Below are 121,365 nucleotides of genomic sequence, written 5' to 3' on the forward strand. Positions count from 1 at the left end.
ACGAAGTTACGTTGCGGTGTGTTTGCTCAACACCTTCCGAATGACAAGTATGCTCTGTAATAATGGAGCACTCCCAATGAGTCTTCCATCTTCCCTTGTAGGCATGCACTCGCCATGTGCAATCATCTTTCACACACTTGACGTCATATTCTTTGCTGCTAGACTTGACAACTCTGAATTCCTTCCTCAGAGAAACAGACCACCACTTTATGGCATCCTTAACTGCATCAATGGATTTGTATTTTGCCCCTGCACTACTTCATTCCCTCTATACTCCCATTCCTGGTGCTTGACACCTTGAACCACAGGATTACCAAAACTACGTTCTGCCCACTCAGCTGGCAATCTGCCTTCTTCTTCATCTGAAGAGTCCCCTGCTTCTTCCATCTCCTGTGCCTCCCGATCTTCTTCCTCCATCTCTTCCATGATTCTAGGTTTCCTCTCAACTTCGTCGGCCACACCTTGTGGTTCTGCTTCGGTGCCATGCCCAACTGGTTCATCATCCTCTTCTACCCCATGCCCAACTCTATCTGCTTCTTCTTCATGCACTGGAGCACTTGCTTGAACTTCTTCTTCATCACCACCACCGGCAACCTGTTCCTTGTTATGTATTTGGACATACATTACTGGGCACCAACCACGATCCAATGCTGCCTTCATATATGAATGCCATTCTTCAGTGTTTCGTATCAACATCAGATCCCATTGGTCTCCCTCCACAACCCAATTGGTCAGAGTTTGCACGGTCAGCACTTGCGTCTCTCGGTTAACATTGAATCCACGCTCCAGTGTCACACCCGGTTTATGAAGGCAAACCGAATGCATCTCACATGTGCGCCAGGATCAGTTTACACACATATGATTGACCATAAAGTGAATATCACACCGAGTGCAAGCGTAAAGAGAGTATTAAAGACTTTATTACAAAACTGAATGTCTTAAGCGAATAAAAAAACATCTAAAGAGTAGCAGCGGAATCTTCTTCAGCACAGGCAGATGACTGGGAGACACACGCCTAGAAATCCTCGAAGTCTTCTGGAAACTCTGGGCAGTTGTTATTACGGTCTGAGCAGCAAGTATGCAAGGGTGAGTACACTTATGGTTGGTACTCAACAAGTGGCAGGAAAACAACTATAATATATGCAAGGCTAATTCAAGGAATAGCTGACACGGTTTAACTGCACTCAGCAATTTTAGTTGGTCAAATTTTATTAGCAAGCATTAACTAGATATAAATATATACCATTAAACCCACGAGATAAGCATATGTAAAGATAAACAACAATAACCATAAATTAGAACATCGATTTAGATCAACTTCCAGTTCAATTATCATGTGAGGGTCCAAGCCGCTCTTGACCGTGAGCACGGCTAACCGGTTAGTTTTACACTCTGCAGAGGTTGTACACTTTCACCACAATTCGCGTAAAAGTTCCGAAGAACTTTGAACCCAACCATGCAAGTGCGGGCCAAGCACCATATCACACTTCCTTAGGTATGACTGCATAGGGACGCTACGAGGCCTTTACAAAGATTCCCTAACCTATGACAACCCGCTAAGGTTTCAAGCCAAAGTGGTCATAACACTGCCCTAATGAGGTGATACCTTGCCAAAGGATCATAAAACAATACCAATTGCCCCAAGAGGACTGAGCTATATCCCATCAATGCGTCCCCTCTTGCCCTTTCGGTAAGATTGTCACAAGCTAGAGTTTCTAATTAATCAGCCAAGACCAGAGCCATATAGTAATTGTGGTTGTACTGTTTTCTTGGGTGGTTCTCCATGTTCCAATTAACGCATATGATCTTGATTAAGAACATTAAGCCATCATGAACATGGAATAAAACATGTATAGCATTTGTATCATCATTAACCAACCATAACCCAAAGTATAGCAGCTAGCATAGCTACCCAACATGAAATTAAACCCAAGTTGATCAAGGAATAAGGTAAACAATACTAGGCATGTCCTTAACTCAGTTCCCATCATGTTATAGACACATGCATGAACATAAAAGTAAATGTGATAAATTTGGTGATTTCATGGGTCAAAAATATGATTAAGGGTCCACTTGCCTTCCTCAAACTGCTGCTGGTCCGGTCCTCCGAAGTCTTGATCTTGCTGCCGCTCCTCGAACTACGGATCGTCTATCGCACCAAACACACACATGCAAGCAAACAAGTACAAACAATAAGAAACAGTACACCAAACAATATAAATAGTACAAACAGAGGTTACTAAACTATTCTACTCGTTGCAACGATCACGTGAGCGCAAGAATCATCGAAAACGGATCTAAAACGAGAAAGTTATGCCTAAAACAAGATCTAAGGGCTAAAACGTAAATAAACCTTATACTCAGGGGTTAACTCATGAAAACAGGGGCTGTTTCGTAAATATTTTTCACTGCAGTGGATGGCGGGTTCTAATATGGGAAAACACAGGGGTTTCTTTGCAAAAACGACACGGTTGACCGTTATCTAATTTGGTTGACTGAGATGGGATCTAATCCGGGCCGTGGATCTCTGATCGAACGGTTATGGAGGATTGGAGCGGGCAGCGGCGGCGCTGGACAGCAGGCGGCGTGGCGAGCGGCGGCCTGCGGCGGCGGGATGGCCGGACTTGGCCGGAACGGCCGTCCCGGGGCTCGGATTCGAGCGCGGCTGGCACTGGAAGCATGCGCGCGGCACGGGAAATCGATCTAGGGTAGCTGCGCTAGCTGAGGCGGGCGGAGCAGAGTTTGCTACGGCGCATGGCGGATTGGCGGCGCCGGAGAGCTTTCCCGGGCAGAAAACAGAGCGAGAGGGAGGAAGAAGGGATCGGCGAGATTCCTCACACCACGAAGAAGCTTTGAGGCGGCGAAATCGTCGTGGAGCGGCGGTGGTGCGTTGTGACGGCGGCGGCGGCTCCCGGGCTCGAGCTTGCGGCGACGCGAGCTAGGGTTTTGCGAACGCGAGAGGCGGCGGCTGCGGGTTTGGTGGGTTCAAGGGGGGGTCTAGGGGCGCTTATATAGGGCGGAGCGCGGCCTTGGCGTGCGGGCCCAAGGGAACACGGCGGCGCAGAAATCTCGGTCGGATTCGACCGGGAGTCCGGCTCGGACGGGGAAGGAAGAAGATCCCGACGAGCGGGGCCCGCCTGGCGGTGAGACAGGGAGGGGAGGTGGGCGCTGGGCCAGACCGGGCTAGGAGACGGGGAACGAGCCGGCGTGGAAAAAAATGGGCTGCGGGAAAGGTTTCTGGGCTGCGGTGAGAGAAAAGGAAAAGAAAAATGGTGGGCCGGGCTGGAAATTGGTAAAGGGAAAGGTTTTGTATTTTTTTTTCTAAAGCAATTCTAACCCTTTCAATTCAAATTCAAACTCAAAGATTTGAATTTAAGTTGAACAACAAGCAAATAAAAATGCAAACTAGCATGAAATGCACACACCTATTTTCCTTATATTTATTTTATGGCTAAATGATTTATTTAGATTGCGATAAATGCTCTAGATTCAAGATAAAATAAATAGAACCTTATCGAACCTACAGAAAACCTAATTAAATTTGTTTAGGTTCCTAAAACTGAAATACGGGTGTTACAAACCTATCCCCCTTAAAAGGAATCTCGTCCTCGAGATTCGGCTGGGCTAGCAAAGAGCTGCGGGAATTCTGCCTGTAACTCATCTTCTCTTTCCCAAGTAGCCTCATCCTCTGCGTGATGACTCCATTGAACCTTATACATCCGTATCCTCTTACTCCGAGTAATTCACTCTAGTGTATCCAAAATTTTGACCGGATACTTAGTATAAGTCAGATCATCCTGCACATTCAATTCCTCCAGTGGCAATTTCTCCTCTGGCACCCTGAAACACTTTCTCAACTGAGATATATGGAACACATTGTGCACATCGGACAATCGGGCCGGTAGTTCTAGCTCATAAGCTACTTCACCCTTCCGGGCCAAGATCTTGAATGGTCTGATGTAACGAGGTGACAACTTCCCCTTAACTTTGAATCTGCGCAAACCTCTGATAGGTGACACTCTGAGATACACAAAATCTCCTTCTTCAAAGATCAACTCCCTACGTCCCTTGTCTGCATAGCTCTTCTGCCTCGACTGTGCCACTTTCAGATTCTCTCTGACAATCTGTACTTGTCGTTCGGCCTCTTTGATGATCTCTGGGCCGAACAACTGGCTTTCTCCCGTCTCACTCCAATATAATGGAGTCCTGCACTTCCTTCCATATAATGCCTCAAACGGTGCCATCTTCAAGCTAGCCTGGTAACTGTTGTTGTATGAAAACTCAGCATACGGCAAGCTCTTATCCCAACTGCCTCCGTGCTTTAGAGCACAAGCTCTAAGCATATCCTCTAACACCTGATTGGTCCTTTCTGTCTGCCCATCCGTCTGCGGGTGATAAGCTGAGCTGAAGTTCAACTTCGTATCCATTGACTCATGTAACTTCTGCCAAAACCGAGACGTGAACTGAGTACCTCTATCAGACACAATCTTCTTAGGCACCCCATGTAAGCAGACAATCCTGGATATGTATAGCTCTGCCAGTTTGGCTCCCGAGTAAGTAGTCTTCACTGGAATAAAGTGAGCTACCTTTGTCAACCTATCCACAATAACCCATATGGAATCATAGCCATCCTTTGTACGTGGTAACCCCACAATAAAATCCATACCAATTTCTTCCCATTTCCATTCTGGTATTTTCAATGGTTGCAACAAACCGGCTGGCCTCTGATGTTCTGCCTTGACTCTCTGACACACATCACATATGGCCACGTGAGCTGCAACATCATGCTTCATACCATACCACCAATATCTTTCTTTCAAGTCCTGGTACATCTTGGTGCTGCCTGGGTGAATCGAATAGGCTGAATCATGGGCTTCCTTTAGAATATTCTCTTGCAGATGATCCACCTCTGGCACACATATCCTCTTTCTGAACCACACGGTTCCATGTTCATCCTCAGTAAAATCAGGTGCCTTGCCTCTTTCTATCAGCTCCTTGATCTTATCATCCTCAAGCTGACCCTTCCGTATCTCTTGCTCAAGTGTCGGCTCGACTTCTATAGTGATTCCCTCAGTGTGACCAACAAAACCAAGATTGAGTTTCTCAAACTCCCAACACAATTCTTGAGGCATCTGCCTAACTCTCATTGCATTTACATGGCTCTTGCGGCTCAAAGCATCTGCAACCATATTAGCTTTCCCTGGATGATAGTGTATCTCCAGGTCATAATCCTTTATGAGCTCTAACCATCTTCTCTGTCTCAGGTTGAGATCATTCTGAGTGAAGATGTACTTCAGACTCTTGTGATCAGTATATATCTGACATCTATGTCCCAACAAATAGTGTCTCCATATCTTCAAGGCATGTACCACGGCTGCTAATTCCAAGTCATGAATGGGGTAATTCTGCTCATGCTTCCTCAACTGACGAGATGCATAAGCAATCACATGTCCCTCTTGCATCAGCACACAACCTAGTCCTTGCCGGGATGCATCACAATATATATCAAAGCTCTTGTGGATATCTGGCATAGCCAACACTGGTGCTGTGGTCAATCGTCTCCTCAATTCCTCAAAACTGGCTTGGCACTCATCTGACCATACAAACTCTTTTCCTTTCTCCAGTAGTGAAGTAAGGGGTTTCACTATCTTGGAGAAGCCTTCTATAAATCTTCTGTAGTAGCTTGTGAGTCCTAAGAAACTCTAGATTTCTGACACTGTCTGAGGTGGTTCCCACTTCAACACATCTCTGACCTTGCTGGGATCAACTGCAATTCCTCCATCTGTGATGACATGACCAAGAAACGAAACCTCTTTCAACCAGAATTCACATTTGCTGAGCTTGGCATACAACTGATTCTCCCTGAGCTTCTGCAAAACAAGCCTCAAATGCTCCTCATGTTCCTCCTGATTCTTGGAGTACACCAAAATATCATCGATGAACACCACTACGAACTTGTCGAGATACTCCATAAACACATTATTCATCAAGTACATAAAGTAAGCTGGTGCATTGGTCAACCCGAATGACATGACCGTATATTCATACAACCCATATCTGGTAGTGAAAGCGGTCTTGGGAATATCCGACGGTCGTATCCTCAACTGGTGATACCCTGACCTCAAATCGATCTTGGAGAATACCTTGGCTCCTCTCAGCTGGTCAAACAAATCTTCTATACGAGGCAACGAATACTTATTCTTGATAGTGACTTCATTTAATGACCTGTAGTCCACACACATCCTCTGTGTGCCATCCTTCTTGTCAACAAAAATCACTGGTGCTCCCCATGGTGACGAACTAGCACGAATAAATTTCTTATCTAACAATTCCTTTAATTGTTTCTTAAATTCTTCTAGTTCACCAGCGGACATTCTATATGGTCTCTTAGCAATAGGTGCAGTGCCAGGTAAAAGATCTATGATGAACTCAATGTCACGTTCAGGTGGCATACCTGGCAAGTCATCGGGGAACACATCTGAGTACTCGCATGCTATCCTGATGTCCTCTATCAGAGCAGCCTTCATCTGATTCACCGTACAATCTGCTGATGTTGGAGGGGTTGCAACAAACTCAAACCTCTCACCTGCTGGGCTAGTGAGGAGCACTGATCTCTTGGCACATTGAATGACAGCATCATACTTGGTCATCCATCCCATTCCAAGAATGATACCAATACCACTGGACTCCAGAACTATCGGATTTGCCACAAATTCTTTGCCCATAATCTGTATTCTAACCCCAAAACACCGATACATAGCCTTCATATTTCCCCCAGGTGAATTTACTAGCATGGTTCTAGGCATAGTGCAAAGAGGAATAGAATGATTGGCTACGAACTGAGCAGATATGAAAGAATGCGTTGCTCCAGAATCGAATAAAACTGATGCAGGAGCTGAGTTGACGAGAAACATACCGAACACAACATCCTGTGCCTCCTGAGTGGACTCCGCGGCAACATGGTTCACCATTCCATGGACGTAGTTCTGCTGCCCACAGTTGCCCTGGGGAGTTTGGTTGTTTCTCGGCTGCTGCTGCTACTGTGGCTGTTGTTGTTGAGGGGTCTGTCTCTGCCCACTGTTACTGGACTGGCCTGGCGTACCTTGGTTATTCCTGTTGGGACAAGCATGAGCAATGTGCCCAAGCTGACCGCACTTGAAGCAAGCATTGCCTCCAGAAGGTGCGGGGTTGTTGTTTCTCACAGGGGTACCGGCTGGAGTGTTCTGACGATTCTGCTTGGGAGTGGCGCGTTGAGCTGACTGCTGATTCTGCTGGTACTGCTGAGCTGGGCGCTGGTACTGATACTGATTCTGCCCAAAATTGACATTTTGTCCTTCTGTGCGGTACTGGTTACCTTGCAGGGGTCCATAGCGCGGGCGCGAATTGCTAGACTGGCCTTGTGTCTCGAACTTCCGCTTCTGCTCGCCCATCTCCTTGTGAGCATTTTCCATGGCGATGGCATTGTCCACCAGTTTCTGAAAGCTATCAAACCTGTGCACCAACAACTGATATCTGATGGGTGCAAGCAGCCCTAGCCTGAACTAGTCCTGCTTCTGCCCATCTGTGGCCACGTCTGCGGAGGCATAGCGGGATAGCTGGATGAACTTATCCCGATACTCACTTACGGACATTCCCCCTTGCTTCAGAGCTAGAAATTCCTGCCTCTTCAGCTTCATCAAATCCTCCGGTATGTGGTGCTCCCTGAATTGAGTCCTGAACTCATCCCAGGTGATAGTGTTTTGATCAACATGGGCGGCGGTATAAGCATCCCACCAGTCTACTGCAGTTCCTTCCAATCTACCTGAAGCATACAGCACCTTCTCCCTGTCTGTACACTGAACTATGTTCAGCATCTTCTCAATGGTCTTGAGCCAGTCATCGGCGTGAAGAGGATCTGGTGAGTGGGAGAAAGTAGGAGGTCTGTGACTCATGAAGTCACGGTGGCGATCCCTCTGTGGCGGCTGTGGTACTGGAGCTTGGTTTGCTTGAGCTTGTAGATTGGCCATGGCGTTGGCCATTTGAGTCAACAGTTGTGTCTGCGCAGCAAGGAACTGCTCCATCCCTGCTGGTGGTGGCGGCGGTGGCCCATTGTTCTGGTTGTTGCCTCCACTCATGTTGTTGGGTTGCTGGTTGTTGCCTCTTCTCTGATGCTGCACTGCTGGCTGATCAACTCCTGATCCGGACCTAGTGTTCACCATCTGACCGGTTAGACAAGTAAGACTCATGAAATAATCATGGTAAAATATAGGTGCAAGGATGAGATAGAGACAATATAAAATAAAATAGATAACCCCAAGCTTTACTAACTAGCTAACTTTATTAAAAACTTGATGCAATTATGGTCATCACTCCATAATTACACCGCAATCATTACAAAAAGCCAACTCACAAGTGTTCACAAAACCAAGCATTAAAACACACTGATTAACTAACACACTTAAACAAACGTTCACGAGCTAGCGATTACAAAAAGACTCTTTACAAGACTCAACCTAAACTCTTAAGCCTATAATCTAATAGAAGCGGTTCTGGTAGCCACGGTCGCCGAAACGAAGCTTCTTGCGCGGGGGTGACAAGGCGGAAAGCGGAGGCTCCTCCTCTGGGACAGGTGGAGGCGCCTCTCCTGCAAGCTGGGCCTCTAGCTGGCGAATCCTGTGGTGAGCTTCTCTCAGTCGGTCTTGGGTGTCGTCCAGCTGGTCGACGACGTTCCTTAAGTCTGTGTCAACTCTAGCGAGAGCTCGTACTGTGACATTGATGCGGTTCTCCTCGTCCTCTCCAAGTGTCAACTCCGTATGCTATGTCCCACGAGCACGGCGAGGAAGGTGCTGATAGTCTGTGCTCTCCAAGTCTCGACGGTTAGTGTGGTTGAGAGACCAGAGAGCCCTCATGGCAGCATGGCTGACTGTGGCACGGTAGGTCGCCATGGGTGTCGAGGAATCGTGTGCGGAGACGGTCATCATGCCTCGGGGTCCAGTATCCACCCTTATGTGGACCCGAGTGACGAAGTAGTCGCCGAGCGCAGGGTCTTCATAATGCCTTGTCTCGTACATGGGAGCCACGGGGTTGTGAAGCTCTTCCAGCACGTCCCGAAGCAGCACGGGGAAGTGACCCTCCTCGTGGAAGGAGGTGTAGACGCAGTACAGTCCCCTTTCTTCTGGCGGGTCATTATTCTGATCATCTTCATCATCATCCTCATTGCCCGGGTCCTCTGGGCCTTCCGGGTCTCCTCCAGCTGGTGCAGGCGCTGGAGCTGCTGGAGTAGGAGGTGCAGGTGGCGGTGCTGGGGCTTCATCCTCTGACATCTCCAGGGGCTCCTCCTCTTGTCCTCCTCCAGCGACGGCGGTCGCTGGAACCTGAGCTTCGAAATAGGCCAGTGGCGGGCCTAGATCGTGTGCTGGCGTTGGCGACGGCAGGGATGGCTGCATGTTTCCGTCCGCATCGACTTCCCGGATGTTGCCTTCTTGGTCTTCGTCGAAGAAGTAATCCCTCCCGGGCACTTCCTCAACCTCTTCCTCCGGCTGAGCTGGAACTGGAGCAGGCGCTGGGGCGGGTACTGGCTCAGCAGGAGCAGGAACTGTACGACGGGCGAAGGCACGACCTCCAGTCCTCTTGCGTGCAGTCTGTCTGGTTCTGGCCATCTGAAGAACAGGATAGAAAGGTTTTAGAACATACTTGAAGGAAATGACAAGTATGCGATCAAGGATGAGATAAAAGCTATCAATAAGGATTAAGCAAATAAGCATGAAAGAGCATGGCTACTAAGCAAGATAGACCTTAATTTTCGACCATTTCTATCTAGGCTAACGTCCTACAGTCAACACTGCTCTGATACCACTTCTGTCACACCCGGTTTATGAAGGCAAACCGAATGCATCTCACATGTGCGCCAAGATCAGTTTACACACATATGATTCACCATAAAGTGAATATCACAACGAGTGCAAGCGTAAAGAGAGTATTAAAGACTTTATTACAAAACTGAATGTCTTAAGCGAATAAAAAAACGTCTAAAGAGTAGCAGCGGAATCTTCTTCAGCACAGGCAGATGACTGGGAGACACACGCCTAGAAATCCTCGAAGTCTTCTGGAAACTTCGGGCAGTTGTTATTACGGTCTGAGCAGCAAGTATGCAAGGGTGAGTACACTTATGGTTGGTACTCAACAAGTGGCAGGGAAACAACTATAATATATGCAAGGCTAATTCAAGGAATAGCTGACACGGTTTAACTGCACTCAGCAATTTTAGTTGGTCAAATTTTATTAGCAAGCATTAACTAGATATAAATATATACCATTAAACCCACGAGATAAGCATATGTAAAGATAAACAACAATAACCATAAATTAGAACATCGATTTAGATCAACTTCCAGTTCAATTATCATGTGAGGGTCCAAGCCGCTCTTGACCGTGAGCACGGCTAACCGGTTAGTTTTACACTCTGCAGAGGTTGTACACTTTCACCACAATTCACGTAAAAGTTCCGAAGAACTTTGAACCCAACCATGCAAGTGCGGGCCAAGCACCATATCACACTTCCTTAGGTATGACTGCATAGGGACGCTACGAGGCCTTTACAAAGATTCCCTAACCTATGACAACCCGCTAAGGTTTCAAGCCAAAGTGGTCATAACACTGCCCTAATGAGGTGATACCTTGCCAAAGGATCATAAAACAATACCAATTGCCCCAAGAGGACTGAGCTATATCCCATCAATGCGTCCCCTCTTGCCCTTTCGGTAAGATTGTCACAAGCTAGAGTTTCTAATTAATCAGCCAAGACCAGAGCCATATAGTAATTGTGGTTGTACTATTTTCTTGGGTGGTTCTCCATGTTCCAATTAACACATATGATCTTGATTAAGAACATTAAGCCATCATGAACATGGAATAAAACATGTATACCATTTGTATCATCATTAACCAACCATAACCCAAAGTATAGCAGCTAGCATAGCTACCCAACATGAAATTAAACCCAAGTTGATCAAGGAATAAGGTAAACAATACTAGGCATGTCCTTAACTCGGTTCCCATCATGTTATAGACACATGCATGAACATAAAAGTAAATGTGACAAATTTGGTGATTTCATGGGTCAAAAATATGATCAAGGGTCCACTTGCCTTCCTCAAACTGCTGCTGGTCCGGTCCTCCGAAGTCTTGATCTTGCTGCCGCTCCTCGAACTACGGATCGTCTATCGCACCAAACACACACATGCAAGCAAACAAGTACAAACAATAAGAAACAGTACACCAAACAATATAACAGTACAAAAAGAGGTCACTAAACTATTCTACTCGTTGCAACGATCGCGTGAGCGCAAGAATCATCGAAAACGGATCTAAAACGAGAAAGTTATGCCTAAAACAAGATCTAAGGGCTAAAACGTAAATAAACCTTATACTCAGGGGTTAACTCATGAAAACAGGGGCTGTTTCGTAAATATTTTTCACTGCAGTGGACGGCGGGTTCTAATATGGGAAAACACAGGGGTTTCTTTGCAAAAACGACACGGTTGACCGTTATCTAATTTGGTTGACTGAGATGGGATCTAATCCGGGCCGAGGATCTCTGATCGAACGGTTATGGAGGATTGGAGCGGGCAGCGGCGGTGCTGGACAGCCGGCGGCGTGGCGAGCGGCGGCCTGCGGCGGCGGGATGGCCGGACTTGGCCGGAACGGCCGTCCCGGGGCTCGGATTCGAGCGCGGCTGGCACTGGAAGCATGCGCGCGGCACGGGAAATCGATCTAGGGTAGCTGCGCTAGCTGAGGCGGGCGGAGCAGAGCTTGCTACGGCGCATGGCGGATTGGCGGCGCCGGAGAGCTTTCCCGGGCTGAAAACAGAGCGAGAGGGAGAAAGAAGGGATCGGCGAGATTCCGCACACCACGAAGAAGCTTTGAGGCGGCGAAATCGTCGTGGAGCGGCGGTGGAGCGTTGTGACGGCGGCGGCGGCTCCCGGGCTCGAGCTTGCGGCGACGCGAGCTAGGGTTTTGCGAATGCGAGAGGCGGCGGCTGCGGGTTTGGTGGGTTCAAGGGGGGGTCTAGGGGCGCTTATATAGGGCGGACCGCGGCCTTGGCGTGCGGGCCCAAGGGAACACGGCGGCGCAGAAATCTCGGTCGGATTCGACCGGGAGTCCGGCTCGGACGGGGAAGGAAGATCCCGACGAGCGGGGCCAGCCTGGCGGTGAGACAGGGAGGGGAGGTGGGCGCTGGGTCGGACCGGGCCAGGAGACGGGGAACGAGCCGGCGTGGAAAAAAATGGGCTGCGGGAAAGGTTTCTGGGCTGCGGTGAGAGAAAAGGAAAAGAAAAATGGTGGGCCGGGCTGGAAATTGGTAAAGGGAAAGGTTTTGTATTTTTTTTTCTAAAGCAATTCTAACCCTTTCAATTCAAATTCAAACTCAAATATTTGAATTTAAGTTGAACAACAAGCAAATAAAAATGCAAACCAGCATGAAATGCACACACCTATTTTCCTTATATTTAGTTTATGGCTAAATGATTTATTTAGATTTCGATAAATGCTCTAGATTCAAGATAAAATAAATAGAACCTTATCGAACCTACAGAAAACCTAATTAAATTTGTTTAGGTTCCTAAAACTGAAATACGGGTGTTACATCCAGCCAGTTCACTATTGATGCAAAGCTCCTCTCGAGAGGCCTATCTATGGCTGCCCTAGTGGATTTCAACTTGGACAGGTTAACACCGTACTGATCATGAATAACATCTGTCCAGTCACCGGAATAAATTTTGAACTGAACCTTGTTCGACATATCTGTACATGTATGGAGAAGTAAATCACTAAAGCACTACATACTGCAACTAATTACTGCTAACTATACTGTTAAATCACTAATTATGGCACTAATAACTGCTAATTATACCAGAAAATCAATAATCACTTAACTATTGACTAATTGTATCACTAATTACTGCTAATTATACAAGCAAATCACTAATCATTTAACTATTCACTAATTGTATCACTAATTACTGCTAACTATACTGTTAAATCACTAATTATGGCACTAATAACTGCTAATTATACCAGATAATCAATAATCACTTAACTATTCACTAATTGTATCACTAATTACTGCAAATGATCCTGCTAAATTACTAATCACTACACAGCTACTTACCACTAATCACTAAACCACTAATTATTGCTACTAACTACTAATCATTAATCACTAAATCACTAATCGCTACTAACCACTAGAAATCACTACATCACTAGCTAATAATCACTACTAGTCACTACAACACTAATCACTAAATATTGCTAAACACTAAATCACTAATTACATAATAAATCTAGATTTATTTTGTTACCTGCACGGCGACGATCCGACAGGGCTTCGCCGGCTTCCTCCTCCCTCACCCCTCACCCTGGCTGAAAACGAGAGGAATGAAGCCCTAGGGGCTGCCTTCGGGCTTATATAGTGGGGCGGCACCCTACCGCGCCTCCAGCTCGCGGTAGGGTGCTTACCGCGCCTCCGAGTCGCGGTAGGCGCCTACCGCGGCAGGGCCTCGCGGTAGGGGCCGGCCCACGTACGGCCCGAGCGCGGCAGAGACCTGCATGTAAGGAACATGCAGGTCCCTACCGCGACCCCGGGTAGCGGTAGGCCACCTACCGCGCCTCCGGGTCGCGGTAGGGGTCTATTTTTTTTCTTTTCTGATATTATAGTTTTAAATTTCATATTTTTTTAATATAAAAATGAAAAAACTACCGGGGAGAGGCCTCGGTCCGTTTTGTCGGTGAAACGAGCCCGCGTGCTTGACCGGAATTCCTATCGGAAAATAGATAGCAACTGTTCAAAATATTGAATACATTTTATTGGCTTGCAATGTTTTAGGTATCTGATTTTGGGATTCGTGTCCGAGCATGATTGTTAATATTGTTTATTTAAGATGTTCAATAATATTTTATAAAATATTAAATTTATTATTTTAAAAAATTGGCTGGCCGTGTATTGGCCTCCCGGCGATGTGGTATGTCAACATTAAATTATTGAAGTAGTTTACTTAAGTTGTGGAACTAAGTTTGGAGGAGTGTTGAATCTAGCGATTTAAACTATTGACCCCATCCATTTGAAAAGAATTGAATATTAATCATATTTACGTTATATCTCTGTGGAGTACTTTTTTGGCGATAGCATGATATGATAATAAATTGCTATGAGCTTTTATTCAATTAAATAAACAAAAAATTTCTACTAACTTGGCCTAACGAATCTAAAGTTATATGGCTTAACCAACTTCCAGAAGACACATAGGAAGCCCCTACTTGACTGGCTCCAATTTCTTTCTAATCAAAGTTTCTCCACTTGTTATTTTGTTACCAGTTCACGAATAAGCTTCAAAGGCAACGTATATTTATGTGTTTATAAGTGGTAGCATGTATGACGTTGCTGCTAATAGATGGAGACTTGTTGCAAAACATATATGCATCCATTAATCTAGTAATACAATCTTCATTATTGACAATGATAGACTTTTTTTAAAAAAAAAGTCTCAAATATCTAACAAGTCTCCACAAGAACCATAGATGCATGGCCAAGCTAGAACAAATACAGAGGGCTGTGCCTCTACCTTATTTGTGTGTATTGTGGACTCGTAGACAAAGTGTATATATGGGGAAAACTCTTACCATGATTTGTAGTTTTGTGTGTGTCGGTACCTGGCGGATGGGGTACCCGTTTTTACTACGTGAAGGCTAGACACCGCGTTGTTATCAAAAACCACGGCCAGGGGCAACCGCAGCCTAATGCCACGTGGCCATCAGGTAGCCGCAGTTAAGGGCCTGAGCAGCCGGACCTCTGGGCTCCGGACCCGCTCCAGCGGACCAACGGTCCCGGACTTGCTCCCCGCAAGGGGATAGGTCCGGTGTCATCACGTGTTTCAACGAGGGGAAACGCTTAGGACCCACAGGAGTGGTCCCGGACCTCCACGTGTGCGGTCCGGACCTCCGGCAAGGGAGGACTAGTGCCACTGGGACGGCGTATGGACCACCTTCCTGTGAGGGGGTCCGGAGCCGCCATGTGTACCAGCTCCCCGTTAGGGGAGGGGTCCAGAGCCGCCGCGTACCAGCTCCCCACTAGGGGAGGGGTCCAAAGCCGCCACGTGTCCCAGAGGCACGTGGGAAGCCTTCGACCAGAAGCTTACCTGCCTGCTGCATTAAATGCGAGCAGAAGAGGCGTGCTCTACCGCCGCGGCACAGACGCCGGTTCTGACACCACTGATAGCAGACTGACGCGCAGGCACAGTGACCGCACTATAGATCGCGTTTTACCGAGGTCGGCGCCTAATAAGACACGGGCGCCGCGCGCATGGTGCATCACCCCTGGCCTAGGATTGGCTCGGGAGAAGCACCACATTAACTGCGACGGGACATTGCGGTCAAAATCCCCACTATATACTGTGTTATCCCTGCCACAACAGTGTACGGTGCATAGTGAACCATGTACCGTGCAAAGTTGTAAACCCCTACCGGGGATAACCTTACGGCCGCACGCTGCTGACAGCAGCGTCTCATCTTCGCTGGCAAGCAGCTAGAGGACGGAGTAAGTCAAACTCATCATTACAAGAAGGTACTCCTGGCAAAACAGTGCAGTGCCAGGGTACACGGAGCGCTGTCAGACGCACACGCTCTGCATCCGGTGTGGCCGCCACAGCTTCAGGCAGCTTCAGCAAGCACCGGAACAAGACGCACAGCGCCGGAGGGAGTTCATCGACATGGCTGTCGGGAAGAAAATCCCAGCCTGGTGGTGGAACACACCCGCCTAACACCAAATGAACTCGTGAGAGTGGATTGGGGGGGGGGGGCGCTGCCAGTAGTAACCTGCTTTAAGGTGGATGAACACGAAGAACACACAAGGATTTAGAGTGGTTCGGGCCGCCGGAGCGTAACACCCTACGTCCACTGTGTATGTGTATTGCCTTGCTGAGCCAGAGATGCCAAGAAATGGCTTGAGTCCTAGGGTTACAAGTGTCCTCCCTTTTATAGACCAAGGGGGGTATGCGTCTAGTGGCCGGGACCCGACAGGTGGCCCCAGCTTTATTGTTCTATGCTTCATAGGGAAGATTCCTTCATTTAACACCGCACTCACCCTCCGTTCTCGCCGGGTTGCCATCTGACCGAGTGCGGTGCATGTAGCCAATCGCCATGCACCGCACTTGACATGGTGCTGCTGCGCCGAACGCGCAGTGGGCGAAGTGACCTCCTGCCCCTGCACCGTGCAGGACATCGTGTGCCGCGCCACACGCTTGCTTTGCGTGGGGCGACCCGGTGCAGGGGCGCCATCGGGTGTTGTGTGCGGCTGCCTGTGCACCGTAATGATGCGTGCACAAGCATGTTTAGCCGCGCCCCGTAATGGCGAGGGGACGCGCCGCCTGACCGCGACGTCGCATCGCGGTCATGCGCTCCCCTGCCAGCCAATGAGAGGCCGGCGTGCTGGCCGATGCGGGGCCAGCGCCCTCGGTAAACCGCGCGTAACAGTGAGGTTGGTGGTGGCAGGACTGACACCTGCGCCGCGCGGCTGATCACGCCCGCCTGCCCCGCATTAAATGCGGTTGGTGGGCAAGCCTTCGGGGCGAAGGCTTCCCACCGCTGCGGGCCACGTGGCGCACTTGGCCGCGCCGGACCTCCGCTCTGGTGGGCTGAGTCAGCGCCCGGCCCCAGTGGCTGCGGACCTCCTTGCTAGAGGTCCGGTCCTGCCACGTGGGGGTCCTGCACCACGCTCACCATCCTTGAGCATTTTCCCCACGCTGAGACACGTGGCGCCTCCGGACCTCCTCCCGGGCAGGGAGCAGGTCTGCGGCCATAGGTCCGCCAACGCGGGTCCGGACCTCGGGGGTGCGGCTGCTTAGGACTTAGTCGTATTTGTGGTTACTTGGTAACCATACAGTGCTTATCCTAAGCGCAGTAAGAGAGGGTACCCCTTCTGTTGGGTACCGACAACGGCCGACATCTGCAAGCTGGTCAGTACATCTGCTACGGCCATCAACGGTCAAATCGTCTACAGCAGCTGAGGAGATCTCCCCAGACGCGCCGACATAAGTACGATAGATAGAATGTTGTAGACCGGGACCACCTGTCGGGTCCCGGCCGCCAGTGCGTACCCCCCTTAGGCTATAAAAGGGAGGGTACATGTAACGTAAAAACCCAAGCCGAAAGAGGCCAACTCAGGTTAGAACGCAATACAAACACAACGCACAGTGGACGTACGGTATTACGCTCCGGCGGCCCGAACCACTCTAAACTCTTGAGTGTTCAACCGTGTTCTTCCACCCTTCTAGCAGGCTAACCAACGGCTGCGTCCCCCCGATAGACTCTCTAAGTTCTTTGGTGCTAGGCGGGTGTCATCCGCCACCCGGCTGTAGAATTTCTTCTCCGACAGTGTGCGTGCATCCACACCCTCTGTTCAGGGAGGGTAAAAGTTCTCCAAATACTTTTAAAAATAGTAGTTTTTTTAAAAGAAATCAAGATCATAAGTAATTTATTTAAACTTTAAATTTGAATCAATATAAAATTATAAAAATCTATCTATTAATGCTCTTTTTAAGTCATTTGAATCCTATTTGTCGTTTATTCCTAACGTTTTATATCTTTGTAGCAACATCTCTTGTTTATTTAAAATGCCATTTGCATAAAGTAAAGCACTAGCCAAGCAACACTTCGATAGGATCTAATACATGCGGTGGAGCATACAATCTATGAAGGTTTGTGTCGTCTTCTATATCTTTGTATGTATTTATTATAGTATAATAATGAATCATTTTGTTGATTATAGTGAAAAATAATAATTAAATATAAATCAACCATGTACCAAAATTTTTAAGATAGTCTAGTGCCAAAAACTCGAAGTAAAGTAAAGCAGCAGCCACAACAAACACATCTTATAAAAACTAAAGTAACGAATGAAATCCATCACTCGGTAGACAAACATGTACCATTTTATTTACCAAAAACATGTGTGCCCTGTGTGTCAACGTAAAAGAATACCAAAACTCATTAACCAATACAACTAACAATTTCTAAGAGTGTGGTGTATTGGTTGTGCAATCTTGGTTTCTATTATTATTCGTTCTTCATCGTCAATTCCGAATGCATTTACGTGAGAGTGCTCTGGAATCTGCAGTATTGAACGAGTTAGAACAGTGAAAACGATATGATGCATGTCTCGAATGCAATATATGGTGTGATGTTTGTATTTTTTTGTATGCCTTACTATGTCTCCTGGCTACTGCTGATCAAATGTGCCACTCATTATGTTCCTCCATGTGATATTATTTATGATATTTCTTTTTAACGTTTACACTCCTTCGTATTTGTGATCTTGACTTAGTTTCTTTTAATGGTCAGACATGTACTTATGTTTTCTGTTAAGCCAGTTTTGCGGATGTCATCGTGTCATAAGTAGAGCCATCATCTCGTCCTTTCTGGTCTCGCACAATCGAGTATTTATGGTCCATGCTTATCATTTCTTCCCCGTGCTTAAAGGTGACCCATCAGTTTGGGCTAATAGCTGTGGGCTCTGGTTGATAAGTGCATGGTAAATTGACAAAACAAATTATATCGGCAATTAACATCTCAAGCATAGCGTCATCACATGGAAAAAAACTCATGTGCTATAAATATATAAAAAAGTAATAAAAACCCTGGATGTGATGTGATCGTTTTTTCTCATTTGAGAATACAATAAGAAAAAGATGAGAATCCGATAGGCTGTGGGCTGGGTTTGGGATCGGACGGCTACGTCTACGACGCCGGATCCGATTCCGACTTAGGTTGCCGCCCGGCCTATGTAATCGATCGAATCCCCCGTGTGGCCGTGTTGACAACACAACAGAAATCGGGAGGAGGAAGCAGCAAATTGAGAGTGGTCATGGCCGCGGCAGCAGCGCTCCTCCGATCCGTGGCGAGGAAGATGGCTCTCGCACCGCCGGTTCGTCCTCTACTCGCGCGCGGCTCAGGATCAGGCGCAGGCGCAGGCGCAGGCTTAGGGACGCCGCTAATCGCCGCCGCAGAGTTTCAATCTTTGGCCACACATGTACCACGTCATCATCGTCTTCTTCATACCTCTCCGAATTCTAATCCTGGTGGTTTCACCATTGAGGTATCTCTCTCATTCAGCCGGCCAGCCACACATACTATTTGTGACTCAAGTTTATTATTTCATACTCCCTCAGTCCCAAAGTAGTCTTCTTATACATACAATTTGTATGTGTAAGAATAATACTATTTTATAACAGAGGGAGTACATTTGTATAATACCGATAACTTGTGTTTTTTTTTCTCTCCTTCTTTGCTTCCTCAGGGTATTTCTAGCATACTCGCCAAAGCTAGACCCGGTATGGCTTACTTTACGGTCTTCATTACCGTTATTTACCTTTATGGTTATGAAGGGCCTAATAAGAATGCGATGCAAGCCAAGTTGGATGCTTCTTCTAGAGAATGGCCCGATCTTTTACATGCTGTCGATAAATTACAAGCTGAAAACAATGAGCTCAAGATTGCATTGCTGGAATCAAGTAAGAAACCACGACCAAATTAAGGTCGTCTAGCTAGTTGGCCCTTATTGGGAGCACGTAGTAGGAGCTTATTAACAGTGTTAGCTGCAGCCGATGTGTATGGCTCAAAGTCTATGTCAATTGAGGTTCCTCACTGATATACCATGATGATGATAAGATCATGGTTATATATGACAATGATGATGCTACCTTGCAGTGATTTATTAGGTTTCTTTCTGCCGTTTTAATTGATTTCACTTTTGTGCTTGCCCATTACTCCCTGCTTCCCTCTCTGGTAGTTTGGCTGGGTTGGGATTATAGTATCTGCTGTGCATGTCGTCTTTACTTGCAAGGATGGTATTTGTATCTGTTTGTCGAGTGCTTTTGTGAGCCCGATATTGATGCTCAGATTGATCCGGTGACGTGTATTGTACTATTGTGCCAAATACGTGATCAAAACGGCACTATCTGTAAATCCGTCCGCACTTTTCGAATTGGTCACAACCTCATCGATGGCCCCAGATCATGTCTTGGACCGTGTCCTCGTTTTGTAGTTAAACTTTGCATATATCAGGATAATTTTCTGCCTGTAGCAAGAGGCACCTTATTGGTTGGAGACCAAAAAAATGTTGACTGTGTCTGCGCGCTATTGTGTACGTATATTATATCTGGTTCAGTGGTCTATAAAGTACTACTCCCTAAACCTGTATTCATGTTGAGGTAAATCAATGAAGCAACCTGTAGAGGGCATGAGATGACAACCACACTCGAGAATGTGACTTGAGAATCTGGCGAATGTTCTATCTAAGAATAAGGGGAACGCTACGTGAGCGAGAAGAGGGTATTGAACCAATAAAAACGCGGATGCGCGCGTAGTGCAATGTTAAGGACACCCGGTGGATTGTCTCAGCGTTCCTCTCACGCATGGAGGCACAAGGGGATAGTGACCTATAACCGTGTGTTTTAAATTAAAAGGGTTGGTTTGAAGGAGCTAAAGGGCACAACACCCACACCTTACCTTATCCTCATGTAGCCTCTAACAGTGCACCGGTGTCAAATATGACTTCTCTCACAAATTAGCTCTACGCATTAGCCACGCATCGAAAACAAATCTAGCTAGGATAATTGTATGTATACCAGCTAATTTTCTAGATAACATCTAGTCACACAATTAACCTTTGTCCATTGAAAACAGATCCTATAATTACACAACGCGTAATGTTTGAAAAATATGTGATACTCCCAAAGCATCGAGCCTCACTATGTTCCCTGAATTTCATTAGCATTCTTCATAATAAGGTACTAATGGCATCACACTTGGCATATTAACATGAGAAAATATAAGAAATGAGTAAACAAGACATTAATAGGCTAGCATGAATTTAAAAGTTTCAGCCCAGCCCAGCCCAGCCCAACTCACTCGGCCAGCCCCAGCCGCCAGCCTCTCCCAGTCTCCCTTGTGGAGTACCCCCGGTGCCGGATGGCGGCGGCGGCGGCGGCACCACCACCAATACCTAGCCCGAGCCCCGAGCACGAGCTGCTACTAGCCTACTACCCGCGCCGCCGTTGCCGCTCAACAAGATCTTCTCGCCCGTGAAGGCTTGGCTGTCAGCTGAAGAAGATGGGGAAAGGGACGAAGGCGAAGGAGAAGAAGCCGCGGGACATCCTCGCAGGGTCCGACGAGGACTCCGACGGCGGGGAGGACCTCTCGAAGATCCAGATCAACGAGGAGTACGCGCGCCGCTTCGAGCACAACAAGCGGCGTGAGGCGATGCAGCGCCTCGAGGAGCGCAGGAAACAGGACCTGCTCCTCGCCCCTGACGAAGACGAGGAGTCATCGTCGTTGGAAGAGGACGACGAGGAGGACATTGCTGCGCGCAGCGTCGACCGCCGCGTGTTCGAGGTCATCCGCCGCATCCGGAGCGGCGACCCCCGCGTCCTCGACAAGGACGCCAAGGTTTACTCCTCGGAGGAGGAGGAGGAGGAGGGCGGCGAGGAGAAGCAAGGGAAGAAGGCTAAGAAGGAGAAGCCTCTGTATCTCAAGGACGTTAACGCCCGCCACCTGCTCGAGGAGGGTCCTGAGTTTATAGCACAGACCAGCCGGAGCAACAAGTACGACAGGATTGCCTATGACGAGCAGTAGAAGAAGGGATTGGAGGCTTTCCATGAGGCGGAGAAGGAAGTTCTAGGTGACGGCGACGAAATCTTCCATGAGAAGCCAAAGGTTCGAGCAGGTGCTGATGAGGGCGAGGGGGATGATGATGAGGAGAAGTAGACAAAGGAGCTAGCTGGTGTGGTTTTCGGCAAGGACGAGGAGCTGGATGAGAACGAGAAGTTCTTGAAGGATTTTTTCCTCAAGAGGCCGTACCTTGAGTCGGGAATGGACAAGTCCTATCTTTATGATTCCGAGGAATTGTCAGATGACAAGGAGGAGCTCGAGGTACAGGAAGAATATGAGTCTCTTTATAAATACCAGCATGAGGAGGCCGCTGCATCGGGGGCAGTGGTGGCAGACCGGGTAATGGGTCATTCAAGAGTTGTTGAGGGGTCGGTGAGGAAGAAGGAGAGCAGCAGGAAACAGCAGAGGAAGAGCAAGGAGGAGCGGATTGCCCGGGCTAAGCAAGAGCAGGCAGAGGAGCTGAAGCATCTCAAGAATTTGAAGAAGAAAGAGATTGCAGAGAAGCTTGAGAGGATCCGAACGATTGCCGGGATTGAAGGTGATGCTGCTTGTAAGCTTGGTGCTGATGACTTGGAGGAGGATTTTGATCCAAAGGATTATGACAAGAAAATGCAGGAGATGTTTGATGACAGTTACTACGAGGCTGATGACGTTGATCCTGAGTTTGGAAGTGGTGAGGAGATGGATTTGGAAAAGCCTGAATTTGATAAGGAAGATGAATTGCTCGGGCTTCCTAAGGGTTGGGCTGGTGACCAATCTAAAGAAGAGTCTACTGCTGCTGCTGAGGGGAAAGCTACAAAAGGGAAGATATCGCACAAGGACAAGGTGGATCTAGAGAAAGAGATGGAAGAGTACTACAAGTTAGACTATGAGGACACTATTGGAGATCTGAAGACTAGGTTCAAGTATAAGAAGGTTAATCCCAATTGTTTTGGTTTGAGTACCTATGAGATACTGACATCAGACGACAGGGATTTTGTAACACCCGTATTTTCAATTTAGGAACCTAAATAAATTTAATTAGGTTTTCTGTAGGTTCGATAAGGTTCTATTTATTTTATCTTGAATTTAGAGCATTTATCGCAAGCTTAAATAAAATATTTAGCTATAAAATAAATGTAAGGAAAATAGGTTTGTGCATCTCATGCTGCTTTGCATCTTTATTTGCTTGTTGTTCAACTTAAATTCAAACCTTTGAGTTTGAATTTGAATTGAAAGTGTTAGGATTGCTTTAGAAAAATGCAAAACCTTTTCTTTTCTTCCCCAGCCCGTGGCCCAGAAACCTTTCCCGCGGCCCGTTTTTCCCCGCCGGCTCGTTCCCCGCTCCTGGCCCGTTCCAGCCCAACATCCCCCTCCCCTCCCTGTCTCGCTGCCAAGCAGACCCCGCGTGTCGGGCTCGTCCCCGAGCTCGGGTCCGAGCCGGACTCCGCGTCCGACCGGGATCTCCGTGCGCGCCGCCGCGTCCCCCTTGGGCCCGCACGCCCAGGCACCACGCCTGCCCCTATAAAAGCAACGCCGCGCCCCCTCCTAGAACCCTAAACCGAAGCCGCAGCCACCGCCTTCGCGAAACCTAGCTAGCGCCGCCATTGCTGTACCAGAGCTCGGAGCCCCGCGTTGCGCAGCCGCCTCGCTTCGCCTTCTCGACGACATCACAGCCCCGAAGCTTCGCGTCGAGGTGAGGGAGCTCTCCAGCTCCGTTTTCCTTCTCCTTCTCGTTCTGTTTCGCCCGTTTAGGCTCGCCGGCGCCGTCGCTCCGCCATGTGCCGCCGCAGGCCCGCTCCGCTCGCTTCTATCCCGCACAAGCCCCGCCATCGAGTTCGCGTGCTCGCGCGCGTGCTCCCAGTCCAAGATCCGAGTCTAATCCAAGCCCAGATGGCCGTTTTTGCCTACTCCGGCCGTTCCGCCGCCGCGCGCCGCCGCCTAGCTCACCGCCGGCCGTTTCATGCCGCCGCCGCTCGCCCCAAAGAACCCTAACCGTCCGATCTGAAATCCACGGTCCAGATTAGATCCCATCTCAAGTCAACTAGTCAGAAAAATGGTCAACCATGTTCTTTTCGCAAATAAACCCCTCTGTTTAATCAAATTTAACCCGCCGTCCTCTGCTGTTGAAAATTATGTACAAAATCGCCCCTGTTTTTATGATCTAGCCCCTGAGTATGTTTAATTGCGTTTTAGCCCTTAGATCTTGTTTTAGCCATAACTTTCTCGTTTTAGATCCGTTTTCGATGATCTTTACGCTCACGCGATCGTTGCAACGAGTAGAATAGTTTAGTAACCTCTTTTTGTACTATTTTTGTTGTCTGGTGCACTGTTTCTTATTGTTTGTACTTGTTTGTTTGTATGTGCATGTTTGGTGCGATAGACGATCAACAGTTCGAGGAGCAGCAACAAGATCAAGACTTCGGAGGACCGGACCAGCAGCAGTTTTAGGAAGGTAAGTGGACCCTTGATCATATTTTTGACCCATGAAATCACCAAATTTATCACATTTACTTTTATGTTCATGCATGTGTCTATAACATGATGGGAACCGAGTTAAGGACATGACTAGTATTGTTTACCTTATTCCTTGATCAACTTGGGTTTAATTTCATGTTGGGTAGCTATGCTAGTTGCTATACTTTGGGTTATGGTTGGTTAATGATGATACAAATGTTATACTTGTTTTATCCCATGTTCATGATGCTTAATGTTGTTAATCAAGAATATATGATTTAATTGGAACATGGATAACCACCCAGGAAAATAGTGCAACCACAATACTATATGGCTCTAGTCTTGGCTATGTAACTAGATGATCTATATGTCGTGCTGGGGCGTTTGATTGGTGGATTTTTTCGGGTTATCGTGCTTTGAGGAGCGGGTGAAGGAAGCTTCGTCTTCTGAGGCACCGCAGAAAAAGGGGCCAGTGCGTACATATAGTGATTCTTTGGAAAAGCCTCGTAGTGAATCCCTAGCCACTCACCAAAGGAAGTGTTTAAGGGCTTTGCAAACCCGGGCGACATGGGAAACACGAATTGTGGGTAAAGTGTACAACCTCTGCAGAGTGTAAAACTAACCGGTTAGCCGTGCTCACGGTCAAGAGCGGCTTGGACCCTCACATGATAATTGAACTTGAAGTTGATATAAATCGATGCTCTAATTTATGGTTATTGTTGTTTATCTCTATATATATGCTTATCTTGTGGGTTTAATGGTATATACTTATATCTAGATAATGATTGCTAATAAAATGTGATCAACTAAAATTGCTGAGTGCAGTTAAACCGTGTCAGCTATTCCTTGAATTAGCCTTGCATATATTATAGTTGTTTCCCTGCCACTTGTTGAGTACCAACCATAAGTGTACTCACCCTTGCATACTTGCTGCTCAGACCGTAAAAACAACTGTCCGGAGTTTCCAGAAGACTTTGAGGATTTCTAGGCGTATGTCTCCCAGTCATCTGCCTGTGCTGAAGAAGATTCCGCTGCTACTCTATAGACATTTATTTATTCACATAAGACATTTGGTTTTGTAATAAAGTCTTTAATACTCTCTTTACGCTTGCACTAGTTGTGATATTCACTTTATGGTTAATCATATGTGTGTAAACTGATCCTGGCGCACATATGAGATGCATTCGGTTTACCTTCATAAACCGGGTGTTACAGAAGTGGTATCAGAGCAGTGTTGACTGTAGGACGTTAGCCTAGATAGAAATGGTCGAAATTAAGGTCTATCTTGCTTAGTAGCCATGCTCTTTCATGCTTATTTGCTTAATCCTTATTGATAGCTTTTGTCTCATCCTTGATCGCATACTTGTCATTTCTTTCAAGTATGTTCTAAAACCTTTATATCATGTTCTTCAGATGGCCAGAACCAGGCAGACTGCACGCAAGAGCACCGGAGGTCGTGCCTTCGCCCGTCGTACCGTTCCTGCACCCGCTGAGCCAGTACCCACCCCAGCGCCTGCTCCAGTGCCAGCTCAGCCGGAGGAAGAGGTTGAGGAAGTGCCCGGGAGGGATTACTTCTTCGACAAAGACCAAGAAGGCAACATCCGGGAAGTTGATGCGGACGGAAACATGCAGCCATCTCTACCGTCGCCAACGCCAGCACACGATCTAGGCCCGCCACTGGCCTATTTCGAAGCTCAGGTTCCAGCGACCGCCGTCGCTGGAGGAGGAAAAGAGGAGGAGCCCCTGGAGATGTCAGAGGATGAAGCCCCAGCACCGCCACCAGCACCTCCTGCTCCAGCAGCTTCAGCGCCTGCACCAGCTGGAGGAGACCCGGAAGGCCCAGAGGACCCGGACGACGAGGATGATGATGAAGATGATCAGAATGATGACCCGCCAGAAGAAATGGGACTGTACTGCGTCTACACCTCATTCCACGAGGAGGGTCACTTCCCCCTGCTGCTTCGGGACGTGCTAGAAGAGCTTCACAACCCCGTGGCTCCCATGTACGAGACAAGGCATTATGAAGACCCTGCGCTCGGTGACTACTTCGTCACTCGGGTCCACATAAGGGTGGATACTGGACCCCGAGGCATGATGACCGTCTCCGCACACGATTCTTCAACACCCATGGCGACCTACCGAGCCGCAGTCAGCCATGCTGCCATGAGGGATCTCTGGTCTCTCAACCACACTAACCGCCGAGACTTGGAGAGCACAGACTATCAGCACCTTCCTCGCCGTGCTCATGGGACAGAGCATAGGAAGTTGACACTTGGAGAGGACGAGGAGAACCGTGTCAATGTCACAGTGTGAGCTCTCGCTGGAGTTGACATGGACTTAAGGAACGTTGTCAACTAGCTGGACGACACCCAAGACCGACTGAGAGAAGCTCACCACAGGATTCGCCAGCTAGAGGCCCAGCTTGTAGGAGAGGCGCCTCCACCTGTTCCAGAGGAGGAGCCTCCGCTTCCCGCCTTGTCACCCCCGTGCAAGAGGCTTCGTTTCGGCGACCGTGGCTACCAGAACCGTTTCTATTAGGTGATAGGCTTAAGAGTTTAGGTTGAGTCTTGTAAAGAGTCTTTTTGTAATCGCTAGCTCGCGAACGTTTGTTTAAGTGTGTTAGTTAATCAGTGTGTTTTAATGCTTGCTTTTGTGAACACTTGTGAGTTGGCTTTTTGTAATGATTGCGGTGTAATTATGGAGTGATGACCATAATTGCATCAAGTTTTTAATAAAGTTAGCTAGTTAATAAAGCTTGGGGTTATCTATTTTATTTTATATTGTCTCTATCTCATCCTTGCACCTATATTTTACCATGATTATTTCATGAGTCTTACTTGTCTAACCGGTCAGATGGCGAACACCAGGTCCGGATCAGGAGTTGATCAGCCACCAGTGCAGCGTCAGGGAAGAGGCAACAACCAGCAACCCAACAACATGAGTGGAGGCAACAACCAGAACAACGGGCCACCACCACCACCACCAGCAGGGATGGAATAGTTCCTTGCTGCGCAGACACAGTTGTTGACTCAAATGGCCAACGCCATGGCCAATCTACAAGCTCAAGCGAACCAAGCTCCAGTTCCACAGCCACCACAGAGAGATCGCCACCGTGACTTCATGAGTCACAGACCTCCTACTTTCTCCCACTCACTAGATCCTCTTCACGCCGATGACTGGCTCAAGACCGTTGAGAAGATGCTGAACATAGTTCAGTGTACAGACAGGGAGAAGGTACTGTATGCTTCAGGTAGATTGGAGGGAACTGCAGCAGACTGGTGGGATGCTTATACCGCCGCCCATGTTGATCAAAACACCATCACCTGGGAAGAGTTCAGGACTCAATTCAGGGAGCATCACATACCTGAGGGTTTGATGAAGCTGAAGAGGCAGGAATTTCTAGCTCTGAAGCAAGGTTGAATGTCCGTGAGTATCGGGACAAGTTCATCCAGCTGTCCCGCTATGCCTCCGCAGACGTGGCCACCGATGGGCAGAAGCAGGACTACTTCAGGCTAGGGTTGGTGGCACCCATCAGATATCAGTTGTTGGTGCACAGGTTTGAAAGCTTCTAGAAACTGGTGGACAATGCCATCGCCGTGGAGAATGCTCGCAAGGAGATGGGCGAGCAGAAGCGGAAGTTCGAGTCACAAAGCCAGTCTAGCAACTCGCGCCCGCGCTTTGGACCCCCACAAGGGAACCAGATTCGCCCAGGAGGACAGAATGCCAACTTTGGGCAGAACCAGTATCAGTACCCGCGCCAAGTTCAGCAGAATCAACAGAACCAGCAGTCGGCGCAACGTTTCAACCCCCAGCAGAACCGCCAGAACACTCCTGTCGGTACTCCCGCGAGGAACAACAATAGAGCCCCTACTGGGTCCACCGTGTGTTTCAAGTGTGGTGGACATGGTCATTATGCGAACCGTTGTCCCAATCCTCCTCAGAACACTCCTGCTCAGAACAATGCTAGCGGACAGAGGCAGACTCCGCAGCAGCAGCCCAGGAACAACAATCAGACCCCGCAGAGCAACAGAGGACAGCAGAACTACGTCCACGGCAGGGTCAACCATGTGGCTGCAGACACCGCTCAGGAGGCTCAGGACGCTGTATTCGGTATGTTCTTAGTCAACTCAGCTCCTGCATCAGTTTTATTCGATTCTGGAGCATCGCATACTTTTATATCTACTCAATACATAGCCAAGCACTCCATACCGCTTTGCACCATGCCTAGAGCTATGCTAGTAAACTTACCCGGGGGGAATATGAGAGCTATGTACCAGTGCCACGGAATTAAAATTCAGATTATGGGTAGAGAGTTTGATGCAAGACCTATAGTTTTGGATTCGGATGGAATTGATGTTATCCTTGGGATGGACTGGTTAACCAAGCACGATGCCATCATTCAATGTGCCAAGAGATCAGTGCTCCTTACCAGCCCAGCAGGTGAGAGGTTTGAGTTTGTTGCAACCCCTCCAACACCAGCAGATTGTACAGTGAATCAGATGAAGGCTGCTCTGATAGAGGACATCAGGATAGCATGCGAGTACTCAGATGTGTTCCCCGATGACTTGCCAGGTATGCCACCTGAACGTGACATTGAGTTTATTATAGATCTTTTACCTGGTACTGCACCTATTGCTAAGAGACCATATAGGATGTCCGCTGGTGAACTAGAAGAACTTAAGAAACAATTAAAGGAATTGTTAGATAAGAAATTTATTCGTGCTAGTTCGTCACCATGGGGAGCACCAGTGATTTTTGTTGACAAGAAGGATGGTACACAGAGGATGTGTGTGGACTACAGGTCATTGAATGAAGTTACTATCAAGAACAAGTATCCGTTGCCTCGTATAGAAGATTTGTTTGATCAGCTGAGAGGAGCCAAGGTATTCTCCATGATCGATCTGAGGTCAGGCTATCACCAGTTGAGGATACGACCGTCGGATATTCCCAAGACCGCTTTCACTACCAGATATGGGTTGTATGAATATACGGTTATGTCATTCGGGTTGACCAATGCACCAGCTTACTTTATGTACTTGATGAATAAGGTGTTTATGGAGTATCTCGAGAAGTTCGTAGTGGTGTTCATTGATGATATATTGGTGTACTCCAAGAATGAGGAAGAACATGAGGAACATTTGAGGCTTGTTTTGCAGAAGCTCGGGGAGAATCAGTTGTATGCCAAATTTAGCAAATATGAATTCTGGTTGAATGAGGTTTCATTTCTTGGTCATGTCATCACAGATGGAGGAATTGCAGTTGATCCCAGCAAGGTCAGAGATGTGTTGAAGTGGGAACCACCTCAGACAGTGTCAGAAATCCGGAGTTTCTTAGGACTCGCAGGCTACTACAGAAGATTTATAGAAGGCTTCTCCAAGATAGTGAAACCCCTTACTTCACTACTGGAGAAAGGAAAAGAGTTTGTATGGTCAGATGAGTGCCAAGCCAGTTTTGAGGAATTGAGGAGACGATTGACCACAGCACCAGTGTTGGCTATGCCGGATATCCACAAGAGCTTTGATATATATTGTGATGCATCCCGGCAAGGACTAGGTTGTGTGCTGATGCAAGAGGGACATGTGATTGCTTATGCGTCTCGTCAGTTGAGGAAGCATGAGCAGAATTATCCCACTCATGACTTGGAATTAGCAGCCGTGGTACATGCTTTGAAGATATGGAGGCATTATCTGTTAGGGCATAGATGTCAGATATATACTGATCACAAGAGTCTAAAATACATCTTCACTCAGAATGACCTCAACCTGAGACAGAGAAGATGGTTAGAGCTCATAAAGGACTATGATTTGGAGATACACTATCACCCCGGAAAGGCTAATGTGGTTGCTGATGCTTTGAGCCGCAAGAGCCATGTAAATGCAATGAGAGTCAGCCAGATGCCTCAAGAATTGTGTTGGGAGTTTGAGAAACTCAACCTTGGTTTTGTTGGTCACACTGAGGGAATCACTATAGAAGTCGAGCCGACTCTTGAGCAAGAGATACGGAAGGGTCAACTTGAGGATGATAAGATCAAGGAGATCAAGGAGCTGATAAAAAGAGGCAAGGTACCTGATTTTACTGAGGATGAACATGGAACCGTGTGGTTCAGAAAGAGGATATGTGTGCCAGAGGTGGATCATCTGCGAGAGAAGATTCTAAAGGAAGCCCATGATTCAGCCTATTCGATTCACCCAGGCAGCACCAAGATGTACCAGGATTTGAAAGAAAGGTATTGGTGGTATGGCATGAAGCGTGATGTTGCAGCTCACGTGGCCATATGTGATGTGTGTCAGAGAGTCAAGGCAGAACATCAGAGACCAGCTGGTTTGTTGCAACCATTGAAAATACCAGAATGGAAATGGGAAGAAATTGGTATGGATTTCATCGTGGGGTTACCACGTACAAAGGATGGCTATGATTCCATATGGGTTATTGTGGATAGGTTGACAAAAGTAGCGCACTTCATTCCAGTAAAGACTACCTACTCGGGGGGCCAAACTGGCAGAGCTATACATATCCAGGGTTGTCTGCCTACATGGGGTACCTAAGAAGATTGTGTCCGACAGAGGTACTCAGTTCATGTCTCGGTTTTGGCAGAAGTTGCATGAGTCAATGGATACGAAGTTGAACTTCAGCTCAGCTTATCAGGCCAGCTTGAAGATGGCACCGTTTGAGGCATTATATGGAAGGAAGTGCAGGACTCCATTATATTGGAGTGAGACGGGAGAAAGCCAGTTGTTCGGCCCAGAGATCATCAAAGAGGCCGAACAACAAGTACAGATTGTTAGAGAGAATCTGAAAGTGGCACAGTCGAGGCAGAAGAGCTATGCAGACAAGGGACGTAGAGAGTTGATCTTTGAAGAAGGAGATTTTGTGTATCTCAAAGTGTCACCTATCAGAGGTTTGCGCAGATTCAAAGTTAAGGGGAAGTTGTCACCTCATTACATCGGACCATTCAAGATCTTGGCCCAGAAGGGTGAAGTAGCTTATGAGCTAGAACTATCGGCCCGATTGTCCGATGTGCACAATCTGTTCCATATATCTTAGTTGAGAAAGTGTCTGAGGGTGCCAGAGGAGGAATTGCCACTAGAGGAACTGAATGTGCAAGATGATCTGACTTATACTGAGTATCCGGTCAAAATTCTGGACACGTTAGAGAGGATTACTCGGAGTAAGAGGATACGGATGTGTAAGGTTCAGTGGAGTCATCATGTAGAAGATGAGGCTACTTGGGAAAGAGAAGATGAGTTACAGGCAGATTTCCCCCAGCTCTTTGCTAGCCCAGCTGAATCTCGAGGACGAGATTCCTTTTAAGGGGGGTAGGTTTGTAACACCCGTATTTTCAATTTAGGAACCTAAATAAATTTAATTAGGTTTTCAGTAGGTTCGATAAGGTTCTATTTATTTTATCTTGAATTTAGAGCATTTATCGCAAGCTTAAATAAAATATTTAGCTATAAAATAAATGTAAGGAAAATAGGTTTGTGCATCTCATGCTGCTTTGCATCTTTATTTGCTTGTTGTTCAACTTAAATTCAAACCTTTGAGTTTGAATTTGAATTGAAAGTGTTAGGATTGCTTTAGAAAAATGCAAAACCTTTTTTTTCTTCCCCAGCCCATCTCTTTCCCTCACCCCGTGGCCCAGAAACCTTTCACGCGGCCCGTTTTTCCCCGCCGGCCCGTTCCCCGCTCCTGGCCCGTTCCGGCCCAGCATCCCCCTCCCCTCCCTGTCTCGCTGCCAAGCGGACCCCGCGTGTCGGGCTCGTCCCCGAGCTCGGGTCCGAGCCGGACTCCGCGTCCGACCGGGATCTCCGCGCGCGCCGCCGCGTCCCCCTTGGGCCCGCACGCCCAGGCACCACGCCCGCCCCTATAAAAGCAACGCCGCGCCCCCTCCTGGAACCCTAAACCGAAGCCGCAGCCGCCGCCTTCGCGAAACCTAGCTCGCGCCGCCATTGTTGTACCAGAGCTCGGAGCCCCGCGTTGCGCAGCCGCCTCACTTCGCCTTCTCGACGACATCACAGCCCCGAAGCTTCGCGTCGAGGTGAGGGAGCTCTCCCGCTCCGTTTTCCTTCTCCTTCTCATTCTGTTTCGCCCGTTTAGGCTCGCCGGCGCCGTCACTCCGCCATGTGCCGCCGCAGGCCCGCTCCGCTCGCTTCTATCCCGCACAAGCCCCGCCATCGAGTTCGCGTGCTCGCGCGCGTGCTCCCAGTCCAAGATCCGAGTCTAATCCAAGCCCAGATGGCCGTTTTGGCCTACTCCAGCCATTCCACCACCGCGCGCCGCCGCCTAGCTCACCGCCGGCCGTTTCATGCCGCCGCCGCTCGCCCCAAAGAACCCTAACCGTCCGATTTGAAATCCACAGTCCAGATTAGATCCCATCTCAAGTCAACTAGTCAGAAAAACGGTCAACTGTGTTCTTTTCGCAAATAAACCCCTCTGTTTAATCAAATTTAGCCCGCCGTCCTCTGCTGTTGAAAATTATTTACAAAATCGCCCCTGTTTTTATGATCTAGCCCCTGAGTATAAGGTTTAATTGCGTTTTAGCCCTTAGATCTTGTTTTAGCCATAACTTTCTCGTTTTAGATCCGTTTTCGATGATCTTTACGCTCACGCGATCGTTGCAACGAGTAGAATAGTTTAGTAACCTCTTTTTGTACTATTTTTGTTGTCTGGTGCACTGTTTCTTATTGTTTGTACTTGTTTGTTTGTATGTGCATATTTGGTGCGATAGACGATCAACAGTTCGAGGAGCAGCAACAAGATCAAGACTTCGGAGGACCGGACCAGCAGCAGTTTGAGGAAGGCAAGTGGACCCTTGATCATATTTTTGACCCATGAAATCACCAAATTTATCACATTTACTTTTATGTTCATGCATGTGTCTATAACATGATGGGAACCGAGTTAAGGACATGACTAGTATTGTTTACCTTATTCCTTGATCAACTTGGGTTTAATTTCATGTTGGGTAGCTATGCTAGTTGCTATACTTTGGGTTATGGTTGGTTAATGATGATACAAATGTTATACTTGTTTTATCCCATGTTCATGATGCTTAATGTTGTTAATCAAGAATATATGATTTAATTGGAACATGGATAACCACCCAGGAAAACAGTGCAACCACAATACTATATGGCTCTGGTCTTGGCTATGTAACTAGATGATCTATATGTCGTGCTGGGGCGTTTGATTGGTGGATTTTTTCGGGTTATCGTGCTTTGAGGAGCGGGTGAAGGAAGCTTCGTCTTCTGAGGCACCGCAGAAAAAGGGGCCAGTGCGTACATATAGTGATTCTTTGGAAAAGCCTCGTAGTGAATCCCTAGCCACTCACCAAAGGAAGTGTTTAAGGGCTTTGCAAACCCGGGCGACATGGGAAACACGAATTGTGGGTAAAGTGTACAACCTCTGCAGAGTGTAAAACTAACCGGTTAGCCGTGCTCACGGTCAAGAGCGGCTTGGACCCTCACATGATAATTGAACTTGAAGTTGATATAAATCGATGCTCTAATTTATGGTTATTGTTGTTTATCTCTATATATATGCTTATCTTGTGGGTTTAATGGTATATACTTATATCTAGATAATGATTGCTAATAAAATGTGATCAACTAAAATTGCTGAGTGCAGTTAAACCGTGTCAGCTATTCCTTGAATTAGCCTTGCATATATTATAGTTGTTTCCCTGCCACTTGTTGAGTACCAACCATAAGTGTACTCACCCTTGCATACTTGCTGCTCAGACCGTAAAAACAACTGTCCGGAGTTTCCAGAAGACTTTGAGGATTTCTAGGCGTATGTCTCCCAGTCATCTGCCTGTGCTGAAGAAGATTCCGCTGCTACTCTATAGACATTTATTTATTCACATAAGACATTTGGTTTTGTAATAAAGTCTTTAATACTCTCTTTACGCTTGCACTAGTTGTGATATTCACTTTATGGTTAATCATATGTGTGTAAACTGATTCTGGCGCACATATGAGATGCATTCGGTTTGCCTTCATAAACCGGGTGTTACAGATTTTAACCAATATGTTTCCATGAAGAAGCTAGCCCCTTATAGGGAGACTGAGTGGAATGTAACACATCATAAGAAGTTGAGCAAGGATTTGATCCTTGGAGGCCAGAAGAAAGAAGGGAAGAAGGACAAATCCAGCAAGAAATCTAGGGCTGAGGAGGGCGGACCAAGTTCTTCAAAACAAGAGAAAGGCAAGCTGGTGAATGAACAAGAGCCAGCAGGTGACAAGAGAAAGTCTACCAGAAGTGAACGAAGGAAGCGTCGAAAGGTTGATTTGAAGATACCCACCGGAAGACTAGAGGCATATGGGAAGATAAATTCGAAGTGTCACAAGAGTCATTGAGCTTTGGAGATTCATCGAAGTACCTCTAGAGAATTTTTCTGTTCCTTTTATGCATTATGGAAGGGGTGAAAATCTTGCTGTGGACTAAAGTCTTTGTTGTTGAGGGTTGAGGATTGAAACATTTTGGTTTAGGATAGTCATGTCTTCTATTTTGGAAGTTGCAAACAAGTGTCATCCTAGTAGAAAGGCAATGTCATTGCCCTGAGTTGTATCGGGAGTGTTGTTTGCCTCTTTTCGTGAACCAGATAATGTAACTGCCCTGCCGTTCGCTAGTACAATGATTTGAATTACTCTGTTTTTTTTCTTGTTTCTTTCATAATTGGTAAAATTACTCTGTTGATGAATTGGCGATGAACTCTTATGCCTGTTGCGCTTGCCTGATAATGATGTTGTTATTGTGAAATGCCAATGGCATTGCTTGCTGTTCATGGCCATCTGTTGCTTGTGGGGATGCATCTTATTTGTGATGATGCTAAAGGTACCAGTTTTCGGTTATTTGTGATGCTTATAGCCTTATTTTCTTGATTATTTATTTTATTTAGTAATTTACTGACCTTGCTTTTTCTAATCTGTCCAGGTTGTTGGTAATGAGAAACCATCAAGCATCAACCATCTTTTGTTTTGCCTGAAAGACAGCTAATGCTGGGCAGATCACTTCAAAATTGTATGCTATTGAACTGGGCGCCATCTAGGTTTATATCTAAAAATTATCGATTTATTTTTGTTTTCCATTCTCTTTTAGTGCTACATTCAAACATCATCTATCGTTGTCAACATGTACAGAACAGCCTTGTTCTGTAGGGCACCGCTTTTTTTCTTTGCATATTTCCTTTTCCTTTTGAAGGACAACTCAGCACACTGGTCCCATCATTGTTCTTGTTGGTTGTCTGGTTGTAGGGAATCCTAGTTTCTCTAAGAAACAAACCGACCTCTCCTTCCCACCAGATTGTTGGAATATCATACAATTGATCTAATATGTTTTTATTCCATTTGCTATGGGCTTATCTATGTAATTATTAATGACAAAGCTTGAACTTTCGTTTGGATGTGACTTGGAAACTGCAGCAGCAGTTTACAGAAATAGAATCAGTCCAGACCCTGCCACCAACTGTTGGATTTTCTGCCATCAACAGAAGAGGGCAGGTTTTACATGCCACAGTAATGGTGCAACCATTGTGCCTTTTGTTAGCGGTCAAGTATGATCTTATACCCAGGGGCGGATGCACACCCCGGGCCACCCGGGCCATGGCCCGGGGTTCGGCCCAATTTTTTTTTTCATTTTGCAGTAGCTTCTACCTCTGGACTTGGATCAATTGCTGAAGAAGGACTTGGATCAATTACTGAAGAAGAATAAATATATTACTTCGCGATGGCGCTTTTTGTATGTTATCTATCTTTCCGTTTATATTTTCATGTATCTTTTGAACTGTGAGTTTGTGAACGTCTATACTTAAAACTCGGCCCGGGGTTCGACTCAATCCTGGTTCCGCCACTGCTTATACCCTTCTGGATTTCCTTACCTTACCTTTGTATTAGATTATTCTCTTAACACAATTTTGGTATACAATTAAACAACCTTGAGCTTGCTGTGACTGAATCTTGCCAAGACGTTATTCTTCCTAGTGAGCTCCATTACCAAGATGACTTATGTGGATGCTATTATGTTGGCCATACTTGGCTGTATTGATGCTCATTTGCTTGCCTAATTTTTAATCACCACTTAGCATGTGTATATGATTTCTTCTGCGAACTACATTGCTGTTCCTTGTTATATCACTGAACTGGACTTTGAGCTTTGGAGATTCATCAAAGTACATCTAGAGAATTTTCCTGTTCCTTTTATGCATTATGGAATTGGAGGGGTGAAAGAAAAATCTTGATTGGGACTAAAGGCTTTCTTGTTGAGACTTGAGAGCTGAACAATTTAGGTTTAGGAGAGTCATTTCTTCTATTTTGGGAGTAACATACTATTGTCATCCTAATAGAAACAGCTATTTCTCTGAGTTTTGCCAACAGAGCTATGCAGTCCTTTCATAAACCCATATGATGTAATTTCCCTGCAGTTCCCTGTACTATGTTTTGTGTTACTTTCCCTTCTCTTTTCATGTTTCTTGCACGATTGGTAAAGTTACTGCCTGATGCTTTTGGGGCTGCAGATTATTTGTGATGCCTAGTCTGTCCAGGTTGTTGGTAATGAGAAACCTTCAACCCCGATTAGTTTTACCTGATAGACAACTAATGCTGGACAGTCACTTTGGAGTTGCATGTTGTTGAGCTGGGCGCCAGCTAGGTTTGTATTTAAAAATTCTCAAATAGTTTTGTTTTTGATATTTTAGTGCTACATGCAATACTTTTGACATGTACTGAACTTCCTTGTTTTATTGCACTGTTTATGTTTCCTTGCGGGCTTCCTTTTTCTTTTGAAGGATAACTCAGCACACTTACACTTACCATCATTGTTCTTATTGGTTAGCTGGTTGTAGGGAAACCTGTTCTTTCTAAGAAAAAACCTACCTCTTCTGCTCGCCAGATTTCCAGGATGATTCTTCTGTAGCTATGCAGGTAAGCATCAAATGCACACTTCTTATGGGAAAAAACTGTGCGCTTGTTAGAATATCACACGACGGGTCATAAATTTTTTTTATTCCTTTTTGCTGCAGGTTTCACAAAAGTATGGGCTTATGTATGTAATTGCACAGTTTGGCCTTTTGTTTGTATATGACTTGGAAACTGCAGCAGCAGTTAAAAGAAATAGAATCAGTCCAGACCCTGTGCTTTTCACAGAAGAACCTTCCTCAACGGGTGGATTTTCTGTCATCAACAGGAGAGGGCAGCTTTTACATGCCACAGCTCATGAACCCCAGCATCAGGTTCCTCACGCAGTCACGCTCAAAGGTTCGCACCTACTGCCTCCTAGATCTAACCTCCACTGCTCGGGATCTCGTGACGACCTAGCTGCACATCCTAGTCAAGTCCTCGTTTTGTATTCAGTCGCCTGCCGGGATCACCTCTTAAGTAGTTTGCGATGTCAGCTTCTAGCTCCTCAGATCAGTACCTGAATTTTGCCCTAGTGGGATCAAGTCTTTGCTTGGGGGATCTGCCCGCCAGTTTACACTAATCTGCAATGTAAGTGCTCACAGAGTTTAACTAGCTCCGTCCTATTTACCTCATCTGGTACAAGTCATTCAGGATGAACAATATTGTGCCAGCATTATGCTGGCGTGCTAAAATTCTAGCCTGCTACATTGATTCGTCAAATTCCCTCTCGAGTACATAGGTTATGGACACAGGGTACGAGATGATTAAGAATTCATCCATATCTGTCTGAGGCTCAGGTGTTGCTGCTCTGATTGAATTGACGACTTGCCAACCAATTCATGTGGCATGAGCATGACTGCTTAATTGTCAGTGTTACTGTTGGTTGAGTTTGTTACTATATCACGGGGATTGAATTACGATTTTAGTTCAAGCCACTTATTTTCTGTACATAGCATGATTGCTCACAACAGCAACTGCAAATGAGTTGATGCTGGTATGAAGTAATGCTATGAAGATCATAATTACTCTGAGTCTTGCCATTCTGGTCCTAATGATTTGGTTCAGTTGTTGTGACTACCATGTTTGTAATAATGGCGCACGCAGCTCAAATGCCTAGAACAACACAGGATCACCTTCAAGTATCTAATACTGAGGCTAAGTCTAAGATAAAATCTCATTAGATGTCGGATCAGGTACAAAAGTCTATCCAAAATTCTCCCACCAGTTTATTTAGATGGTCAATTCAATTGGCTTGAGTTTATTTGCTGCTCATCTTTACTTTCCAACTTCAGGTTGTGTTTTGGAACTGGACCAACTCAAAGCTGTTGGGTTCAGTAACACAAGCATCGGTTTATCACTGGTCGATTGATGGTGATTCTGAACCTGCCAAGATGTTTGATAGGACAGCTAACTTGGCAAACAATCAGATCATCGACTATCGATGTGACCCAATGAAGAAGTGGCTTGTGCTTATAGGAATTGCACCTGGCACCCCAGAGGTATGCTCTGCTCTAGCAACATCGTTATAGACAGATTGTTTGTACTTTCTAAAATGAGTGTTGATAGACAAATATTACTGTTGCCCCCTTCCTGATGATGTCTGTTTCAATCCTATTATGATTCAAAACATGTATCTGTAAAACTCAGTGCTTTTGAACTGTGACCTAAGAGCAGTTTTCTGCTGGTAGCAATTAGTAAATACACAGTTAATTGTTGTATGTGCTTCTCATATTGACTGCCCTCCTTTTCATCCATCCAGAGGCCACAACTGGTGAAGGGAAATATGCAACTTTTTTCTGTTGATCAACAGCGTAGTCAGGCACTTGAAGCCCATGCAGCATGTTTTGCAACATTTAAGGTACCCTCAGTTTTCCATTCTTTTTATTGCTATTCTATTCAACATTAGTGGAATTAATATGTGTAGAACTACCTTATTTTATATTGCACTGTTTATTTTTCCTTGTGGGCTTCTCTTTTCTTTTGAAGGTCATTTCAGCGCACTGCTAGCACCTTAGATGCAAAAATGTGCAGTTCTTAGGGGAAAAGTGTCCTCTTGTTAGAGCATCACATGATGGATTTAATATGCTTTGTTCCATTTTTGCTGCAGGTTTCACACAAGTATGGGCTTATCAATGTAATTAAAAAGCTTGGGCTTTTGTTTGTATATGAGTTGGAAACTACCGTGGCAGTTTACAGAAATAGAATCAGCCCAGATCATATATTCTTGACAGAAGAACCTTCCTCAACTGGTGGATTTTATGCCATCAACAGAAGAGGGCAGGTTTTACATGCCACAGTTAATGATGTAACTGTTGTACCTTTTGTCAGCGGTCAGGTATGATCTTCTGTACTTCTGATCTTCCCGTCCTGATCTATGCATTAGATAATTCTTTTTAACACAATCTCTGTTTGCAATTAAACAACCTTGAGCTTGCGGTGAATCTTGCCAAGAGGGCTAATCTTCCTGGTGCTGGGAATTTGGTAAGCTCCATTACTAAGATGATTTATGTGGGTGCTATTATGTTTGCCGTACTTTCTTGGCAGTTGGCTGTATGATGCTCATATGCTTGCCTAGTTTTTCTGTACCACGTGTGTCTACTAATCTATTCTCTCCTCTGTGACCCTAGCTTTCTTGAGAAACCAGAAGGGTCAGTCCCTATTGATTAGCAAGTACGAAAAAATGGAAACAGAGCTATGTACAGCAAGGCTTAATTTATTTGAATGACATAATCTTGTAAAAATGTTTGATTCATGAGTTGTTATCGTAATTTTTAATCTCAGATGCGTTTATAGTTGGGAACACCACATAACTTACCATTTGTTGCTATGGGCATATGGCACCAGCTGTTTTACATACAATGCACACTTATTACGGGAAAAATTGTGCGCTTGTTAGAATATCACACGATGGGTCTTAACATGTTTTTTTTTCAATTTTTGCTGCAGGTTTCACAAAAGTATGGGCTTATGTATGTAAACTGCACAGTTTGGCCTTTTGTTTGTATATGACTTGGAAACTGCGGCAGCAGTTTACAGAAACAGAATCAGTCCAGATCTCAACGGGTGGATTTCTTTCCATTTACAGAAGAGGGCAGGTTTCCCATGCCACAGTAATTGTGCAACTGTTGTGCCTTTTGTCAGTAATAAAGTATGATCTACACTTCTGGGTTCCCCTTATCTTTGTATTAGATTATTCTTTTCGCACAATTTTGGTATGAAGTGAAATAACCTTGAGCTTGCTGTGACTGATTTAATCTTCCCAGTGCGGAGGACTTGTAAGCTCCATTACTAAGACGACATAGTATGTGGATGCTATTTGTTGGCCATACTTAGCTGTATTGATGCTCATTTGGTTGCCTAGTTTTTAGGCACCACTTTGTCTGTATATTATGTTCTCCTGTGAACCACAGTGCCGTTCCTTACTATATCACTGAACTAGACCCTAGTTTTCCTGAGAAACCAGGAGGGGCAAAAGTTCTATCGGTCAGTATGTTATTATGGGAAAAGCGGAAACCAAGTTCTCTAGGCAAGACTAAATGGAATAATTAGACCTTGATTAATTTGGATGGCATATATTGTCAAAATGTTTGCTTGATCAGTTGTAATCATGCTTCCAATCCTAGTTTGTTTATAGTTTGAAGCACCACATATATACTTGATTATTGTTGGCTGATATCAGCATATGTTACCAGCTGTTTTACACCTAGAGCGGGGAGTAAACTGGCACTGCGACACGCACACGTGTGCATTTTTTTTTGGCTTATGCTGATTATTGTACTTTGGTGACAAGCTGCATTGCTTACGTTTTTGCAGAAAACGTACGCTACGCGCGGCTGTTCATCTTGCTTTTGCCTGCTCTGTTCCACGTACGACATTGTATCTATCCCAGTGCTGAGTTAAGGCTACCAAGCACTTAGGGCAGTCCCAATGCAGACTCCACTCATAGAGTCTAAACCTCAAAGACTCCATCACAAGAAACTATATTTCCCAATGCAAAGTGTGTTACTTTGGTTTATATGGCCCATTTGTCTCTCACACATTCATTCTTGATTTGCGTGAAGACTTAGAGTCTAAATAAGACTTGGAGTCTTGATTTCTCTCCCTCTCTTTTCCATAAATATACTGCCACATCAGCAAAATATAATAAATAGGAGGCTTAGACTCCATGGTAGAGTCTGGGTTGGGACTGCCCTTATGTGCTCCCATCCAAAATAATATGATCTGTTGTGTTGCGTGTATGCTGATCATTGGGGATATATATAGAGAAGAGTAATAACAAAAAAAAAAGCATCCGATCCGATCGGACGGCTACAGTGATCTGCATGCATTAATTCATGTGTCCAGGCCGCCCCGGCCCCTAGGTGGCTAGGCCCTAAACCCCCGAACGAGTCCAATAATCAATTAGCCATGGCGGCGGCAGCACTCCTTCGATCGGCGGCGAGCAAGATATGATACCACGCGCGCCGCTTCTCCTTGTCGTGCGGCGAGAAAGACTCCACGCTGCCTCATTATCAGGTCCTCCTCGCCCTCTTCCTCCTCCTCCCGGTGGTTCCTTGCCGCCGCCAGCCAGGAACCTGCTGCAGCAGGTAAGGTATATTTGTTTGCGAAATTAACAATCCTTTCTTTCTTTCTTTCTTTCGTTCGAGTTGGGGCGCAAGAGAAATAAAGATGATTGATTTGCTGTCGTACGTGGCTCGATCGCTCTAGGAGGATTATTATTGCAGGCGGTGGAACCGTCGTCGATTAGCAGCCGCTGGCTTCTCATCATCATCTTTGGCTTCCAATAACAAGCATCTTTGGCGTGGATCACGACTTAGCAGCAGCAGCAGCAGCAGCACGTCGTCGTCCCCTACCACTACTAATCATCAGTCCGTCTTAGTTGCGGCGGATCTTCTTTTCTTGCCCCTGATTGGTATCGCGGGTCTTTTGTACTTTTGGGCGATACCAACTATAGACGAATTGGTCGACGACGTCAATGAGCTACACGTACTCGGAGGGCAGTCCTAATGAAAGCTTTGGATGAGTGCCGAAGGACGACACATACTAATCATGTGTTGCCAGCAGCCCAAGACCAAGGTATACATCTCCCTCGCTTTTTTTAAAAAAAAAAGTTGTTCAGACCTCGTGATCTATCGCGCGCGCGTATGGAAAAATATGATTTCTTCATGACCTGCGTGAATAAGCCAAACTTTTGTTTTTTGTGCCAGCCCGCGCCCAAATTAATGAGATGTTTTGTCCGACAGGCATAGTTTTCTTTTGGTTCTTAGGTACGCTACACCGCACCACAAGGCTTAGAAGTTAGAACCAACAAACACGCCGCCTTTGGCACCAGAATTAGTTGTAACATTCAATTTCTATTTGAGGCGACCTTACTAAAAACATACCGCAAGAGAAACTTAGTGGCCAAGGTCTAGTTCTACGGCGACGACCACATCGAGCCAAACTGTGGCATACATGCATGTTGAAATTTGGGAGTAACAGATTGTGAGGAACTATTGGTGAACAGAAATAAATGCTGGTTTGCTAGAACCCTTGCTATTTCCATCTTGCCAATTGCCATTTGAGAAGGAAGTAAGGAACAGCCCTGTACTGAATCATGATTTGGTGGGATAAGATTTTGATTCTTTATTTTGCCCCCCAGCTTTTTTGGCGTAATTTCAAATCTCTCCTGCTTGATATCTCTCTAGTTAGACATGCATATATGTTTTTTTTTTGTTTTAGCTACTGTTGCCACCTGCATCCCATGACATCTTCGTGTGTTGATTATTTAATGGCTTAATTAGTGCTAGTAATATTTGTCGATATACATGCAACATGCAGGACACGATAAGGAGCCGGATGGTGCAACCGGCAGTGACACAAGGATTCACGATTTAAGGACAAGGATTCAAAAGTTAGAGGAAATAATTTCGGATCTGCATCGCACCATAGAGCTAGAAGATAAATTAATAAAGAGCTTGCAAGCTGATATCATCGAGCTCAAAATTCAATTGGAATCAGCTCGTCCCCAAGAAAAGCTATAGTTTCTTTTAAGTGTGCCAATAGATAGATGTGTATCAGTTTATTTGAGAGTGCTACGACCACCAATGGATGTGTATAGCTGAAAGTGGTTATGTCCGTCCAGCTAGCTAGATTAATCACTGCTACATGATGATGCTAATATGACGTTTGCACTTATTCATGTTTCTTTTTTGCTGTTTGGTCGTTGTACTTTTTGTGCTTGCTCTATTTGCTCCCTTTGTTGAAAATTTTACCTCACTTTAAATTTGTCCACATACCACATATCTCTTAATACGATTCGTGCACCAAAAGGTGGCACGACATCGTGCCACGTCACCAAAAAAATCGTGGCCGTCGATCCGTCGACCAACGGCCGGCGGCTGGGCAAGCCCCTCCTCCCCGCGGCCCGCTGGCCGAGGCCACCCCCGCATGCGCCGGCCGCCGGCTTCCGCCGCACGCCCTGCGAGCTGGTCGCCACCGCAAGCGACGCAGGCGCCTGCAGCTCGCAGCCGGCCTCGCACGCCACCGGCTGTCCTCGGCTCCGCCGCCAGGAGAGCGCAGGGGAATGGGGAGCGCCCCCACGAGCCGCCCGCGCGCCTCGGGGCCTCGGCCGCCGCCAGCCCGAGCTCCGGTCGCCTGCTCTCGGCTTGCTCCCCCGGATCCGACCGCCGCAGGAGAGAGAGAGGGAGAGGAGGGAGAGAAAGGGCGGCCACACGCCGAGGCCCGTACGTCGCCGCCGCGAGCTCGTCGCCGTCGCCCGTGGCCTCGCTGAGCTCGAGGCCGCGTGGGCAGAGCTCGAGGCCACGCCGCCGCGCCAGGCAGGCCGAGCTCGAGGCCACGCCGCCGCAGCGAGGTCCGGGCCGCTCGAGGCTGTGCGCTCGCGGATGGAGAGGAAGGGGGCGAGGTGGGCCGGGGCGGCGCGGCGCTCGCAGCCGAGGAGGGAGGAGGGCCGGGGCGGCGTGGCCTCGTGCCGCCACTGCCGCTACCTCCATGGCCAGAGAGGGAGGCGCCGGTCGGGAGGGAGGAGACGCCGCGCCCCGCGCGGATCCTGCCGTGCTCGAGGCTGTCACCGCCGCCATGGCCCCGCGCGCCCCCGGCATGCGCGCACGAGCTGGTGGCAGGCCGGATGGAGCTGAGCCCGCCGCCCTGCGCCCCGGTCGCCGCCTTCTGGCCAGCCAGCCAGCTGCGCCGGACGCCCCTGCCACCGGTGACCTGAAGCCCGCGTGCGACAGATGTGAAAAAAAAGGGCCTGAAGCCCCCGTGCGGCCTTATCCGCGTGAGAGAGAGGAGGATAGAGGCCTGGTGGGTATGGATCCAAGGGGGAAGGAGCTCAGCCAATAGGAAAGCTTCGTTTCAAAACCTGGATTGCTGATGTGGCGGGTGTGTGTCTTTGGTGGTCTTATATTAATTTTTTGATAGATAAATGAGCTCAAATGAAAAAGTAGTCAACTAGAAAGTTTTAGATCTCAATAAGCTCTACAACTTTGGTATAGAACTTATTTACATTCGAGCCATTTAAAATTTTTAAAATTTTAAAATTTGAAATCAAATTGCTTATAATATACTTTTGAAATACTAAACAATCTCAAATACAAAAGTTGACAACTACAGAGTTTTAGATTTGATCGAGCTGTATGACTTTGGTATAAATTTTTTTTGCATATCAGATCATATAAAAAAAATTGTATTCAAAAAATACATCCACTAACTCTCTCATATACAATCACACATATACTTCTTGTGAGGTGTTTCAATTTTGTAAACATCATCACGATAAAGTGTGTGAAATCTTCTCAACTTTTTATCACAATATCCATGTGTGATACCATCACATCACAGCAAATCACTTGATTTTCAGACTTTATTTATTTTTTTAGAATTTTTAAATAATTCAGACACACGGTCGTGGTTATGTTTCATGGACAATATGTTCGCTTTTTTTCATTTGACAGGTATGGTCTCAAACTGGGTTAAATAGCATGAATATCATTTTCCACTCATTTTATTCTAGACTTTGATTCACTTGCGGTAAAAATTTGACTTAATTCAAAAATTTCCTTGCAATGAAATTATTTACTTAAATATAGCAAACAAACACAAAAATGTACCAAATTTTAATATCAAATACCACAAGTTATATGTAGAAAGTAGAAAAAGTTTTGAGTTCGAAGAAGAAAAAAATTATTATTTTGCCGTGTATCAAAAATAAGCACACGGCAAAGCATGGTTTTGCCGTGTGCCAAAAAAAACACGGCAAATGCTGGCCGAGCCCATCCTCCCCGCAGCCCGCTCCTCGCCCCGCTCCTCGCCGCCGCTGCTTCTTTCACAAAAGAAAACATCAACAAAATAATATACAAAATTTCATATAATACAAATAAAAATAAAAAACAGGTCACGCGCAGCAACGCTGCGCGGCCTTTCTAGTTTTCTATTCTATTTTTGCTCTGGGTTTCACAGAAGTATAGGCTTATATATACGGAACTCCGTAGCTTGGCTTTTTGTTTGTATATGACTGAAACGGCTTGTTATCCACGGACATTCGCACTAGGCATTGTTTGGTGCACACAACTAATTTTTAGCTAGTCATGTTTACATACATTAGCTAAATGCTCTTTGTTTCAATTAGTTGCTATTAGCTAGGTTGGATAAGATAATGAATAACTAGTTTGAATTAAATTTAGAAAATAGCCGTTCCACATGATAACTACTCCCTCCATCCCAAAACAATAAGTCATCTTCTTTTATTTTCGTGCACAGTAATTGTTCGTCTTATTTAAAAAAATATTTATAAGTATTATTTATTTTTTATGGCTACGATGCTAATATGATTATAAAAATAAATATTATTTATAAATAAGGAGAACAATTTATCGTACATGGAAATAGAGAAAATTTGACTTGAATTTTAAGACGGAGAGAGTAGTTCTCAGTGGCTAATAACAAGTCGGGGGTGAACCAAACCTGACCTAGATCTAATTTTATACGTTCGCACGATCGACCTTTTCCAATGCAAGCTGGACGGACGATCACGATCTGTCCCTAACCCTGTCACTCCCGTCTCTACTAGTGGTCATCTGTTGGCCGGAGACAGATTACAAGAAGTCGAATCCACAAAATCGAATTGGGGGCCGGGAAGAGGGTTTTGATTGGTCATGGCGGTGGCAGCGCTCCTCCGGTCTGTGGCGAGAAAGATGGCATGCATACCGCCGCCGCATCATCTCGCGCGTGGATGGACTCCATGGCGGCGCTCGGTCAGGTAGTCCTCCTGGGAACGAGGTATATACGAAACCCTTTCTTTCTTTCTTTCTTTCTTTCTTTCTTAGAAAAAATATAACTCCATGATCTGTTGTGCCAGCCAAAATTGGGGTCACCAAATGAGGTGTTTTGGCTGGCAAATTAACATTGTTTTTATTTGTCTTAGGCACGTACCACAAGGCTTAGAACCAGCAAACAAGCCCTTGCTTGGTACCAAAATTATTTGCACCAGCATTCAATTTATAATTCGAGACTATATATACTTATTTTTCCTATATATGATTATTTAATTAATGGTTCTATTAATGTTAATATATTTATTGATACACGCAACATGCAGGACATGGTAAGGAAACCGGCAGCGCCGCGACAAAGGTTCGCGATTTAAGGACAATGATTCACAATTTAATGACAAGGATTCACAATTTAGAGGAAGAAATTTCGGAGCTGCATGACGCCATAGAGCTAGATGCTGAATTGGTAAAGAACATGCAAGCTGAGATCATCAAGCTCAATATTGCACTGGAATCAGCTCGTACCCAAGAGAAGGTATAGTTTCTCTTCGGTATCGTCGTAAAGGGGGAAGGGCGAAAATTGTACCTAGCTAGGACTTGGATAGATCGTCCAGTGTGTGTCAGTTATTTGAGAGTGTTACTGATAGATATGTGTATGCATATAGCCGAAAGTGGCCGTGTCCCGTTGAGATTGACTGCTCCATGATGATGCTAATACTCCATTTGCACTGATTTATGTTCCTTTTACCTGTTTTGATTTACTACCATTACTACGTTTTTGTGCTTGCCAATTGCTCTCCCTGTTGCAATTTTTACCTCATTCTAAATTTGTCCACATACCACATATTTCTATTCCATTTTTGCTTGGGGTTTCACAGAAGTATGAGCCTATCTATGTACTACTACTACGTAGCTTGGCCTTTGTTTTTTTTATATGATGAAACGGCTGGTTATCCGGCAATCAGTTATCACGTTCGCACTACGGACCTTCCCAATGCAATAAGCTGGACGGACGAGATTTGTTGCCCGTGTCTGTTGGCCGGAGACGGAGAGAGCAGCAGCATTTTATCAACGATGATAAGCAGCACTAGATGCTACTATACTAAATTGTTTTCAGACGACATAAGCCCCCCACATCCAACATACATGGTGTGTAGAGGAAGAAAGTTTCTAACATGTCCGCGGGTATATCTAAGATGCCTAACTCTTGAACCTTGGAGGTATTTAGTTGATAACATAGAACCCTTCTAGTTGACATTGTGAAAAACAAGGCAATCTCTTTGTAAGGATGAAACCCTAGGAAAGAAGGCATATGGTACGACCCTTGTCTTGTGGCTTCGTCATCTTTGGTTTCAAGAATGACGCCGCCGTCGTCAAAGTCCCATTCATTATCATCAAACTCAATAATCCTATCATCTTCTTCTTGTGCAGGATGTGTTGATGGTATGTTGTTGTGGTTGTGATGAACAACGATCCATGGTTTGTTGTATCCGCTAGCAAAGTGACGAGTAGGAAAATTCTCCATGGCTTGAAGGCTGACGTCACTCCTCAACACCCACTCCATCCTATGAACATCAAGCAACCAAACGCGCAAGTGGGGGCAACTAGCATCATCTGGATAGAGTAATGCATAGTACACCCCTTGCTCTGATTTTCCCAAATAGGACTTGCCAAGTTTGATTAATGTCGGCAATTTGATCATCTGGTACTTACCGTCGTCATCCGACAAGCATTCAATTCTGATAAAAAGAGAGTTGGGTCATTTGATTAGATACTAAATGTTGATAGCATATACTGTTATAAAAAAATTTATCTACTCGATCTAGTGAAAAAAAATTGACGAAGAATATGTACAGAAGTAGGTACCTTATGACGGAATTATGTTGGCAATGGACATAAAGTGCTCCTTGGAAATAGACGCCACGGCGGTAGCCGCCAACAGCCACATCATCAATGGTCCCGGTAGGTTCTCCTTGGCGTAGAAAAGATCTTTCCTCCCACTTCCATGTGGTGGACGAGAAGACGTGCGTCGTGTACGGCGACGGTGGCCACTCCGCGCGGCCATCGTATCTGTGTTTATTATAGCGAACCATTAACTCGGAGATAATAAATACCTCAAAGCGATGTGGCGACACCGCCGTAGGATCGTAGACAAGGTGGTAGTATGGATACAAGTGGTTGCCCTCGACGTGCCCATGCGACAGTTGCAACGGCGGCAGTAGTTCTGGTGGAGGCAATAAGGCTGCCCACTGTCGCGTGGCCGGGTTAACCACAGCCATGGGCCACCAGCCGAGCAAGAGGAGGCCATTGCAGTGATCATACATCACCCGATCATCGTCGTCGCAGCCGCTGGCTAAGAAGTAGCGTTGGAGGTCGCGGGTGATCCGGCGCGCCGTGGGAGGGCGTCCCAAGAAATATGGGGCGGGTTCTGTTGCCTCCCTGCGCGAGTTCTTGGCGCCCGTGGAGGCGGAGAGGGAGGAGGTGGCCGCGCAGCAGGCGGCGGCCGTCGACGATGGAGCACTACCGCTGGCACACGCAGCGTGCCGCCGCAAGGCTGCTGGGCGAGAGGCGGCCCAGAACCTCGGCCACCATGTCGTCAGGTAGCAGCTCCTCCTGCATTATCTCCATGCCGCCGATCCAATCGACGGCTTAATCGTCAGACTCAGACCTCAGACGGATGGATCCATCGATGCGTAACATATACAACAATCGTGTATCATACTCGGAGAGGGCTCTCTGTTTACTCTTATCACGAGAGCCCACCTAATCACCGTCCATCCGACGTGCACATGTTTTTCTGAACTCGAGACCCACCGGACGTGAGAGCGGAATCCAAATTGATTTTGAGTGCTTCAGGCTTCAGCGGCGGACGCAAGGAGCGATTCCATTTCGCTCCTCTCTCCCCCCAATCACTTTTCCCCATCCATTCCTGCCCCAGTGAGATTGGGGGGCGAGGGAGGTGATGCTCGAGCAGCGGAGGTGATGCGTCGCTCCTCGTCGGGGGAGTCCACACATTGTTTCTCGTCGACGGTCTTCGACGCACAGCACCACGCAGAAGGGAGGCGAGGCGGAGCCGGCGTGCTGTACCACGGCGAGGCGAGTCTACGTGCGGTGAACGGGGCTGGCATGCCGTACCAGGACGAGGCGACCCTACGCGCGGCGAGCGGATCCGACTTGTTTCGTCGTGCCGTACCACGCCAAGGGAGGTGATGTGTGGCAAGCGGAGTCGACGCACCACACCACGCCGAGACAAGGTGACGCGCGGTGGTGCTGGATCTCTGCTATTCCATACTGGATCAAGGGGAGTTTCCGCCTCCGGTCAGGTACGCATGAAGGAGCGGCTTCGACCAAGCGCTGGGTGATTTCTGCAACATCATTCCACTGGTTGAAATCAGTCAAACCTATTTCATGCTAGTCTACGTATGACATGTTCATCTCCTTTTCATTATCCCAGATGTTGATTTTGTTCTGCCTACTTTTCTCTAGGGTTTCCTGATTAATGTAGTCTACAATTTTTTTGCTAACGCCCATCTAGATTATGGATGCTCAAATCAAATCTTATGTTACGTTATGTTTAGAAGTAACTGGCGATATTAACTATGTTTTATTTGTTCAGCACCTAGCAATCAACCCTTCAAGTGGTTTTGGGTTCTAACTGGGTTTCATTGTATTTGGGTTTATTTTATGGATCTATTTTGTTCGGTGTGAATCAGTTTGAAGTTACCAACTGGTCTACATAGTGTTGCTTTGTACTAATCAAACTGGATTGGCTTTGTTCTACGCATTGACCTATAATTTTTCTAATTTGTAGTTTTCTAATTATGGTATACTAAGTTAACCTTCTTGTCGTTGATCACTTATTTTTTTCCCAATTGTTTGAGCTTATGCTTTGTTACGTGCAATTAGCAAGTAGACAAGTAATTTAGATACCTTTTCTTATTCAGAACTATGTTTCTCTGAATTTTCTCCGGTGCCAAACAGTACCCATGGATAATGCTTTGATATGTTTTATACTTTTTATATCATTTTAACAGAGTAACTTTTGATGTTATCCGTATATAGATTTATCTGTATTTTCAAAGGTTAATCTGTCACTAATAGTAGTTGTGATCTACAATATTAATTTCTTTGCTAAAATGTAACTTGTCAGTATTTACATGAACAAGGAAGTATCTTTCAATATTCACATGCAAAAGAAAAGTAATTTGTAAATGATTTGAACATTATAGGAAGTAACTTCTCAATTCAATCTAGAGGGGAGTTCTTTTTGTGGCTATTCAAATGACATGATAACTAACCTTTCACTAATTTTTCCTTCTGTTAATTTTTTTTGGAAAACTTGAAAAACTTAAATTCCAGTCACTCACAAATCTTCTCATACTGCAGCCACATCTTTCGAAATGATATTTTATATCATGTTTTTAAAGTTTGTGCTTGCTCGTGACTATTTTTTGTAGGTGCAGCTAGCACATTTCCATTCAAAAGTCTTTTTTTAGCTCCTCTTTGATTTTGGTGCATACCGTGGAAGAGTTTCTTTAGACTTAGTAGTTGGCGCATATTCATTAGGTATCTACCAAACATATACTTCCATCTATGATCACTTTAATTTTGCTTTGTTCATACTTCTTTCAATCCGATATGTTTAGTTTTAGGCACTACTAATGCATCAGTTGTTTTAACTCTTAGAGAATTTCCATGTCGTGATCTTATGGAACTTTGCATTTAGGTGGAGAAGAATAATTACATGCAGATGATCTTTTATCATGCCTACTTTTTTATTCATCAGCTGATTATGTATGATTAGAAAATTACAAAATTCGAATAAATAGTGTTAGCAGTAGCTTTGTTGTGATTTCATTTATCCTCTGATTTAACAAAAATAAGATGTAACTCATTCCTTTTTTGTATTTTGAATAGCATTGAACCTGTCACTGCAAATCTAGTTTAGAAAGTAACTTATATTTTATTGACATGAGTTACAAAGTAACTTGCCCCTGATTTGCAGCACATAGGAAGTAACTTTTATACATTTATCAACATGAGATTGGAAGTAACTTGTCCCTGATTTGTAGCGCATAGGAAGTAACTTATCATTGTCTTACACAAGATAGGCAAGTAACCAGTTCCTGATTTGCATGAAGGAAGTAACTAAACTTTTATTTACATCAGATAGGAAGTAATTTGCCCCTGACTTGGAACATGTATGAAGTAACTAAACATTTATTCACATCTGATAGAAAGTAACTTGTCCTTGATTTGAAACTTGGTAGGAAGTAACTGAATATTTATTTACATCAGATAGGAAGTAGCTTGTCCCTTATTTGAAATTCAATTGGAAATTACTTATCAATAAATTTACATGAAAATAAAGTAGCTTTGTTTCTATTTTTTCTTTTTTTCTCCATGCCTAGTTTGACTCCGTCAAATAGATGGTATGTTTGTGTTTTTTTATTATTTTTTCCTTTTCAGCAAAGCTGGTTTTTAAGAAAGACACTAGATATGCACCATGAACCCAACCCATAATTCCGTTGGCACTGCTGAAGAGCAGTCCACCAGCAAAAATAAAGATGATAAGTTGAAGGAAAAGCTCAGGCCAATTCCTATCAAGATGAAGAAAGCAAATTAAGGCACTTCTGCTGTTGGTGATGTACTGATGTAAAAAAACCAAGAAAAAGCTTCAGGTTTGTTTCTATCACATGTTGCCACTATTTTAGTAGTGAGGTGCAATGTGAACCTTCTGTCACTAAGAAGTCTGATCAGAGCCTTTGCAACAATGGAAAACAACAGTTGAGCAGTAAAAATAAATTAAAGTTGACAAGTTGAAATACAATCTGAGGCCCCTGGCCACTAGGATGAAGAGAGTAAATGAAGATGCTTCTTTTATTTTCAGGAAATAATACTTTTTAAGCTGTATCCTGATATGATTGATTACCATCATTTGTATGTTAAATATACTGATGTACCCAGCAGTGGCTGGAAGCAAAATATGATGTGCAAACAAATGTGTAGTGGGTTTTCTATATTACTTGGCAAGTTCCATCAAGAATTTCACCAGCCAACAACCTGACCAACCATGAACTGAGTGATAATGAAGAAGATAAGGAAGAAAATGGTGACATTAAGATGACTGAGTAATGTCTTCAGATGAAGTAAAAGGAGAAAGGAAACTTTATCCTCTCTTCAAGGATTGCTGTAAGATCTTTCTCTGTCTCTCCCCCCTCTCCCTCTGCGCCTCTTCATCTGCTTTATACTATGAAATGCAGAGGTAACTTGTCACTATTTGGGTTAATTAGGAAGTAACTTCGATATTATTTATCTATTTTATCAGGTGAAGATTATAAGGATTTAGATGCCCAAGAGACAGAAGTAGCTTTTTTTTAGGGGAGGGGGAGGGGGACATGGACATGTATGCAGTACTATTTTCTTGTTACAGATGCAAAATTCCTTGCGGAGTTGATTGCCAGGCTGTTTGTGGAAAAGACACATTCACATAGTTCTATAAGGTGTTTGTAGGATATGCAACACATCCTCATAATGCACTAGTTAATTTCTCTGAATTTGAATCACTTATGTTAAATTTTATAAGAATTATTTTGTGTTGTTGAATAGAATCTGGACCTGTCTATCTACATTGGATGGATGCTTCTATCTCCATTTTGTTGTTCATTCTGTTGCTTTCTTCTTTCTTACTTTTTGTCCTCCTAACTTGTGGTTTGATGCAGATCGTTGTCTGGGTCTGTTGTTACTTCCATGGCTCAGTTAGATTTTTGTACATTGGATCTATCATTTTTGGCGCCGAATTGTTTTTTCGTCATGCTAGATAGGTGCTCCGCACGGGCCGCTTGCGCGAAGCTAGCAGCACTAGAACCATGTCACGTGCGTGTGCAAGGGGGATTGTTTTCTTTTCCGGGGAGGAATAATTGTTTTTCCATTTTCGGTGCATGCATAGTTGCTAAATATGGTAACCAGTGAGGCTCTCCGCTTAGCACTAAGTGGAGAGGGCTCTCCACGTAGTTTACCCCTCGTTCGGCCATTTCAGTTGTTTGTGGGGGCAATTCCCTCAATACCATTAAAATTTTAGCCAATTTTTTAATTGCTATTGACTCCACATGTCAGACTCAAAAAAAATCCTTTCAATGCCATTTAGTGACATTTAAGAGATTTGGCGAAAATTTTAATGACATTCAGAGAATTAACTCTTGTTTGTGTTGTGTCGTGAGCGGCTTAGGCTCAGCGCTACCAACCAGGCCCTCGTGGAGTTGAGTGTCGGCCTAGCCAAATTGGTTGATCCAGCCCACCAGCCCATAAAAATTGGCCCACAAGCCCAGCCACGCCTACACGCCGAACAAAAGGCCCACGCTCGCAACCCGCTTTGTGGCGGCCGACGCATCTCACCGTACTGACTACTGAGCGGGCTCCCAAGCTTCCCAAACCATGGCGGCGGCGAACCTGCTCTCGCGCTCCCTCCTCCCCGCCCTAAACCCTAGCCCGTCCGCCCGCCGGAACCGCGGCAGCGCCGCCGCCGCCGCCTCCTTCCCCCGGCCCCGCTGTCTCCACGGCCGCCTGTCCTCCGTGCGCGCCTCCGTCTCCACGGCCACCCCTTCCCCGCCGCCGCAGCCTGCGGCGGCGGCGGCGGCGGCGGCGGCGGCCGCGCCGAAGCACTGCTTCAGCCGCGGCGCCGACGGGTACCTGTACTGCGAGGGGGTTCGGGTGGAGGACGCGATGGCGGCGGCGGCGCGGAGCCCCTTCTACCTCTACAGCAAGCCGCAGGTCCTCCGCAACTTCGCCGCCTACCGCGAGGCACTGCAGGGGCTCCGCTCCGTCGTGGGGTACGCCGTCAAGGCCAACAACAACCTCCCCGTGCTGCGCCTCCTGCGCGAGCTCGGCTGCGGCGCCGTGCTCGTCAGTGGCAACGAGCTCCGCCTCGCGCTCCAAGCGGGTTTCGAACCGACCAGGTGCTGCTCTTGCTCCTACATTACTACTTCCTGGGATGGAATGGGTCATTGAGCAAATGCGTTTGCACTTGCATTTAATATTCTGAAGACGAACTAACTGTATTCAATCTGTATTTTGAAGATCAGGTGTATATTTAACGGAAATGGGAAGACATTGGAAGATCTCATGTTAGCTGCTGAGAGCGGGGTATTTGTAAATGTGGACAGCGAATTTGATTTGGAGAATATTGTCAGAGCTGCAAGGGCTACAGGAAAGAGAGTGCCTGTTTTGCTTAGAATAAATCCAGATGTGGATCCGCAGGTATGATACCCTCTAACACTCTCCAAAACACACAGGCATGTGTATGCACCTGTGGCCACTGAGATTATTTAGTTGATTTTTCTTGCACTATGCCCTTTGCGTTGTTTTGAGTGGGATACCTTTTGTTGGTTTAACTGTGAGTGTTGACTTTTTTTCTTTAAATAGCTTGATGATCTTGTAGACAACCACCGCCCCAGTCCTGACTAAACAACCACACTGTGTCTGTTTTAACTTTGAACAACCACCACCACAAGGCCTTCTAATCCCAAGCGATTCCGGGTAGGCTAGAGATGAAACCTAACAAGAGCCCCAAACGAGAGCAAAGAACAAACTAGTTGTTAGTAATGGTAATTATAGTAAAGGAGTTTTCATCTTAGAAAAGTTTTGGAGTTATATACCTACATAAGATATCATTCAATGATTGGGGAAGTTCAGTTTTTTTTTTATTTTTTTAATACAAAAATTGAACTTTTCTATCAACAGGTACATCCGTATGTTGCCACTGGAAATAAAACATCCAAATTCGGGATCCGCAATGAGAAATTGCAATGGTTTCTGGACTCTATCAAGTCATACTCGAATGATATGAAGTTGGTTGGTGTTCATTGTCATCTGGGGTCTACTATTACAAAGGTAATGTCTTGTTCTTTTTATATAGTATTTCTCTTAAATATTACTATAAATGTAATGTCTAGCGTTTGCTGTGTGAGCTTGATTGGAGTGGTAAACTGTACCTTTTTCTGCCATAATGGGCAAGATATTGTTTGAGATGAACAGTCACTTTGTAGAAAGCTGTTATGTTTTTTCTGTCCCAGTGAACAATGATCCTGTTACATAATGTCACCCTTTAACAATAGATGCACCCTCTTTTGGGTAGTCCCTGAGAGGCAGGGACGACAGGAGAGGGGGTGAGGACAAGGACAAGGAGTGAATATTAGAAATTGATATTTATTAAATGCCAATTATATCCATTTAGTTTTAGAAACTTAAAACTATATTTGCATGCCTGAAGTCCCTTATAGAACCTGTAACAAGGATAGATGTCTGGGCTATCACACTGCCATAACAATGCCCTAATTGATATGTGATCTCAGAACAATTCTTATTTACTTGTTCACTTCAAAACTAGAAAGTTGAATTGTCTTTCACTGCCTCCAGACCACATTTGCACCTTTCTCTGTCACTGTTTCATGTTGAACTGCCAAGTTTGTGAGTTTTGTTAATTCTGAAATATTGAAGTTGCTATTGTCTTATAGTGAAGTCCGAAATTTTCAATAATACAATGGTGGTCTGTAGCTAAATATAGCATTATTCTCCACGAAATATCATGTTTAATGTGAGGCAAGTATGGAATATGCAGCATGTGCCAGAAATTTGATGCATTGATATCAACGTAAAAAATAAGCCTGCGTTTTATTAGCAAGTTGTGTGAGGATGACCATGTGATGGCTCAATTATTTTGAAATTAATATGCATATTGACTGAATCAAGAGGTATATCTTCCATGTACTAATATGCTCATTTTAGTAAATATTGTTTCAATTATTTTGCTTAAGCAAAGTGGTCTGATACGGACTAGTGTTACCTTTTTGTCAAAAGGACCCTTAAGTGCAAGGTGGCTTGTGCCTTGAAAACTGAAGTTGCACATTATTGGTTTGAGCTGAGTAACCTTTTGAGCTTGGTGTCACTCGTGGAGAACTTTTAAGTTCTCAAACTATTTTACTCCTCTTTGTTGACATGACTGTATTCTGTCATTCTGTGTAGTATACCTGTTTCTTTCTTACATCTGAAGTGTTGTTCCTTTTTTATTAGGTTGATATATTCAGAGATGCTGCAGTTCTTATGGTAAATTTTGTTGATGAAATTCGAGCACAAGGTTTTGAGTTGGAGTACCTGAACATCGGAGGTGGTTTGGGAATAGATTACCACCACACCGATGCAGTCTTGCCTACACCTATGGATCTCATCAACACTGTAAGATCAACATCTTTAACATGTTTCTGATTCATATGTTTGCAGGCTCATATGCTTTCCTTAAAAGAGCAGCTTTCCTTTTGCAATGCGGAAAGTTAGCTTTGTTAAGGGTATTATAGTCACTATATATGTGTCAAGGGTAGTTTAGTCACTTCACATATTCTAGGGTTTGGGGTGTCTCATGTACTCTATATATATTGCCCTTTGGGCCTCTATCAATACAACAAGCCTCCATTCGTAACATGGTAACAGAGCAGGTCTCGATCTAGATCCGGTCCGCCACCCTTCGTCATCCCGTTGCGCTGCCCCCGGGAGGATCCATCCTTGCTCCCAGGGGCGGCAAATCCAAACCCCAAACCCATTTTCCCTCTTGTAGGTTGAGTCGAAGCAGCAGAGCAGAGCAGCGTACCAATTTTTTTTCCCGTCGCGGCCGATCCAGCCGTCCCTGCCCTCATCTGCCTGTCGCCGCCGGCCCGTCCTCTTCACCGCCCGTCCCCGCCGGCTCGTCCTCCGCGCGCCTCGTCCGCCGCGCCCGTCGTGCGGCCCGCGTCCGCGCCCATCGCGCGGCGCCCGTCGGCGCTGTCCCTGATCGTCCTGCTCGTCGTCGCGTCGGTCTTCTTGGCCGCAGTAGCGGCCGCCCGCCGTCGTGGCTCTCGTTGCCGCGGCCCTCCTCCTCGGCCGCCGTCCCCGCGGCCACCTCTTCCTTGGCTGCCGTTCCTGCGGCCCGACGTCGTCGATTCGCGGCCGCTCGTCATGGATCTGCCCGTCGCGGGTCCACCGGCCGCCTATCGTCGTCGCCGTCACAGCTCTCCATCCGCGGCCCGTCGCTGCCGCTGGCTGCTTGTACCCGCCGCCGCCCGTCGTCATCCGTTTGTGGCGGCCCGCCGTCCCGTCGCCGCCCCGCCTGCTCCGCTGTCCCGTTGGCGCGGCCCGTCATCGCCCCACCGGCTCCTCTCCGTCCGCGCGGTGCGGCCTCCACCCGTCAGCCCGTCGCTGGCGCCGTCGATTCGTCCGTCGCGGAGCCACTGTCCCCGCCCGTTCTGCTGGTAGTGGTAGCCGTAGCAGCAGCAGCGCCGCCGTCCTCCTCCAGTGCGTGGCCCGTCGCCACCAGTCCGTCGTCGCCATCTCTTCCGCCGCCGTCGCGGCCATCGTCCTACTCGTTCGGCAGCGGGAAGGGGGGGTGCTGCAGCTGCTGCCTGTCGTCGTGGCCTCCTTCGCCGCAGTCGCGGCGGGGTCGGCGTGGATCCGCCCGTCGTCTGCCGCCTCCTGTGCTGGGCCACGGCCTCCTCATGCCTCGTCTGCTCGTTTCCCCTGCTCCTGCGGCTGGGATTGGAGTAGCAGCCATCTGTCTGCTCGTCTTCCCCATCATCCTGCCGCCGGCCATCGCAGAGGTGGTCTGTCCGTGCCTTGGTACTCTGTGCTGCAGTAGTCCTCTGTTCTGCGGTGCTCTGTTCTGCTACTTGCACCTGCTGTTGGTGGCCCGTTCTGAAATTGATGTCGCACACGCAGCTGCTGGTGGTATTGCTTCGTTGCACTTGCATCTACTATATCAATTATTGACTTGCATCCACGCCAATCCAAGTCCAGTTTCTTTGCTTGGTAATTCTGCTGCTGCTAGGCTGCTTCTATCCATCGTCTGCTTTTGCATGCGTGCTGCTCTGCTCATCTTTTGCTTATGCCTGCTGCTATCTATCTGCTGCTTGCTTAGTATCTTAACCCTGCTATTAGCATCTTGTTATTGATCTGCTGCTGTCTCAATCATATTTTGTCACACATATATTTCTCCACTGTGTTCAATCCAAGTCCACATACACTCATTCAGTTCGTCAAAGCCGTGCATGTCCACAATTTCATTGTCAGTCAGCCAATATCTTCTTTTTATTTTATGGTTAGCTGAGTCCCGTCGATTTAGCTAATCACATCATCGTTGTTGATGCGACCTTTGCCCTCTTGGTCCCTTTCGGAGCCGTTTTGCTCCACGTCATGATCAATGGCCGTTTATTTGTCGTCATCACCTTCCTGTCTCGCCACTTGCCGTCTTGTAGTGGTGCTTTCTATCTTTGGCTGGCTTGACACATCCCACTACTTTGTCGAGTTCAAAATCTCCAAAGCAAGGTTCATGTTGAAGAGTCGATGTACTGGTTTGTGAAGACTCGGGCTATTTGCTGAAGTACGAGTTGTGAAGGCGATACCTGCTTGTGGAGGAGATTGTCTACATCGACAAGTTCAAGAGTTGCACACTTCGACGACATCTTTGATTTTCGGACTTTGGATGAATCTTGTGTCATGTAATCATAGTGTTGTGCATTGTGTTTGTCCAATGCTTAGTGTCAACTCTCCAAATGCAACGACATTGCATTCACGTCGCATTTGAGAGGGGTGTTAAGGGTATTATAGTCACTATATATGTGTCAAGGGTAGTTTAGTCACTTCACATATTCTAGGGTTTGGGGTGTCTCATGTACTCTATATATATTGCCCTTTGGGCCTCTATCAATACAACAAGCCTCCATTCGTAACAAGCTTATGTGGTCATGCTGTGATTCATTATGCTTATTCTAATTATATTTTGTTGTAGGTGCGAGAATTAGTTCTCTCTCGAGATCTTACTCTTATCATTGAACCTGGAAGATCCTTGATTGCTAATACTTGCTGCTTCGTCAATAGAGTAACTGGTGTTAAATCTAACGGTACAAAGAATTTTATTGTTGTTGATGGCAGCATGGCAGAACTCATCAGACCTAGTCTGTATGGAGCATACCAGGTTTGTTCAGATCCTATTAATGATGATGAGTGTTACTACTACTATGTTGATGGATACCGCAGTCTGAGATAATTTTGAATGTTGCTTTCTCCAATCATAGTAATTTACTTTTTATATGTTCAACTGGTGAAGGATGAGAAAGTTCAACCACACACCTATGGCACCCCAGCATCAGTTTGACATAATCTATAAGTTTAAGAGTAAGATGCACGAGTGGTCCAACTTGTCATGCAGTGTCAATGAAGTACATGAATGAACTTGGGAACTGCATATTCAGGTCCTTAAGCTTGTTAAACATGTCATCCATGTCCAAAGTACCCAAAATACCCCTTGCTTGCTGATGTGACATTGCCAATTTGGAGATTTCTTATTAACAAGTTAAATAAACTTGAAGAATTAGGAAGAGGGAGATGATATCCTTCACATGACCATTTTCCATGCTTTTATGTTGCTATATCTCATTTCTTGCCATAGATTTCTTTTATTATTGTTCTTTCCGCTGCTAATTCTCTATTTGATGGGCACTTAGTCAACTATGCGCCCTGGCACTCAGGGATTGCTACAATTTAATGAAGCACTATCATGATTTTGGGACCCACAGTATGATGGCATGTATTTGTATATAGTCGGCATGCATTTGTGTTTGGGGTGCATAGCATCTATCTGTCATTCAAGTGCATACAAAATCTAACTGCATAAATAAAAATGACATGCACAGAAGTTTCAGCGCTTGAACCTTGTTACAATCTGTTGAACCATTACTCATCTCGCAGCATATCGAACTGGTCTCTCCCCCCTCTCCTGGTGCCGAAGTAGCTACCTTTGATATTGTCGGACCAGTTTGTGAGTCTGCAGATTTCCTTGGAAAAGATAGGGAGCTTCCAACACCTGATGAGGTCTTTTTTCAACACCATTATATTCTCTCTGATTATTAGAGTTTCCTCTGTTCCCTTCTGACATATTACCCTTGTAGGGAGCTGGACTGGTTGTTCATGATGCAGGTGCCTACTGCATGAGCATGGCTTCCACCTACAACCTGAAGTTGAGACCGCCAGAGTACTGGGTACAAACTACCACCGGCATTCCCTTTTTCCTCTATCTTATGTCTTGTAGGGGTTCGTTTGCCATTATGTTTTGTTTCTTCCTAGGCCATTTAGCTGACATGTTTGTTGTTTGCTTTGCAGGTGGAAGAGGACGGTTCTATCGTAAAGATCAGACATCAAGAGAAGCTTGATGACTACATGAAGTTCTTTGATGGTCTTCCAGCTTAGACATTTATCTGCAACTGCGACAAGCACACGTTTTCTTGGGGGATAATTAGACTTTCTTGCCAAGTTTATTTTACTTGTGGTTGTAGTGGAATGTGTGACTAGATAATTAATTTGGTTTGTTTGTGTATCCTCCAGATTTTCTGTGATGTGCAAGTCTTAGGCACCAAATTTGTAATATACTGCTATTTAGAGCCAGAAGTTATTACCTGGATAAAAAGGCACAGTGAATAAGTCTGCCGCCCGAATGCATGCAAAGTCTTGGACGATGAATAGATATAAGCTTATGCTTGGCTCAATGGTTTGATCTAGGAGGTGCAAGTTGGTACCCCTAAGGGGTTAACGTGGACCATCTTTAGTTTTAATTCTTTTTTGTTTGAAAAAAACTACTTTTATTCATTAAACTGAGGAGAATTGGTTTGCCAAGCCGAAACATTTGAAACGGAGGGAGTACTATTTTTTCTTGTCACCTGTCATCTCAAGTTGATTTGGCTTGAATTTTGGGAAATGTACTGTGAATTGTGATAGTAGTGGACTGCTAGCTTTCTTTGATTTCTCAAGGCTGTTGCCTTAGCTTCGACGGTTCAACATGCTTGATGTGTGTCTGCTGCCATTCTTTCTTTCTTTCTTTTTTTTTAACTTATGTCTGCTGCCATTCTATCTTTATCCTGAGCTGTAAATTGCATGCAACTTCAGAAGCTGTCGCATTCCTTATTTCCAAACCGATAAGCGTGCTAAATTTTGCTTGAGATCAGGTTGAACTGATCTTCCACATCCGTCTGCATTCACCTGCCTAGCTGGGAGAGAATTTCCACCAGGGCAGCATGAAAGAACCCCCCATGTTCTTCAGTACATTTGTGATACTGTTTCTCATCAAACAGTAAAGCTCCCTTTGTAGTTGGAGTATTTGGTGAAGACTATTTTTGCTTAACACCGGCCGCTCTTTCCTCGGCTCTTTTTTTTTTTTTTTGAGCGGTTCTTGCCTCGGCATCTTCTTCTGGCCATTTCAGGGTTGGCCCAGCCGAATTGGGTGAGCCCAATCCCAGGACCCAGAGGCCCCCGCTCGGCGGCCCACACGCTCGCCGTCGCCGTCGCCGTCGTCGACCAGGCCGGCCCTCCGCCGCGACGAGAGATCCGTCCGCGCCACCCCGCGAGTGGGGACGCTCCATCTCCACGGGCACCGGCGAGCGGGCCGCGCCCTGCATCCCGCGCCCCACTTCCTTCTCTGATCTCTCTGCTCGCGGAGCTCGTTGCGTCGCCTTCTCCTCCTCCTGTTCCAATGGCAGTGGCGGGCGGCCCGTGCTTGCTCGCCGTGGCGCTCGCCGCCGCTTGGATCTCTGCCGCGGCCGCCGAATCGTCGCCTCAGCAGGTACGTGGGGATGGGCGGGGTGCTCCTGGAGTCCTGGTTCAGGCGGATTTACTTGCGCGCGATTTGCGACGCCTTGTTGGTTCGGATTTTGGTGTTGTGGCTCGAGTCCATGCTTAGCCTGTGGATGATTAGCAGTTAGTTAGGTTCAGTGGTGTGGCTTAAGTAATGCAGATTGAATGCTATGCTCGTTCTAGTTAGTTATGTATGTGGTTCTATGAATTTTTTACTCCATTTTGTTTTTTGTTCTGAATTCTTTAGGCCTGTGTGGGCGAGTTTTAATTATTGTACTGCACAGGCAGGTAGAAGCCAGAAATCCATCAATTGTGTGCCCTGCTCTAGGAATTACATCGGCGATGCATATCTCTACACCTTCACCGACCAGCTTGCTCCCCATCGTGGCTTAGCTGAAATGTCTGACTCTGGTGAATTGTGCAAAGGGCTTACTGATGCTGTTGAAGTGCCTACACTCTCAGAACTGCACCGGCAACTGGTTGGTGAAGGTTCTCACCGTCGTCTAGTCTATTCTGTGAAATTTGGTGCCTGTCAAGATGCCATGGTTAATTTTCTTGATGGCTATGATGCCCATCTGGTGATAATTGAGAAGCTCCCGAATGGGGTGTTTGCTGACCCATTTGAGCTACAGCATTTTGTTGAACGCAAAGGTGAATTCTAACTCTGAGGAAGACTGCAACTGCATTTTTATTTGCATTCTGATAAGTTTTTCTTTAATCTTGCAGTTTTCCTTGACGTTGCTGTTTTCGGAGACACCAACCTTGAACTACCCTCAGCTCTATCCAACCGGTCAACTGTTGAGATTCATTTTGATCTCAAGCCAAGCACTTTAACAAACTGTAACATTGTAATAGACCTGCCTCTCCATGCTAGATACCTGGTAAGGTCCTATAGACTACCATTGGCAAACACTACTAATTTGAATTATTTGGCTCCTGCTACCTGTCATAGAGAACATCACTTGTTGCATTTTTGCTTGTAACCTACTAGCTATGGATAAGCTGTTATACTGAAAATTCTGTCTGCAAATCCAGCATCCAGGTTTTGCCTTATCAAATGAGAAATTGATGTGTATGAATGTTTTATAATATTCAACAACTTGGCGGTACTTAGTGGTACATGATTTCCATGATGGACATTAAATAGTGCATGCTGATAAATAAAAGCCTCCTATGTTGGGGCACATTGGTACACATAATAATAGTGGCATAATAATAGTGGATATATGCTTCCCTTCCTTTGACATGTTCTAGAACATGGGCCTAATAGATAGAGATAAACTGTCCTGCCACTTTAATAATTTCTGGTTAATTTTGCTTAAGCGTACAAATATTATCTGTCTATGGATTTATGCTACTTTTTTTTTTGAAAGGCGGATTTATGCAACTGTTATGGACCATCCCTCGTGCATGCTGCCTTAAAAATTTCCAAGAAATTTCAAGGAAAAAAATATATTTTTGGCTCTACTTAGAATTCTGATGGACTAGGTTCTGGAAAAAATAACTTCAGCTTTGTAGCCAGCCGGGAGACAGGAAATCAGAACTGGATGATTTGTACGAGTAACAAACTAAAAATAACTACTGTCATATAGTTGTGGTTTACATGTTCTGTGATGCTGCAAACATGCCTGATATGCACATGGTGTTCTGAAATTTAAAATACATTTCCTTCTTTATCTTGTTCAACTCCTCACAGGCGTATTTAGCACAATCAGTTGTCACTGAAGAAACTTTTGGTTGACTACTCACTTTGATGTTCAATTGCAGCCTCTTGATGCCAGTGGGCATGCAACGGTTGAGTTTGGCAGCCCAGATTTGCTCCTGCGCTACAGAAAAAAGGAAATCCGTTCTGGTTCCTGTTTGTGGGTGCTTAAGGATCTCGAAGCCGCACCCGTGGACAAAGCTGCGTGGCGGATACCCTGTGGAGATGAAGCCCATATAGGATTTGTTTCTATCGTTACCTTTCTCTCGGCTCTTGTTTGTTCCATGTCCGTTGTTCTAGCCGCTCTAGTTTTTTGATGTATTCGGCTCCAGGCAAAACTGGAATGAAGTAAAGAATGATGTTGGGAACCTTATATTCTTGTCGATCAAGCGATCTGCAGGGGAGCAAAAAATGCCGCAAATAAATGGTGTATAAATTTACACCCGCAGACGCTCCTCAATCAGATGGAGCTGTATGTAGTTGCAAAACAAAAATTAGAGAAAACAAAAGTAGAGATAGTGTATAGGAATTTACCTCAAACAGAGCAATGGACTCTGGTGCAGCACAGACAAGCACCAAAAGGGCTAGAGAAATCTGATTGAGGATGCTTTCGTTGTTTTGGTTGTTAATTGTCTCGAGCGGATGCTTTGCCGCCTTGATTTGTTGGCTGAGTGAATGCTTTGCCACTTGAGTTTTATGCATCCTTGATGATGGTGTATCTTTTAGCAGGTTCAGTTGCTTGGTCTTGTCTAGGTTTGGGGGTGGGTGTTCCCTCCTTTGTTGTTCTTGCTGTTCTTATTTTGGTGTTGGGGTCATCTGCCACTTGTTTGGTGGTGCGTTGTAATCGACTTAATAGCCTCTGCCTATTAAGGTTTGTATCGGTCGTACTGCTTTTCTTTTAATGAAATACGTGCTCAGGCACGTTCGCGAAAAAAAATATTTCACCTGCTAATTTACAACCAAGCTATAAAGCCAAATATCATAAAGAAATAAGCAATTCTAGTATTGTTCTCCGTACATGTGGAAAACGTAATACCAGTTGGATAATGGATTGATTTACCATGGCTAATTATCACTAGATTTGTTTTGGATACTCTGGTTTGGACTTTTTAACTGCTGCATGAAGAACTACTAAATAACGGGCCACGTACTATATCTACTTTAACCATGCACCCACATAGTTGTCAGTTACCACTTACCAATAAAAGCTACTTCAGAGAGACTCCACGCTTAAGAAGGAATAATACTATACTCCTTTCGTTCCAAATTGTAGGTCTTTTAGCAAATCTAGCTGCATAATTTTTGTTATATATCTAGACACAATGATTATCTAGGTTGCTCATGAGGTCGAAAGGTCTACTGAGGAAACTAACATTTTTGTGGCCCAAGGCAAATCCCAGAGCATCTAAATCTACTATTTTCATTATCATTTGCGCAAATTATTAGTTATTTATTTATTTATGCATTAAGTCTAGGAGTTGATTAAAAACTTACTTTTATGCACAATCCAACTTGTTTGTTAGGACATCTTTACCACTTGTTTAAAAATAATTAGTAATGTCCTATGCTTAGCCATGCTTAGATATGCAATACATCTGTGTAACTTTGGTTACTCGACAATCTATGGTTATAATGTTTACATACCTAGATCACGGAAATAGCCTGATTTGGAAATGTATACAGAAGCTTGGATGGAATCAAAAGGTGATCTTAGTTTCTGTAGTTCTGTCCACTGTAAATAAATGGTTAATGCCCGTTCATTGTTTTGACTGCTGATCAAGTGAGTTGACCTGGTTGCTTACTGGGATTGGGAAGCAGCAAGCCCAATAGGTTAGTTGGCTTTTTGATTGAAAATGTTCTTACCCGTGCTTAGTGTGTGGGAGAAAGGCGGGGGCGTAGCTTGAAACACACATGGTGATCTGGCTAGACGTGAGATCCCATGTGGGGGTGCGTTCGGGTTTGGGTAATTACGTTTTCAGTCTTTGGGTATAACAAATCAAAAGTTCGTTCGTACAGTCCAACCAACTGTGCGTAACTGGTGGTTAGGTATCTCCTGGAGGATGTAAATAATCGGTTTGTATCGCAATTTTCAGTTATGAATGCGCTTGATCATTGTTAAGCATCGCAGTGGAAACAAGTTGAATATGAAGTTTTTCCTTGATCTAATAATGTTGTATGATATTTTATACCACTTGATTGAGCAAAAAAAAATTATTCACTTATACTCATTAGGAAAGAACTAACCTATTTTTAAATAATAAAAAAATAAGGGTTCTACTTTAGTAAGCTTTTCACAAAATGTTGAGTATGCCGGTCTACTCAAAAGCTATGCATATTCCTTGAAGCCTTAATTATTTTATACTAGTTAGTCGGGTCAATCTTTCTCAGTACATTTGTACTCAGGGATCCTTTTTACCTGTTTTCAAAAGCGCGCAACAGTCTACCGAAGAAGAGATCCCGAAGAACTAGAACATTTATGGGTCTCCAGTGTTATTTTGTTTGGCCTTAGATGATTAATTACTTTATATAACAATATTGTCCCTGGCTTGTTTTAGTTTGAAACTCTTTAGAATGGTTTGATGCACTTAAGTTTGTTTCAACCTATGGTTACCTCTGAGTTATTGTAAAAAGGTAATGTTTGTTGATGATTTCCCATTGTGGAAGCGATCCTGATCTATGGCTGAGATAAAAGTTGTGAGTGGATGATTCGAGTTGCATTGGGGACACTTGAGGAAGTGCCGGATTTATATTTTCTTAAGTGCGTTTGTGGCTAATGACTGCTTTGGCAGTGATTAGGCGCACTTAAGCCCATTTAAATTGGACGGTTTCCCATAGATTTCCACTATATCACGTACGTGTGCAAAGAACACAACTATAAGATCGAGCTGACAGTGAAGTTCTTTCTCCTCGGGTTGTTGTGGGTGTTTAGTGTGTGAAGGAGTAATAGGCTAATAGCCAAAAAAAAAGCTTCCCTCGACAATCACTTTTCTAAAGCCATTTAAAATGTTGAGCAGCTATGATGCATCCTACTATAATTGCATTGTAAGCCTTGTTGCAAGTAAACTCCTTGGGGAGCCTCAGATGTAGCTCCATCGATCTCAGTAACATTTTTGGGTCTCTGGACAAAGAAGAAGAGTTTAGGGGAGGTGACCTTAAGGAACCATGCAGAATTCCAAATATCCTATCAAAATTGAGCAGTTGGACCATGAACCATCGAACAGAAAGCAATACACCTGAAATACCTGTCAAAGGTCAGCTCATCCTTGATCCTTCCACCTCATCCCTACGGCGGTCAACCAGTCGGCTCGGCTCGTGGCAGCTCGTTAATTAAGATACCGAGCTAAGCTAGCTCGGCTCGGCTCGATAAGGACACGAGCAAAAACTTCAGCTCGGCTAAGGTAGCAGCAGGGTGGTGCCTGCGTACCGCCTGTTGATGCCTTGCTCGATTGAAAAAAGAGGAGCTGAGAAGGAAGATAAAGGACTGGTGCTGATTTGATCGAGTGAAGAAGAAATTATAAAACAAACAGCGGATCGCTTGCATCTATCTCCAAATCCTGCCTGCTAGTATCTATCGATCTCGTATTGGAGAGAGAGAGAGAGAGAGAGAGAGAGAGAGAGAGAGAGGCGGCCGAGCAAGCAGCTATATTTCAAACCATTGGCATGAATACATTAATTATTTGGATTGATACCAGCTAGGTGAACATGACCTCCATTATTTGGATTTGTATGCGGCTGAGAGTTCATTAGTCAACCTTTCATTGCCAAATGGAGGGATGGCTGCGGTGGGCACTTGGGGTTACAACTTACAAGTGGGGCATACGCTTCTGCACTGCTCCATCGTTTTATAACAATCTGGTTCCGGCTTTTGATTCATACAGCAATAGCATACCCTAAAACCACGACACAACTTCGTGATGCAAAATATGAGTGTGATCTTGTTACCATGTGGTGTTGTGGAGTCAACCGTTGTAGCATTATTATTACTAGTATTAGTATGGCTACTTGTAGGAAAGGTAGGATGCGTATAATGTGGTCAATTGTATTGCAATGAGCCATTTGGGCGGTATATATAGGAGTACAAGGCTTGGAGGGCAAGGCACCTCCCCTAGAGATAAGGAAGGCTATCACGGGATTACATCAATCCTAAACTACCATATATGGAGTTGCCTAATATACTCTAACATCCCTCCGCAGTCGTAGCGGTAGCAACACGAACGGTCAGACTGGAGAACAATGGAGACATATCCCCCTGCAGTCGGAACGCCGGTGCGAAAGCTTTGACTAGAGACTCATGCAGATGATAGCCCTTTAGTGCCGTAGTAGCCGAGGTCGAGGTGGACGTGGTCGAAGCCGTGGAGGGGGCGCGGGTCGAAGCGTCGTCGAGTTGCTCGAGTGCGCAAACTCAGCAGCTTCTTGCCGAAGACAGCAGCAGGACAGTGCGGCGGATGACGATGGTAGACGACGCGGTTTGCGACTTAGGTCACGCTCAGGACAGGGGTGGTGACGGCGCAGGTTGCAGCAAGTGTCGCGCTCAGATCAGGGGTGGCGACGACGTCTTCCTTCAGGAACATCGGCGGCGATGTCCGCGCGAGAACGGCTGGAAGCGCGGAGGCGGATCGAGCGCCTGCTTGACGAAGACCGGCAGCGAGTGGCGCCACCGCCTGAAAAGGCGGTGACACCGGTAGGGTGGCTTGATCACGAACGTCGTCGCTGCAGCCTAGAGGGCGTAGCAACAACCTCGTCCTTCGGGAGGGTCGACGATGGATCGAAGACGAACGGCAGGGCGACGCAAACCGATCTTAGATCAAAAAAAAGGGAAAATCAGCAGCAGCATCAAGACGAACCTGCGGGTACAATCTCGGGTGCACCAAGTAATGCCCCCCTCAAACCTTATCCTCATCCGCCTGTTGGCCAGAGGACAAAGGAAGGGGCAAAAACAGAGGGGGCGAAACCCGAGCGGCCTCTGCTCCAGCTGCAGAGTGGACCGGCGGGCCCCGGGCTGCCCTAGCTGCTGCATCCTCGCGCACAAGGCGGTGGCGGAAGCAGCGCTGAGGATGAAGGGGACGCAGGCTTGACTGCGCGGAGGAGAGAGAGCTGGCGATGGAAGGCGGGAGAGGCAAAGCCCCTGGGCGCTGCGGCCCGGCGGCGACGTCGATCGGCGGTGCGGTGGCCCGCCGGCCCCGATGGCGCAGTGGCCTGGCGTCCCCGCGGTGGTCCTCCGCAGCCACGCACTCGCGCTCATGGCAGCGGTGTGGCGGCGCTGGTTGGAGTCGGGGCGCCTGGCCTGATGCGCGGGAGGGGCGGGCGGATCCGGATGCGGAGCCGAGAGGGAGGACGACGCGGAGGCATGCAGGCCCAGTGGCGCCCCCATGGCGATGTGGTACCCGACGGGGACGTCGAGCGGCGCCGCCATGGGGCGGCCAGGGAAGAGGTAGGTCTTTCTATTGTGCTTGATGACGACGGCGGCGCGGATCAGAGGGATCCGCGGCGCATCCTAGGAGGGCGCTTGTGACACCCTGGCCCAGGGCTTAATAGAATTAATAGGATACTCATACCAACAAGTTGCAACTTCTTTTCCGGAAGCCGGTCTCCAAAGAACTCCGAGGTTAAGCGTGCTTGGCTCGGAGAAATTTGGGGATGGGTGACCGACCGGGAAGTTCTTCCCGGGTGCGCACGAGTGAGGATAAAGTGTGCAGAAAAGACTGGTGTTGGTCTGTGAGAACAGTCTATGTCCTAGAAAGCAGCCAGATGTAAGCGGGCCCGGCCTCGGGGAGGCGGGACGTTACAGCGCTGCCCCCGGCGGAGATCAATCTCGATCTCCCCGGGGGCGCGCGGGTGCAACGGAAGTGGCGGTGCGGCTAGGGTTAGGATCTCGTAACCTAGGGCTAGGCCTGGAGGTCGATGTCGTCTTCGCCATGGTGGAAGGCGTCGGCGTCATCTTCCTTGGAGGGCGCGGCCGCGGCACGTTCGGCAGCAGCGCGCTCCTGCGCGGCACGGAGACGAGCGGCGGCGGCGTCGAGATCGGCCTGAACGGAGGCGGCCTCCCGCTCAGCTTCCTCGGCACGGGCCAGAGTAGCAGCTTGGGCTGCCTCGGCTGTGCGTGCTTCCTCGTCGCGTGCAGCGTCAGCGTCAGCAGCCGGTTTGGCGGCGTCATCGTCGCCAGAAGTCATAGCGCTAGGCCGGGCGGGCGCGCAAAGTGCAGCGCCGGCAGGCAGCGCAGAGGCGCGCTAGGAGCAGCGCCAGTGAGGTGGGGCGCGCGTACAGTGGCGCCAGCAGCGGAATGAGAAAGCCAGAGGTCTCGAGTTCGAATCCTGGCTGGCACAATTTAATAAATAAATTACTACCCACTCTAATATTCCACGTTTGCGGCCTGGGGGAGCCTGCACGTGAGAGGGAGTGTTGGAGTATAAGTGAATTGCCCATCTTTCCCCATCAGCTTAGATTTTTGGGTTGAACTGGTCGGTGCATGCAACTCAAGTTGGTATCAAAGCCAGGTCCCGGGTTCGAAACCCACCGGCCACGCATTTCTTCCGCTGCGCGATTTCCCCTGCGAGGTTCGCTGAGACCAGCAGCCAGCAGCCACAGGCGCGGCGCGGCTCGCTTGCCGTAGGGGGAATGTTGGTCCAGCGATAAAGCCCCCCCCTCTCCCGCACTCTAACACCTTGGTTTTAGGGTCAGAGTGGCTAGAGGGGGTGGTCTAAATCTACTATGTAGGTAGGTCCTTTTGCTTCCTACCTCGAGTAGCTGACGGCGACTTGCTGCAATAACCTTTTTTTTGTCTTAATCAGAAACACAATACATGCATGTATGTATCAATCATGAATTTAATGACAAGAAAAAAGATGGTATTACACTTACACTGTGCATTTGATGCAAAGAAGATGACAAACAAGAATATGGCCATTACATACACCAGCCTGTTGCAGCACCTGCTCCCCATATTGGATCACTATGGACAACTAAGATAAGATGTATGAGGGTTATATAGTAGGATAAATTGAATAAAAAACAGTGGCTTTGTGTTTTACAGCTTTATAGAGCAAGAGTTGGATATATATATATAGGCAGAAAAAAAGGATGCCAGCCGTCCTTATTAAATTTCTTTAGCTGTAAATGTGTAGATACGCACTGCTGAAATGTGTCAGATAATCTGCCTTACTTAATTTCCATAAATTCCAAATCATGTGAGATCCCGTAGTAAGATCTACAATATAATTGTGATTTCCTTAGCTCACTTTATAAATGAGGACTTTGTATGAGAGAAGGGGTACGCATGGCATTTTAGGAAACAAAATCTGCTGACAATATTTTGTGGGCCGACGGTAGCTAACCGTAACAAAGGTAACCACGTGGAGAAAACATTAAACAAATGGCAAATAATAAAAGGTTTTCTATATGACCAATAAAGTACCATATTATTTTCGATGGAAAATAAGAAATTTATCTCTAGATTGTAAGGGGACTCACTTCTTGTTCCTCTACCTCTATCTTTTTTTTTCTTCTTCTTCCTCGCTTCCTACTCCTTTATGTGAACCTATCCTGTGTCATGCCTTTGGTATACATGTGTAGCACATTGAGAAACAAACCAACAATTGAGGACATATCTTGAGCAAAATAGGCGTATCACATGTTTAATGATACTTTAATATTATAAAAAATTGGCACCAATACATTATTTTGATTGATAACATACTATTTTAACATGGGCGGCCTCTTATTTGTACATGTGTGCCACTCAAATTTGTAATTCTTTAAAATTTGACATTTTTAGTATGTAATAAACTGATTTATTTTCTTTATTTAACTAGATAGAAATAATCTTTTTTAGTGTAAACTAGCTGGAAATAATTAAAAAGAATCTGATTTAAGATTTAAATAAAATCAACCCATGAGTATGTGTTGCATTTGAAGTGTTAACTATCCAAATAACAACCTCTTTCAGACTTTAAAATATTCAATTTCAATTTGGATAAAAACCCAAACTACCAAAAATGTGCCAAATAAATAACAAACCTATTCCTAATTACTAAATGAGCCTGGGCCGAATTCTTCTAAGCCCAGCCCACTAACTGCTGAAATGTGTCAAACAATCTCCCTTACTTAATTTCCATAAATTCCAAATCATGTTAGATCCCGTAGTAAGATCGACAATATAATTGTGATTTCCTTAGCTGACTTTATAAATGAGGACTTTGAGGTGTATAGAGTTGCAAAACAAAAGGCGGAGAAAACAAAAGTAGAGATGGTGTATAGGAATTTACCTCAAACAGAGCAATGGAACCTGGTGCAGCACAGAGGAGCACCAAAAGGGCCTAGAGAAGTCTGGCGTGCGAATCACCGTCCCTCTCAGCTGCGACGTTGGTTATTCATTTGACTAACAACACAATTTACTCAGTTTCGACGCACGAGTGAATGTATTCATCTATCAATCTCTGTTTCTTCAGGTTTATGCAGAAACAGCATAACCCGCACATGGACATGGTTGGATTTGGTCTTGTGTTGTAATTCTAGGAAAGATAAATACAAACAAACATTTGATGCGACTACCAACTGCATGGCAACGCAGTCCGTGGCATTTTATTGGTTGATGCGTCCTGGTTTCTTTGGGGTTAGCAGAACTTTCTTGCCATGTAGCCAGCATCTCAAGAACATCCACAAAGGTTTTTTCATCTCAACTCATTTTTTTCTCTCCCACCTTTTAGATACAGTCACCTAATCCGGAAAGGATTTTTTTTCTGAAGCCTGCTTTATAGATTATTGTGGGAAGTTTCCATGCAGACCGCAGCTTTGAACTTAATTTGTACTAAGTGCGTTCTCAGGGCGTGCGTGTGTAGTTGTTGCAGCCAACGACGCTGCCAGACTTGACAGAGATCACCCGGTGGACTTGGAGATGTCGCCACAGCAACGGATCACTGGTGCTTCGCTACTAGCTATGGGGAGATTAGCAATGTTACTAGCTTCGCTAATCGACAGGATCACTCACTACACATATATGTATGTAATTATAGATTATTGACCGTTCGCCTCCGATCGGCAGCATGGAGAAGATCATTGGTGCCGTACTCAATAAGATCAAGCTGCGCCACCAAGACGGAGACCATAAGGAAGATGGAGAACATGGAGAATCTAGGGCACAGCAACAAGGAGGCCTACGAGCGCATCATGAGACACTTCGGGACGCTCCAGAACACTCTTGTGTACGATTCAGAAGTGGGCACCCTTGCGTACGGCGGCTCCCAACAGCGTGGTGCTCCTCCGCGCCCACGGGTGGTTAAAGGTAATTACTTGATCTCCACATCACTAAATTTTCAGTGTTTAATTATACTCTTCACTAATTACCACTTGGCTTTGTTTCTTCAGAGATTGCATGGTTGCATAGTCATGAAACTGTATTAAACTATGTCAGTATCTCTTCGACAGGCTTCACACAGTTCAGTTTATCCGAGCTGAAGGCCGCGACAAATGATTTCTCAAAGAAGAAACGCACTGAAAAAGGTGGCTTTTGCCATGTCTACAAGGTACTCCCTCCCTTCCAAACTATAGGTTGTTTGACCTTTTTTAATACATCGTTTTTGCTATGTATCTAGACATAGCATATATCCAAATACATGACAAATGATAGCTCAATGAGTGATTTACATGTTTGATATTTTTGCTCTCCATAGCATTCTATAGTATTGGAATCAAACAGGTAGATTTTTTTTTATTGATCTTTGGTTCAGAACAACTACGCAGGTGAAGTGCAGCTTATGGCTAATGCTGTTGTTGATCCTTAGAGATAAACAAATTGAGGCTCAGAAGCTTTACTTATTTTGAGAATTTCTACGTTCCCCAGGATAATCTTGATTCTAGGATTTTTGTGGTGCCTTGGACACTAGCTGCTGTTCTTGTATATTTTATAATAAGATGTCACGAACCCATCATTTGACTTTGTGTTCATTACTTTTTAGGGTCGACTGCATGACGGGCGTGTGGTTGCCATCAAGCAAGTACGCAACCCTCCATCACGTGATGAGAAACACATATACAATGAAGTTAACATTGTCTCAGATATTAAGCACAAAAATATAGTAAGATGTCTGGGATACTGTCATGAAATCAAAGTGGCTTTGGTTTGCTCGGATGATGAATACATTGGAGATAAACAACCGACTTATTGTTTCGTCGAAGAATACATGCGAAATGGGAGCATGTACGACTTTATTACTCAAGGTAGTATACGCATTGCTGTCAAAATACAAATTACAGTTCACCGCCTGAAAACAATGCATCTCTTAACCCTTTGTAAATCTATTTGTCTCTTGTCTAATAGTTACCCGTACATGGCTATATGCATCTTTCGTAATTTGCAGGCAATGTTAAGTGGTCCACTCGCTTCCAAATAATTAAAGGGATTGCACGAGGCATACACTACCTACATAAGCAACGCATTGTCCATTTGGATCTGAAGCATAGGAACATTATCTTGGATTGTAACATGAACCCTAAGATTAGTGATTTTGGGACAGCTAAAAGGTTGGGCCATGATGATGAGATCACTAGCAACAGTGAGATAATTGGTACACCGTAAGATTCTAAAATACTCCCTCTGATTTCAAATCTAGGTATTCTACTAGATTTGCCATGTTAAATACCTTCATAATATATAGCCATCTATTTAAAATAATTTTACAAAAATTGCAAGCCATGTCATATTGGAGGAATGGAGACTCTGTCGTTGTCCTGAACATTTAGTTCAATGGGTAAGCATTGCTCGTTATATAACATTTATGTTTGTGATATCAATTTACAAGTCATAATAACATATATATGACTGGAGTTAATTTCAGGCTTGGACGGTTCGGCAGGAAGCTGGACGAATGGAGGCGTTGTCTGATCCATCACTTTGTGACGAGTCTCAGCTAATGGAGGCCAAGATGTGCATGGAGGTAGGATTGATGTGCACTCAGCTTGATCGGAATGATCGACCCACCATGGCAGATGTTCTTGCGATGCTAAATAGGAGGAAAGAGTTGCCAGACCCAAAGAAACCAGCAGGCACATCTGGCCCAGGAAAGGGCCGGAGAAATCAGACGGGTGCTAGGGTGCTTCAGAAGGGTCCTGAAAACTCGTCAGCGAGAAGATCTCGAGCTCCGCATCATCGCCAACACAACAATCCAGCAAGAGATGATGAAGTGGAGCCGTATGCTAGTTCGCCGGAGACAGCAGGATCGGAGGCGGACGCAATCTCTCCCTTGGAATCTCCCTTATTGCCTGCAAGTTCGGTGAACCAGATTGAGAAAGTTAGGAGAGCTGGAGAAGGTTATGGTCATAAGCACAGAGAACCGATGAATTCACAGCTTGATCAGGGGAATAAGAAGATTCAGAAAAATGTGAGACATAGGTCGACCAATGGAGAGGGAGGACAAATTCAAAATGTGGTGACCTCTGCAAAATTTTCCGCAGACGACATTGACCGTAGCAGAAAATGGAATTCAATGGAGCAGGACAGAGATCAATGGGGGAGGGGAAAGAAGCCAACCTCAAAACAAGAAAATCGCAACACATGGGGAAGGGGTCGCGGTGTCAGACGGAGTCGTGGCGGTGACCAAGGTGGTGGCAGATGGAGATCACCTAGCTGCTTCGACGAGGGAGATCAATACCAAAATCAGGGTTCCAGATTCAACCAGAGGGGGCCTTCTCCAGCTTCTCGTCGGCCTATGCACCAGCAGGCAAGGAGCCAACAACCTCAAGCTCAGGCACAAACTCAAGGCAACCAGATGCGAGCTTCTTCAGCTGAAAAAATAAGTACTGCTGTGATGAATGCGGGGGGAGGGGGGGGGGGGATTTGAGAGAGGAAAATCCAGTAATGCTACCGAGAAACTGACTCAACCTAAATACAGATTGTGTTTTATCTGCAGCAAAGAGGATCATCAGGAGGAATGTCCTGTCAGAAAATGTGGCCACCGGTATGCTACATATGTAGGATCTGCAGCCAATGGGCTAGGTTTCTACAATATTGAAGTTCCTGAAGTGCATGAACCACAACTGATTGATCTCAGAAACTGTGGGAAACTTTTTATAGAAACTGGCGAGATAACCATGGAAGAATTAAAGTGGGAACTTGCTAGCACTTTCAATGCCGCCAATTGGCCATGGCAAATAAGACAACTTGATGAATGGTGTTACTTAGTGAGATTTCCTCCAAACAAGAAAGTGGTAGACTTGGCAGACTTTGTATCTTTCAATCTACGTAAAGAAGGTGTTTCAGTGAGAGTTCAAGTGTGGAACGGAGATCTTGAACCTTACTGTGAGCTAAAAGAGACATGGGTTCAACTGAGAGGGATCCCTCCTAAATGGTGTACCTGGGAAGTATTACATCAGTTTGCTTCATGCTATGGGCTGCTTTTAGATGTGGATTGGGAAGGAGTGATCCAGAGCTTTGGTGAGGTGGTTAGAGTCAAGATTTCTTGCAGAGACTGCACGGACATTCCTAGACAAAGACTATTTGGTATGGATGGCAAACTATATCTACTAACGGTTACCATAGAATCTCCTATAGCTGCTGTACAGAATGGCATGGGAACAATCAACAATGATGATGAAACAGATGAATGCGGACCAGATGTACAGCACATCGAAGATTTGATGGACACTTTTCAGAAGAACTTACAAGATATTGCAAACAGAGAGTGCGACTGTTACTATAGCTGATTGAAATTTTGAAATATGTTAGATGTATTGATTGTTTTTAGTACTATAATGGAACAATTCGTTTTTTTCCCTGTAATTTTGGAGTTCAGACCTGCATTTCATGTCTTTAAGAAGCTTCAAATAATATATGAGCGTAAATCGTGATTGACTGAACTTTGAAACTTGGTATGTAGCCATGTAGGCTACATTGGAAAAGTAAATACATGGAAATGCTTTCATGATTTTCAGATGATACAGTTACTTCCATTTTCAAAGAAAGAGACTGTTATATTAGAAATACAGGAACAATTGGATGAATTGCAAGAAAAAAAAGATCTATAGAGGGTAATATTGATATTGGACCTACTATTCATCAAATTGAACAGCATGGAGTAATACCTCAATCCGATGAAAGCACTGGAAAACAGATATAGTGCAAAAGCAAAGACTGATAAAAGCAGAGATTACACATTGCAACTTACCTCAGAGCACTAGAACCTGGTGCCCCATCATTGTGTCAGAAACCCAAAAGGGCCCAGAGAAATCTGACCCATGAATCACCATCTCCTCTGACCATCACGGACATGGTTTTCCTGGTGACTGTGGCCTGAAGTAGCCGGGTGATGCAAACCTGTACGAGATTGTTCAGCTCTTCGGCATACAGCATGGCACTGGCACTGCATAATCCTTGTCGATTCAGAATTCCAACGAGGCCGAGCTATGCAAGAGAGGCAGCGGCCCCCTCGACTACACATGCTCCGATTTGAGCACGGCGCCTGAAAATGTGTCGCGCTCAGCCGTCCCCATCCAATTTGCACCTAAGAAGCATTTCCACGAACACCTAGCGGCCGTCTGAGATGGGCGAGAAACATCAGGCCCCACGCCGTCTCGTCTCTCGTGGGTAGCCGCAGTAGCTGGCTCTGGATTGCTGATGGAAAACACAGCAGCGCACCGTCTCCGGCTGCAGGCGAAGCACCGGCTGGCTGCCGGCCGCGGCGAACATCTGGGCCCGGACAGCGGACGAAGCTCTGGGACGCCACGCGACGGCCGCCGCCCTGGCCACAGGGCTCCTCGCTTGCTGACGAGCTGTTCCGCTCGAATCACAGAGAGCTCGCTGATGCTAGGTACTGGATGGATGGGATAACGCTAGGCGCTGCCGGCGGACGGGCTCGCAGGATGGCAGCGGTCGACGGGTGGGAGAACAAGCCAACCCCTTCCGGGGTGCTATATTGAAAATACAGGGTGGTAATTACAAATATTAGGATCGCGATTATTAGTCTCGATCCAAATAAAGGGGCTGGGTCTATACGTAAATATTTGAATCGTGATTATTAACTGCAATCCAATCGAGAGGGTATTTTGAAAATATAACGATGGAACTCAGGGGTCTTTGCGAATACCCCGGGACTCCTGCAGCTTCTCCGCCTCATGCCGCAGCTTGCCTGTGTTGGTGAATGGTCCAATGGAGATGGGATTTGTTTGCTGAATTGTTAAACTAGTGCCGAATGAAGATGTTGATGCTTCTTTTGTCATAAATTCATTTATTTTATGAACGCACTATCATTTACGTATGATTATGTAGAATATAAGAATGGTATGAATTTTAACGTGTAGCTGCCTTGATGGCATTGAACAATATTTTGCCACCGTCTGGGTTTATCCTTAGGTTGCTTAGCGATCATCTTGGACCGATGGCACAAGCTGCATTCAGGGAGGTACACTTGCTATGCCAGACATACGCCTACATGATCATTCAGTCCCGTAATCCCGTTTAGTGATGCTATGGTATATTTTTTTTTCCTTCTTCTGGCCTACCTCTACAAAGATGCAGAATGAAATTTCCGGTTCAGAATTCTGATAAGACTGGGCTATGCAAGAGAGGCGGCGGCGGGCTCCTCGACTACACATCCTCCAATCTTAACACGGCGCCTAAAAATGTGGTGCACTCATCCATCCCCTGGCCAACTATATATTCTTTTTATTTTTTTGAAGTTAAAACTCAAAATATAAAGGCCAGCTATTCTTTTTATTTTTTTATAACAGCCACAGCCTTCTTAATTGTATACATAATTTTGATAAACAAAGAATAGTACATGTTCAGTATGGCTAATGGGGATATTCGCTTGGCAGAAATAGAAAAAACACCCGTGCTTAGTAGAAACCAAACAATTACACACTTTATTTCACAATAAAAGCCAATTTTCTCGTATCTATGTAACATACTTTTCATTCTACCCCGGTGTTTTCTCGACAATACAAACACTATCTACGCTGCGAAAATAACGCAAAATTTGTCATACATTTGTAACATGATTTCCATTTTATTATCTCCTATTATGCGTTGCGTAATAACCAATACATATTTGCAATGGTGTGACAGCTAGATAGCCCATTACATGAGGTAATATCTAAAATTCATATTACCACGAGTGATGCCAAAATGATATTACCCACTCTTATTTTATCAGTGTATGTCCGATACGATCTAAGCCATCCATTTTATTTGGTTATGTCTATGGTATCAACACACAATAGTCAACTTTATTATTTATATAATCATTTGCCACGCACCAACTGTCACATAGTTGTAATCCATAAATAACTAAGAAAAAATATATCAATCTTTATAAATAACTGTCAAAATATAAAGTAGATAATTATCTATAATTATATATAACTATTAAAATATACAACTAAATGATCATCAGTGTAACTTTAACTTGACTGGCCATGCCTATAACAAAATATCATTTTAAGTAGAAGATGTACTCCCTCGGGTCATTAATACATATGTTTTGGACAAAAAAAGGAAATCAAAACTAGTTCATTTTTCCAAAATTAGTGACATGAGAGAGTATATTACATTATATAAAATATTTTTTTATGATGAATATAATAATATTCATTTTATGTCCTATAAAGATGCTTCTATAGTTGCCCCTACTTCATGGCATAACTCCCTTTTTCACTTTATTTGCACATAGGTACAATGGTGGAAAAAAGGTCAATCTCATAATAAGACTTTAAAGTAGAGAAAGTTATACTCTCTCACAGAATATTATTGAATCAACCGAAATCAGTCAGCTTATTAGACCAGCCGAATAACTTCACTATAGATACAGCCTACCGCGGTAATCTAAATTAACTAATATTCGGACACTAGCATGTATGCAGGTCTACTGATATAATATGGCTAATTCTCTATCTAGCTAATGGACACAACAGAAATAGCAAATCATACATATTTAAAAATATATCTGTTTCATGATATGGTAACAATATGGTTATTTTATATATCATGAAATAATTATATAATTAATAAATAATCTTATTTAGGTGAGTAACGTTGTTTTTACCTCTTATTTCTTACTACACTCCATACTTGCTAAACAAGGTGTAAATTTTATTTTTTTGGTAATTTCTGGATAGATTGTTACTTGATGATAGATAATTGTTTTCATACTTGCTACATGTCACCATATACACTCCTTTCATTTTTTTATTTTTCTGTGTCCTTTAGTCTTTTTAGCTATGCTACCAAAAATCAAATACAAAGGGATAGATCTTAATAAGCATCACCATGATAGAAAAATAGTGCACGCGCACTTGGAATACTGACAATATGCCTAATTTCCAATTTTGGTAGAAACAATTGATCGCACATGTTGCAGAATAACGCTAATTTTAACATATCTTTACAACGTTGGCAACAACCTATTACGCGCTATGTCTTCAATTAATGTTTGTTTCTTTCACGTGTTACTAAGTGGTTTTGTCGTTAATCAATCATACGTTACAGAATATAATCATGTCAGGGATTGATTTTACTCTCCGGTTGCACGGTTGGACAGGTCATTGGAAACGGTAACTGCTTTATGAATGCCTACTTTTTATCTGCTTAAGCCACGTACGACTTAAAACCGCTGGATGTCGTTGAATCTTCAATCAATGTTTCTTTCTTTCACGTGTTACCGAGTGATTTTGTCATTAATCAATCGTACGTTACAGAATATAATCGTGTCAGAGATTTTATTTTACTTTTCGATTGCACGGTTGGACAGTTCAGTTTTGTTAACGCCCACTTTTTGTCCGCATAAGCCACTTACAACTTAAAACCGCCGGATACCGTTGAATCTTTCTGCGCTATTCGTACCCATCATCACCTTTATTCTTCGGTGTGAGCCATCAGTCATCAACGTGTCACATAATAGTAATCTAACACTACCATAAATCTCTAGTTTAAAAATGTACATATAACATTGTTACAAATCACTGCCAAAATGACTGCCAAAATATGCCATTATAAATAACTCCGGTGTACGGAGTAGCCACAGGACGAGCGAGGCGAGCTGAGCCTACGGAGAGGGAAGGGGGGCTAAACCTAAACCCGATCCGATTATTCAACAGCCAGCCTCCCCGACTCCATTCCACCACACCTCCCCCCCTCCCCCCCCCCTCCGACTCGACTAGGGCGCCCGCCCACGTCGCCGCCCCCCTCCACCGCCTCCGCCACCGCCGACGAGCGGGAGGGAGGACGGTGCTCTCGATCTCCGCGCGGGCCGCGGGGGACGCACGCACGACGCGAGGGGCGGCCTCCCCGGTGGGGGAGTCAGATCCGAGCTGAATCGGGGGATTTCCGGGGCAGGTGAGCATTGCGGCGCGGTCCCTCCCCGATCTAGTTGGGCGGCGGGGATGAAGGTGCCGTCGGTCCGGTGGGCGGGGAGTCCCGCGCGGGACGGTTCCGGCGTGCGCTTGGATTGGATTGAAATGGATTGGGTTGGGTTGGCTGGGTCCGGCTCCAGACTTCCAGTCAATTCGCGTTCCCGTCGTGGCAGTCTTGGGAGGGAGCTGCAGTTTTTCTTTTCTTGCGTATACGAAAATAATCCGGCTTCGATGTATATACTTGCGAAGGCCGACAGTCCTTGCGGCACTGGATTATTATTGCTTTGGGATTAGTGTCGTTACTTTAGCTGGGAACCAGAGGTTGTACGGGTTAAGAATGGTGTTCCTGGGATCCGGACATGATTCCATACTATGTGATATGCTATTTTCATTTCAGTTGTGTCTGGAAAACCCATTTGATTCCAGTGGTTCAATCACTATTTCTATTTTCTGCAATGCCTGTTTCGTACCATGCACGCTTTTGCCGCCGTTAGGCATGGGATTCACGAGGCACGAATTCTACAAACCGACTAGCTAGCAATTGTCTGTACTGTCTATAAACTTTCTGTCTTTGTAGTTTGTAACATCTTGTTTAGCGTCACCTTTGGATATCTCTTTTTGTATTTCTGGTTGTCTACTGAAACTAGGACTTATGATTTTAGTTTCTTGACAAGTGCAGGAAGGAAAAGGGCGAGTGTGAAATAGCTGCGCTTCTTCAGGTCATAGAATAATGGCTGGCACTTTGACTGAGGACAATGCTGGGGATGGTAGATCCTCATCAACTGAAGAGATGCCAAGTGATCAACAGAGCCATTCTGGGGATTCTTTAGCTGAATGGAGGTCAAGTGAGCAAGTTGAGAATGGGACACCATCCACCTCACCAGCGTACTCAGACACTGATGATGACGATTGTGGTATTTTGCCAAACTCTTCTAACATCTGTTTGTATTTTTTGCTTTGCAAATGCTTTAAGCTAAGTATTTATAATCTTTCCTTCTGATATTACCGTCCTATGTGGACCAGCTAGATCTCTTCATTTTTAATTGCACTGTTCCATAAAAGGGTCTCAACTCTCAACTAATTGGGTTCAGTACTACGCAATCCATGCACATGATTCATCGCAGACTTAGATGCTTATTTTTTTTTCGGGGAGTTTAGTCGGTCACTGCAGTTATTTGGGTTAGTTATGTTAGGCTTAGGATAGTTAACTGCTTGCTGAACCTGGACCATGGAAATAAGTTACAGCGAACTGTAGGACTATGTATGTTACATGCTGAACAAGCGCTTCAACACCCCTTCCCAATTTTTTTCCTTAAAAAGAAAAAATGGTTAGCACTTAAGACAAAAAAAAAATGATCAGCACCATGCTGAGGACATAAGTTAGAATCCCGGGTGCTACCCTCTCTTGAGACAAACATGGAGTTGTCCCCTGCCATTTCAACTTAAGGGATGTAACAACATTAGGCACATTTTCCCTATACAAAAGGGAAAAAAAATTCTAGGTAAGCTTAGCTAGGGACTATTTGAAACAAAACAAAGCTAATGACAAGCTGAGGTTAATCTGTTTTACTTATGACAATCTGCTATTGGGAGCTGCATATTTCTTACGTGAGAGATGTTGTGGCACACACCATTAAACCTGGCGTAATCTACCCACATTATGCTTCATCCATTACTTCCCCACACATGGTTACTGCTCCTACCACAAATCATGGCTGCTTGGGAGGTCATACACTTCATACTGCTTGCTAGTTCTGTTGCATTCAAATCATTGAGGATTGCAGTTTACTGTTCTAAAAGGCTGTTACCTAGGCGGTGCTTATTTTAAAAAAGATGTACTTATATTAACTATGTGGCCTTTTTATGCGTTGACATCACTGAGTTGGACATGTTATTTCATTTTTTTTTCTTGGATCGCCTTGTAATTAAGATGAGATGATTAATGTCTTAGCCTTTAGATTCTAGTGGGTTACATGATTCTTGTAAGCTTGATTTACATGATGAACAATTCAATCATTCCTCTTATTAAAAGGTTCTGGTATGAATTGGTGCCTCACCTGTTGATTCTTTTGTCTTGTATAGGACCAAGGCCTTCTGAACTTTATGGGAAGTTTACATGGAGAATTGATAATTTCTCTCAAATCAACAAGAGAGAGCTAAGGAGTAATTCCTTTGATGTTGGCGGATTTAAGTGGTACAGTCTTTGTATGGGCATTTATTGGACACACTATTTCCTTTTTTATACTTTGTTCTACTGCAAACATATTTCTATTGTGCTGTATCTTTGCTTCTTACTTGCCTGCTAGGTATGATTTGGCTGTTAGTTTCCAGTGATTTTGGAATGATTTCTATTATGTAGAAAAGGTGTTGACACAAATGAATCTGTTGAAACAGCACAAGGTGCACTATTTTCATGTTTTATTTGAACTGCAAATTCTCAATGGTGGCCATTCAAAAGGTGATTTGAGAGTTGAAAAGCGACTATAATATTAACTATGGATGACCTTGTGTTATTAGGTATCATAGTGACCTTGCATCCTTCAACAGTTGAACTTACTGGTAGCAGATCAATTTAGTGTTTTTTTTTGTTCTGCTTGACCGTGGTGATGTGTACTTTCGCCAGCAAATAGTAATACCTGCTTTTATTGCCCTGGAGAAGAAAGACTATTGTTAACATTTGCAAGTAAATATTTTTCACTATCAGTATCCAATTCCCTTAGCATGTTCCCTATGCAAATACTTATTGGTTCACTGATGCCAAGGTTGCTTATTTTCTGGAGTCTGTAGCATACTGTGAAAGTGAGAAGGAAGATGTCGGTCTTTCTCCTATGATTTATTCAAGAATGAATAAGGACTTGAGCAGTTTTTTTTTGGTTTTGTTTCTTATGTCCTTTTCAATCTGATATGTTTAATTATCTTTAGACTTATATGCTCATGCCATTTTCTTCTGCATCATGTCTTGAGATCTGTTAATTGGTTTTCAGGTATATCTTAATTTATCCACAAGGATGTGATGTTTGCAATCACCTCTCTCTCTTTCTTTGTGTTGCGAACCATGATAAACTACTCCCAGGTAGATGCATAGATGGATGCATTGTGATTTACACACTTCACTTCATGACTATCAGGGTCTTCAATATTATTTGCTTTTGTTCAGGGTGGAGTCACTTCGCACAATTTACAATAGCTGTAATTAATAGAGACCCTAAGAAATCCAAGTATTCTGGTGAGTTCGATGAACTACTATATGGTTTGGCTAGTGCCTAGAGCTAAACTAGCAAGTTTTTGCTTGGCTTCTGCAATTTGAGTCTAAAGAAAGTAGTATTTCAGATACACTACATCGATTTTGGAAGAAGGAACATGATTGGGGGTGGAAAAAGTTTATGGAGCTATCAAAATTAAATGATGGCTTTGTTGTTGAGGATGTTCTTACTATCAAAGCTCAAGTTCAAGTTATCAGGTATCTGTTTTCTAGAGTACTCTATTTTCTATGAGTTGTACATTTTAATGCTACCATCAGTTATTTGCAAGTGGCTAGTATCTGTTACTTTGCATAACCATTTCTGCTTCTGCATTCTAATATTTGAGGGAGAAGGCAGACCGTCCATTTCGTTGCCTTGATGGACAGTACCGAAGGGAACTAATTAGGGTTTATCTGTCAAATGTGGAACAAATTTGTCGACGCTTTATTGATGAAAGAAGAGGCAAGCTTAGCAGGTTGATTGAGGATAAAATGAGGTGGTCCAGGTTAGATAGACCTCCAGAAATGGGACATTAGTATTCTACGATAAGGCTCATTTCCAATACCTTATTTTAATATTTGTTCTTGGTGACTTGCAGTTTCAGTGCATTCTGGCTAGCAATGGATCCAACTGTGCGGCGACACATGACAAGGGAAAAGACTGACACTATATTGAAAGTTCTAGTGAAGCACTTCTTTATAGAGAAAGAAGTTACGTCAACCTTGGTAATTGACTCACTATATAGCGGACTGAAGGCTCTTGAATACCAGAGTAAGAATAAAAAGGGGATACCTAAACTAACAGAAACAGACACTCGAAGCACTCCAATAGTACTTATTGATCAGGACATGTTTGTTTTGGCTGATGATGTGATACTTTTGCTTGAGAGAGCTGCAGTGGACACACTGCCGCATCAACCATTGCCTACAAAAGATGATAAAAGTTCACAGAACCGCACAAAGGTATGCATGTTTCTCTTTGAAAAACAGTTAGACATTGGTTTGAAATGTTAGATTCATCCTAGAAGATTTCATATTTAACATTAAAATGAGATTTGTTTTTAGACTTTACTCAATACTAAATTCAAAGTTACTTTCACAAAATGAATATTCCTCTGTAATAATGCTTTACAGTAAGGCTAGGACTTAAAGAGTCCTAGGACTTAGTCCTATGACTAACATCTTAGTCAGTACACAGTTTGTCTTCATGTACTTTATTCTTCTGATACGAATGGATCCTTAACTAATGTTCTTATTATAGGATGGCAACTCAGGTGAGGAGTTTAACAAAGATTCTATTGAGCGTGATGATAGACGGCTTATAGAGCTAGGCTGGAAGACATTGGAGCTTTTTGCCTTAGCTCATATATTCAGGTAAGCAAATTTTTAAGTTCAATGCTATTTTGCTCGACAAGTGCATAGCAAGGGTCAACAACATGAATTGTGCTTCCCAGGGCTTTTCATGCTTATTTAATATGTTATCACATCACTGCAGAAGTGTTATCTCCCATTTGTGGGATGCTAGACGTTTTTTTTTTCAGGTTTTGATGAATGTGTGTTAAAATTCCTTTACTTGGAAAAACATATATGTTCGGATGAAATCTTTATTTAAATCAATTATGCACTTACGTTACTCATCTTAATGTAATGTCTTGAAACAGCCGAATAGAAGTGGCATACCAAGAGGCGGTGGCTTTGAAACGCCAAGAGGAGCTCATTCGTGAAGAAGAAGCTGCTTGGCTAGCTGAAATTGAACTTAAGGCAAAGCGTAGTGCTGCTGAAAAGGAAAAGCGTGCTAAGAAAAAGCAGGTTAATATCTAATGAAAACTCTCCTATTCTAGTTCCTTTCTTGCTTGTTTCATATGTTTGTTATAGTTGAGATGAGAAACTGTGTTGTCCTTGGTCCTCACTGCTGCTGCTGTATTTTTACTTGATAATTGGAATAATTTTGTGGTATCCTCTTTGTTCTTATTGAGGATTTCTATAATGTTAATGTACCTCTGTTCTCCAGGCAAAACAGAAGAAAAACAGTCGGAAAAATAATAAAGGGAAAAATGGCAAGTCTGACATCAACAAGGAAATACTTATGGACAGCAGTCCATCTGATGATAGGATCCTGGACGATTTCTCTGGACAAGCAGAAGAAATGTCCTCAAATGCTGACAACCCTGAAGAAGTCTCTGATATATCTGACAACAGAGATGATAATTCAGATGCACTTCATGTTGATATTGAAGACCGTGAATCTAGCCCTGTTAATTGGGAGACAGATGCTTCAGAAACTCAAGCTACTGTGCCTAGAAGTGGTGAGGTGCAAAATGACCAAGCAGGGAAGCGGATCTCTTTTGTGGATGATAGCTCATCAACTTGTTCATCAGACTCAGTTCCCTCGGTTATCTTGAATGGATCATCCACAGGAGGTGCCTGGACAAATGTCAGATCCTCATCCAATAGGTATGCTTTTATGAGTATTTTCCCCCTATCTTACTGTTACTTGGTATTTATCTTGCTGTATTGTGATTCAGGGGAAACAACAGGAGGAATAAGGATGCTGATCCACGAGCAGGATTTGCACAAGGTGGACCAAACTCAGGGTATAATGGTTTTATAGGATCTGGCAGCAGTGCTTCCGGCAACTCCAAGGACAACAGACATGAATCTGAGGTACATGACTTTCTTGGATGTCTCAGATAATATAGACCTGCAAACCTTTTACTTAAGATGCGCAATGTATTCATTGGGAAATGCACCATTAAGCATTCCATTTTAAGATCAAGTTGTGTTAAAAAAATCCTTCTCTTGATCTTTTACCAATCCTTTTGTGTGTTCCACTTGATTGAATAATCGGAAAAATTAATTCGTTGCAGGATGATAAAGTTGTCTTGCAGAGGAAGCAACATGCACAACGTCATGTTGATGTCATGAGCCCCTCCAAGTCAAGAATGGCGGAGTCTTCCTTTTCTTCTGTGAGCCCTGTTAAGAAGCAACCTAACTTATCCCAGCAACCAAAATTTTCACTAGAAAGCACCAATAGTTTGAATAACCGTGCAAGCCAAGTTTCGGGTGCTGTGACTTCCACTGCAATAGCAAGTGTCACTTCAACTCCGGCAGCTCAGATACTATCAAATAAAGGGCCTCTGTCCAGTCTTGCGACCCACAATGAGAAGTCAGTTCCAATTGCAAGTAGACCCTTGCAGGTGCCTGTACAATCCAAATCTGAAGCGCAGAAAAAGGCTCCCCTGGATGGCAGTGCAACAACCCAGGCTGTTGCTGTATCAAGGCCCTTGAGTGCGCCACAAGTCCCTGCAGGGAAACGAAGTGCATCAGTTACTTCAACATCTCAGAGTGTACCCCTTCTTTCTCGTTCAATGAGTGCAGTCGGACGTTTGGGAAATGAGCCCTCAGCCAATGCTCCTAGCTTCATTCCCCGGTCACGAACTTATCGCAATGCCATGATGGAGAAAAGTTCTGTTGGTGGAAGCAGTTTCAGACATCAGCCAAGTTCACTGGAGCAAGGAGTTGCACATTCGCAATCGTTATTTTCATCGCAGCCTTCCATTCTGTCATCAGAAGACTTACCTGGGAAAGAGGAAACGTCATTGAAACCTGGGTTTACATTTGGAACTGTCAAGCCCGAGTCACTGAACCAGTATGAGTGCAGAGAACAGAGCTCACAGCAAGCAAGCAGCAGCAGCAGCAGCATCAGTAACAGTAGTGATTGTGCTCCATCGAGTTCGAACATCAGAAGTGAGATTGCGAAGCTCAATTTGAATGGAAGATCACGAAGCAGGCAGCTGTTGTCAGAAATTTCTACCAGATTTACTCCTTTTCAACCGCAAGGCCTGGTCGCTGATGAGTTCCCACACCTAGACATCATCAATGACTTGCTGGACGAGGAGCAGAGTGACAGGAGAAGGGTTCTTCGACCTGGATTTGCTCAACATTTCTCTATGCCCAATGATTCCAGCAGCCCTGATTATGGCTTGTTCGGTGAGCCATACCTGATGGATCAATCCGAGCCATACCTCGAGGAGGAGCCTCCTAGGTTTTATAGCACATTGAGCACTGCTCATAGGGGGCTGAGGGACCGGAGTTATTCACAATTTGATCTCCCTTCATACTCCAGCAGCGGCCAGTTTGATGATCTGATGATGAACCAATGGCCATACAACCACACTGAATTCTCCATGCCTAGCTTTTTGTCAGACACAAGTGGCTACCCCTATCAGTTGCAGGATTTCTCGAGTTCGGCAAATGGAGCAAGCAGATACCCATCCTATCGCCCTGCCAATGGGCACTGAGAATTTTAATGATTGCATTGGTAATAATGTGTGGTCGAGTCCATGCTGTTTGCTTCTGAGCTGTGTAATTGTAATAGTTCCCCATAGCAGTGATATAAAGAATGGTTCCTCAGTTTCCTTCAATAGTTATACCTTCCCCCCCTTACTTTCTATAGATAAGTTTTGCCCGATGGTTATAAATCTAAGTCTGTTAAAATGGTATGGTTAATCTAGTCAATCACATTGTGAAATGTGAATGATGCAAGCAATGGTATAGCGGCTTTTTGAAGCAATGCCTTGCTTAAGCTTATGCAGCAATGATAGGGAATATTTCTCATCATCTCTTGTTCAAATTTCTGTAAATTCTGGGACCAGCTCATGGGCAAAAACCTTAAAATCTTGCATGCTAATTTTTTTGTACTTGCTTATATGAGTTGCTTAGGAGATACGGTTGATGAAACCATACTAGCTGTAAAGTAAAATGTTATTAGCTGTAAAGTAAAATGTTATAACAACAAAACTTTCATGCCGTCCATCAAAAAAGGACGAATGTCAGCCTTCTGAAAGCAATTGTCTGACAAGAATTTTTTTCCGGTTTGAACCAAAATTATGTAAAGAAAGCAGGGAGTGCAAGAAGGATACGCTTGCTAATGGGGTTGAATCCGCCCCTAAATCCGCCCCTACCCATATTTCAAGAGCCCTAACTACTATCCGCCCCGACCCACTCCGTCGGCTCAATGCCTCAATCCGTCCCAACTCGAAGTCACGATGGAAGATGATATGCGACTTACGCGCCGATCTACTATCATAGCGTCCCAACCCGTCTGTATCGTCAACCCAACCCGTCCCAATCCGTTTCATAGTGTCACCTGTTTCCACCCATCCAATAGTATTCGTATTAAAACCCACCCAAAAAAAACTCGTCAAACCCCGCCCCATTAGCAGGAGTAAAGAAGGCTGTTACATTCTTGCTTCTACTCCAAAGGAAACGAAAGTCGTTAGCACTCAAATATCAAAATCTTGTGTAAAAAATAGTTACAGTTGATGCTGCCGATGCATCGTAAGTGGCGAAGGTTAACAAAACTACTCTGGTATCTCTCTCCAAAAAAATAACTCTGGAACACACACGAACCTCTGGAATATACATTCTTCACAATTGGAGCGCACCACCCACCCTTGCCCTTGCTGCTCTACTGCTACCCTACCGTTGGCGAGACCCAGGAATGGCGGAGAAGCTCCCATTATCGGACATGAAATAGTGATTGTAATTGATTCTTGTAACTAGATCCGCAAGATGGGGAAAATGACCCACATTGAGCTTGAAAGATAGGATCTACAGCGTACATAAAAATCATAGTGAATCTAACGGGGGAGTACTAAAGTAGATATTAGAGGTGACGGAATTTTACTAATCTAGCAAATAGATTTAGAAGCCTACCCTCAGGAGAAATACGACACACTCATCAAATTGCTTCTCAATCCGATCCATTTCCATCTCACATCGTGTCCTCACAGCTGGAGCAGTCCCACCAGTACTGAGAGTTTGTTCTACATTGTGAAAGTCGAGAGCCAATCCAAGAATAGTCTTAACTCGACTGGCAATTAGGGCCCACTGAAAAACACAAGCAAAAAGCATTCTTATCGAAACTTAAATATTGGAAAGATGCATTGGTAAGAAGGGATGCTTACCAACTTATCAGAGGCAACAAAGCATTGTCGCTGAATAGAAGAGAGATATGCCTCATGAACTTCCATGACTTCATCCAATGTCGTGGCAGATGCCATGCCATCACAAAGTTCGGTCCATGCACTATGATATACCTACTCAAAGATTGCCATGAGTAAAAGACATACAGTGGTCAAACAGAGGAACAAAACATATTTCAACTCACTCGGTCCATGACGTATTGATGAAATGCATCGACAAAATGGAGGAGCTTCTGTGCTACAATTAAGTGCTGCTTGAAATTATGTGCCGTCCTGCCTCTGGCCTGCCAACAGAAAAGGATAGATTTTATTGGCAATTAAGTTGTCATTTTCAAGTCCCAGCAACATACAACAACAACAACAACATAGCCTTTTTTCCCAAGCAAGTTGGGGTAGGCTAGAGATGAAACCCGAAAGAAATAAGTTCAAAGTTCAGGCACATTGATAGCTAGTCTCCAAGCGCTCCTATCCAAAGCTATCTCTTTAGAGATATTCCAATCCTTAAGGTCTCTCTTAACCGACTCATCCCACGTCAGTTTAGGTCTACCTCTACCCCTCTTTACATTATCGACCCGCTCAAGAACCCCATTACGCACCGGCGCCTCAGGAGGCCTTCATTGGACATGTCCAAACCATCTCAGCCGATGCTGGATAAGTTTATCCTCAATTGGTCCCAGCAACATAACAATCCATAATTTCTTCAACTCCATCGAAAGAGAATTCACAAAGAAGGATACTATGAGATAATAACAAAAAAAAAACAATAATCATATGGATCAGTACCTTCCACATCCACTTTCGTGTTTCATCCAAAACAAACTTTGCCCGCTTGACCTTCAGTAAGAATCCCATAACCTAGATAACAGCAGAATGACCAAAGCCATTAGTACATATGCACCCTACCTGATACTTGCAGTAGAAAGTAAGACATTACCTGATTATACTTCTTCAGTGCGTCTGTATTAACAATTAAATCCAGAGGCCAAGACACCTGCCATTACAAAAATACATAAAAACACAGCAAGAATACAGACAAAGCTTTTTCTCATTGGTGCATACCTTATATGTAAAATTAAGCATGTCAAGAGCATCGATGCCAAAACCAGGTGCACGGCCTTTTTTGGAAGTTGATGCACCTTCGTCACTGATGTTTGTTGCCAATGAAACAACCAAAGAATCCGGTGCTGTCAGGAGCATTTTGTCCGCTGAGTTTCTTATGGACTCCTGCATGAAAGAATTAACATAAGAAAACTTCATCACTGATGAAGCCTAAATATCAATGAGACAGTAAATGTGCACATAAATCACCTGCAACAAATTATTCAACTCAAAATCATCATCCCAGGAACTCCCTCTATCTAGCTTATCGAAAATTGTTATCAGAAACTGCTGCAGCATGTCACCTGAAGGCTCAAGTACATTAGTAGAATCACATTTCATTTAATTACTCACTTTCTGCAGTTTGAGGGAAACACAAGTAAGCAGTTTTTTTGGGGGTTTCCTAGATTGAATGATGACACACCTGATCCTAGCAAATAAATAGCACGTAACACAAACAGTTCATCCATTAATCTCCATTCACCCATTAGCTTGGACAGGATTTGCTTGCCAATGTGATCCACCTGAAAGGGGAAGAAAAGCAGAAAACCCTTTATAATATGGATAAACAAGAAAATGAACATAATATAACTTTTAAGCAGACCTGTCTCTTTACGCATTGGGAAAGGCATTCTTGGATTATACACACTGGCTGAAGAGGATCTTTCAAACTCATATTCTGAATAAACTTCAGAACTCTTGACGCTAGAGTACTATCTTTCTGCATTGGTAAGATCTCCGACAGCGGGACATTTTCCTGAAGGGAATGTGATTAGAGATATAACTAGGAAATACAAATAGCGAACTATACTTTAGAAGCAAGTCTTACATTCGCACAAGGAAGAAGAGTAGGAAATGCATAAAGCACCTCCAAGGTCCTTCTGTCATCTTCTTGTCGGACATAGTCCAAATCACTGAATTGGAAACCGAACTTATAATCAGTGCCATCTAGTCTGGGGAAAGAGGATGTAGGCTGTGTATCACCAATGGTGCTAGTTCCTGCAGAATGTGCATCAGCAAAGATAGCTCTTCGCATATTCCCATCATTCAGTGGAGGGAGATGGAAACTTTCAGAGATATTCAGTTCACTCCAAGAATTTGGATTCCACAGTAGCACTTCTCTGCAAGCAGTGATGGCTGGATTTTCATAACAAGATAAAGTGAAGTGCCCTGCTTCTACTGCATTGGAGGATGCATCTTGTGGGTCACCAGGGACAAATATTGGCTTATCCATAACAGTATTTCTGGATATGGTCTTCTCAATACCATCATATTTCCTTCCTGACGTAGCATTTTTAAGGAGCCTTACCCAAGTCTTCTCAGTGCTGCTCTCTGCACATATATCCTTTGTTTCTTGGGCGTTGCTCTCACTTTCCACAAAAGCTTTGTTATTTGGAACACCATCAGCATGCAGTCTTCTTAAGTATTCATAAACATGGTCACCATTTTCTAAGAGACCAGATAGGCATATCAAGAAAATCTCAGACAAGGTTAAGAGTCCCATTTCACGAGAACCATTTCCGAACTGACTTGTGGATTCTTCAAGAGTATCTTCACTTCTTGGATGACCATCTTGGATTCTTAAACTTGAGTCATCTGGCCAGAATTTTTGTTGACTACTGCAATTAGTACTCTGATAAAGATTGGAAGCATATTTTTCTTTATGGGTTTGAATTCGACGCAGATCTTGAACATGTTGAACAAGTTGAAAGGATTTTCCGGCAGATACAATAGCCCTTGCAATATCTTTCAAGAATATGGGGCATAATATATCCACACAACCTTGATCGTTCACTTTCATGCAAGCTCCTGCAGTAGTTGATTCCTGGCTGCTTGATTCTTTTTTCCTGATAGATTCATTATCAGTTGAATTTGTTGAACCGTCAGCTCTTGAATCTCTTATTCTGAGCATATAACTCATTTCCCAGAATGCTGGTTGATCTATGGTAACTTCACTATTTGCAAAAAAGAACATCTAGAGAACACAGAAATGGATGAATTACAAAACTTGCCTTTAAAAATCAAGGTACACATCAGAAAAACTAAACAACATTCATCACCAAATCTCTACAGGATAATTTTTTTTCTGGAACACGCAGGAGAACTGTGTATCATTATATTAAGAAGGAAACTACAGGATTGTGTTAAACTGGTAATAATCAAGGTAATGTAGAACTGGATGATAAAAATAGATAGTTAAAATGACTAATAAATAGGGTAAAGATATGATACGTGTCAGACATCAAAGAGCAATGACCTTATACTGTGAAGAACTGGGCATGCAAATAGCACCTTATTCAGACAAAAATTTGGAAAGGGTGAATTTCAAGATACAAATGGAACAAGATCAGGACCTCTTCCAGCCCACCCAAGGAACAAAAGTAAATAACCATATACTATGTGTTTGTTGAATTCTTCAAGGCACACGACATAATCATGAAATTCTCACATAATTTATGTTTGGATTTAGGTAGTAGGTCAATCAAACCAGACATGATTTGTAGTGTTTAACACAGTTACATGAATGCCTATGAAATAAATAAAAACAAGCAATAAAGGACTGTTTCTTCAGTACCTCTTCATAAGGGTCATCAAGTATACCATCATAAAGCCAGGAGTCAAGACACTGAAGATAAGGTAGCAAGCTTCCAGCGAATATCACGAGCAGCATATGATGTGGCTCGCCCTGGAATTTATAGGGATTAAAAATTCAAATTAGGAGCATTATAGGAATGAGCAAAAAGCCCAAGATATTGATACAACTGGTTCTTGTTGTAACCTCGCCATCTTCCACAAGGCAGACTTCATTTAACTTCTTGAAGAGATGGTTGAGAATATGAACTGAAACTTCACTAGATGCCATGAGTGCACCAGAATTCCAAAAGCCATCTGGCACAACTCCATGCATGACTTGAGACAAATGTTCTGCTCCAGAACATAAACTACAAAAGATTTTATATAATGAGTGACTGATGGCTACAAATTAAATCTGTCAAGTGCTATGTAGCACATAAGAAACTCATGTACTAAGTTCAACATGTAAATTGTCACCAGCACACATTACACATAATTGCTGATCTCTCTAAAATCAGTTATTATTTAATCACTTAAAGTTAACCTACTCTAGTTTCGTATAACACTACAAACTTATATACAAAGCTCTGAAAACACACAAATGAAATTTGAGGAAGTAACTTAGCAAAGTATCATGGTGAAGTATGACCTTGACATAGAATCAGTTAATCCCAATAGCGTTACAGTTCTGTTGACCGAAATAAATAGCTGCTCTTCCTCCTTCAAAGCTGCGTCACGGAGCCTCTGATGTTAACATGACAACAGTCATTGGAATTTTGAATTGGATAAATACCATCTACTTAAATTAAATAACACAAAATTCATCTCAACAAATCTATTGACATCCTGCAATGCAAACTCACCGTAAGCCAAGAATCAATTGAGCTAGCAAACGCATCCAAAGTCGGGATCCCGTGAGGGCGCATCCTAACCTTCCCAACAAAGAGCTCCACTTCCTTCAAGCATGTCGACGCATACAGAAGTGGACTCAGCACGGACCTGAGGCCCGTCAGCGACAGGTGCATCACATATATCCCTGCTTTCTCACGGTACCCAGGCACATTACTGTCCCAATAGAGCAAGGATGTCTCAAAACCTTGGATCACCTGGAAAACAGCCTTAACCTGCAGGAGGCACAAGGACAGCATGAGCAAATGTTAATCAACTTGACGAGGTGTAGTACAAAACTGCACAGTCATATTGCGAAGCAATGGAATTCCTACCAGCTCATGCTCTTCTGTTCTCAGTGCTGGCACCGGCACAGCATGAGGAAGGCCCTTGGAGACGCTAAGCTGAAGCTTCTGTAAGAAGCTTTGGGCATCATTACCATCCGCCAATTCTGTGGTTCGTTGGGGAAGAACCATGTTCGAGGGCAGTCAGGATTTCAAAGGTGGGTATCCCCACTCCCAACAAAAGAAGGTCCTAACCAAAAGTAAGGAAAAAGTTCACAAACACTACTGACAAAGTGACAATTAAAGGTTTAAGTTGTTCATATCTGATATCTCAGATATTCATGAAATAAAGGGAAACTACAAAACTTAAAAGAAAATTACAATCTAACATTAACTTTGTTCCTTCATGCTTGGATGTGATTGGTGATATCAGTATCCTTGACTTGCAAAAAGAACTCAAGTTCAATAAATGGTACCAAGGTGACCAAGCAATCATTCAAGTAGTGATTCCATGTCATTTCTCAATTTATTCTTTAAATAATTCATTGACGAGAGCCTTTCGCAACACTAGCAGTTGCTACTGGAAATACTAGCACCAGTTTGAGAAACTGGTAAACAACATTATATCTGAGGAGAATCTTTATTCTAACAAGCATCAGCAAGACTTCCCACTTCTCTAAACATTTCATCTCTACGCATTAGTAAGAAAGAGTTTACGTGCGGAAAGAAGATGGTTCATCTCTACGCATTTACGCTAAACAACAGGAGTGACTAGATTTTCACTCTCGTCAGTAACCGGCTTCGGACTTGATGTGGAGCCTAACTCTACCTTCCTCGTCTTTGCTACTCTATCCACAAAGTCTTCAAATCAACTACTTTGTTTTGCAAAGCAAAGCTCTAATATCTAAAGGGAAGCTACATACACACAAATCAACTAACCGAACCAATCTTCATATAGAATCAGAAATGCTGAAATCCGCAGTCACTCCTCACCCAAAATCCCGAATCCCAATCGCCAGCAGCCCGCTGCCCTGAACGGCAAATCGACGGTGCGGCGGTGCTGAATCCCCGCCGCCGCCCACGGGTGGTGGCTCCTGGCGGCCCTGCCTGCGCAAGGGCCGAGAGGTGGAGGAGCTCAGTCCCTTGGAGGCGCGTAGTGCCCGGCTGCCCGACAGCGCCGCCTCGCGGACTCGTCCGCTGCGGCGCACGCCCAGGCGTGGAGGCGCCCAGCCATCAGCCGCGCCGCGCCGCGCCTCGCCTCGCGCCGCCCTCGCGTCGATTCGGGGGAACAGGGTGATGGGGGAGGCGGGGGTGTTGGTGGACTGCACGGCGGCGGGGGTGATGGTGGACGCGTCGGAGGCCGGCGGGGTGTCGGCTGGCGCGTGGCCTTGGAGGACTTGGGCGGCGGCCAAGCGGCGGGCAACTGCTCGAGGGAGCCCGTGGCTAGGAGGATGGCGTGGGAGGAAGAAGAAATAGAAGACAAGTGGGTCCGCTCGTCATAGGGAGAGCAGCAGAGTTTTTTTTTTTTTGAACTCGTAAGCAGCACAGTTGAGTCGGGAGGGCTGTGGATGACAGGTCGGGCCAAACACACCCCGAAGCAGGTAAACAAATCGAAAAACTTTCATATGAGAACAAAATGTGCATAAAATTCAAGTTAAAAACGTACATTAACGTAAATCAAGAAACGGATTGCATTGCCTTCGTTGGGTTAGGCAAGTGGTGGAGCTCCAACGCAAATTGTAACCATTTGAAATCATCCTCATTTATTTTTGGCTAGTTGCATTTTTTGTGGTTGTAATCAACAAGGTATTCAACAATATTTCTATAACAATTAGGGTGACGCTATTGTTATAAAATCTCCACACGATGCTCGAGTGTTTTCTGACTCTTCATGCTTGATTTTTTTTCGTGCAACTAATCTTTATCATCATCTTCAACTCTCGGCGAGATCCACCTCCATCACTGGCGAGATTTATCTCCTTTGTGAGTTAGAATTAGATGTCAAGTATTTCAAGTTTAGAGGGGGAGTTAACAAAAGGCCAGGCAATTAATGATTGAGGGTAAGGAGGGATCTCTTCAACGAGTTAACAAGGAGAAATGAGAAAGTCAAATGAAAAAAATAACAAGAGGAGGAAGAAAGACGTATGACCGGTAGATGAAAAAAATTGTTTGTGTAGATTCGAATACTAGCACTCATAGTATCACTACCAGGGTTTTTTTCCCGACCGGTCCGGTGAAACCGCCGCCCTCCGATAGCGGTTTACCGGACCGGTTTGATCGGTTACCGGTTAAAATTGGTTGAATTCAAAACCAAATTCAAAATTGCATGTGCAACCAGTTCCGAGCGTTATGCCGACCGGTTTGACCAGTTTACCGGTCCGGTTTGACCGGTTACCGGTATTTTAACCAAAAATTCCGACATTTTAAAAGTGGTTCCCCGATGTGAAATAAAAGATAATTTTGGCATGAGCTATGCACATATTAATGTAAAAGACCACACCAAAGCAATAATTTATAATCATGCATACAAATACAATAGTAATAAGCGTGCATATAAATACCGTAGTCATAAGCGTGCATACACTTATACATATCAATAAAAATTCAACGTAAGAATGGGAAGACCCCCATTTGGGACGCGGTTTGGTATTCGACGGTTGACATCACAGCGATACCTCGCACTCTAAGCAGCTCAGCCTTATAGTGTTGCCAAGTTTGGCCCGTCCACATCGATATTGTCTCCCATTCCTGAACTAACATAGTGTAAAAATGGGGGTCTTCCCATTCGTACACCCATTTCGTTGGTGGCTGCATGCTGATGTCAGATATGGGGTAGTGAAAAGACTGCGAGGAATCGCTGTAGGAGGAAGAAGAGTACTGAGGAGTGTCGTAGTCCATCAGTCCAACCATTCTCCTCTGCGATTGCGGTGCTTCATGGTCGATGTCCTAAGTAGCATGTGTGAACTGAGTCTCCCCTGCAATCAATTATATATCATAATTAGCACTCATAGTCAGAAATATGTGTGCATATGTAGGTGCAATGTATATCTGTGAAACGAACACCACAAGCACCATCACTACCACCAGCACCAGCACCACTACCACCACCACCACCAGCATTAGCATCAGCACCGTTACTACCATCACCATCATCGGCCAAGCTGCTATCCTTGGACTCCTGATACGGTGGACTACACTCACCTTCGCCATCATCAGTCTCGGTGTCACTGCTCACTGGTTTTGCTGTTGCCTTGCCTTTTCTTTTTTGACACTTCGGGTCACCCTTCGTATGCCCCTTCTGGAGCTTCCTCTTCCCTAGGTGAGTGTCACCCAAATTTTTATGTGCCCAATCGCTGATGGAATCATCCCCCGTAGCCTCACGTAGATCTGAGAGATTTATTTGATCTCTGACAATATGGGACGGGAGAGGGACATCGCCGTCATCATCATCCTCGTCCAGAACTGGAGCCCGGTTAGATCTACCATATTCCATCCATTCCCGCACCAGATTATTCTCATCATAAAAAGAAAGATGGGCCAGCTGGTCAATGAAATCACCTTCTTCATGCATCGGTGGGCCGGATACCTCTTCAAGTCGGAGACGAAGGATGTAGTTGACATAGACAATCTTGTTAAGTTTCTTGTGTGACAACCGATTGCGAACCTTTGTATGCAGCAAGGCAAAAATACTCCAGTTCCGCTCGCATCCACTGGACGAACAACATTGTGAAACAAGCCGTATGGCAAGTTACTGCAGCTTTGAAGTACTTGATCCGAACATCATCCACCAGGACGCTGCATATGCAACCGAGTATGTAAACAATGTATTCGAATAGAGCAAAAAAACAATGTCGTACGGAATAACTCTTACATGGGGATGTCCTTGGGTCCATCGCCATTTTCATTGCCATTTCACCGCCAAACTCGCCAACCCTCTGCCGAAACATATCAAGCTCCTGCAATGCCTGCACGGCGCTTTGGAGATCCGTCATGCGCTGAAATGTATCCTTGAGTCTATGAAACATTTCTTGAGTTGGATCCATCGTATATGCATACCTCGGATTTAGGACAACAGCTGCAAAATATAAATCACTTCAAATAAGCATAACGTCAATAGATATTAAAAATAGATGACTCGTATAGTCTTACCTGGACCGACATATGTGCCTATGAACACGTCACCCAACCTCTCATCCACCACCTCAAGATACTCCTTCAGAGTGGAAACATTTGTTTCAAAGGAAGACCGCAGCTCCCGTTTCATAGTCTGGTAGGCCATCACGATTTCGCACATGTTGGGTCTCTTGTCCTGATCAGCAAAGCGAAGGAACTTGTATATTGATTGAACTGTGTCGATGATATATTTCAATCCATCCCACAACTTCAAACTTGAAAACCTGGCATGAGTAAATCTACCATCTTCGGTATCCGCCCATTTGCTATGTAAAAACTCAGTAGGTGCCATCAACTGCATGAAACGATCACGTTTCCGATAGATGCTATCTAGGAATATGTAGTTGGTTACAAATCGAGTGGCATTCCACTTGTCCAACTCACCACCGATTGCGTTCCTCATCATTGTATTCAACTGACCATGATTGTGTAACCAATTTGAAATTCGCTTGCACTGCTTGGTCGTAATAGCATGTTCAAGCCTTCGAGCTATATCCTTCAACATCAAATTGACGGTGTGTGCTAGACAAGGTGTCCAAGCAATATGTTCATACAACTCTCTTAGTTCCTTGCATGCTTTCTTGTAGTTGGAGCCGTTGTCGGTGACTACGTGCACGACATTCTCCGGTCCAATCTCCTCGACCACATTTCGAATCTCCTACAAACAAAAACAGATTCGTACCTAAATCACATATCAATCACATAAATAAAATCCTAAATCCTACACCTAAATCTTATCTAAATCCTAAAACATATCAGTCATACACCTAAATCCTAAAACAAATCATCTAATATTCTAAATCATACACCTAACAATTCATTCTAATAAAAAAATTGCGAGTTCATACCTTTGCCTTCGGTCGGACCGGCTTACCGGCGACTACGCCCGGCTAGCCGCTCGACCTGGCCGGCTGGCCGGCCCTGCGCTCCGGTTGCGCGGTGGGGATCACCAGATCCGCGACCGGGCCGGCGGACTGGGGGCGGCGGACAGGGCGCGGGGTTGGGGGGTAGGGTTCTGGGGTCGCGCGACCCCCAGCGCTGCGTTCTGGACGCTATGAAGGTCGCAGCGCGGTGGGCCTTAATGGACTGGTCCATTTTTTTTTCTTTTTTTGATTTAACTTCATATGCCCTCAAACTATACTAAATGAACGAATTTTTGAGAAAATTTGACACCATTAGATTCGTCGCACCTTGAAGTATTTTTAAATTTTTTTGGGAATTTTTTATTTTTTAAATTAAATTTGAATTTTGAATTTGGGCCGGTTGGGTACCGGCCAAAACCGTAACCGGCCCGGACCGGTTTGACTGGTAACCGATTAAACCGGACCGGTTCCCAACAGTTTTTTTAACCCTGATCACTACAATGCGAGTTATCGATAAAAAAACCAGCTAATTATCGATTGAAGCACTTTGAACCAACTAAGCGGAAACGTTTTGAGCTGTCATTACCAAATTAGAATTTTCATTTTGTGAGTTAAAAACTTTTAATGCGATAGTGACGGTTCAGTCTTGCAATATTTTCAGAAAGCTAAAGACAAACACCTGACAATAATATTTTAACAGCACGACGTAATTTTTGTTCTCAAAAGAGGCAAAAAAATACCACAGCCTCTCCATGTGAGAAGGGATCAATGGACGAACGTTCGTTTGAATTGAGACCTCTTTATTTGACAAGTTTTTACTAATCCTATTGGCACGGAGTTTACCCAACACAAATTGGGTTCCCAAAAAGGCCCAGCTCCGCCGATGGCAAATAGGGAAATCACCCCACGCTGAGCAGCCCGGAGCCGCAGGCTTTGACCTAAATACCCCTCCCCTCCCGTCTCATCCCTTCCCCCTCGCCGCCCCCGTCTGGCCGTCTTCCACCATTGCCCCTCGCCTCGCCTTCCCCCAATTTCTTTCCAGCCCTCTTCCTCTCTTTGCCCTCCGCGCTGCTGCCACCCTGCCCCTGCGCGGCCTTCAAATCCGCCCGCCCTCTCCCCCTTCGCGCGCAGCTCCTTGCCTCGCCGCGCCGGCGCCGCGAGGCGCCGTTCGGTGGGTGGGTCGCGCTTCTTGGATCTCGCGGTCTCTCGTTGGTTGGTCCTGGTGTCTCCTGGCGATTCGGGCAGCTTGCTGGGTGGCGATGGCTGTTGCTAGTCCGGGGGTGATGGCTGCGGCGTGAAGGCTGGATTGGGTTTCCGGCAGAGGGGATTGGATCTTGGCGGGGTTGCAGGCGGCCGGATTGCGACGCTGCTGTGGCTGCCGGGACTGGATTGTGCCGCCGCCGCGATTTCCAGTGAGCTCTTGCTCTGTTCTTTGACCATCCTCTATTCGATTTGAGCTTTTCTTGGTTTCAATCCGTGGGATTCACTGTCTATCCATGCGCTTCGTCACTGATTCAGCTCGATTGGACTTGGTTGATGCTTTGTCAGGAATTACTCGAAACTGTGAGTTTGCTGGCGCGGTGATCGGCGATGGCGAACCACGAGCTGGTCCTCGGGCACGGGCAGAACGCGGAGCTTGCGCTGGGGCAGAACCACCACGACTTCGGCCAGGACCACGGGCTAGGCCTCGGCCACGGCCACGAGCTGGACCTCGGCAGCCACCACCACGACCACGACCTTGTCCTCGGCCAGTCACACGAGCACGACCACGAACTTGTCCTCGGCCAGTCGCACGACCACGACCTGGGGCTGGGGCACCACGACGACGATCACCAGCTCGTCCTCGGGCATGACCATCACCACCATGTCCACGGTGGGGAGCTGGCTCTGAGGCAGGGCCATGAGGGAGACTCGGGGGCACTGGATGTGCAGGGCCACCACCACCACGAGCTTGAGTTGTCTGAGAGCCACGAGTTGACTCTTGCTGAGACGCACCACCTCGGTGTCGATCAGAATCTGGATGACCAGCTCTCGCTCGAGCAGGCTCATGAGCTCGCGCTGCATCCACACGACCTCTCCCAGGCTCCTCTCGCAGTTGCTCCAGTTGTCCAGTCACGGACCATGGTTGTGAGCCCAGAGTTTCAGCTGGCTGTGGGCCAGGAGTTTCCGGATGTTATGAGCTGCCGCAGGGCCATCCGCAACACTGCCATCGCCTGCCACTTTGAGATACAGACGGTGAAGTCTGACAAGACAAGGTTTACTGCAAAGTGTGCTGCTGAGGGCTGCCCATGGCGCATACATGCTGCAAAGCTCCCTGGTGTGCCTACATTCTCCATCAGAACCATACATGACAACCACAGCTGTGTGGGGATCAGTCATCTTGGCCATCAGCAGGCATCAGTTCAGTGGGTTGCAAACACTGTTGAAGAAAGGCTACGTGAGAACCCACAATGCAAACCCAAGGAAATCTTGGAAGAAATCCACAAGGCTCATGGCATCACACTATCCTACAAGCAAGCTTGGAGAGGGAAGGAGCGCATCATGGCTGCGGTTCGAGGGTCTTTTGAGGAAGGCTATCGTCTCCTTCCAGAGTACTGTAGGCAGGTGGAAAGAACAAACCCAGGAAGTATTGCTCGAGTCTATGGAAACCCAGATGACAATTGCTTCCGGCGACTCTTCATATCTTTCAATGCATCAATATATGGTTTTGTGAATGCATGCCGTCCACTCATTGGGCTTGACAGGGTCCTTCTGAAAAATAAGTATCTTGGTACCTTGTTTCTTGCAACTGGCTTTGATGGCGATGGTGCTCTCTTTCCTTTGGCATTTGGCGTAGTTGATGAGGAAACTGATGAGAACTGGATATGGTTCTTGTCTGAATTGCATGAGTTGCTGGAGAAAAACACAGAGAACATGCCAAGGCTCACCATTTTATCAGATAGACGGAAGGGTATAGTTGATGGAGTTGAATTCAACTTTCCAACTGCATTCCATGGTTACTGTATGCGCCATGTTAGTGAAACCTTCAAAAAGGAGTTCAGCAATCCACAGCTTGTCAACCTTCTCTGGGAAGCAGCTCATGCACTGACCGTGATAGAGTTTGAAACTAAACTGCTGGAGATAGAGGACACCTCACCAGAAGCTGTTGTTTGGATAAGGCATCTACCTCCTCGTCTTTGGGCCACAGCTTACTTTGAGGGGACAAGGTACGGTCACCTAACAGCAAACATCACGGAATCACTAAATTCCTGGATACTGGATGCATCTGGCCTTCCTATAATTCAGATGATGGAAAGCATCCGTCGCCAGCTAATGACATGGTTCAACGAGCGGCGTGAAGCAAGCATGCAGTGGGCAACAATCCTTGTGCCCACAGCTGAGCGCCGTGTGCAAGAGGCCATTGAGCGTGCACGGGGCTACCAGGTGGCCCGAGCCAACGAGGCGGAATTCGAGGTCATCTCAGCTCATGAGGGAACGAACATTGTGGACATCCGCAATAGGTGCTGCTTGTGCCGGGGTTGGCAGCTCTACGGAGCCCCCTGTGCTCATGGCGTGGCGGCGCTCCTCTCCTGCAGACAGAATGTTCATCGCTACACTGAGAGCTGCTTCACTGTGGCAACATACCGCAAGACGTACTCGCAGACCATACACCCGATCCCAGACAAGACCCTCTGGCATGAAACAGCAGGCCAAGGCCAGGCTGAAGAGAACAAGATTGAGATTATCATCAACCCACCGAAGTCGTTGAGGCCCCCAGGGAGGCCACGGAAGAAGAGGATCCGCGCGGAGGACCGTGGGCGAGTCAAGCGAGTTGTTCACTGCAGCCGCTGCAACCAGACAGGACACTTCAGAACTACATGTGCTGCTCCAATATGAACAACGGCATCGTACAGGCAGTGTTGAAAATTCTGAATAGCTGCAGTATTACTGAGACAAGTTAGTAGAACTTAGTGTCTACCGTGCAAACTTCTTGCTTGCAGACGGGCGTCTTTGGTTTTACTTGATCCTGCTGTCGTTCTAGCATTGGCTTAATAATGTTAATTTCAGCTATATATCTCTCCTGCCAAACCGAGGGAATAGAGCATCTATGTTCTCCAATCGCTCTGGTATGAGTAAGCGCTACTAATGATGCTTTGTCGCCAAGAAACAACAAACTAATGATGCTTTCTCCAAGCGCTTTCTCAGTTAATTTTATCTCCAAATTTCTTTAAGTAAATTTCACAAGAATACCACATTCTTCTCTCTCTACCCCTACTATAAACCCACCACTTAAAACTTTGCTACATCCACCAAATTGTTAGTTATTGCTTTGTGAGATGGAGTTCTGTCCTCTCACACCAAATTGTGTACGCAACAAACAACAAACTAGCAACATGAAAATGTGCTTCGTCGCCTGGGTCGCGATAGCTGCATGACTCCCCTGTCTCCGCGACCAACGCGTCAATCCACGCCGCCGCCTCCCCTGGGTCGCGGTTGTCGTCAATCTACGACGTGCGCCGCTAGGTTGCAGCTGGCGCATTCTCCTGGCCTTTCCCTACTTGCAGGCTGCAGCACAGGCGAATGATCTCCTTGCGAGGAGGAGCAGCATCGGTGAACTGTGGACTGTGGTGGAGGAGCGGCAGGATGCCGGGAGGGTGGATTTGGGAAGGTGTGCAAGGGCAAGATCAATGGGCAGACGAGCTAAAAAAAGACTCCATTTTTGACATCCAAATCTTGCCAGCTTGGTCGTTCAGGGGGGTGACATGCCATTTGTGAAACTAAATTGACGTTATATGTTTTCTAATTGATTATTTTATTACTTTTTAACTTAATCAAAATATGTTGTCTTTTTTATATTACCGTAGCGTTTTCACGGGCAATACACTAATGTGCTAATAATCACAAACTATGACTTCTACTAGCCATTTCACAAAACCACAAATTATATGGTACATGTGAATTTTACTTAATTTCTTTGGCTCGTATCTATCTTGCATATGGTTGGTGTTATGCTGTATTTTCTCATGACGAGAAATTATGCATTAGCCAGATAAAACTTAAAACAAAGAGAAGTATAAGTAATATAACCACATAAGTAACAAAACTTCTACATCAATTATACATGTACATCTGCATGTTACAATACACAAATTCCTCATCTAAAAAAAAGAAATAAAAAACAGCTCATCATTTACAAACTACATCAATCAGTACAAAATCGCCGTTCATCATATACTCGGCGTCAACAGAGCTTGTGCTACCAGTGGCTTCTGAGCTTGTGCTACTTGTGGCTTCTGAGAGTCTATCCCGGGAAACTGACCAATATCATGCCCTTCAACTTGGTTTAGGTTCTCATGCAAACCAATTGCAAACTCTTCAGACCTTTCACCTTGACTCACGAAGAAATTAGCTATCTGCATTAGCAATTGAATTCATATTATTTTCTTTTAGTCAGCAACTGAATTAGTTAGCTTCTCGTTTACAATAAATATGTGCTGTAGAATATTCTGAAGAACAGCATGCGACATCCTTACATGGTTTGCAAGAGACGTTCCACTTAAAATTGCCGCTTCTATGCTTGAACCTGTAAGCCAGTCACCACAAATGCCTGCTCGTCCAAGTGGATCAAATATGCATGGTACTCCTGGAGTGTTCATGGGCAGAGCTGCACCCCTGTGATCTCTACATTAGTTTGTCCTTGTGTTTCAACTTAACGGAGAAGAAGAGATGGAAGGAATGGATTTGTTATACCACAACTGCACTCTTGTGTAAATTGGTTGCTGAAAAGATCCTTTGGCTAACCCCAAAGCATGTTCTACTCCTCCAAGCATGTCTTCCTTAACCTTTTCTGCTGTGACTTTTGGGATATTTTCCTGAAATCAACAATTTAATCCATTAGAGATCTCAGAAAATATAAAGCTCAAACAGACTTGGAATCTCTATTGTTCAATCTGTTTGTCTGTCAAGTAATTAAAATATTGGGTGGTGTAACCAAATCATATGTGTTGGAGTATATTGAGCTCATGTGTATAGAGGCCCATCTAGAGGCCCATGTATAGGTTCTATATATACCCACCCATCTAGGGTTGGAGGAATACAACAACTATTCTCTCCATCATGGTATCATTAGCCTACGGTTAGGGTTTCTTTCTTTCCTCTCTCTCCCTCCCACCCACGCAGCCCGCAGCCGCCGCCGGCCATGGCCGGCCGGCCGCCGGCGCCGCCGGCCCCCTCCCTTCCCCTCTCCTCCTTCCCTCCTCTCCCTCCCTCCTCCTCTGCTCCGGGCGAAGGGGCCACTGCGCCGGGCGCGCTGGCCCCTTTCCTCCCCTGCTGCTGCCGCGCTCGGGGCTCGGGGAGGCCCGCGGCCGCCCTACGTTGCCGTCGCGATGACTGCAGCGGCCGGCGCGGGTCCTCCCGGCGCAGGCGCTGCCGCGGGCAGCCCTGCAGCCGCTGGCACGGGCCATCCCGCTCCGATCCGTCCTGCGGCAGCCGCCTTGGCCGCCCCGGCGGGTCCTGGCGCCGCCTCAGCCGCGTAGGGGCCGCCGCCGCCGCACAAGCAGGGCCTGCGGCCGCCGCAGCCGCCCAGACCCCGCCGCCGCCGCCCCCCAGGACGTTCCTGGCGCGGGCGCGGGTGCGGGCAGGTCTTCTGACGCCGCTCAGGCCGAAGCCGCTGCCGCTGCTGCCGCCGTCGCCGCCCTCCATGCCGCGATCGCTGCCGGCAAGCAGCCCGCAGCCGCCGCGGCCGCCGATCCCATGTGGCTCGAGCTCGGGATGCCTCCCATGGATGCGCCGCTCTCCGCCACAGCCTTCCGTGGTCAGCAGGCCGACGCCGCTCTCGCTACGGCACTCCTCGCCGCCAAGTCGGAGGCTTCGGCGGCCCAAGAGCGGGTCCGCGTGGCAGCCCTCGCCTGGGAGCGCGAGCGCGCCACGGCCGATGCCCTCGCTCTCCCGGTCGCCGAGGCAGAGCGCTACCTCCGCGTCTCCTCCGGCCTGCCCGTCGATCCCGAGCACGGCGCCTCTTCCACCCACCAGGCCCCGACCGCTGGTTCTGGACCCCGGTACGACCCGACTGACCCCATGGTCGCCCAGCTCCACCTCCAGGCCGCCGGCGTCCAGAACATCAGGGCCCTGGTCTCCGTCCTCCTCGACCCCGCGTCCTCCTCCTACGGCCGCTGGTGGGACCAGGTCCTCCTCACCCCCCGCCGCTACGCCCTCAACGACCACGTCCTCGTCGATCGAGGCGCGTGACGTGACGTGGCTGCGCCTCGACAGCGTCGCCCTGTCCTGGATCTTCAGGACCTCGTCAGGACACATGGCGGCACCGTGCGGCAGGCCTGGGTGGCGCTCGAGGGGCAGTTCCTCGGCAACGCCGAGTACCGCGCCCTCCAGCTCGACGCCACCTTCCGCACCTTCGTGCAGGGGGACCTCTCCGTCGGTGAGTACTGCCGGCGGATGAAGAGCATGGCCGATGCTCTTCACGACCTCGGGGATCCGGTGTCCGATCGGGTCTTGGTGCTCAATGTCCTACGGGGACTGAGCAGCACCTACGACCACCTGAAGGGCTGGATCGCCCGCTAGAGGCCTTTCCCCACCTTCCTGCAGGTTCGGGACGACCTCGCCCTCGAGGAGATCACCAGGGGTCTCACGCCCGGATTGTCCTCGCCCACCCCCGCCGCGCTCATTGCTACTCGTTGCTGCTCCTGCCACCTCCCTACTTGGTACTGCTCCCGCCGGGTAGACCGGAGGAGGGGGGGCGTGGACGTCGCCGGCGACGGGGTGGTGGTGGCGGCACTGGTGGCCCTGCTTCTGGTAGCACCGGTACGGGCGGGGGCCGTCGGGGCGCGCCGACACCGGCTCCGGCTCCCGCTCCTGCCCCTGCCGCTGGAGGTACGCCCTGGCCATCCTTCAGCAACCCATGGTCAGGGCGCATCTCGATGTGGCCGTTCCAGGGTCCGGGAGGAGGGCCCGTCCTCAGCTCCAGCCGGCGGCCATGCTCACTGGCGCTGCTCCACTCTTCGCACCGTCCTAGACCCCGCCCGCTCAGCCCAGCCAGCAGCCGGCCTGGCCTGGGGGGTGGGACCAGGCCGCTCTGGCGCAGTCCTTCAGCACCATGGGACTGACGCCGCCGACCAGCACCGAGTGGATCGCCGACTCGGGCGCCTCGTTCCACACCACTCCCGATGCTGGTATCCTCTCTTCTGTCCGACCCCCACACTCCTCTTGTCCTTCTTCTATCATGGTTGGTGATGGGTCTTGCCTTCCTGTCACCGCCGTGAGTTCTGCTCCTCGTCTTCCTAATGTTCTTGTTGCTCCTCAAATGGTTCACAACCTTCTTTCTATTCGCCAGTTTACTGCTGACAACTCATGTTCTATCGAATTTGACTCCTCTAGTCTTACTGTGAAGGATTCGACTTCCCGGCGTCCGCTCCTCCGATGTGACAGCCCGGGGCCCCTTTACACTCTTCGGCTCCCTTCTTCCGCTGCTTCACCTTTGGCTTCTTCGTCTTCTGCTTTTGCCGTGACGCCTTCTTCCACCACCTGGCACCGCCGGCTTGGCCACCCCAGCCGCGACGTTTTGGCTCAGCTTCGCCGTAGTACCGATGTTCCATGTACTAGGGCTCCTGCTGAGCACCTCTGTCATGCGTGCCAGTTAGGTCGTCATGTTAGACTTCCGTTTTCTTTTTCCTCTTCGCATGCTGCGCATGCTTTTGATCTCATTCACTGTGACCTGTGGACATCTCCTGTACTCAGCATATCTGGCTATAGATATTATCTGGTCATTGTTGATGATTTTTCTCATTACTCTTGGACTTTCCCTTTGCGCGCCAAGTCTTAGACCTTCCCCACCCTCCTCCACTTCTTTGCCTGGGTGTCCACTCAGTTCGGCCTCACCGTTAAGGCAGTCCAGTGTGACAACGGGCGGGAGTTCGATAACTCCACCTCCCGGTCTTTCTTTCTGTCTCGGGGTGTTCAGCTACATATGTCTTGTCCGTATACCTCTCCTCAGAACGGCAAGACTGAGCGGATGATTCGCACGACGAACGACGTCATGCGCACCCTTCTGATCCAGGCTTTTCTCCCCCGCGCTTCTGGGCTGAGAGCCTCCACACCGCCACCTACCTGCTCAACCGCCTTCCGTCCACTGCTTCTCCTGCTCCCACTCCACACCACGCTCTTTTCGGTACCCCTCCTCGCTACGACCACCTTCGGGTCTTCGGGTGTGCGTGTTACCCTAACACCTCCGCCACCGCTTCTCACAAGCTGGCGCCCCGATCGGCTCGTTGTGTGTTCCTCGGGTACTCCCCTGACCACAAGGGGTACCGATGCTTTGACCTCACCTCTCGCCGCGTCCTGATCTCCCGGCACGTCGTCTTCGACGAGTCGGATTTCCCCTACTCCACCTCCTCCACACCTTCTTCTGATCCCGAGCTGACGTCTCTGTTTCCGACTGACCCGGTGGTTCAGCCACCGTTACCTGTCTGTCCTTTTCCTGCAGGTTTTCCCGGCGCACCGGCACCGCTTCCGGTGATCCCTGCTGCGCCGAGCGCGGCCCCGGTGCCCGCGGTCGCGCCACGCGCGGCCCCGATGCCTTCCCCTGCACCTGAGCGGTACGCTCAGCCGGTGCAGGTGTACCGGCGTCGCTCGGCGCCGAACCCGGCGCCGCAACGGTACGCTGAGCCGGTGCAGGTGTACCGGCGTCGTTCGGCGTCGACACCGGCGCCTCCTCCTGCTCCAGAGGCTCCTGCGCCGCCGCCACTGGAGCCGTCGCCGCCGCCGCCGCCTACGGCTCCCTCTCGAGCCGAGCCGGAGGTGTACCACCCGCCGGTCATCCATCGGGATCCTCGGCATATCCATCCCATGGTGACTCGCCGGATGGCGTTCCTGGCCGCGACTCTCTCCGCCACCGAGGGAGAACCGAGGGTCTCTCCGGTACCCTCCTCTGTCCGCGACGCCTTGGCGGATCCTCACTGGCGTCGCGCGATGGAAGAGGAGTACGCGGCTCTTCTTGCCAACCAGACGTGGGACCTCGTGCCGCGTCCGTCTGGTTGCAATGTGGTGACTGGCAAGTGGATTTGGACGCATAAGCGTCGGGCTGACGGTACATTGGAGCGCTACAAGGCTCGCTAGGTTCTCCAGGGGTTCACTCAGCGGCCTGGTGTGGACTATGATGAGACCTTCAGCCCGGTCGTGAAGCCTGCTACGGTGCGCACGGTCCTCTCGCTTGCGCTCTCGCGCACTTGGCCTGTGCACCAGCTGGACGTGAAGAATGCGTTTCTTCACGGCACCTTGTCAGAGACTGGTTACTGCTCTCAGCCTGCGGGATTTGTGGACTCGAGTCGTCCGGATATGGTATGCCGGCTCAACAAGTCTCTCTATGGACTGAAGCAGGCTCCACGGGCTTGGTACTCTCGGTTCGCCTCGTTCTTGCTGACACTGGGGTTCACCGAGGCCAAGTCTGACATGTCTCTCTTCATCTACCGCCGTGGGGATGAGACAGCGTATCTGCTGCTATATGTCGATGACATTGTGCTCACAGCTTCCAGTAAACAGTTGCTTCAGAGTGTCATCTCCTCTCTGCAGCAGGAGTTCGCTATGAAGGATCTCGGTCAGCTCCACCACTTCTTGGGCGTCACTGTTGAGCCTCGCCCGTCTGGTCTTCTCCTTCACCAGCGGCGGTACACCCTCGATATTCTGGAGCGGGCTGGGATGACTGATTGCAAGCCCTGCTCCACTCCAGTCGACACTCAGGCGAAGCTGTCTGCTGATCTGGGTGATCCGGTGGCTGATCCTACTGCCTACCGGAGCTTTGCAGTACCTCACCTTCACCAGGCCGGACCTCACCTACGCTGTTCAGCAGGTCTGTCTCCACATGCATGATCCCCGGGAGTCACACCTTGCTGCGCGGAAGCGTCTCCTCCGGTACGTCCGTGGCACTGTGGACCTCGGCCTGGTACTTCACCGCTCGTCCTCTGCTAAGCTGGTGGTCTACACCGACGCTGACTGGGCTGGCTGTCCGGACACTCGTCGCTCCACCTCCGGCTACGCCGTCTTCCTGGGCGACAACCTGGTCTCCTGGTCATCCAAGCGGCAGCCGGTTGTCTCCCGCTCCAGTGCCGAGGCGGAGTACCGGGCTGTCGCTAACGGCGTGGCGGAGGCGTCCTGGCTACGATAGCTCTTGGCGGAGCTCCACAGCCCGCTCGCCAAGAGTACGCTCGTCTACTGCGACAACGTCAGCGCCGTGTATCTCTCCACCAACCCCGTCCAGCATCAGCGGACGAAGCACGTGGAGATCGACCTACACTTCGTGCGCAACAGAGTCGCCATCGGCGATGTTCGGGTACTCCATGTCCCGACTACCTCCCAGTTTGCTGACATCTTCACCAAGGACCTGCCCTCCTCGACCTTCTCGGAGTTTCGATCCAGCCTCAACGTAGCCGATGGCTAGTTGTGGCTTAGGGGGGTATTTGCCCTTTGTACTCTCATCTTGTCCAGTCTTGAATACCGCTGCGACGGTTGTTCAGACTGCGGGGGGTGTTAGCTTTCTTGTTGTCCAGTCCAGAGATGGCAGCGGATCGGGTTCGGTGCGGGTATCCGCGGGTTTCGGTTTTTCGGGTTTCGGGTTTGGTGTTGGTTTTTCGCCCACGGTTTTCAGGTTCGGGTTCGGGTTTGGTTTCGGGTTCGGTTTCGGGTTTTGGTTTCCACCCGTGGATATCCAATGGATATCCGAAATAAATTATTTGGAATTAAAACTCATGTTTTATAATATATTAATGATAATTTGTTTACTTAGACTATTAAATTTATTGAAAGTTGGGTCATGAAAATATTTATTATTTGTTGCCTCTTGTTTATATATGTGAATATGTGTATATTTATCTGCGGGTTTCGGGTATCCATTCGGGTTTCGGGTATCCGCGGGTTTGGTTTTGGTGATGGATTTCCACCCGAATCGGTTTCGGGTTCGGGTTCGGGTTTCGATTTCGGGTTTCGGTTTTGGGTGCACGGAGACTCCACCCGATCCGAACCCGACCCGTTGCCATTCTTAGTCCAGTCTTGAACACCGCTGCGCCGGTAGTTCAGACTGCGGGGGGGGGGGGGGGGTGTTAGAGTATATTGAGCCCATGTGTATAGAGGCCCATCTAGAGTCCCATGTATAGGTTCAATATATACCCACCCATTTAGGGTTGGAGGAATACAGCAACTATTCTCTCCATCAATATGACTAACAGCTTTCAGCAAAAAACCCACCTGCGGGACTTTGTTTCTCTTTCCATAAGCAGCAGTGCTGAAAAATGTCCAACACTCAGGTGTGCCTGTCTGCATTGGAAAAAGTTTACGGGTATTGTTGCCCATCCAAGAGAGAGAATCAACATCTCTTACAAACGCTCCTTCAAACACTCCGCGAGAATCATTATGCGGGATAGGAAGAGGATCTTCAAATGCTGCAAGGAGTGCCCAGACAGAACTGAGCTCTAGTCTCTGATCATTGAATGCATAAGACTCAGTAAGAAATTGGAAGATAAGGATATGTCTCGTGGGTCCAAATTTGTGCAACAGTCAATACCTTCATTTGCTTTGTAAGCAATGGTAATCCTGATGTAGAGAGCAGACGGTTGGCACATTTCCCTGATAAGTGTGTACCAAAAGGATCAGCTAGGAATACGATGTCATTTGAAAAGATTAGAAATTTGGTTTACCAAAAGAAGTTACACAGTTCCTGCTATGAAATCAGGGGAGCGCATAACTATGGTCTATGGACGTGTGGCATAAAAAATATGTGTTATCATGCAAATGCGATACTTAAGCAATACTAGTTTTTTTTAACATCATGCTATTTTTTTTTAATAATGTGAGCCATCTGGGTTGTCCAAAACATGTAGAGCTATAAAGAAAGATAGAGTGGAAAGGCTGAGCTTCAGAAGTTTACCGCCTAACTTCCGCAAAATGTGCAACATTATGCAATCGTGCTTTGCCTAAAGAAACAATATTTTCCTATTAGAAAGGAATCTGTACTGACCATTATGAGCTATCACAATTGCATCATATTCACCACGAGGCTTTTCATTTTCAAACAAGTGCCACAGGCCATTGAACGGCTCAAGTTTGCTTATCCAACAAGGCCGCACAACTTTAATCATATCAGTCTGCACAGTGATACATGTGATTCAGCAATTGAATGGGCATTCAGCAGCCAAGTAAAGAAATGAAAGAACTCAAGATTCAGCAAACCATTGAGTTGTATTTCATGCGACTTGGATTTTTTTTTATATACTTAGCATGCAATTTGGATTGAACTCTGAAAACAAAATCAGAACAGGTCTCTTGGGCAGGATATGATCATGCAAGTGCAATGAATCACGGTTCAGGTAACTGAATCACTAAAGTCTACAACTATGCAACAGTGATTCATTTTTTCCCCCTTTATATAAAAAAATGAATCATTTCTAACTGATCTTTCAAAAAATCAAAGAAACATGTCATACTACACTTCCCTGGAGCTTGCATCAGGTGGAGATGGATATACCTCAGGCAGCATTGCATCTGCAAGTGAGCGCATCCCGTTAACACCGATGTACCTCGGTGTCGACGAAGGTATGGGCGTGAAACGGCCACCGGCTTCGAGCTCGCCGATCAAGCCACTCCACTCACGGAGCAGCCCTCTGTCGAGCCACTCGTCCACCAGCCTCTGGAACCGCTCGTCGCTCGCGGTGAAGAACTGCGCCGCGTGGTCGAACACCAGCTGCTCGCCGCCATCGACGAATCTGGTCGCCATCCTGCCCCCTAGGCCGTGCATCCCCTGCGTCAGCAGCGTGCCTGTGCCGGTGAGCATCGCGGGCTAGCGGATGGGGTGCAGAGGAGGGGGAGGGAAGGTAGGGGACAAAGGGGCGACTCGAACCGTGTCGAAGACGACGGAGCGGACGCAGCGGGCAGCGAGCGCGGACGCGCAGGCGAGTCCGGAGGCGCCGCCGCCGATGACGGCGACGGTGGGGTCGGCGGGGACGGGGGTGGAGAACACCACCTGCTCCTGGTGGAAGCTCTTCTTGATGGCCGACCGCCGCGAGAACCCGGGCTTCCCGCGCCGCACCCGCCGCGGGGCCGCGCCCCCGCTGCCGGAAGAGGCGGCCACCACTCTGGCGAGGCGGGCCGCCGGGAGCGCGGTGGCAGGGACGACGAGGGGAGGCGGCGGCATCACGGCTGTTCGACGAAATGCGAGAGCGCGAACCGTACCGTTATCTCTTTACGGGGGCTTTTTCGTTTATGATAATACGAATATGTTTACAGGGGTTGGGTTTTTATTCTTCTTCGGTTGACTGAAAACAGACTCGTTCAATTCTAATCTAACTGTAAAAATAATTCAGCTAGTATTTATCCAAGTTCATTGTATAAGTCGACGACAATCGGAAAAATTATAATTAACGCTAAGAAGCAATATTTTTTTCTCTCTGCTGTTTTTCTTGATGCTGCGGAGAAAGTTGAGATGAAACTCCTGCCAAATTTGCAGAAACTGTTCTAGTGATAACGAGTAAGTAATTAGTTCAATTAGTACAAAGCATGACATAGGCTTTATAGAAACAGGCGTTGAGCTAAAGCTCAATTATAAGCTAGGAAACAAGCTAAAGAGAGCTTAAACAGGCTTAGCCGTTGGGTTTCCGTAACCTAACTCGAAGCGCGTCCTTTAACGATCGTGCTAGAAGCCAAAGATCCACCGGCCCAGGGCCACGAGCGCCGGCTCCCGCTTCTCCTCCCGCGGCGCGCGGCACGCCGCCTCCGGGTCCCACCGCCAGGACTCGTCGCGCCGGTGGCCCTGGCTCCAGCGCCGGCTCCACCGCCCGGAGAGGGACGACGCGGACGCGGAGGGGGCGAGGTTGTCGCGGTCGCGGTGCTCTCCCGGCCTCCCCGCCAGGGCTTCTTCGCCGGGGGCTGCCACCGCGGCTGGCGTCGCCGACTTGGCCGCAGCCGCCGCCGGATCCCGGCGCCACGAGTCGTCGTGACGGAGGCTGTGGCTGCGGCGGCCCTGGCTCAGCCGCTCGCTCCACCGACCGGAGAGGGACGACGCCGAGGTGGCGACGCGGTCGAGGTACTCGCCCAGCCACCCGCGGGAACCCACCTCCTCCGCCAGAGCTTCGCCGGGGGCAGCCGGCGCCGCTGGGGCCGCGGTGCTCGGCCTGGCCGCCGCGGGGCGGACGATGCGGGACACGATGGCCTCGACCTCCTCGTCGACGCGGTAGTCGAAGGAGCCGCCGAGCGAGTAGGTGCGGCGGGGGTCGTCGCCGCCCGCGGCGCAGGAGGATCGGCGGTTGCTGATGCCGAGCTCGACGCGGAAGCTCATGTTGCCCGCCCGCGAGCCGAGCGGCTCCTGGCCCGCGGCGGCGGGGAGGGGCGGGAGCGGGAACGAGACGGCGCTGCGGCAGATCGGGCAGACCGGGTTGGTGCGGAGCCACGCGTCGATGCAGGCGGCGTGGAACGCGTGGCGGCACGCCGGGAGCAGCCGCAGCCCGGCGTCGGGCTCGAACGCCGCGAGGCAGACCGCGCAGTCGGGGGAGTTTTTTGGCAGCGCCGCCAGCGCCGACGCCATGGTGAACAGGGGCAGCGACGCGATCAGGCGCTCCATGCCGCCGTCGCCCGCGCCTGCCCCCCGCAGCTCCACCTCCACCTCCTGCCGCTCCCTCGCCGAAGGCGCCTCCCCCCGCCTCACCGCCGCCGCGATCCTCCTCGCCGCCCCAGCCTCCGCCTCCACCTGCTCCGTCCCCGCCGCGGCGGTCCTCGTGGCCTCCCCTGCCTCCGCCAACTCCCTCCCCGCCACGCCGGCCCTCCTCGCCGCCTCTCCCTGCTCCACCTCCGCCATGCGTCCCGGACGCGACGACGACGATGACGCCCCGCGGCGGAGGAGGCAGCGGAGCAGCACGATCGCGGCGATGGCAAACAGGAGCAAGCCACCGATGATGAGCAGCGCGGACTTGAGGGACGGCGGCGGCGGGGTGTCGTCGTCGGCCGCCAGGGGCGCGGGCGGCGGCGCCATTGATTGTGAAGTGGAGGCGAAATTGAGGAAGCGAATCGAAGGAGGGGTTTGAAATTTCGAATGCAGCGGGTTGTCACGCCATGACACATTAGGAAGGGAATTTCCAAATTCCATTGGGAAAAACTAGTACATACAAATCTGCTAGTTGCATTAATTCTGTTATCTCAATTCGAGTCTATGTGCCCAGATAAGGCCAGTCTCAGTGGAGGATTATTATCGTATAGTAACTGAGTTGGAGGAGTGTTATATTGATGACACTCCGCTCATATCTCGTGAAACTCCAGCTCCTCTCTTCATAATGAAACTGTCATATCACCAAATTTAATATCCATAACAATCCTATGACACTCGTCGAGACTGGCCTAACCCCATATGAGGTCAAGTAATTAATGTGATTGCCATGATATTATCTTGCCAAGTAATGTGAGCTGTTGCTTGCTCTGTGGACACTCAACAGTATCCCAATTTTCACATAACTATGGATGCTCTATTTCTTCATAATACAAATTCCAAACAAAGAGCACCACAGATACGCTTCGTCTCATCTAATAATCTTTCAGATAGCCTTGATCACTATTATACGCCGTGTGTTCCTATAACTCTGTATGCACCAGAGAAGGACCAAGTGGACAAATAAACTTCAAATGAAGAGTCGCTAGCTTAACCGTACCAGCTTTTAGCAAAAATTTTACATCAACGGTGCATGTACATTCTGCAGGTAACAAACAATATACCAGCTCCTGGGAACAAAACCCAGCTCAATAGCTCATCATTTACAAGCTATCGGTTCAAAATCATCAACTGTAGTTCATCATATATGGGCGGCGCCAGCTGAGCTTCAGCTACTTGTGGGCTTCTGGAAGTCGAAACCGGAAAATGGCAGATATCATGACCTTGAACTTGGTCAAAATTCAATCTTAAACCCTTCAGAACTTCATGACTCACCAAGCACAAGCAGTCAGCTATCTGCATTAAAAAGAAAAATTGGACCAGGGCGTAATCAACAGTATTAAACTGGCGCTGATAATTTCGTACTGGTAAGTGGTAACATAACATTAGCATAAACTGATCATATTCGTGTAAATGTACAATGTTCTAGCTTCTAAGAAAGAGCAAAGGATATGTTACATGGTTTGCAAGACGCATACTGCTGCCTCAATGGTCGAGCCTGCAAGGCAGTCCCACACAGATGCCTTGCCTGCTCGTCCGTTGGGGGTCCAATATGATCGATAAACCCCAAACCAAGTTCTAATCCATCAGGCATATCTTTCTTACTTTTATCTACTGTGCCTTTGGGGCATTTTTCCTGTATTTAATAGTTAATTTCCATTTAGAAGAATCAACCGATAAAGCCTGGAACATGTATTTTAACTATTAGGTGGCTGTTGGCACAAGCGAATCATAATAAAAGTAGAAACTACCGAACAATTTCAGCTAATACCTCTTCCATAAGCAGCAGTGCTGAAAGATGTCCGGCACTCAGGTGCATGGGACAAAGTCAGTAGCTAATGTTGGCAATCAAATGCTGCAAATACCCACATAGAACAGAGCTCAGTTTCTGATCATGGAAGGTGTAGAACTCAGTAAGAAACTGGAGGGGAAGATTATACATCTCCTTAGAATAGAAATCTTGCAATAGAACACCTTCATTTCGTCTTGGGATCAGTAATCGTAAAACCCAATGTAGAGAGCAGAGGGTTGGCGCAATTTCCAAACCCCAGTGTGTAAAAGACGGATCAGCTATGCCCATACTGTTTTCCTCCTCTCATCCTTTGTGCATTCTACTATGGCCTGCTTACTGCTCTTGTTGTAAACTAATAATCTTATCTCTAAGTGCAAGAACAAATCTCTTATAGAAATCTCTTGATGGAAGTCCAACACCAAGATACTGTTCAGGATTGGCAATAATACATACACTTTACAGTTATTTCCACAGATTTTATATGACTGTAAAGGGACCAGAAATTGGAAAAGGCTGCCCCCCGGAACTTCACTTTCTGACAGGGATATTCACCAACTCACCAGCTACATACGTAACATGTTTTTCTTAATATGTTTGACTGATGGTAGCATAAAAATATAAGATGGGAGTGTTGATGTGGCTGAGGCACAGAACATTCTCACAAACACTGAAGAACACAACTGTTGATGCTTGGAAATGCTTTTGAGACTGCTAGCTCCTGGCTGTAGCGCTGCAGGATGTATGAAGAAGAATATGTTAGTGCAAAATAACACAGAGGCAAGCATCTCTTGGCAGTTCTCAAATAAGTCAATTAAATTCTCCTTTTTTAGAGAGAAAATTTCCTGGATAATGGGTGACCACTACCTTACTATCATTACGAAATTGGAACAAAGCTCTGATTTTCTAATCCAGCATCTTGCCTAATAAGGAGGGAAACGTTGGGGAAAAAATATTCCACACAAAATCTTATAAATTGTTAAGTATCAGAGTACCTAAGTTGCAAGTCGCATGGCTCTGTATATCATACATATTCTGCCTTCAATGCACTCCATCAGATGCACAAATCTTTGGTCCAAAGAGAAGATCTACAAGATCCAACAAGAGTGTATGCACACTATAAAATACAGTCGGAAAACTAGGCAGTGCTGCCCTACTTATATTATGTTCAAATGCACTACAGAATGTTACAATGTCACAAGAGTGAATGAACACATGACAGAACGCAAAATGTAATTAAAAAAGCCAACCAACAATGACATCAAACTGAATCTGCTGTTACCATCTCAGTACATACCACAGCCATAAACTTGATGCAGTAGCACCCGTTTGCGCCGTCCAATTTGAGGAGGCATGTACACATTTCCAATAACTACCAAAACAAGAACAAACTACAAAGTTAGTGTATTTGTTTATTGATGAAAGAGTACTTGACTTGAAATCTGCATCAAGCTTGGCAACTGCTTGCAACACAATAGAGAGAGTAACTCAACAACTCAACTAGATGGAAAACACATTTATTTATGATATTATATAGGCACGCATAACCTGAATAACAAGTTAGTCAACAGCTTCTAAATGATCACACCAATTTTATTACAGAGGCCCCCCTAAACACTACCATGCATGACACAAACATCGAAATCCTGATAAAAAAATCATCATGTGCCAAGTGAGTTGATTGCTACTACTACTACTACTACTACTAAAGATCTACTGGGGCCTCAAGAAGATTTCATATGAGATCTTGCGCCGTCGCTACTAGGTACTAATAGAAGCTAATCAAAGCACCCAAGGGATCATCTGCATCTCATGGAGGAGCATGTACAGCGATCCGTGCTTCACCATTCGAAGCCCTCTGTCAGCGTCGGCACAGCGCTCCACCTCAACGGCGGTGAACACTGCGTGGCCGACTGGGTAGGGGCCAAGCAGGTCGGTGGTGAAGAACCTAGCGATGCAGAACCGAGCGGATCCTAGGTGCACAAGGCACGATACCGGAGAGAAGACCATCCACTCCGCCGGCGGGGTGAAGTCCCTCCAAAGGTTGCGCACTGCCGGGGGCCTCCATGCCGTGGCGGCGGCGAGGTCCACAGCACATGTTGTTTCTGAGGCCGAACCAGAGGCCGTGCTCGGGGACGTACTCCGCCCGGCCGCTGAATGGCAGCGTCCAGTCGCCAGCCTTGCTCCACGCCTCCGCTGCCGTGTCGAACGAGTAGGTGCCGATGCTCGCCTTGGACACCAAGATGTGGGTGGGACCACCACCCTCGACCGCCGCGTACGAGTCGGGGGGAGGACCACCCCTCCTATGCTCGTTGTATATGTAAGGTGGCGGCGGGAGAACGCGGGGGTGCCAGTCCTCATCACCGTCGCTGTCAAGCTCTAGGCACTCGAAGTACCGGCCATCCTCGCACGGGACCGTGCCGAGCACGTAGAGGTGGTCCTCGCCGACGGTGAGGGAGGCCGGCATGGACTTGAACGCACCGAAGCCAGACAAGGTGCGGACGGCGTGCTGGTCGGGGTCGTAGAGGACGGCGCGGCCAGTCTGGTCGGCGGCGACCACCTTGTTGTGCCTACCGCCGAGGAGCATGAACTCCATCTCTCCGTCGTGGTACCAGCATCGGGGCGGGTAGAAGGTCATGGTTGGGGCGGGGAGGGGGCACGGCTTCATCTCATGATCCTCCTCCGTCGGCGGTGGCTGGTCTGGACGGCCGCAGCCACCGGTGGACTCTCGTGGGGGACGGCGGAAAAGGCGGGACATGTCGATGCTGCGCAGGCTGTAGGTGCGGCGGAGGCCCACGTCGTCCACCACCAGATGCACCAACCGCCGGAAACTCATCACTGCCCTCGAATTATTAACCTCGGCTCCCCTGATTTTTTTCTACAAAAAAGAGAGCTATATCTTCATGAATCATGACCTCCCCTGATTTTTTTCTACAAAAAAGAGAGCTATATCTTCATGAATCATGACCTCCTGTTCATGTAGACTTCAGATTCAGAGTCCAGATAGCATAAAAATAAGCATGTGGAGAAGGAAGAGTACTGGGAGCATACGGCACGGTGAAGAAACAGACTCCCTCCAGATCTCAAATCTCATCGATTCCCCAAACAATTAAGAGGCCGTCTTCCCTTCGAATCCCTAGCAATGGCCTAGGGGGAGCTGGGGAGGGGAAGAAGCACTGGGGGCGGCGGTGGCGACAGCGGACTCGTAGGTCGCCAGGTCGGGGGGGAGAGAGCTTGCCTGGGCGGCGCCGCGGCGGCGGCTGGGGTTAGTCACTGGAGTGGAGAGTGGTGAGTTTTGAGTCGAATGGGCTTGGGCCGAGAGGGAGCGCGAGGGGCAGGGAGAGAGACGGAGGGCGACTCTGGACTGGACTGGGCCTGAAAACGGGAAAAAACCGATGGGAATTCCCGTATAAAATACCGTAACCGTGAAACGGTCGGGAGAATGCCTCTCCGGTTTCCGTTCCCGTTACCGCTATTTTTTCCTTTTTTTTCTCCATTCCTGTTTTTCATGCCAAAACGGTATACAGCTGGTTTATACGGGATACGGTGCAGCTCGGGACGGAATTTTCCCATCCCGTTTTCATCCATAGCGGCCCACCAAAATGCTGGCAGCAACTCCATGCTTCATTGCTGGTTGCTCAATGCTTACGGCACAAGTTTTATACCACCTTGTCTATTCTATCTATCAATAAAAAAAAGTAAAATAACTGAAATCCTTTCTCATCAAGATTAGGTCTACCTTATCCCTCACGCAGGTCCCACTTATCAGGCTAAAAAGTTCGACGAAAAGGAGGAGGAAATTGATTTCGTCAATATTTCC

General features: G+C 46.3%; 10 protein-coding genes and 1 long non-coding RNA gene across 34 annotated transcripts; 5 read left to right on the top strand and 6 right to left on the bottom strand.

The window, feature by feature from the left end:
- Nucleotides 1-21,138: 21,138 nt before the first annotated feature.
- On the top strand, nucleotides 21,139-34,798 carry LOC120666809 (protein KRI1 homolog). The gene is made up of 2 exons (XM_039946756.1): nucleotides 21,139-22,672; nucleotides 34,153-34,798. The coding sequence occupies exons 1-2, from the start codon at nucleotides 21,901-21,903 to the stop codon at nucleotides 34,491-34,493; spliced, it is 1,113 nt and encodes a 370-aa protein (XP_039802690.1). The 5' UTR covers nucleotides 21,139-21,900; the 3' UTR covers nucleotides 34,494-34,798.
- Nucleotides 34,799-47,402: 12,604 nt separating this feature from the next.
- Nucleotides 47,403-49,008, bottom strand: LOC120666811. The gene is made up of 2 exons (XM_039946758.1): nucleotides 48,167-49,008; nucleotides 47,403-48,039 (listed from the first exon to the last, which is right to left on the bottom strand). Exons 1-2 carry the CDS (start codon nucleotides 48,622-48,624, stop codon nucleotides 47,403-47,405), a joined length of 1,095 nt encoding a protein of 364 aa, XP_039802692.1. The 5' UTR covers nucleotides 48,625-49,008.
- Nucleotides 49,009-53,022: 4,014 nt separating this feature from the next.
- Nucleotides 53,023-60,861, top strand: LOC120666810 (probable diaminopimelate decarboxylase, chloroplastic). Its single transcript, XM_039946757.1, has 8 exons — nucleotides 53,023-54,255; nucleotides 54,382-54,556; nucleotides 55,040-55,189; nucleotides 56,369-56,530; nucleotides 59,109-59,294; nucleotides 60,068-60,190; nucleotides 60,268-60,357; nucleotides 60,479-60,861. Exons 1-8 carry the CDS (start codon nucleotides 53,735-53,737, stop codon nucleotides 60,563-60,565), a joined length of 1,494 nt encoding a protein of 497 aa, XP_039802691.1. The 5' UTR covers nucleotides 53,023-53,734; the 3' UTR covers nucleotides 60,566-60,861.
- A 703-nt stretch (nucleotides 60,862-61,564) lies between these two features.
- On the top strand, nucleotides 61,565-64,088 carry LOC120666812 (phosphatidylinositol-glycan biosynthesis class X protein-like). The gene is made up of 4 exons (XM_039946759.1): nucleotides 61,565-61,931; nucleotides 62,227-62,593; nucleotides 62,669-62,823; nucleotides 63,710-64,088. The coding sequence occupies exons 1-4, from the start codon at nucleotides 61,842-61,844 to the stop codon at nucleotides 63,959-63,961; spliced, it is 864 nt and encodes a 287-aa protein (XP_039802693.1). The 5' UTR covers nucleotides 61,565-61,841; the 3' UTR covers nucleotides 63,962-64,088.
- A 9,186-nt stretch (nucleotides 64,089-73,274) lies between these two features.
- LOC120666813 lies at nucleotides 73,275-77,537 on the bottom strand. Its single transcript, XR_005671869.1, has 3 exons — nucleotides 76,799-77,537; nucleotides 75,166-75,419; nucleotides 73,275-74,897 (listed from the first exon to the last, which is right to left on the bottom strand). It is a non-coding gene; the product is annotated as an uncharacterized LOC120666813 (long non-coding RNA).
- Nucleotides 77,538-80,653: 3,116 nt separating this feature from the next.
- Nucleotides 80,654-88,839, top strand: LOC120666815 (TNF receptor-associated factor homolog 1a-like). Of its 2 annotated transcripts, XM_039946761.1 has the most exons (13): nucleotides 80,654-80,961; nucleotides 81,658-81,892; nucleotides 83,061-83,172; nucleotides 83,963-84,051; nucleotides 84,136-84,204; nucleotides 84,309-84,438; nucleotides 84,567-84,725; nucleotides 84,819-85,182; nucleotides 85,481-85,593; nucleotides 85,881-86,028; nucleotides 86,231-86,673; nucleotides 86,745-86,883; nucleotides 87,087-88,839. In XM_039946761.1, exons 2-13 carry the CDS (start codon nucleotides 81,709-81,711, stop codon nucleotides 88,518-88,520), a joined length of 3,384 nt encoding a protein of 1,127 aa, XP_039802695.1. In that variant the 5' UTR covers nucleotides 80,654-80,961; nucleotides 81,658-81,708; the 3' UTR covers nucleotides 88,521-88,839. The 2 variants fall into 2 exon arrangements, with proteins under 2 accessions (XP_039802695.1, XP_039802696.1); XM_039946762.1 differs by lacking the exons at nucleotides 80,654-80,961; nucleotides 81,658-81,892; nucleotides 83,061-83,172 and having other exon boundaries at nucleotides 84,035-84,051; nucleotides 84,301-84,438.
- A 632-nt stretch (nucleotides 88,840-89,471) lies between these two features.
- On the bottom strand, nucleotides 89,472-96,510 carry LOC120666816 (gamma-tubulin complex component 5-like). Of its 2 annotated transcripts, none has more exons than XM_039946763.1 (17): nucleotides 96,044-96,510; nucleotides 95,102-95,300; nucleotides 94,742-95,002; nucleotides 94,528-94,622; nucleotides 94,084-94,246; nucleotides 93,880-93,990; nucleotides 92,134-93,279; nucleotides 91,909-92,061; nucleotides 91,729-91,828; nucleotides 91,515-91,609; nucleotides 91,266-91,430; nucleotides 91,141-91,197; nucleotides 90,990-91,061; nucleotides 90,392-90,490; nucleotides 90,189-90,320; nucleotides 89,938-90,111; nucleotides 89,472-89,832 (listed from the first exon to the last, which is right to left on the bottom strand). In XM_039946763.1, exons 2-17 carry the CDS (start codon nucleotides 95,240-95,242, stop codon nucleotides 89,701-89,703), a joined length of 3,096 nt encoding a protein of 1,031 aa, XP_039802697.1. In that variant the 5' UTR covers nucleotides 95,243-95,300; nucleotides 96,044-96,510; the 3' UTR covers nucleotides 89,472-89,700. The 2 variants fall into 2 exon arrangements, with proteins under 2 accessions (XP_039802697.1, XP_039802699.1); XM_039946765.1 differs by having other exon boundaries at nucleotides 89,485-89,832; nucleotides 94,528-94,606; nucleotides 96,044-96,491.
- A 4,552-nt stretch (nucleotides 96,511-101,062) lies between these two features.
- LOC120666818 lies at nucleotides 101,063-104,184 on the top strand. Its single transcript, XM_039946766.1, has 2 exons — nucleotides 101,063-101,498; nucleotides 101,635-104,184. The coding sequence occupies exon 2, from the start codon at nucleotides 101,677-101,679 to the stop codon at nucleotides 103,960-103,962; it is 2,286 nt and encodes a 761-aa protein (XP_039802700.1). The 5' UTR covers nucleotides 101,063-101,498; nucleotides 101,635-101,676; the 3' UTR covers nucleotides 103,963-104,184.
- A 938-nt stretch (nucleotides 104,185-105,122) lies between these two features.
- On the bottom strand, nucleotides 105,123-114,334 carry LOC120666819 (renalase-like). The gene is made up of 8 exons (XM_039946767.1): nucleotides 113,963-114,334; nucleotides 113,591-113,863; nucleotides 113,084-113,210; nucleotides 112,631-112,692; nucleotides 112,315-112,545; nucleotides 105,817-105,938; nucleotides 105,600-105,738; nucleotides 105,123-105,479 (listed from the first exon to the last, which is right to left on the bottom strand). Exons 1-8 carry the CDS (start codon nucleotides 114,254-114,256, stop codon nucleotides 105,294-105,296), a joined length of 1,434 nt encoding a protein of 477 aa, XP_039802701.1. The 5' UTR covers nucleotides 114,257-114,334; the 3' UTR covers nucleotides 105,123-105,293.
- Nucleotides 114,335-114,479: 145 nt separating this feature from the next.
- LOC120666822 (E3 ubiquitin-protein ligase ATL4-like) lies at nucleotides 114,480-116,011 on the bottom strand. Its single transcript, XM_039946791.1, has one exon. It carries the CDS (start codon nucleotides 115,910-115,912, stop codon nucleotides 114,755-114,757), a length of 1,158 nt encoding a protein of 385 aa, XP_039802725.1. The 5' UTR covers nucleotides 115,913-116,011; the 3' UTR covers nucleotides 114,480-114,754.
- A 693-nt stretch (nucleotides 116,012-116,704) lies between these two features.
- LOC120666820 lies at nucleotides 116,705-120,863 on the bottom strand. Of its 22 annotated transcripts, none has more exons than XM_039946781.1 (7): nucleotides 120,586-120,863; nucleotides 119,541-120,423; nucleotides 118,843-118,917; nucleotides 117,731-118,278; nucleotides 117,528-117,611; nucleotides 117,032-117,052; nucleotides 116,705-116,942 (listed from the first exon to the last, which is right to left on the bottom strand). In XM_039946781.1, exons 1-4 carry the CDS (start codon nucleotides 120,637-120,639, stop codon nucleotides 118,112-118,114), a joined length of 1,179 nt encoding a protein of 392 aa, XP_039802715.1. In that variant the 5' UTR covers nucleotides 120,640-120,863; the 3' UTR covers nucleotides 116,705-116,942; nucleotides 117,032-117,052; nucleotides 117,528-117,611; nucleotides 117,731-118,111. The 22 variants fall into 22 exon arrangements, with proteins under 22 accessions (XP_039802715.1, XP_039802714.1, XP_039802712.1 ...); XM_039946780.1 differs by adding an exon at nucleotides 117,215-117,392 and having other exon boundaries at nucleotides 116,705-117,052; XM_039946778.1 differs by adding an exon at nucleotides 117,215-117,439 and having other exon boundaries at nucleotides 116,705-117,052.
- Nucleotides 120,864-121,365: the final 502 nt, after the last annotated feature.

The sequence above is a fragment of the Panicum virgatum genome, chromosome 3N (genome assembly GCF_016808335.1).
Source record: "Panicum virgatum strain AP13 chromosome 3N, P.virgatum_v5, whole genome shotgun sequence".
NCBI classification, from domain to species: domain Eukaryota; kingdom Viridiplantae; phylum Streptophyta; class Magnoliopsida; order Poales; family Poaceae; genus Panicum; species Panicum virgatum.

Bases quoted from the DNA above. Each gene is read 5' to 3' on its own strand.
- LOC120666809 (XM_039946756.1), top strand. From the start codon at position 21,901: ATGGACAAGTCCTATCTTTATGATTCCGAGGAATTGTCAGATGACAAG. The intron at 22,673-34,152 runs ATTTTGTAACAC...CGGGTGTTACAG, and splicing joins ACTGACATCAGACGACAGGG to ATTTTAACCAATATGTTTCC.
- LOC120666811 (XM_039946758.1), bottom strand. From the start codon at position 48,624: ATGTATGATCACTGCAATGGCCTCCTCTTGCTCGGCTGGTGGCCCATG. The intron at 48,040-48,166 runs GTACCTACTTCT...TCTTTTTATCAG, and splicing joins CAACATAATTCCGTCATAAG to AATTGAATGCTTGTCGGATG.
- LOC120666810 (XM_039946757.1), top strand. From the start codon at position 53,735: ATGGCGGCGGCGAACCTGCTCTCGCGCTCCCTCCTCCCCGCCCTAAAC. The intron at 54,256-54,381 runs GTGCTGCTCTTG...TTTGAAGATCAG, and splicing joins GCGGGTTTCGAACCGACCAG to GTGTATATTTAACGGAAATG. The intron at 59,295-60,067 runs GTTTGTTCAGAT...CTCATCTCGCAG, and splicing joins GTCTGTATGGAGCATACCAG to CATATCGAACTGGTCTCTCC.
- LOC120666812 (XM_039946759.1), top strand. From the start codon at position 61,842: ATGGCAGTGGCGGGCGGCCCGTGCTTGCTCGCCGTGGCGCTCGCCGCC. The intron at 61,932-62,226 runs GTACGTGGGGAT...TGTACTGCACAG, and splicing joins CCGAATCGTCGCCTCAGCAG to GCAGGTAGAAGCCAGAAATC. The intron at 62,824-63,709 runs GTAAGGTCCTAT...GTTCAATTGCAG, and splicing joins CTCTCCATGCTAGATACCTG to CCTCTTGATGCCAGTGGGCA.
- LOC120666815 (XM_039946761.1), top strand. From the start codon at position 81,709: ATGGCTGGCACTTTGACTGAGGACAATGCTGGGGATGGTAGATCCTCA. The intron at 86,029-86,230 runs GTTAATATCTAA...TCTGTTCTCCAG, and splicing joins AGCGTGCTAAGAAAAAGCAG to GCAAAACAGAAGAAAAACAG. The intron at 86,674-86,744 runs GTATGCTTTTAT...ATTGTGATTCAG, and splicing joins GTCAGATCCTCATCCAATAG to GGGAAACAACAGGAGGAATA.
- LOC120666816 (XM_039946763.1), bottom strand. From the start codon at position 95,242: ATGGTTCTTCCCCAACGAACCACAGAATTGGCGGATGGTAATGATGCC. The intron at 95,003-95,101 runs GTAGGAATTCCA...TGCCTCCTGCAG, and splicing joins GAACAGAAGAGCATGAGCTG to GTTAAGGCTGTTTTCCAGGT. The intron at 91,062-91,140 runs GTAATGTCTTAC...GCTGTTATCTAG, and splicing joins CACTGAAGAAGTATAATCAG to GTTATGGGATTCTTACTGAA.
- LOC120666818 (XM_039946766.1), top strand. From the start codon at position 101,677: ATGGCGAACCACGAGCTGGTCCTCGGGCACGGGCAGAACGCGGAGCTT.
- LOC120666819 (XM_039946767.1), bottom strand. From the start codon at position 114,256: ATGCCGCCGCCTCCCCTCGTCGTCCCTGCCACCGCGCTCCCGGCGGCC. The intron at 113,864-113,962 runs GTTCGAGTCGCC...CTGCTGACGCAG, and splicing joins GCTCCGTCGTCTTCGACACG to GGGATGCACGGCCTAGGGGG. The intron at 112,546-112,630 runs GTATTGACTGTT...TTCAATGATCAG, and splicing joins TGCTTACAAAGCAAATGAAG to AGACTAGAGCTCAGTTCTGT.
- LOC120666822 (XM_039946791.1), bottom strand. From the start codon at position 115,912: ATGGCGGAGGTGGAGCAGGGAGAGGCGGCGAGGAGGGCCGGCGTGGCG.
- LOC120666820 (XM_039946781.1), bottom strand. From the start codon at position 120,639: ATGAGATTTGAGATCTGGAGGGAGTCTGTTTCTTCACCGTGCCGTATG. The intron at 120,424-120,585 runs GTACTCTTCCTT...TCTTTTTTGTAG, and splicing joins CACCGTGCCGTATGCTCCCA to AAAAAAATCAGGGGAGCCGA. The intron at 118,918-119,540 runs GTATCGTGCCTT...TTGTTTTGGTAG, and splicing joins AGTGGATGGTCTTCTCTCCG to TTATTGGAAATGTGTACATG.